The 133,140-nt window shown below is 42.5% G+C and overlaps 4 protein-coding genes, 3 long non-coding RNA genes and 1 other non-coding gene across 13 annotated transcripts in view; 2 read left to right on the forward strand and 6 right to left on the reverse strand.

Annotated features, from left to right (window-relative positions):
- The window catches only part of LOC128789631 (uncharacterized), a 22,202-nt gene extending 8,316 nt beyond the window's left edge, over nt 1-13,886 (reverse strand). Inside the window, exons 1-2 of the long non-coding RNA XR_008431488.1 lie at nt 13,711-13,886; nt 2,516-2,616 (exon numbers count right to left, since the gene is read on the reverse strand). This is a non-coding gene — a long non-coding RNA (uncharacterized LOC128789631). The remainder of the gene's footprint in view (nt 1-2,515; nt 2,617-13,710) is intronic.
- Nucleotides 13,887-39,409: 25,523 nt separating this feature from the next.
- On the forward strand, nt 39,410-41,174 carry ANKRD9 (ankyrin repeat domain 9). The gene is made up of 2 exons (XM_053945778.1): nt 39,410-39,488; nt 39,961-41,174. Exon 2 carries the CDS (start codon nt 40,011-40,013, stop codon nt 40,884-40,886), a length of 876 nt encoding a protein of 291 aa, XP_053801753.1. The 5' UTR covers nt 39,410-39,488; nt 39,961-40,010; the 3' UTR covers nt 40,887-41,174.
- A 3,312-nt stretch (nt 41,175-44,486) lies between these two features.
- LOC128789632 (uncharacterized) lies at nt 44,487-47,444 on the reverse strand. Its single transcript, XR_008431489.1, has 2 exons — nt 46,318-47,444; nt 44,487-44,616 (listed from the first exon to the last, which is right to left on the reverse strand). It is a non-coding gene; the product is annotated as an uncharacterized LOC128789632 (long non-coding RNA).
- Nucleotides 47,445-56,458: 9,014 nt separating this feature from the next.
- Nucleotides 56,459-99,424, reverse strand: TECPR2 (tectonin beta-propeller repeat containing 2). Of its 4 annotated transcripts, XM_053945772.1 has the most exons (21): nt 99,331-99,391; nt 96,867-97,015; nt 93,511-93,809; nt 93,270-93,398; nt 92,716-92,847; nt 91,631-91,788; nt 90,209-90,521; nt 89,284-89,416; nt 87,511-87,972; nt 85,917-86,917; nt 84,373-84,556; nt 82,398-82,571; nt 80,092-80,272; nt 78,505-78,646; nt 77,046-77,286; nt 76,203-76,292; nt 75,126-75,359; nt 71,421-71,569; nt 60,070-60,211; nt 58,946-59,095; nt 56,459-58,695 (listed from the first exon to the last, which is right to left on the reverse strand). In XM_053945772.1, the coding sequence occupies exons 3-21, from the start codon at nt 93,742-93,744 to the stop codon at nt 58,538-58,540; spliced, it is 4,407 nt and encodes a 1,468-aa protein (XP_053801747.1). In that variant the 5' UTR covers nt 93,745-93,809; nt 96,867-97,015; nt 99,331-99,391; the 3' UTR covers nt 56,459-58,537. The 4 variants fall into 4 exon arrangements, with proteins under 4 accessions (XP_053801747.1, XP_053801750.1, XP_053801748.1 ...); XM_053945773.1 differs by lacking the exons at nt 56,459-58,695; nt 58,946-59,095 and adding an exon at nt 66,723-66,816 and having other exon boundaries at nt 60,131-60,211; nt 99,331-99,424; XM_053945774.1 differs by lacking the exons at nt 56,459-58,695; nt 58,946-59,095; nt 60,070-60,211 and adding exons at nt 64,454-64,481; nt 66,723-66,816 and having other exon boundaries at nt 99,331-99,424.
- A 6-nt stretch (nt 99,425-99,430) lies between these two features.
- Nucleotides 99,431-117,352, forward strand: CINP (cyclin dependent kinase 2 interacting protein). Of its 2 annotated transcripts, XR_008431487.1 has the most exons (6): nt 99,675-99,735; nt 100,751-100,919; nt 102,118-102,244; nt 103,758-103,887; nt 105,320-105,595; nt 117,270-117,352. XR_008431487.1 is itself a non-coding variant. In XM_053945779.1 (5 exons), exons 1-5 carry the CDS (start codon nt 99,491-99,493, stop codon nt 105,520-105,522), a joined length of 636 nt encoding a protein of 211 aa, XP_053801754.1. In that variant the 5' UTR covers nt 99,431-99,490; the 3' UTR covers nt 105,523-105,653. The 2 variants fall into 2 exon arrangements, 1 of the variants encoding a protein (XP_053801754.1); XM_053945779.1 differs by lacking the exons at nt 99,675-99,735; nt 117,270-117,352 and adding an exon at nt 99,431-99,497 and having other exon boundaries at nt 105,320-105,653.
- Nucleotides 108,348-119,107, reverse strand: ZNF839 (zinc finger protein 839). 2 transcript variants are annotated; one of them, XM_053945776.1, is made up of 8 exons: nt 118,556-119,107; nt 116,763-117,668; nt 114,766-115,017; nt 113,929-114,021; nt 113,426-113,578; nt 112,177-112,317; nt 111,376-111,514; nt 108,348-109,726 (listed from the first exon to the last, which is right to left on the reverse strand). In XM_053945776.1, the coding sequence occupies exons 1-8, from the start codon at nt 119,105-119,107 to the stop codon at nt 108,735-108,737; spliced, it is 3,228 nt and encodes a 1,075-aa protein (XP_053801751.1). In that variant the 3' UTR covers nt 108,348-108,734. The 2 variants fall into 2 exon arrangements, with proteins under 2 accessions (XP_053801751.1, XP_053801752.1); XM_053945777.1 differs by having other exon boundaries at nt 116,763-117,665; nt 118,556-118,723.
- A 1,062-nt stretch (nt 119,108-120,169) lies between these two features.
- On the reverse strand, nt 120,170-120,243 carry TRNAI-AAU (transfer RNA isoleucine (anticodon AAU)). Its single transcript has one exon. It is a non-coding gene; the product is annotated as a tRNA-Ile (tRNA).
- A 3,101-nt stretch (nt 120,244-123,344) lies between these two features.
- On the reverse strand, nt 123,345-125,114 carry LOC128790121 (uncharacterized). Its single transcript, XR_008431638.1, has 3 exons — nt 125,057-125,114; nt 124,340-124,394; nt 123,345-123,530 (listed from the first exon to the last, which is right to left on the reverse strand). It is a non-coding gene; the product is annotated as an uncharacterized LOC128790121 (long non-coding RNA).
- Between the last annotated feature and the right edge of the window lie 8,026 nt (nt 125,115-133,140).

Consider the following 133,140-nt stretch of genomic DNA (forward strand, 5'->3'; position numbering starts at 1 on the left):
CACTTGATGTGCTTGTCCAGTCAGAACAGATGTGTGTGACTCAGAGCCGCCTGCTCGGGAAGCTGTCGCTCACCCTGCACTCAGAGGCAGAGCTGGCTCACAGAAAAGTCCTAAGTGAGAACAAGAGTGACAGTGTGTGTGTGTGAGTGTGTCAGGGGCTTCCCTCCAGCACATTATTTACTGTGAATTACTTAGGCAGCCCTAGATTTTATTTGATAATTTTTCCCTTGATGTGTTCCATATAAAGGCAGTGTTAGCATTAACCAAAGCTAATCCACGGCACAGTTGGGAAGGGGATTATTTTGCCGATTATTGGTTTCTTTAAACATGGACTTGTGATCAAAGCAATATGGTTCTAGTTTTTTCCTCTATTTTTTTAGCTTTGTAGTATGGTTCTTCTAAATAGTAAGTTACCGCTATGAGCACGCTGTGAATTTCCAATATAGCAAAGCTTTAATAATTTGCAGCCATAATTGTTCCTGCTTGAGTCTCCAATTCAATTTGGTGTGGAATTCCCATCTCCCAGCACAAAGCTTAACTCAACGGTATCTGTGTGAGACAGACTATGAAACTAGTCTGGTATAATGGACTTCATTAAGGGATAGGCAAATTATTTTCATCTGTAATCTATTTTAAATGGAAAAAAGGGCTTTGAATAAATACTTTTCCTTCAAAAGTTATTAATTTCTGTGGGGAAAAGAGGCATTGTTATTGTTGCTTATTTTTTCCTTTGTTTTCATAAAGGGTTTGAAAATTATTTTCTGGTTGAATTATTTATTTGGTTGAAATAACAAATATTTAAGCCAGGGATGGAAACAACATCTTTCTTTTTTACTGAAGAGTCAAACTGTGCAAGGAGCTTTCACTTCTTTGCCTGCCCATCTGTAACCTCTTCTGATGCTAAAATCCCACCAGTTCATAGATTGACATAACAAGCATCACCCATCTCCAGACCTCAGTAGCCATTTCTCTGCCTGTGTGTAGATTTAGTAGCATCAAATAATTTTTTTAGTCCAGCCTGAAAGCAGAAAACTGTGACATTTTAGCACAGATATCTGTTTTTAAGAGGGAGCCTGTGTTGGCACAAGACCATTAACCCTAACCTGAACATGCACAGACTAATAACAGGTAAGTGGAAAGTCTTATTCAAGCCCTGCACATGGCAGTAAATTACTCCCCTGATGAATAAAAGCCATTACTTAGTATTTAGCATCATAGCAAGAAGTCTCTTTGGCCTGTTCCTAACAGAGATGTTACAGTTAATTTAGTGTAAAATTATCACCTGCTGTACAATAAAACAACAAACTGCAGTCAAATAATCTCTTAATAAATGAAAATGTGTAATAAACGGTGTCAGCACCACAGAGACTTGGCAAGGCTGAATACCCTAAAGGTACCAATCCAAACAAATTCACCATACAATATATGGCCTATGTCATTTCTGCTTCTTATCAGAGATGATTCATCTGGGAATCCCTGGCACTAAGTTTTACCTCTAAAGGCCAGGCAGTTATTACAATGATATAATTTCTGCCACATTAATTAAATATAATGCCTGTTAGCCCCTTTATAGGGCTCTATAAATTTGTTGTAAACATACGCCGTAGATGGACATACGTAATCTACAAATGTAATAAACATTCAGTCAGCTTCCTCTCCTTGCAGAGCTGGGAGAGGTCAAATTATCACAGGGCCAGAAAAACCACGGATACCCAAAGGTAAACCTAATCTTGCTTCTGTCACACATTATGATAAATATATTTTTAATATATATATACACACACATCTTCATATACAGAGACCTGTGTCTCTGCCAGAGAGGGAGGCAGCACGAGCACAGGGAACATGAGCTGGTGGCAGCAGGCAACTGCTCTCACTGCCTGCCACATCCAGTTGGTGAACACCAACAAAGGCCCACCAAGTCACTGCAGTTCAGCACAGTCCTTCTGCTGGCTTCTTCCAACTGCAGGGGAGCCATGGTTATGTTAAATTGCCTAAAGTCTGCATTTGCTGGAGATTCAAACACTTGCTTTACCCAGTAGGAAAAAGAAATAAAGAGTTGAGAACAAAGAGAAAAGCAAAGCCAAGGGAACAAAAGCTGGACAACACTTTTTGCAGCCAGCCAGACCCAGACTTTGAGCAGCATCAACAGACTTTCTGAGGCACCACATGAGAAAGCTGAGGAAGATCATCCCCATTCCTATGGTCCCCTGGGAAGAGGGCAGGATGCTCAGTGGGCTCTGCTTGCCTTGAAGTCCAAGTCCATCTATTTGAAAACTACAGAGAGACCTTAGAGGATTTGCTTTCCTCTGCCCCCCTCCACACTGGCTGCTTTAGTGAGCGCCGGGGGCCTGGTGCCCCCAGCCACACAAGGTTTTTGCAGGTGTGTGGAGCAGGTTGTCCCTCCTGGAGCTGGCACAGGCCTCCAGAGCCTCTGACTCTTGGCTTCTGCTCTTGGAGGGAGCCCAAGGGTGGCCTGCAGCACAGGCCATTCACACTTTCATGCTGTACTTACTCTTGGTTTGTTTCACATAGCTCACAAGGCAAGAGCAAGGGACAGCTGGTGACAGTGAAAGCCATGCAGGGTCAGGGCAGGACACGACAGGATGCAGCTACCTGGAAGAAATTTTTAATAAGCTTCACCATCAGAAGCCCATTTATCTTCCCAGAAGTATTAGTCAAATTGTGAAAAACTGCAAAATTACTTTTGTTTGTGTCTCCTACACAGGCATTTCTGATCGCATCCCACTAACACAGCAAACCCCATATCTTACAGTACAGTCCAACTAGAATAATGGCTTCACTTGGGACAACTTGGGAGCTGCCTGGCACCCCATGCCAGGCCTCTGAAGGGCTGCCCCTGGTGCAGGTCAGCTGCACTGGATAATCCCTTATGTTAAGCATCCTGCTACCACTTTTATAATGCAATCTTCACTGGTACAAATAACCCTGGTCCATCCATACTTCCAACCACAGTCCGGTACCATGGGCAGCAGGAATGACCTCTCAAGTCTACTGGCTCACATCTATCTTCCAAGCTGTTGCTGGTGTCTTTACACAGGTAATTGTGCCCCAAAACTCCTTAGGTCCCCACTCCTCCAAGGTGACTTCTGCAGAAGAGCAGTGGAACAATTTCTCTCAGGCTTTCAGGATGGGGAAAGAAGCTGTGCTGATGCATAAATTTGGCTTGGCATCTGGAAGCAAAACAACATCATTCCAGAAGATGACCCGCGTGTCTTCTTCCATTCTAGTTCCTGGCTAGAAGGTTGACATGACACTACTGGAGATCCATAAGAGGTTTGGGTGCTGCTACAGGGCTGGGTGCAACCTCTGTGTGGGGGTGAGAGGGGAAGAAGGTTCAGGAGCCCTTGGGGTAACCACACCACCTGTCCCATGGCTCTGGCAGGGCACACATCACACTGGGCAGCACAGAAGGTAGGACAAGCCTCCCTCATCGCTGGCACAGCCCTCCCATTGTTAAACTACAGGGGCCCCCAGCCAGACTGCTTTGCTGCTTTGCAAAGACAAGACCCCCCAGCCCTTGGCAGATGTTGGGCTTCTGACTTCCCTGAGAGGGGCCAGAGGCATCAGTTTATTCTCTTCACACCACCACAAATGGCAAAGCTCTCACCCAACACACCTTCTTAAAAGGCAGGGACTGACCATTTAAAAACAGGAAATTAAAGTGACAGCTAGAGGAGACTTCTCCACCCAGCTCCTTCCTTGGGAAGCTCCATTCCTGTATAAACATCTTCTGCCGTTAACCTCTCTGGGCAGGTTCTCCTCAAGCTGTGAGAGCAGAAACTTTTCTTCAAACTGAGCTTAGTTGAGCAGAAGATAAATACAGCATTTTCCTTCAATTACATCAAACAGTAATGGATTATCAGGACATGCCAGCACCCTCTGGTAGCAAGAAGGGGCAGTGCAAGGGTGGAGCTGGTGGTCTCTGACACTTGCCCTGTTTAGGGGTCTCAGCTGTGCCAAAAATGGGCAGCTCAGGCACATTTCTGCTGCGGGGGCAGCTGGTATCTAAGTTGGCCTCAGGAACAAAGTGAAATGTAAATGCTCTGTGCTTCAAGCCAGTGCTAGGGTTTTCTTCACTTTTAAGAATGCTTTTGACCAAAATGGTGAAAGATTCACTGTGTTGAGCAGTGTGATATCTGCACCTCCTGGCACAGCCTTTGTCCTGTCATACTGCCACGTGTGCTTGCAAAGGTAACAATAAAAATAAAAATAAGCGGTACAGTGAAAGTATTTTTTTGCTTTATAAGGCCAGGAACAGTCTATACATCCATTTTTATTGATACAGTGCTTGAGAAAGTTCCTGTCTGACCATCAGGCAGGCAGGCTGCCAGGCACCATCTCTGAGATCCACAGCACAGAACTGGCCCAAGTCACCTCCAGCAAGTTTCACACAAAGTGATGCTGCCTGAAGGAGTGAAGAAAGGGAACTGGATAGTCAAAGGCTGAACATAATCCTTCAGCCTTTAGTTATAAAACAGTGGGGAAGCACTCTCCCTGCACCAAAATGGGATCAAGAAGAGGACTTGGAAGTAGTGTGGTTTTACCTTCACAAATTCTTTTCATTCTAAAGATGGAGGGGAAGAGTGAAGCAAGTGTGGTTTTATTACAAGGATTCATGACCTGAATACTGGAGAGATCTTTGGAGACCTGTGAGGGCCCTGACATCCACGGGGGGCTGTGCTCTTCACCTGGCTGTGCAGATTTGCATCTCTAGCTGCTTCTCCTCTGGCAGAGGAAAACCAACAAGTCTGTTGTCTGTGTCTGATGCAAAGGAGAAGTCACCAATAATGGGATGCTGTAGAAAACTTTGTCACTACCAAGAGGGGCCAAGCCTGGCTCAGTCTCCAGCCAAGGGCAGCTGATATGACACCTGGATCTGGCCACCAAGACACCATGCTAACCAAAAGGACATCACAGCAGTGAGACTATTGACCTGACTCACTTTGTGGTCCACAACTGATGCCTGGTAAGAACTGCTGCCTGTGAACCTCTCCACCACAGCACAGGAAACAAAACCACCCAGGGTGAAGGCAATGGGCAGAGCCCAGGGCAAGGCAAGCACTGGTCCTGTTCCCTGCTCACTCCCATGAGGAGAGGAGCTCAGGGCCCCACCTGCTCCCACTCTGCTCAGTCCATAAGGGCAGCAGGAATTTAAGTACATCCCCACATCCTCCCACCCCCCAGCATCTGCCTGCTAAAACAGTTAAACCACCCAAAACTGCTATGGTTTCAGTTTATCACATATCACATACAGATCTCTCAGTGCTCATGGCTCTCATGATGTTTGCTTCCCTCAAAATGTCATCCTATAAAAAATACCTAATTCAGCAGGGGGAGGGAGTTTGGTATTTTCTTCTGAGGCTTTGGGTATGTTTTTCTTTTCACCAAGCAAAACCACTTTGGCCTTCTATAACTGGTAGGAGAGAAGTGTGATCCAGGGCCTTGAAGTGCTGTTAAAGGCTGAAAAGGAGGGGCTGTAGTTTCCTTATTCCATCCCAGAAGGGCCTCACCCTCTGTAAGGCTTGTGACTGTACAATTTGACTGTTTGATCTTACTCATGTCAATGAAAGGGACAGACCACTGCCTGCACTTGTGTTCTTGCTGCTGTCACCAGGGCTGAGTCCCCCATTCCAAACAAGATCTCCAGCCTCAGCATGTCCCTTTCTTTGTATTATGAAAATGGCTGTTTATATGATTACTATTGCTACTGGCACTTCAGTTTAATGTGAAATTAAATGCTTGATTTGGTACTGAACCACGATTTTCAGGTTTTTAATTAAAATTAATAAAGATTGAGTAAAAACAGAAGAAAAGTTTGAAGTCTGAAAGTCTGAAATTTTTAGAAAAACAGGGAACTGTTCAGCTTTACTTTGCTTTACCTTTCAGCTGTTTCAATGTCATTAAATTTTGCATTTTTTGTGGAGGAAACCCAGCCACTCCAATTATGAGCTGTAAAACTAAGAAAAATAAACAAGAAGAGTTTCAGTTAGCCTTTATCTGTTGCCAAATCAGATGTGCCTTTTGCCTGAAGTGCAGCTACATTATGGCAGAGATGCCCACTGAAGGAGGATTTTCTCACAACACCCATGGCCACTGCCATCCCTTATGTCCTCAGACAAGATTCACTCCACTCACCTGGGATCACCTTGCTTTCAGTTTTGCCCAGTCCTGGATTTTCCCTTCCCCCATCAAAGGCAAAGCCATGATTGCACAATGGTTCCCTCTGCAGCAAGGGCAGCAAACCAGCCCCGCTGTCCTGTAGGACAGCTGCAGAGGTGGGGGGATCCCCCCAAACAGGGAAACATGACACCACCCAGGAGTGATTCCCCCTTGGCTGTGGAGTCCTGCCCTGGGGGCTGGTATGTGCAGGACCACACCATGCTCACATCCCTGACCTCACAGCACATACTGTGCCTTCCCCATGCAGGGCACAAGCAGAAAGGTGATGCTTTGACTTTTTGGGGTCACTCCTGACTTGCACCACCACCACAGCCGATGTAGAGATTCCTGCAGGAGTGGCACATGCATTTGGTTCCACATGATTACTTGGGTGGTGACAAGGAGCAGGATTTGGGCCTGTATTATGGTTTCATTATTTTGATAAAGATTTCTGCTTAACAGACATTTTCCCCCTCTCTGCTGTGTGCAAACCTCACACAGAACCAAATCTGTCCAGAAGTGCATTAAAATGCAAAACTATTTCTGCTTCCATTAGCACCTCTGATAGACCACAAGGGTAGTTCTCATTCTATTTTACAAAACCCCCCACTACAGTAAGGGGAAGAGAGGCAGGGGGATGTTTTAAGTGGTGTGGAAGATGTTAAACATTTTCACCAGGTCTGTCAGAAATTCACATCAAGAACGCCAAAATGTTGCAAAAAAAACCACACACACCAAAGGATTCCTACAATCGAGTTTCCAGGCCAACAAGTGCTGTTCTGCAAGTGCCCAGCCATCAGGTATGAGCAGAGCCTGTGCTGCCAAGGCAGTTTCTTGAATCAGACCCAGGTTCCTCTGCCTATAGTACTGCTGTACAAACTGGGGAAGAAGAGCTACTGGGGAAGAGGGCTACTGAGCCCTCTAGACATGATTACACCCATGTTACTGGAATTATAGAGGGTCGATATTGCAGAAAGAAACAAACAAACAAGAGAAACCTGCCTGCTCCCTGTCTTAGCTGTGCCCAGCAGCAGAGATGGTCCCACCACAGCCATGTCTCCGTGGTCTGGGCTTTCCCTGCTGTGTGTTTCTTTCCTGGCTGTGTGGTCTGGGCATGGCAGATGCACAAAGGGGCTCAGCATCCTGAGCAATGCACACCAGCACAGTTCAACAGCAGTGGCTCCAAAGGGAGAGTGAGAAAGGTTATTGCTCAGTAATTAAAACTGAGTTCTCACCTGGCACGCAGCTGGGACATGGAGCAGGAGAGGCTGCAGCTAAGGTTTAGCTTCCTTGGGGCGCCGCTGTGAAGGGAGAGCACCCCATCACAACATGGCTTCCTGAACCCTGTGCTGGGGCTGCAGCCCCAGGCACAGCCAGTGCCCATAGCCAGCCCTGCAGGAGAGGCTGGAAATGGGAAACAGCTCCATGGACAAGCTCTGCTCACATATGCACAGCATGGATGTAACCCCACAGCAGCATAATCAACAGAGAAACAGCAAAACAGCCACCTCAGGGTTACTCAGAGAGAGAAGGAGAGCTGAGCCCACTTCTACCCTGCTTCGTGGGGAAAAGAAAATCTAATTGCATTCTCTCTGCAACCAGTTACCAAAGGGCTTCCTTCTGTTCCTTTGTTCTTTTGTTGTTCATTATGGACCTTGGTCTTTTTCTTGCTCTGACTATCTGGGTTTTCCTCTCACTGTAACCAAGCACACAGCTATCCTGAAACCATTTTCTCCTCTTCCTGGAGAAGAGAAATATTAAAGCACAGGTTTTCCTCCCTCAGTTTGACTCACCTCTCTACTTTCCACAGATGCCATTTCCCCTAACCTTAAATTTCTTCTGCTGAAAAAGTCCCTCAAAATAACTAACCCTCCTGCCTTCCTTCTCTGCCTCCCACCTCCTGTTTTCCCATCCCTGCTCCTCTCCTGTTTCTGGTTTCTTCCCTTTCATCTGGTTTCTCTCCACCAGCTGGTCTCTACATACACACAGCTCTCCCCTTCCTTCCCAGTCTCTCTTCACCCTATTAGCATTTCTTCACTTGTGCTAATTAGGCCCTTGGTAAACATCTTTTCTGCCTCCCTTCGCATGACTTCCTAGCCCCCCTGTCCTGCCATTTTCCCTTCTAGGGTTGCCTTTAATGCCCTCCTGGGATCAAGAGGCCGCTCAGTGCATCCAGAGGTCTGTGTGGGCTCCAGCAACCCCTATTAAAATACTCCTGCTCAGAAAGCAATCCAATCTGCATCCCCACACCGCTGCCCTGCACGGCTCAGCACCAGCGAGGAGCCACTGCGATGATGATCACCCCAACCAGGGCTCACTCCCTTAATTAAGAGGAGGTCAAATCATTACCAGCAGGTCAGGCCAAAAGCAGCTCTGAGCACAGCCAGGCTGGGTGCCCTCCTCCCCCAGAGTCCCCAGCTCTGCATGAAAACTCCACTGCAGTCCCAAACCACAACCAGCATGGTCCAGGAAGGGCTGTGCATCTCTCCCTGGCAGGGGGAACAGCCACAGGGGAGCATTTCATCTCAGAGCTGATGTTCATGAGACCTGCCCTCGAGGATATATGTTACAGCAGCAGCATGACTTATAAACAGAGCCTTGCTCTGCATCCTGGTGGCACGTTCCCAAGTCTCCAAATAGCACAGGTCACTGACAAATTGTATGATTCAGATGCCAAACCCTTGGTATCTGGGATGGTTCTAGTTAAGAATTGGAGAAAGGAAGGCTTGTGGCTTCTGAGGAGTCCAGCCCATTGCTGGGAGAGGTCAGAGGGGTTTTGGTCTATGTGTGTGCTTTTGTCAAAGCTGGACTGGAAGAAAGTTTCTTCTCCCAAAAATGACTTTGAACTGCTTTTCCCAGGGGTATTTTTCTCAACACGGGATCCTCAGGCAAAGAGTTCTGCAGCTGTCAGAAAACAAAATGCCTGCAAAGAAAACCAGTCCAGCTCAGTGTATTTTGTTTCAACATCACTGTCATTCTTCCCCCTGATCATCACTACTTGCCAAAGCAACCAAAGCCCTACTACTGGACTAGACCCTGTGCTGAACATGGGAAGATGAACTCTCTGGTACAAGGGGAATCATCTAGACAATTAGCTCCTGTTTGGAAATCATTTAGAACAAGAAAAGTAGATTTTTTTTTAACATTTGAAACATTGAGCCATCACTTATCTGGCAGCAGCAGTGTGGCTCATACACATAAATCCACCTGAGGACATAGGAAGGGAACACAAACACTGGATTTTGGCCAGCACTGCTTTTGACACCCAGACATTGCCTCTTTCCAGGCTGCCCTAAAGGCTGTAGGGAAGAGCAGGTATCACACTTCCAGGAGGTCACTGAGGAACTGGGTGTTGAGTCATGTAAACACACAGCCAACTCTACCCAAGCATCACCCAAAGCCCACAGAGAACAGCCCTGGCAGAAAGATTTGCCCCAGCTCATCACAGCCCCTCCTCAAACCACACGGAGCCCACAGGGAGCCAGTGGGACCAAAACCCAGAGAAGGGCTCTGCTGAACACACAGGGGAGCTGGCACAGGAACACTATTGTCCCTCCCCAGCCCTGCAGGGCCTTTCCAAGGACAACGAGCCGCCGCAGCTGCATCTCTGCACTGCAGCTCTTCCCGCTTGGAGGAACACCCGTTTGGGATGTGTTTGACCCCACATGAACCTTCTCCCTCCTTCCCCTGCCAACTGCAAATGCGTCACTGAGGGATATTGCCAGAGCCAGTCCCGGTGAGAAGTCGGGTGCTTTTTATTGCAAAACGGATGAAAATGAGGCAGTCTGCCCACAAAACTCTATCAAAAAGTATTTTGACAGGGAGAAAGTTATTCCCATTTTTTGCATCTAACAGATTTTATTTTCTATTAAACCAAAACTTTCTGTTTATTTTGAATTTTCTTTCTCTCTCTCCCCCCTTGGATTTAGAAGCTGTGTTAGCAAATGCCACAATGCAGCAGCAGTGCCATAAGCTCCCAAACAGCCTCCTCACTGACCTCACAGCACAGGCAGTGAATGAAGGACTCCTTTAAATTGCTCTCTGTTTTTTCCCTTTGCCTCCCACTCTCTACTCCCCAGGACACAGCTTCCCCTGGGACTGCTGAGCAAACACAATCCATCTCCTCTTCCACAAATACTGCACTTCTGATTCTGACAGGGATAGATCTGCACCCCTTCAGCTGCCTCTGGGTTCATGAAGGCTGAGAACCACACCAGCTCCTCCCCAGGGCAGGGTCAGTGATCGATGCCTCAGCAAAGCTTTGCCTGGGCTGGGTTAGCCAGCACATTGGCAGTTCCCTGGGATCTGCATCCCTGCCCACCTAAAATATTGTTCCTTCGCAGCATTTGCCAGCTGCAGGGTGGAACAGGCCTTGCTCACTCCAGCCATGGCATCACCCTCACCAGGTGTGAGCACCAGCAGGTCCCCCCCAGTCCAAAACTGGTCCTGGTCAGGTACAAGCACAGGGGGCCTGGATTCCCCTGAGCACTGCAGCTGGCTGGGAGCTACGTGCCAGGGCCATGCCAGCTGTGGGAAGATGGGTAATTTCCAATGACCCAGGAGGCTGGAGCAGCCCTGACAAACTCTATCTGATCGTGCATCAAGCCAGCCCATACAGTTTACTTGTCAGAATGTTTTAAGCCGCTGTGGATGTGCAGCGGGAGCTTCTGCTGTACCACTGCTCTGTAGCAAGGGGGTTGTGACAGCAGTGATCCAGGCTCCAGGAGCAGCTATTCACTGCACTGAAAACCAAGCTCGTGGCTCTCCTCTCATCCAGCTCCTGGTGCTGGGGTCAGACAAATCTGCATCACGGCACAAGGCAAAAAACAGCAGCATATTTTAACTGTGCTTGTTAATAAACAGTAGCAGCAACCCTGTCCAGCCAAAAAGGGAGAATTCTAAGGCAGTAACAGGCTCCAGATAGGATTAACAGCACATATTCTGGAGATGAGGTACGGGTGCAAGAGGATGCCATAGAGACGAGACCAGCAGTGCTTTCCTGCTAACAGCAGTGATTCATCCAAGAGAGTTAACTAAGTAAAGTTTTCCCAGACAAATAGAGCAAGGTTTGTTCCTGTAAGCCATTCCAAAACAGTTGGCTTTTAGTTTTCCATTGAGCATCAGCCATTTCCTTGTCCACTCTTTCCAGGAAAACCTTTAGAAAGGCTGGGGGGGAAGAAGGAGGGACGACAAGAGAAGGCTGTTCAAGAATGCCTGCAAGTTAATAAAAAGACAGCGTGGAATGCTCTTCTGTGACAAAATGGCAACATCTGATTTTCTAAAGATCCCACACTACTTTCTTGCTTTATTGAATTTTAAAAAGGATTGGGTATATTCCCATTTGGCCATATTTCCAGGCAGCTGTAGTGTGAGTTTTACACACCCTCACCCTGAGCCAGGCCTAAACCTCCCCCCACCTCTGGCATGGCAATTGCTCTCAGGGAGATGCAGGCAAGGCACAGCTTCCCTTCCCATCCCTACTCCCAGTGCTGGGTGAGGGGCTGGTAGCACTTTTAGAACTCCAAGGGCCAGAGCTGACCTGGGGCAGGTATGACACAGAAGGGTTTAAAGGCTGGAAGCTCCAAAGCTCAGCTCAGCAATACAAGATTCAGGCATCATGAGACAACTTATCCCAGTCCTGGTGAAAAAAGGAAAAAAGGACAAACCCTGGCCACCTCACCACCTCACCCACCAGTCCTACAGTGGAAGGGAACATTTAAAAGTGCTTGTTTGCAGCACCCTAAATAGAAATATATATATATATATATATATATATATATATATATATATATATATATATATTTGCCCCCATCATAGGCTTTGCTTTGTGAAGGGAGGGAAATGGGTTCTCAGGGGCTTTTTATACCTTTGTGAGCTCCCACTACAAAAACAAAAGGAGGATACAAGAGCCCTGTTCCCACCATCAGCAATAAAATGTTACACAGCTATGAAGGTGAAGCTGAGATTATAAAGTAAAACTAAGTTGAAATTTAGTATTTTTGCCTTAGGTCAAGAAGTTGCATTTTCAGTGAAACCTTAATTACTTCTTCCAGCTGTAGGTCTTAAATAAGCCTGTCTGTCAAAAACTCACAGATTGGGTTGAAGTGGAAATTTCTGTGTAACCAAATTTGGAGCAGATGAAATTAAAGAAAAATAAACCACAGAAGAAAAACAAAATGACATAATGTACTGAGCTGAATTAATTTAGATTTCTTGACAGCCTTCTGGAAGGGGTTACCAAGTCCCACATGCCCATGCCCAAGGTGTTGGGCAGGAGGAGAGGAGAGCCACAACAGTGTTAGTGCAGTGAAAACACCTACCAGAAGTTGAAGAAAGCCTAGAATAACTAAAGTCAAACTTCATTTGGTCACTCCTCAGTACAGCTGCATTTTATCATCTCCCAAAGTTTTCATGCGAGGGAGTGTCAAAGTCAGCATATTCACATTTTTTATTGATATGCCACCTTGCAGCAGGTTCCATGTTAAATTTATCACGTGCAATTTCCAGCAGGGCAGGCGGCCGCTGTGGTGTTGCCTCCCCCACAGGGAGCCCGTAGTGCTGGCTGTGTCTATTCCAGACACCAGCTTAGGGCACAGCCAGGGCCACCCTAGGCTCAAGAGCTTTTTGGTCACCAAGAGCCGTGGTAGGGTCCCACAGCCCCTCCAGCATGGTTCACAGTGCTCCACAGCCTTCTCTGGGGACGATGACCAGCCCAGCACGGGCAGCTTAAAGCAGGGTGGACAGAGCAGCAAGAATGCCAAGAGTCACTGTTGAAGCATTAGTCTGCTGCCAAAGCACACCCCCCCTGAACCTTCTAAGGAGACTTGGCCTTAAACCCCAAATCCACATTTAGAGTAGCTCTAGACTCCCTCAGGTCATCTTCTTGTTTTTTTTCCCTAAAGAAAAGCAATGTGTTGTTCAGCCACTGTAACAGTTGGGACAGCATTTGGCCTGGAGCAGAATGACCCTCTGCAGAGGAAGGGTCAGGGGAGCAATCAGCTTGCAGCCCACAATCCATATCCAAAGGTGTGGGCACTTCATAGCTACACCACACAGCTGCTGGCCAGCTGCCACAGCTGCTTGCCAATGCTGGCCTCACTACTGGCAAAGCCTGGAGCTTTTCTTCAGTGAAGGAACCCGGTCACCCACCCCTCCCCACCCAGCTCTCTACCCCACACTTAGTCTGGTCACTGGTCTGGAGCTTTCCCCTGCCTCCATTTCAGTCTGGGCCCACTCCTGCTCGTTCTGTTGTGCCTGATCACGTGTAAGGAAGCACAGACAATCAGATAGCCACCACATTCAGTAAACAAAAACGAAAAAAGAAACTCAGGACTCCCAGGAGAAGCCACACAACAGAGTGATGTTATAACAAACCTTACCCAGACCAGGAAAGGAAACTGATCCTCTATTATCTTCAATATATTAAGTAAAATACAATCTCCCAGACCCTATGAGAACAAAGGGCTCCCTGCAGCCACCTCCCCCCCACCCCAGGGAGAGCAGACAACTTGTGACAGAGAGCCTCACCTCCCAGCACACTGGACTGTGCTCAAGGCACAGAACAATCATCCCTGACATGTCCTGAAGGAGATGTGTCCAGGGCAGGCTCCTCTGCTCGCAGCAGGAACGTGCTTGTACGTGACATCCATCCCCCACCCACGCCTTTGCTTTGCCATCTCAGCACTGCTCGGGAGTCCCTGGGGCTTTACCCCCGCCCCCCCCCCCCCCCCTTTTCGGTGGCATTCACTGACTGTCAGGCCCCGTCCCGTCTCTGCACTGGGTTGGCAGCGAGCAGGAGATGCTCAGGCCGCAGCACTGGGTCGCACTCAGGGGTGAGCCGAGCCCTCGCCCGGCACGGCCGGGCCGGTGCCGCCACCGTCCCCTCCAGGCGCAGCCGCGCCGCTCCCGCCCGGCCCGCTGCCGTCCCCACGGCACATCACATTGCCCTCTAGTGGAGCTGGAGGCACAGAGAGCCTCCAGCAGCGGCCACAATGACTGGGGAAATTAACACCAAAAAAAACCCAAATCCAGCAGATCAGCTCCCAGCCAGGCTCCTCCCTGGCATGCGGAGCCGCTCTCCGAAAACAGCCGGACCCAGCAGCAGCGCCCGCGGGGGGACGAAGCCCCCGGCGCAGGGAGCCGCTGGCCGTGCAGCAAGAAATACCAGAGCCAAGTGCTCGCTCCCTGAAAAGCGACGGAGCCATGGTGCAGCTCCCAGCCATCCCACAGGACAAGGCCAGGACATTCCACAAAGCGTTTTGTTCCCCTCCACACTCAGGACTGGAGCCTGGGTTATCAAAGGTTGCTGCACTTGGGATGAAACAGCAACAAGAGATGCCCCTCCGGCCGGGAAAGAGGGAGGATTTTAAGTTGGCATTTACCAAACTCTAAAATGCAGGTGCTTTTTGAGAGGCAAACACTCCAACTATTTAGCCGGGGTGGTGGGTTCAAAGCGATGGGAACAAAGCAATGGCTCCAAGCTGCTCCAGCCTCCCAGCCAGCCCGCTGCACCGCTGAGAAGAGAGGGATCGATGATCCCCCTTAGAACAGGATTTCAGAGCATCTTGCAGGACTTGTGAACTATCAGGACAGCAGCTCATCCCTTCCAAAGGAGGGCAGCACAGCTGGGAGGTGGTGGCCCTGGCAGTGGCAAAGAGGCCACGGCTCAGTCCTGGAACACAGGCACCCACAAAGCTTGGGGGAGGCTGGAGCAGCCCTTTTTCCCAGAGCGATTTCAGCATGAATCCTTACTAGCTCCTACAGAACAGAGCCACAAGAGAAGCTTCCCAGGAAGACACAAAAAGGCAAGAGGCATCACTAACTGCTATGAAAGCTGCCCAACTTCCCAAGGGGTTGGTTTTCCTTGGCAACCTGACTCCAAATCCAGTAAGGGAGGATCAGTGCAAGACCTGACCTGCTCATTACATTAACTCCAAGGAGCAAGCCAGACTCTTGACTGGGCTTGATAGGAAACCAACACAAATGAGAGGAGAATTGAACTTTCAAGCCACTCCTCCACCTAAAAAAAGAGTTAAAGGTAAAAGAAACACAGCTATTTTTGGTTTAGAGGCCAGCACAGACAGTCCTGTACCTCTGCTCCATAGAAGCATTCACCCACCCCAGGATGCCAACAGTCACACCAGGAGCTCGAGGCCACTCTGGGTCAGGGTATTGTCCCAGTTATCCTTGGAAAGATGGCCCAACCACACTACTTTGGGCTTCTTGCAGCCCCTCCTCAAGTGCTATCCAGCAACTTCTGTCTAAAGTTTCCGTTGCTCTGTGGTTTGCAGGGTGGGACAACTGCCATTGCATGACTGTACTGCCGAGTCATCCAGCTGGAGCATTTGCTGAGGAAGCTCATCCAGGCTGGGATGCTACAGGGACTGTGTAACTTTTGGACGCTCACAACCCCACTTCCAATAAAGGCATCCTCCACACTCCTCCTGAGGTGATTCTGGGCACTACCAGCCACAAGGCAAGGAAAGGTTTGTGGGTGGGAGCATGTGGATCCTCATGTCTCCTGGGAGTGTCAGTTGGTTGGGATACAGGTCAGAGAGAAGAATCATGGAGGCAAAGAGCACTCAGGTTTCCCCTAAAAACTGGGAGCAGATGCTGTGCAAGACACTGGACTGAAGTGCACAATGCCCTTTAGCTGGACAGTGGAATGCAGCTCATCACTCACCTTTGGTGAGGATATACTCTTGGATTCTACAGGACATTTCACATGCCTCTCACATACAGGCCCATTAGTCAGATCTTTCTCTTCCCCACTCTTCCAGTTTTATTCCTATCCTTTACTCACACATCCACCCAGATCCTCCCATCACCCAACAAACACCCACCTAAGCAATAGCTTGTTTCAGTCACAAGATGGTCCCCACTGCTGGGCCAGCATTGCTCTTGCTGAGTGAGGGGGAAAGCAAAGAACCTTCTTCCCCCTCAGGCAAGTCCACCCAGGGGAGGAATAGCACCAACCTCTCCCCAGCTGCACCCTTTCTCCTCCGATCCTTTCTTTCCAACTCCTTCACTCAGGTCAAATAAGCTGTGCTCTGCATGTTCCTCCATTACCCAGGGCTAAACACATTGAAAAATGACTGTATTTTACAACATACACAAATAATAAAGAATAAATAATCCCTGATCTCCTCAGCCATTCTGCTAGAGCCAAATGGGGACAGAACTTACCTTCAAAAGTCCTGAGACACAGCATCTCAAGCACAAAATTTTTAAGAGGCCTGAAAAGACAGAGATGGAATTCAGCAGATTTATGTTTTTTGGGACATTGAATCTAAATTTGGAATTAGGCAGTTGCCTTCCTGTTAGCCCTTAGCTATCCACTTTCCCAGAAGTAGCTGCCTGTGTTTCCAAGACATTTGGCAACTTTTCTGCCTCTCACGTCATGACAACTTCCACTGGTTTCTGTAAAAGGGCTTTAAATAAAAGGAAAACTCTATAGAAAGGTGGAGCATCTCTTTGATATGGGTTTCAGAGTATATAATCATTTACTCACCTCACAGACTGAGAAGAACAGTGGTTTTAGTTTTAGGTGCACTTTCAGTGAAAAAAATGCACATTCGATGAAAACATTTTAAACTATTTTTTTCATTATGACTGATGACAAATTCCATATGCATTCAACTGGTGCCAAGTTAGATCTTCTAAACCTCTGACAGAGCCTTATTTCATCTGATCATTAGTTACAAAATTAATTCTTTGGGAATACCATATCCTTGGAGAATCAGACAAGTTGAGAAAATTTCCCCCTGGGGAATCACTGGTTTAACATTCAGATTCAATTCTCTTCTAAATTTCTGGTGTGCGTCTCTAATATATTGAGTAGAGAGTTGAAGACATTTAGTAGACTATATCATCAATTTGAAATTCATATTTTGTCTGGGAATGTGGAGGCTGAGCTGCTAGAAGTAGAAGCATATTTGTCCCCAACTTGCTCTGAGCCAGTTCCCCCTTTCTGAAGCACTTTGCAGCACAGCACCGTTACGTGTAAAGCTAATTTGGCCATGCACAGGTGCTTTGCAGCACTGCTCCCCATGTGAACACAGCTGCTCAGGTGCCAAGGTCTGTGCCCCCAGGTCCCACTTTAGAAGTGCCCTCAGGTACATCCTGCTTCCCAGCCAGCATGAAGCAACTTCGTGATGACCATCCAGCTCAAAGGGCAGAAACCCACATCAGAGGAGTCCCTGATGCAACCTGCACCAGGAGCGAAGAGTGGTAGGAACAGGAAAAAACGTCTATTTACACCTAAAGCAGGCTGAATGTTGGGGTCTCAATGCTGGGCTGACCCCAAGATTGTAAAAGTCCTTGTTCCCTAGCCCGTGTAACTGAAGAAGAAGTCTGGAATGTGTAGGATTGAGTTCTCAAGGTTGTTTATTTTTCCTTATCTATAACATTCTTTCTCTGACCTGCTGAGGTCCATCTAGTAAAGAAGCCATGGCAGTCTGCGTGCCCTGCTGGGTATTTTATATCAGAAATTACATGTGTTATATTTACAATAATGTGCCAATAACTATCTCCTGTGTCAGACGGTGTGTCTCTACTTTAAACCAATAGAAAAGTGTCACCATCACACCAAGACATGGAGGACAAGGAGAAGAAGGCTAGGACACGCCCAAATTCCTCCATCTTGTACCCCCGAATCACATTCTAAAAATCCCAAAATTCTACTTTTTCACCCTGTGTCAATTCACCTATTACACTACTCAAACCCTTTTGGCTTGCAATTCCTCATATAGAGTTGGCAACCTATCCCACGGGCTAAAATCGAAGCCACAAGTGTTTTTGACTTCTTGCCAAGGTCTCCGAGCCCCCTGCCAGGGTCTCAAGACAGCCAGGGCAGCCAGAGGGATGTCCTGGACTCTGACAGCTGGACATGACAGTGAAGTGTAGAACACACAGCTTCTGGAGGAGGGGAAGCCTTACCCACTGGTGCCAGGGCACTCACTGGTGCCTCTGCAGAGGAAGGATTCCAGTCCCTAGGGCTCTTAATCAGGCATTTAATATAATTGATCTTATTACACTAAGCATATTACTGTTAAGCCTTCAGCTGTTAATGTTCAGTTGCTGTTGGAAGGGTCAGACCCAGCCACAAATCAGCCTAAAAGCGACACATCTGAAGCAGCAAGATGATACTTCGAGAGTAGTAATTACTTTGTCCAGGGAGTCTCTGAATCAGCACAGCAACAACTCCTAAAAGCAGTGACTAGTCATTGTGAGAGACCTCTGGGACACGTCCCCCAAGGGCATCTGTCTGCAAATGTGCCTTCCTCACACTGCCAGCTGCCCACCCTGGGCTCTCCTGCTCCTTAAGCCCCAGCTCTGAATAACTTGGACAGGTCTGTTCTCCCATATCAGAGAGCATCCCACACTGAACTTGCTAGCATCAGGTTCACAGGGCTTTCCAACCCCTATGCATTGCACAGGCTCTGCAGTTCTCCATCCTCCAAAACACACACAAGCCTCATTGGCCTCCAGCCCAGCTCTTGCATCCTCCAGGGAAGCCACAGCCCACCTTCATCTTCCAAGGCAGAGGAAGGTTCCCCGCAGGCACCACTCGGCCCCCAGCAGAAAGCTTAACAAAACAAGCTTCCCTCCAGCCCAAATCCCAGGACTGCTGCTGAACATACCAGTAAAGATTGATACCCAAAACCAGCATCTCCTCTTTGAGATTCCCAGTGCAAACCTTCCAGCTTCTAAGTGCCCTCTATCTCCAGCATGAGTAGCTAACAGCAACGACTTGAAAGGCAGTCCTTAGGAGCTGTAGGTTGTTGGGGATTTTGATGTCTAAGTGAAAGCTTTAACCACCCACCTGGTGAGGAGTTCATCAGCCAAGAGGGCTTTTGTGGGTATTTGGGCAGCCATGGTGAACAAGGGGTGAGGGGCAAGTGAGGTGCTCTGGGCCTGAGTCTCTCCACCCAGCATTATGTGGAACCTGGCAGAAACCATGCTGGGTTGCATTCACATAATCTACTTTTCTTTGTGTCACAGGATTTTTTTTTCAAGAGGTTTTAATATTGGTCAGTTCCTTACATATTATTTGCTTAAAAGGGACCTTATCTTGAATACCCTTTTTTGACATTATCAGGTGTGATTCCACAAATTAGAGAGGCTCAGATTATCTAATGTAAAAATCACCAATGATCTCAAAAACTATGTATTTGAGAGTGTCTTCCAATTTCTATATTTTCCTCAGCCTTTCTAGGGCAAAATTATAACCTTGAAATTGAGAGATGGAATAGAATTTAAGATTAAAAGGGTCAAACATTAGCTTTCAAATACCAGGAATGAGGACCCAGGGCTCTAAAAGGATTTTTGAATATTTGGAAACAGAAGAGTATTATGAGAGCCATCTGTGCTAAAATTATTCATCTCATTGTTTTTACACATGATGTGGAAATCTATATTTGCAAAGTATTGCATGTGATTTAAACACTCAAGAGAAACTGAAAGAGAAAAATTCATCCCTGAAGATTTGGTCTATTGAAAGTAAATAACTGAAAACTGGGTGTTTGCTGATTCATTCAGTTTATGACCAACTCTGTCATTGTCAATAACTTGATTTCCTTCTCTGTCATATATCTCTGTTTCACAATGGACAGAGATGACTGCATAGAAGAGTCCTTGGAAGCTGTAATCAGTCATCAGCATACTCACATCTGTGACTGAAGGTTGTGGAAAATTCAAAGACTTCAAGGAAGAGTTCAGTGTAAGACACAGCTGGCTTGAGTTGCTGGTAGGCAGGAAAAAAAGCAGGTAAATCGAGATCTGTGTCACAGGGAAAAAAAACCCAACAGATTGGATTTCACAACACTGCCCACAGGATGCCTCTGTCAGACCAGTCCTAAGGAACACGCTGGGAATTCCTCGTTGCTACCAAGCCTATCCCAAACTCTGCTGGTGGAAACCAGGGGCAAGGAATGCCAAAGCCCATAGCAAATTATTCCCAAAAAAATCCTCCCAATGCTCTCTTCTTCCCATGAAGAAGAAGGTGCTCCTGGACTGAGGCAGGCAAGGGAGGTTGTGGCCCCTGAGCCTGCTGCCCTCCCCCAGGAACTGCCTCCAGCTCCAGTGCGGCAGCAGAGGAGGCTGTGCATGGACTGCCCACCATGGGAGCTCTCCTGGCCAGCCTTTCCCAGGCCATCTGGGCCAGCAACATTAACAAAAGCAGTTTAAGGCCATGAAGTATGAGTCATGCATCCTGTGACAGCCTTTGCACACAGGGACTAAACACTAGGATACACCATCTCCCAGTGTTTCCATGTACCAGTAGCCTCCAAACCAGTGCCACTCAGTTCAGCACAGTGCACATTGTGCCCTGCAACTTGCACTGGTTCTTTAATGGCGGTTTGTGTCCCTTAGAAGCAGAGCCCAGCCATGCAGTAATTTCACTGATAGCTTGTTTCATACAGCCTCGGTAGTGCTGAGGAAACCGGTGCTGGATTGGGAAGCCTGATGTTGGATAGCTCAGGGGCTTGCAGCCTGGGTTTGAAGCACAGCCTCTGGTTTCTGAGATGCTCTCTGAAACATTATCCACAGCTCGTTAATATGACCTGCTCTGAGCAGCCTGCAGAGCACAAAGATATTCTATTGGAAAGTCCTTGGCTACTCAAAACAAAGAAGGAAATAAAATGGGATTAAATATAACAGCTCCAATAAAGGCAGCATTCTGCTGTATTATCCCATTTGGAAAGGCTAAACTAAATCTAGTGGTGAGAAAAATCCTGATTTCACTCCTGATTTAGCATTTTCAAGGCTAACATGGGATTACACTACACAAACAGGCTGCTACCAAATTAGTTGACTTCAGGCCCTCCCCAGCTCGATAAGCAGTTGGAACACTATGGCCACATTTTGCTCTGCACTTTTTGCTCTGCACTGCAGTAGATTTTTGAGTGACTCCCTGTGAGCAGCAAGAAAGCAAAATATCACCCTCCTATTTCTGCATTTTTAGGGCCAAAACTGCTGTTCTCTCCCCTTCTGTGCCCAGGCATGGAGATCTAGACAGGGACAGTTCACCACCATTGGTAAAGACCATCTCCACACAGGGAAGACATGACCTTCACTTTCCAGTTTCCTTCTCTGCTTTTTTTTTTTTTTTTTTTTTTTTCTTCTCACTATTCCTTTCTCCAGAAAGTCCCCCCAGCAACAAGACCAAATTAATACTTGTGAGGAGTGTCTCACCAGACTGCAAATGCCTCTGCTCTTTATCCTAAAATAATTCTCATGTGAGTGACTAGAATTGCAAATTGTTTTACCTTAGCCAAATGTGGGACTTAAAATTATTAGGACTTTTTAAAAGAGGCCAGAGGGTGCCCAGAAATGCCATTTCCACCTGGAGTGAAGCATGACTCTGCAGGGCATAGCCGTGTCCTCTGTCACTCCTGAGGGTGGCTGTCCTGCCTGGAGCAGGGGGCCCAGAGTCAAAGCTCTGGATGAGTCTTTATCAATGCAGGTGGCTTTCTTTGATCCCAGGAAGAGCTGCATTGGTATCAGATAATGGCTCAGGGTAATATTTGAAGCTGGCAGGTCCATTTAGGCAGCAGCTCACCCTGGGTGATTTTCATGTTGCCAGAGGATGGAGAGGCAGTGCTGGGCACAGGGACATAGTCCCACCAGCTGTGGATAGCTCAGGGTGGCTCTTGTCTCAGTAGACTGAATTTGTCATCACCTTCTTCACAGACATTTCACTGTACGTGGTCTTCAACACACCTGTGCACATGTGTTCCCATCAGTGGGGTCACTGATGTCCCTCCTGTGATCCCACTAGGTTGAACACTTCAATTTATTCACTCAACAGTGAAAAGATGCTACAAAGTGACCTTTTGGGAAGGTGGAAATGCTGATCTCTGCTCTGGGGGGAGCCCTACCAACATACCCACATATCCCAAAACCAGCAGCTCAGCTAGTCCAGAGCCCAGAGAGACTTTTGGGTTCAGAGAGGGAACCATGTGACAAAGCCCAGAACACAAATCACCCAAGAAACTGTCAGCAGCCAGATCAAACCCAACATTTGCATTGAGCATCTCAGCAGTACAGTGTGACAAAATCTCCACTCCAAAATTACTGAATCTGGAGGAAGTTTAAATCCAGAAACAAAATACTTATACTTGAATCAGCCAGTATTTAGAGTGTGTGTTCATGGGTGGGAGTTTATGTGTTTGCATCCCATGCACACACATTTATATGCACGCATTAACTACTGCAATTTCTAAAAAAAGTTAAAATCTAAGATCACAAGAAGTAAGGATCACTCATATTAGTTACATTTTTAATAGGCAAAGTCACAGCTGAGGCTGGCACCATTATTTGCTTTTGCTCAGCTCTTTTCCCACGGACAGCATTTTGGGTCAAAAGCAAGTGAAGCTGCAGAAAGCCAACCCATGCCAGGGGCAAATTCCAGGCCTGGCCTAAACGAGTGTAATTCACATTCAAATCAGCTGAAGTTATGCTACCCTGTTCCAGGACTGACCCAGCTCCTGCAGCTTTCCTCCTCAGATTGTTCCCAGCCTGTCACTGTGATGAGCACACGCTCCCAGGATTTTGGCACAGGAGTGAGGCGAGGACGGCTCTGGACATGCTGATCAATCACAGAGCCTTACATTGGACAGATCTGAAATCAGTCTCCAATTTACCAACTTCCAGGCATGTGACAATCAGGAGCATTTGGGGATACATATTTATGTTTCCAGAAGTGAAAACACAGGGAGCTATTAATAGATTAATCTAAAAGCATCCCTGGGACCGTGTGAGGTGTCATCATCTGGCAGCACTTCACTGTTCCCACTGCTGGGAATGTAATCATGTGCGTTGTCATCGTGCACCCACCCGTAGCAGCAGCACAGGCTCAACCCCACTCTGGGGCCAGCTCAATCTCCACCAAAGAGGCAGCAACGTTTAACTCCCCTGCAAAGCACTTAGAGAGGGAGCTGGTGCTGGAGACCAGGCACAGATAGGACAGGGATGCATTTTCTTCTTACCAACTCAGCTGTTTCCACCTTCCCTTAGGAGACAGGATCCCATTTCATCTCTTCCCAGGCAGATTGAGGAAAGCCTGGAGTCATCCTCTGGTTTCAAGACAAAGGTACATGGGAGCAGGAGGGCACCTGTGAAGGATGCTCCTCAGCTGGGGACAATACTGAAGGAGGATGCAGAACTTAACCTTCTCTTATTTTCTTGGAATAGGACCTGGCTAGGGTTGGGAAATGGCTGGGCAAGGCTCAACTTGATGCCCAGACCTTGTCAGCATGTGACTCGGCAGACTGGGGAGCACTTCTCATCCTCTGCATCCAGGCCCAGGGGATCAGGTAGGATTTGGCTGCACAGGCCAGGTATTTCAATGCACTGCACATCAATATCCAGCATGAGGAACAGAAACACAATGTGTGTGTCCATTTGTTTTCATGTCTATGCCTCTGTTTCTCCTGCCATGTGTTCCCCTTGGAACTGCAGGCACATTAGACTGTTTCCAGCTCTGAGATAGCTCTTATGCAAATAGGCAAGGCAGTACCAGGAGATACTGTCCTTTCCCAGTAACCTCTCTCACATCTGTGCTGTTGCCCTGTAGAGAGGGAGGTGATGGCAGAAAGCAGGCTGATTACCCACTGCTAAAAAGCGACAGCAGGAGAGGAAGGTCGCCTGACCAGCTGATTCCTGGTTAAGTCCTCAGTTCCTGGGTATGGCAGGCTCTGAGTTCCTAGTGGGAAAATATTCTTATTACTTAAAGCCAAAAACATGAAATAAATGAGCATTTTTACCTCTTTTTTTAACCTGTAATTTTTCTGAGAAAAATTTTTCAAATATATTAAAACAGAGGTATTTCACACCTAATCTGTTCTTGTCCTTTAGTGCAGTCATCTGGCACCCCCTTCAATTTCTAGAAGGCTATTTCAAATAGCTTAAAATCAGTTACAGATAAATAAACAATTACATATTTATGTAAGATGAGGGATTTTCCTTAATACGCATTTAATGATACACTCAGAATATGAACTAGCTATGGTTTGGGATTTTGTTCATTTTTATGGTGTTTCTACCCATTTATTTTATGGGCTCTGGGGAGTGGAGGCTAAAATTGAGAGCTTGTAAGAGGTTATAAAAGAAAAGAGCAGACATATTTTTCATGGCAGTTTGAATAGCCAAGTTGAAGAAAAAAAAAAACAAAAACCAACAGCAATGCCTTTTATTCATATCTTAGGCAATTGCTTTTTCCCAGTGCTGGACTCAGATGTGGGGACCTGTAATTTTTCTTATGGGGTTTTTTCCACTGTACCTCAGCAATGCAGCCCAGTGCTCACCAAGGTGAGAGCATCTCCTCTATCTGCAGCCCGAGGAGGGAGGGGCTGTCGTTGTCCCCTCCTTAGGGACTGGGCCAGGCAATGGAGAGGCTGCAAACAGCCAGGGACCCAAGCAGAAAGCCCCAAGAGCCCAGTCATGGGGGTGCATGGCACTGTGCCTCTCTCTGCGTGTTTAAAGCATCACTCCTACCAACATCTGTCAAAGCTGCAGGCACCTGGCACTTCTGTAAACCAGATTTTCAGGTCTTCATCAGGCATTCAGAGAAAAAGAAAACACATTTATGGGCCACCTGCAGTCAAACATCATGGAGGTCCAGACATAGATTTGTATAAACCAGTTCCTTGTGACGGATGGTCTGAGTACCTTGCAAGCCAAAAGCTCAAGCTCCTTCTCTGTTGTTGATTGCGTATCTCACATGCACCACATCCAGCCCCTATTTTTACAGAAAGTGTCTTGAAAGGAGAGGAAACAGCTGGTGAATAATTCATTGTGTACCCTCCCAGTTGTATTGCAGCATCTCCTCAACAGGCAGGGTTATCTGTACCACCACGAGCCATTCCCCCAACGCTTCTGGAAACAAAGGCTCCCTTTCTGCAGCTGTTTATCCAAAGGACACCGAGAGAACTGCAAGAGGAGTTGGGGAAACAGCAGGAGTATGAGATCCCACCCAGTGTAATCCCTTCTCAGGGAGCAGAAGTATCTCTGGACAAGGAGGGCTTGGAACTCACAGTCACATTCCAGGTTTATCTGCCAGCTCTGTTCCCCTCACCACTAAGTTTTTTCCCAACTTATAATGACCTATCCTTCTGGACCCAAGTCCTTCTGGACTTGGTAACAAACCAGAAGTTGTATAGATTAAAGAAATATGAAAATTAAAGAAAAAATAAATAGAACAAGAGAAAACAGCTTCAAGTTGTGCCAGGAGGTTTAGACTGGATATGAAGAAAAATTTCTTCACTGAAATGGTGATCAAGCTGCCCAGAACAGGCAGCTGTTCAGGTCCTGCACAGAACAGGCTGCCCGGGGAAGTGGTGGAGTCACTGTCCCTGGAGGTATTTAAAAGATGTGCAGATGTGGCACTTGGGACGTGGTTTAGTGCTGGGTTAACAGACTCTGGAACTAGGTGGCACAGAGCAGCCCTGAGGAATGTGGCAAAAAGTGCACTGGCTCCAAGGAATGCTTTTTGGGGAAAGTGGTCATTCCCTAGCACAGGGCTGCCAATCAGGATAACCACACTGCTCATCTTGTGCTGAGGACAAGTCATCATCTCACTTCCAGCTCATCCTGAACTGGTGGAAAGTTGCTATTTCACCTCCCAGCACATAATTCACGCATCTATTAGTCACTGACAACCAATTATATTTTTTGCCATCACATGCAGTGCTATAGATGTTGCCAGAGTCCAGCTTGGGGAATATTTCTCCAATATGTCTTTAGATGTAATTAACAAAAAAGACTCTAGTCTCTAGCTAGCTGCCCCAATTGGCCTGCAGCACGGAGGGAGACCAGGGATAGATTTGCAAGTCATTTTTTTCAGAGTTGCAATAAACCCATCTCCAGGCCCCTGCCGCCGGCCAACGCTGCCCTCTGTGAACTGCACAGATGCAGTGGGAGGGAGAATGTTGGTTGAAATCCTGACAGACTTTATGCTAATTCACCAAAGAGCATTTTAGACCATACACGGACACTTAATCGAGTGGGAAAGACAGCAGCAAACACGACATTTAATTATGGGAAAGAAAAACGAAGTCTTTTACCCTGCATTTGGCGTTCTCCCAACATACAGAGTTAATTGTTAGGAGGGTATATTAGAAGGCAATGAAGGAGAAGATTGAAAACCCTGATTATACCAAGGTCCTGAAAATGCTGAATTTATTGAATTTCACATGAGAAAACACAGTCTGTGCTACACTGAGGGCTGTGCCAGCAGCCAGCTAAGAGCTCAGGGGGTCTGTATGTGCATGTAAGAGAGGAACAAAGCACCCCAACTGCTTTATGAACCTCTGCCAACTGCTGGCCAAGCCCCACTGCATCCCTAAAATGGGGCAGGTCAATATATACTCATGTGGATACTCTTGGTGTAGGTGATGCACAAGGCCAGCACATTTTTCAGGAGTTCAGTTTTCCTTTAGAAAAGGATCTAATCAGGTAAAGTTGGAAAGTGCATTTCATCTGTGACCTCTGTATAGTATATTTAGTTGCATTTGCCTAAATTTGGCTAGAGCCTGAAGCAACAGCAAGCCCAAATGCTTTGGCAAGCACTGGCACAGATGCCCATGAGATAACAAGAGTGGTGGGGCTGGATCATGTGAAGGTCCACCAGTCCCAGTGGACTGCACCCAGAAGAGGGGGCATTACCAGAACAGAGAATCAACCAAAATTCTCCCCGCAAAAACCCCACTACCTCCAACAGTTTGGTTCTTAGCCCTGTCCTAACAGCCCTGCCCTGTTAGCAGACTGTGGTGTTGCCTTGGTTCACTATGATTTTTTTTCAGTTGTCCCTTGAACCACATGAAGATTTAGCCCATTTTTTTCTTCATTTTTCATCATGGCTGAGGAGCAAAATTTTGGCCCGTGGATGTAGTCATTATATCATGACCCATGGCCCAACATATCTCCTTGGGAAACTCCCCAGATTGGGTCCCACAAAGGAAAAGTATGGCCAATAATTGCCAATTCCGTCATGACATTAACAATTCCATCTGCTTTTGCTGAAGTAAGTAGAATTTTCTCTGGATTTTAGCAGCACAAGATGCTTTTTTTCCTTTTTTTTTTTTTTAAACAGGAAAAGTCCTCATGGCTAAATGAGCTCCAGCTGATGGGGCACCTGCAGTAGCTGTCACTGTGCTGCAGGGGGGAACCTTTGGCTGCTGATGCACTCGTGGCTGCTGCACGTTGGAACAGGCACCGCGAGTCAACTTTGGCCGAAATGCCCGTAGGAAGAGCCCTGGTGATTTGTATCGTGGTCCCTATTTTATTACAGCTTCTGGGGCTTTTTCCTAGCTTTAAACATTTTAGGAAAAAGCGTCCTAAAAAATAAAATAATTTTTAAAAAGACAGAAGGAATCTGATATTTGGGGTAAGATAGCCAAAATTGTTCCTTCAGATCACATGATTTTTGTGCCTGACCAATGTCAGTGGAAATACCCAAACGGGAAACTTGAATCCGCCTCATAGACACAGAGTCAGGCTGTCACTGCAGAGGGGAAGTCCAGCAGAAAATATAAAATTCTGGCTCCTAATGGAGTGCAGCAAACCAGAGGAAACAACCCAAAAGGCTTATGTAACAGTGGCACACCGCTCTCACGACAGCCAGGTGTGTGTCCCAGTCCAGGCAGCACTTGGCACTCGCTGAGCTGTGAATTGAATCCCAGCAGCTCCGATGGGAGTTAAGCTCAGTGTTGAGCCAGCCCCAGGCTGATGCTCTGAGTGGCCGTGGGTGGCCACACGTCCCTCGGGGCCAGCCTGAGTACACACACAGCTCCCGGGATGAGGAGCTGAGGCAGGACAGTGAGACACGGAACATCGATTTGTTGATGGAGATCTCAGGGGAAACTGCTGAGCTGAGAAAAACAAATTGACAGCAGCTCCATCCTCAGCAGCCAAACGCACTTCGGTTTGGCTTGGATTTCTCAGGTACCTGACCAAGCTTGTGCTCAGCTTGAGCACAAGCCAGCCATGTTTACCAGGCTGGTGGCAGGCAAGAAGAAGCACTGTGCCTGTGCCAGCCCAAAGCCTGTGGACAGAGCACAAACAGTGGGATCTGGAGCTCTGGCTCAGCCCTGTAGGCTGGCAGCATCCACCCCTCGTGATACAGCTTTAGGTAAATAATTATGTTTGGATTTTTTCTTTTGTTTTAATGAGACAAGAATAAGTCTCTCAACTAAACTGCCCACTATGCTGTTTAAAATTTGATTTAAACACTTCCCACGGCTTTTTGATTATTTATCCTTCTCTCTGAGATTTTTTTTGAAAAACAGTTTTCCAGTTTAGACAAACATTTTCCTATAAGGACCTCTGTGTGGAAGGGGCTGGCTGATCGTTTGCAAGAGTGTTGATCCCTGGGGCCATTTCCAGCACTGCTGAGTAATGCTCCAGGAGACTTGGCAATAATTCATCTCCAAGCTGTGCATGTCCTCAGTCACACTGGATTTTCAAGAACCATGTCAGTGTGGAACCACACGCCAGGCACACGGTGCCCTGCCCGGGTCAGCAGGAGGAAAGTGTGAGCACACACCTATGGGCAGGTCACAACTGGAAATGAAGGTTAGAAAAGTGCAGAAGCCAGGCACCAGTTAAACATGGGTGAGCAGATTCCTCTTTTTTTCAAGGATTGAGGGGAATTGTTTGACTTTGGTTTGCAGCAACAACCACACCTCAGATCTCCATTGTGCTGCCAATGCAAGCGTCCTCAGAGGAACCCAGGAAAACCTCTGCATATGAGGAAGAAGGAGATGTCTCAAGACAGATTAAAACAAATCCCAGAAGAAAGCCACCTCAAGTACAACACTTTAAATGGAAGTCAGTTTGATAAGTGAAAGACTGGCCTGCTCCAGAAGCACATTTTCCTGTTCCCTGTATGTTTCAGTTCAGTGGTGGCTGAGCTGCTGTGCAGTAAAACTCACTGGTGAATGAGCCACTTTAAAAGCAATAGAACTTTGTCCTCTTGGTGGCTCAGTTTCTCTGGTGTCTCCAAAATGTTTGTTTATAAGTGTGAAATGACTAACTGGCCTGTGCAGAAATGAAGGCAGTTGAGGTTCCAGCTTTGGGAAGCTGGCCATGGTGTCAGGCAGATGGAGCTGGGGAAGCCCCATGAGAGCAGGGGCTGAAGGCAGCAGAGGGAATGCAGCTGTATTCTCACCACTGCAGGTGACTCAAAGAGTTCAGCTTCTGACATCTGCTTCAGCCCCCTGGGGCCCTAAGAGAAAACCTGAATGTCACATCCCACTGCTCTGACCTTGCCTCACCTCTCCTCCCACCACCATTCTCACACTTCTGCTAAAAAAATCCTGCCCTCAAACACACTTAAGTCTCTCAGAGCACATACCAAGCATCAGAGAACCAGTCCCTTCTTCCTCAGACAACAAAATGCTGGAAGTGGCAGCACCAAGGAGGCTCCCCTTGCCTTTACATCTCCACGTGCTGCCAACTCTGAAACCTAAAGATTGTGCTAACACAGCAGCTACTTTTGGCTTGCTTCCAGGGGCCATTGCAGCAGGCTGCCAACTGCAGTGGGCTTGTGCCACCATCCCATACTCCTTCCACAAAGCCCCAACCCCTCAGAGGGAGCATCCAGCTTGCTGCAAATGTTTGCCATGGCACAGCCACTGCTGCATGCCACAGACTGAAAGGTCACCTCTGTCACAGGACAAACTACAACCCACAGGACACAACATTGTCTCACTCACTAAGAACAGCCCAGACACTGGGAACAGCAGATCAGCACCCTCTGGAAGACCATGGGTCCCAGCAGTAACTTAAGCAAAACTTCTTTTATTCTATACAAGCAAGCAAAGACCTTGAACTTTTATCAAACACTTATCACCAAGACAACCAAGAAAGGTGCTTGAACCCTGGCCAATATGTTTTTCTTTCTGCTTCACAGAATACATGAATTGCAAGAGCAGGCTGTCTCCAGGAGCATTTGTGCCTCAGAGACAGCAGCCAGGTTTCCAAGGTAAACTCAAATGAACTCTTATTTTCTTGTGGGTTTAACCAAAATACAAATCTAAGGGATCTCAAATGCTGACATCATTTAAAAAACCCAACCCCACAGTATTACTTACCTCTCCCAAGCACAGACCATATTCCAAGGCTTACCTCCCTTTATCACACTGGTCTATTACCCCAGACCCACTTTCTTCACTGGTTTAAGCTGAAACACCTGGCTGTAAACCAGGACACAGGCACTTCTTATTCTGCTATCTCCAGTTTGGGGGCAGGAGAGCAGGGCTAGAGGCTGATAGAAACAAAGCAGAGATGTGAAGAGGTAACCCTGAATAATTCTGTCTGTATCCTACAAAGCTCCTCAGCATGACTGCAATTCCCACCTGGCACTGTTGGTCACTTCAGCAGGTGATGCTGTACCCAGCTCTGAGTGAGCTGCTGAACAGCAGCACTCCCAAGAGCCCAGAACAGCCCCCACTGGTGACAGACTGTGTTGGCAAGCCTGGGGTACACAGATGGGATGGGTGGCCAGGATGGGCTCTGTCCACAGTGCTGCAAAAAAGTCTGAAGGACCCCAAGATATTTGTCCAAGTGTGCTTCAACACCTTTCTGCAGTGAAAAAACCTGCATGTGCTCCAAACTCTCTGTTCACCTCAACAGTGGCTGCTCCACTGTGGGCAGCCCTGCAATGGTGAGCCCAGCCTGTCCTGGTCCCATTATCCAAACAGGGCTATAGGAGAGGTCCAGGCAGCAGAGCCAAAGGGGAGGAGACCACTGGGACCCCTGTAGGTGGTGGCAGGGAGCAAGCTGACCTTAGTGTAGTGCTTAGCAGCTGAGTTCCGTTCTCAGCTTCACTATTTCCACGTTTTTGTCATGTATCTCATCTCCCAATTACTTTACATCATCTTTTTAGATTTTTTTTTTTTATTTCTGTTTTCTGCAGTGGAGGCATCATAAAACTCTTGCAACACTTTGGAAACATCATTCTTCTTATCTCCCTAAATTGCATGTGGAGGAGTAGAGGAAAATCCTGGCAAGGGAAGCTTGAACCATAATGCCCCAGCCAATTAATAAGCCATGAGCAGACATACTAATGGACAAATCTGATCAGGCAGTTACAGCAATTTCTATGCAAAAGCAGTGCTTCCAAATGGAGAGAGCATGAAATTATACTAGTGCTGAATCCATCAGTTAAAAGGCATTGCTACCCTGATTTTAAGCACCTTTATAGTCACAAAATTATCACCTCTACATAGGGGATAGCTACTGACTTAGAAAAAGCAAATGGAAAGACCCTACTATGAATTCACTATGGTTTAACCTCTTGATTGTACTTGGATTTGAAAATTTAATTAGAAAGTAATTACAGAGAAACTGGAAATATTGCAGAGGCCTCATCACCAGGCCCGGGAGGTTTTCTTGGCAACAGAGCAGCTGCATGCAGCACTAGAAGATTTCTGACCACTTTTTTACAAAGCAAAAGACAGACTCTTTCTAAACACCACTCTGCAGCAAAAAGGCTTTTGACTGATAATCCAATCTTTTTTCAGAAAAACAGGACGAGTTTCCCGTTGGGTTGTTGGCGGCAGAGCTGCGGAGGCTGCACTCGCCGTTGGAGTTAACTGCTGCACCGCAGCCGCTTCCCACTGAAGGAAGCTCACGACAGAGCTGCCCTCTTTCTTCATCCCTGTTTGTTATTTCAACAGACCCAGCAGCAGCCAAGAGCAGAGAGAATGAACAAATGGGAATAAAAATAAGTCCTCTAAGACACGCAAAGCATTGGCCAGTTCTTTTTTTAATCTTTCTGCTTGGCCATATATCTATTGTGTTCTGGAGTTGAAATAGCAGAGGGGTTTCTTACACCACAGCCAGATCAAATACAACTTTTGGGTGAGCATTAAACTGTGTGTACCAGCCTCTAAACAAAAGTGAGTGGGCTGCTTTGCTTTATCTTAGACACGAGTTTGTCAGGCAATGAGCTACAAGGTCAGAACAGTTCCATGCTGAACAGCAGGGTCTGAACAGCCACACATGCCACCAAAATTAAATATACACTAATCAGAGGTGAACTCAAATAATTTAGGCCCATTGGTTGGATAGGTAATTTCTGAGTCACAGAGCCCTACTCACATACCAGCTACAAATGCCTTGGGGAAAAAAAAAAATATGGTTAGGGTAATGCTCCCCATGGCAACCCAAGCATCTACACAGTGAAGCTGTTGCAGAAAGAGGATATCTCTGCTTTGCTCCAAGGAAGCTCCATCCCCCCAGACCTCATCCAGAGAAGGGGATCTACACAGCCCTGACAAGTACAGCCTGCTCCAGAAACAGGAGCTTGTGAACATACCGCTAACACTGTGTACCTACACATCCCTCAGCTTTATGCAAAGCCATTTTGGCATTCCCAGCAGCATTGCTTGGAATTAGGGTGCTGCTGCATCAGCAGTCCTGGGCCCTACAGCCTGAACCACAGGTTTCATTCAGGCCAATTATAGCACATTATAAACAGAGGATCCTGCTTGTTTTGGAACCGGCAACACAGCGAGCGAGAGGTTTTGCTTCCACAAATAGCCCGGGAGCTGGTGAGGACAGGCTCACATCCACCAGCCTGAAAAGTGCAGGGGTTAAAATGACACCAAGAGGGAACAAGGATGTGTCCCTAGCCTGGCCAGAAACTGGAGTGAATAAGTCTGGGTACCGATACTCTATGGGGCCAGGGCCAGGCTCTGCTTTAGCAAAACCTTTATCCTACTTGTCTACAGGAAAAATGAGCTTTCATCCTGAACCTTCCTTGAATGTTTTAAGTAGCAAAATTTAATAATCACATGTATACTTTTATAGACAAACAGATGATTTTGTAAGGATTTTAAGGCATGTTCATGATATACAACACAAAAAGCAGGCAATTCATTGGTTCTTAGGGAACCAGGGCAACAAATTCACATTGAATTCAATCAGGTGTCTGTTCAGAGCAATTCCCACTGGGGAAGCCATCCTATTCTCTAATTATAAAACACTTCATCATTTTTCTAATTTTTAATATTATTGATTTTTTTTTTTTTTTAGGTGGGGAGAGAAATGCCAAGTGTGATGTCAGCAGGCAGCAGTACCTGACACAATTGCTCTTTCCCAAAGCAGAGCACTGAATGCCAACTGAAGCATGGCTGGATATTGCACGATAAGAGACAAGCTATACTGTGCATATTTGGGGCAATGGACACAAGGGTATGACCCCTTGTGCCCTTGGGGGTTGCTCTCCCAAGGCCAGGTTGCTATATCAGTATGATAAGGGTAATCCTGTTAGGCAAACACATCAAACAAATAGTTACTCCTGATTGCAGACCTTGTCTAGGCAGATTTAAGCCTGGGTTAAATGGTGCTGAGTGTGCAATCCTCTAGCACAGCACACCAGGGGCTGAGAGAGGGATACGTGGGGGCTTCTGTGCCTCAGGACCCCAGGCAGGCACTCTCTGAGGCTCAGGCTAATTCCTGGAAGTATCTAAAAATTGCAACAGAATAAGTTCCCTCTCTTTCCCCTTCACTTCTTGTGTAGAAGAGGACAGATGACTCTTATGTCAGCCTGTTTTGCTTCTATATTTATGTCCTGCCTCAGGCTCACAATGTTCAGCTCAGATGCAATCCAGTCTGGTCGTATTAATACATCTGGGAAAATATTTTTAACAACCAACATCAAGCTGAAGGCCAAAGCCATCCACAGGCACCAGGAGCTCTCTGACCCCTCTTGACCACTTGCTTACAAAACAGAAAGGCTCCCCAAAAGGTGCTCTGTAGATTTTAAGGGCCAAGCACGCTTTTCAGCTTCCCTCTGTAATATGCTGGATGAAATTTAAGCTCTGCTGTAGCTCTGGGAATTTCCCTAAATTTCCAGAAGGATGAATGTGGCTCTTTTATTACAGGTGCAAAAATCAAGGCTTAATGAGACGTGGGCTGTGAACCCAGCCAAGGTGAAGTGGACACTGATGACAGCCTGTGAGCATCCCTGAGGGCTTGCAAAACACCTGCAGCAGAAGGAGCTCATCACCTTGCTGCCCACCTCACTCTACCAGACCACTTTGTCAAGGAACCAGAATAAAAAATAAGTTTCAAAGCCTTAAAAATTGGGTAATCCCACTCGTGGGCAACATCAACAAATCCGTGACACCAGCTGAGAGATTTATTCAGCCTCTCATCAGCTGGGGCTGATGTCTGACAGCAGTCAACCCTCACATTATAAAGAGCCACTGGAGAGATTTCCTTTCTAAAACAAAATGCATGAGAGCTTCACTTGGGCTCTCAAGAATCAAAAATGGGTAAGGTTGGAAGGGACCACTGGAGGTCATCTAGTCCAACCCCCCTGCTCAAGCAGAGTCCCTGGGAGCACATTACTCTGGATTGTGTCCAGCAGCTTTTTAACATCTTCAGGGAAGGAGACTCCTCAAGGTCTCTGGGCAACCTATTCCACCAAGAACCATTTTGGACGCAGATTTTTGGAATTTGCTAAGCAACAGCCAGGAAACAAGAATTACAAGAGAAGATTTGCTTACTTTGTTGTTTCCAAAGCAGATTTTTCTTTCATGCCATGGATCAGGATGGAGCTGACCCTATAACACAGCAGAGAAAGCAGAGCAGTCAAGGTTATGGGTAGCTCTGGCTTAATGTGAAATGGTGATTCACACAAAGTCAAGCAAGCAGAGACTGACTGTAATACAAATGAAGACTGAGGAGGAAGAAGATGTGGATGCAAGACAGTGCAATGGTGAGTCATGAGAACAGGGCCTGGTTCAAGGCCATGACTCCTCGCCTGGACAGGGCAATGTTGTCTGATAATTCCAGCAAGGGAGTCAGGAGGATTGCCCCAACCCAGATCCAGATCCCTGCTGACTCTCTAATCAGCTGTCTTGTTAATGAAATGAAAATATTTTTGCACTTTCCAGGAAAACTTCTGTATCTTTTCCAAACTGATTCTGAAATGAAAGGACAGCCACTTGCGAAAATGCTCTCCTGAAAATTGGAGATGGGCAAAGAGACACACTAAAGGCATGTACATGACCCAGGTGTTACAGACCCAGGTGTATATAGCAGGGAGGTGCTCTCATCTCTGCATCTGATGTGCAACAGCCATACAGGGTGAACAGCCCTCACTCACCACCATGCAGGAAGATGTGCACTCCTCCTTATGAGGCAGCCCCAGGCAGCTTCCTTTACTGCCTTCCCATCCCTGGTGCTGCAGGCAGCCAAGGGCCCTGAGATGACAGAAACAAAGGACAAGCTCATCAGGGGAACAAGCAGCAGCAGAAGAAATGAAACCAAAAGGTTTTTGAGAAAATGTTTGTGTGAGGCTTCCACGAGGTGTCAGCAACAGCTATTATTCATCAGAGCTGAACAGAGTGCCTGGGGCTGCCATCCGCCTCCTCACATGGCATGTCCTCACCAAAGGAGAACAAATCCTGTCTAGTGACTGCCAGCAGCTCTGCCGCCGGGTCTCTGCACAGGATGACCAATCTCTGTCCCCTGTCTAACAGAGCAGAGCAGAGGGTTCCCCATGCCAAGCCCAGACCCCCAAGGACCAGAACAATATACTTGCATATTATCCCTGACCTAAAGAACTCACCAGCTGAAACAGGATGGTCGAAGCAGCGTTACTGCACCCCATGTGCAGGTGGGATACTGGTGGCAGAGAGATTAAACTGAAGATCAGTGAGGTACCTGTGGTGAGAGGGGGACATACAGTGTGTATATTCCAGCGCAGCACCCCTACCACAAAACCCCTGACTCTCCTCATTCCTTACTTCACTCTGAAGATGTGCAGTTTTAGCTAAATAGGACATTAGGCATTTCTCTCTGACTTGTTGATGAAGATCCCAGAGGCTAAAAGTGAAGTGGCAGCTGTGCTGCTCCAGCCCACCAGGGATCTGGAGCTGTTGTCTAAACTCTGCTGACCTTTGGTCCTGAGCCTGCCTTTTTCCAGAGGAGACTGGTAAGTGTTCAGAGTTAAACCCATGCACGAATTCTTTGCAAGGGCTGGAGTAAACCCTGTATCCTTCAGCTCTAATCAAGAAAGACGGATGTACTCTTTGGCCATCTTCAATCTCATGCTCAAACCCAGCACTAGACTATGTTCAGTGTACTCCTTGATAGTGCCTATTTTTATTTTGCTTTTAATTACACACACAGTCAGGTCCATGATGTCAAAATTATCCTGCCCTCAATTTAATGAAAGCCTTAGGAAGCAAATGACGTCTGCCACAAGAAATGGCAGAGCTTTTCCCTTCGTCTGATTACGTAGCTGGGGTTTCCATAGTATTAGAAGGTTTCGTCCAATTACGTAGTTGGGGTTTCCGTAGTATTAAGAAGGTTTTAGTTGGTCACTGGCTGGAGAAACCAAAGGATCAAGATCCTGAAAGAGGGTGAAGATGAAAATAGCTCTGAGAGGATACGTCACGTTACTTGGATGTGGCTGCACCGATAGAGTAATCTCTGTCATGTGCCAAGGAACCTCTGATAAGCCCTCTCATAGTTGGATTGGTAATAAGATCAGCTGCTTAATTCAAAGTGATTAAAACCAGGCTGGACTGCAAACAAACAAATCATGTTCATGGGTCTGTGCAAAAAAATATACATATCAGAAAAGTAAAACTTTTCTGGGCTGTCCTGTTACATCACTAGAGCTGAGTACCGCACCCTATAAACAATTTTGGGGCCAAATGTAATCCAGTGCAGCCCACAGACAGGCTGCCCTTCCTACAGGCAGGCTCCCACTTCAAATGTATGTGACAAATACAATTTGCAAAGGGTTACCCACCAGCTGTGAGGCTGATAGCACTTGGCATGCTCTGGCCTATTTTTAAGCCATTGCTGGGGCCCAAAGCACACTGTGGTTGTAACCATTCCCACTACCTCCGTAGGAGAGCTTGGCCCGTGGATAACAATCTCACTTCTACACCAAAGACATTAATTTCCTATTAAAAAGTCAGTTTGGCTTTGCAACTGTGCTAATGCCTTGCTTTTGGGCTCTGGCACCACTTGACTTACCCAGGCATATGTGCAGGATGTGTAGAAAGGTCTGGGCAACCTGACATCACCACACCGGACATCCAAATCAATGGCAATGTCCTAGCAACAGCTAGAAAAGGATTTGGGATTCTCATCAGGGCATCCCCCAGAGCAGGAGGCATGCAGAGATGCGGTGGGTAGCACTGCCATCAGCAATGGGCAGCAAGGCACGGGCAGACACAAAGGAAGGGCTGTAGAAGCAGCTATTTTTAAACCATTTCTTTCGGTCCTGCACTTTGGTAAGAATTATCCCATGGCTGCAGTGATAGGATGTGACTGACAGGTCAGTGCTCTGGTGGTAGCAGGGAGTGGCGAAGCGGCTGCCTTTAATGGGTTTTCACCTGGAATCGGAAGCAAGCAGCAAAAGAGGATTTTCTGTGCCCTGGCTGACATCCAAGACGCCAGGAGCCATGGTGGATCCACAGGGATCCTCGGATGACGAATTGTGCTGACAAACGCTGGACGTAATTCTCTCCGGCAAAGCAGATCAGTGGATGTTATCCTTCTTCTATTCTCTTCCCTCAGATGTGATCAGCAAGAGTTTTTAAGTGTGACAGTGGCGTGCAGCATCCTGCCCAGCTCCCCCACCTGCCTGCACCCCCTCACACGGATCCCCAGGGTTTGCTGTGAGCATTGCTGGGCAGGGAAGAAGTTACAAAGCAAAGCAAACACAGCTTAGGCATTGTTTCCCTGGCTGAATGGTGGTTCAGAAGAGGCACAACAAAGGGGGTGGCTGTTCCTCGCCAGCTTCTTACTCATCGTGGTCATCAGGACAGTTGGTAGCATGATGTGATCTCCCTTCCTGCCTCCCTGAGCAGCTTCACAGAGAGGGCTGCAGGGAAGCAGAGCATTTCAGCCCCTGTCTGGTAATCCCCCTCCGTGTGCACAAGCGTCTCCCATTCCAGCAGCAAACAGCAGCAGAGGGACAACTCCAAGGACAGAGAAATCAGAGCTGTGGCCTGTGAACCCATCAACAACTGGCATTGCCCACCTGCAGATGCCAGAGACTCTGATCTTCCTGATTGAGAGGACAATGGCTGCAAGAGGGGGAGACACTGGGGCCAAACACACAGAGGAAGAGGGAAATAGTCTCAGGGGGTCAAGGATGGAGCAGATCCCAGTATTTGCTACCAGTAAGGAGGCCTTAGGAGAGAGCAGATCCCAGTAACACCAGCGCTTGCTTTCCTAGTGTGTGACCGTACATATGCATTTTAGAGCCAAGGGACTCCAGGTGCCCAAGGGGAGTCCCTGGTGCAGGGCTGCAGACAGTGCTGGGCTCACCCCATGTCATGACCATCTCCTTGCTCTTCTGTAGCCCAAACCTGACAGGTGCCTGTCAGAAGGAATGGCTGCGGGCAAATGTCACTCTCTGGAGACGTCCTAGAGACACAAGTTTAGCAACAAGCACGTGTGCACACACGTGTGCTGGCCGAAGGGCAGTGCCAGGCCCCAGCCTGAGCCACCCACGGGGGCCAAGAACTGGCATCGGCCAGGCTGGGCCCTGCCAGGGCGGGCACGGGGGTGTGACACCGCCTGCCCCGGCACACGTGTACCCGGGCACTGCACGTCTGCAGCCTCCCATGCCCGGGAGGCCGGGTGTTCCACAGCCCCTGGGCACAGGCCCGCTGTGGCCCAGATGCCATGTGCCCTTGACCCATGTGTCCAGGCTCTGATGTGCCCCGGATCCTCCAGACTCAGGATCCCATGCCCTCGGGATTCTGCACCCTCTGCTCTCTGCATCCCTTAGTCCCAGGGCCTCACACCCCCAGGACACCATGTACCTGGACTCCATACCTTTGGGACCCCAGGCCCCCGCACTGCTGGGACCCCATATCCCTGGGACCTCATACCCCAGGCAACCCCGATCCCTACACCCCCGGTACCCCACACCCCCATACTCCAAGAACCCCATATCCCTGTGACCTCCTGCTCCTGGAAGCCCCGATCCCTACGCCCCTGGGACCCCCATGTCCCCCGCCCCGCGGCATTCCCGCCCCGCCCCCGCGGGACTCCGAGCCCTCAGCCAAGTTTCTTGGAACTTTGCCTCCCGTGACGCACGCGCCGGCGCCGGGCCCCATCCTCCCGGCGCAGCCAATGGGCGGCCGGGGCGCCGGGGCGGCGGCCAATGGGCGCCGGCCGGACAGTTCCCCGGTCCTGACCGACCTTCACCGCCCGGGCGGGGGGGGCCGATAAAAGGGCCCCGCGGCGGCGCGCGGCGCTCCCGCCTCCGGCCCCTCCACTGCGGCGGACACGGCACGGGCGGCACCGGCGGGAAGGTGAGCGCCGGGAGCGGGGGGGAGGGAGGGAGACAGGCCGTTCCCGTGTACCGGGCCCCGTGCACCAGGGATATGGGCGTCATGTGCACTGCCAGGAGGCCGTTCCCCTGTACCAGGTCTCCGTGCACGGGAATAGGGGTGTCCGGTGCACCGCGGGGAGGCCGTTTCCCCGTACCGGGTTCCGTGCGCCAGGGACATGGGCGTCCTGTGCGCTGAGGGGAGGCCGTTTCACGGAGAGCCCCGGTAGCGGCTCTCCGTGTACTGGGGACACGGGTGTCCCGTGCAGCGGGAGCAGGGACGGACGGCGGGAGGAATAGCGATCCCGTGTTCCCGGGTACGGGTCTCTCCTGCACCGGGGTGTCGCGCCGGCTCGCTGTCCCCCGCGCCGGCGGGGAAGCGGGCGGGCCAACCCGGCGAGCCCCGGAAGCAGCCCGGGGAGCCCCGGGCACTGACCGCCCGTCCGCTCCCGCAGGTCCGGGCCGATGGTGGGAGGCAGCCCCCGGCGGAGCCCGGCCGCACGCCATGCCCTGGAGCGTCCGCTGGGTCGGCGGCTGCGGCGCCCAGTCCCAGAAGCAGTGCAAGAAATCCTCCTTCGCCTTCTACCAGGCGGTGAGGGACCTGCTGCCCGTCTGGTTCCTGGAGGACATGCGGACCATGGAGGCCTTCCACTGGGAGGACGGGGGCAAGGTGAGCGTGTACTCGCCCTCGGAGGCGCTGCTCTACGCGCTGGTGCACGACCACCAGCCCTACGCCCGGCACCTGCTCACTAAGTTCCCCCAGAGCGCCCTGGCCGTGCCCAGCCAAAGCTTCAGCTGCTGCCAGTCAGCCCCGCACCTGGCCATGGCCGTCCGCTACAACCGCGTCCGGGTGCTCTTCCGAATCCTCAAGGCCCTCCAAGCCTTGCCCCCGAGTGACAGAGCCGCCCACCTGGACCGCCAGGGCTGCAGCCGCGTGGAGGGCGGCAAGACAGCCTTGCACATGGCCTGCGAACTGGTGCGGCCCGAGTGTCTGCTCCTGCTGCTGGGGCACGGCGCGGCGCCCTGCCTGCAGGACAGTGCTGGGAACACCCCCCTCGACACCCTGCTGCAGCAGATCTCCCACATGCCGGCAGCTAACATGCGTGCCAAGCTCCTCTGCCTCGACTGCCTCTTCTTCTTCGTGCCTCAGGACCTCAAGTTTGCAATGAAACAGCAACTGTTGGACAACCGGCAGCAGTGGCAGGACCTCCTGGGAGAGAACAGGTTCCAGTGCCTGGTGGGCTTAGCTCCCCCATCACTGTTTGTCAGAGCCATGCGTGTCTTGATCAGGACCATTTCACCTGAGCACTTCCCAGAGGCTCTGGATAATCTGCCTCTGCCTCATTTTCTAAAGCCTTTGGACTTGAAACTGGAGAGCTAGAGGGGTGGTATGAGAGCCTATTGTGGTATGAGAGCCTCCTGCTCACCTGACAGAAATAGACTTGTGCTAAAAATGTATCATTATACAAAGCTGCTAATGCAGTGGCCAAGTATCTGTTTTACTGAGAACAGTATTTTTTAAAAGAACTGTATCTGGCACTTTACAATATATTTTATTTAAAGATCCTTGTGAGGTGAGGGCCATGCTGCATTTTATAAAGATGTTCTATGGCATGTACAAATGAGGGTATGGGGAAGAACATATTTGTAAATACATCTGAATAAATCAGTGGCAGATGTGATCAAAATACAAAACAAGCAATTGAAAACCCTGGAGTGGCATGTGCCTTGGAAAAGGGTGTGCAGGGTGGGGGAGTATCTTTTTGTAGGATTTCCCTGTTACATAAGCCTCACCATCCTGGAACAGGATGACTCCTTTTTTACAGCTCTCCTAATACATCTTGGCAGAGATGCGGGGTTTTTTTAAAGGCACAGATGAAAACTTCCTCATCTTCTACACAAGACCAAAGAGAAGCCAGATACTGTTACAACTTCCCTAAACAAGGCTGCCAAGGATGTGCATCTGAACAAAATGTATTTTACAATATGCATAAATAACAGTTGGCTTCCTTGTAAAGTTGTCTCTGTTCTCCTTGGAGGGCCAAGGTGTTCGTTGTCAGGCAGAGAGGGATGGAGCACATGTGTTGCTGTGGCCAAAAGTGTACCTGCCCTGGCCAGGCTGGACCCTGCAGCCTCTCTGTGTGACTGCTGCAGGGTGAGGAGGGTAGCACAGAGCAGGAGAGCCAGCCTGCTATTGCCAGGGGGATGTAAGGAGGTCTGACAATGGCCCAGGATCCTAGATCATGGCTTTTTCAATGGATTCTGGCCCCTCCAATGCCACTCACCATCAGTGTGTGATGGCTCAGGTTTATCTGAGAACACCATGAAGGTCTTGGTGTTTACTCTGGGTGCCAGAGGAGTAGCTTAGGTATCCAGACTTTCCCCAGCTATCCCTCCTGAGATGCTCCAAGGTAGAAGCAACATCCTCACAGCTGCTCCAGATCAAAAAGCCCTTTTAATGTCCTGCTTCCAACACTTCTCTTTTGACCAAGCAAAGGGTACAGCTTCAGTTCCTTGCTCTGCATTCTTAACTCCTCAGCATTTTGGGCAGTCCCTGTGTAACTGGCACTGCCCCTGTGTGCTCTGCAGGGAGCTGTGCTGGCTCCACCAGCCCTGCAAATGATAGTGATCTCCTAGGACACAGCACTGGAGCCTTGGCTCTGTTCTTGGAAGTTGTCATTGAAACTGTAGGGTTTTGTTTCAGGGCTTAAATTCGTAGCCAGGGAGCTGTTTGCCACTTGAACTATTTCAGGACTGCTGTTCACTCTAGGGTCATCAAGGAATTGATGTGCTTAGGAGAGAGGAGCCATGTTCAAGGCAGAAATTTCTATATTCATTAATTAATTTGGTTAAGAAATGAAAAAGCCACAGAATTAGGCACTAAGCTGTCTATGTTTCAGCAGAACAGAGTGGTATTTAATCTAAAATAATCTCCGTACTGCATGCACAATAAAAGATAAGCCATGCTTCTGAAAGTTGAGAAGAAACAGAAAAAAGATTGCTATTCTTAGCCTGATAGCACTGAAAATGTTCCTTTTTCCTAAGAAACGAGGCTCATACATGCTCAAACCTATTACCATGGGAAATTCAAATCCCTTGCTGGAAAACATGGAAAAATTCTGTTCTCTTCAGCTGCCTTGTTGGTTATAAAACTACAGAAATCCAGAGAACTAATCCTAATCTTCCAAACCTAGCCACTTAAAAAAAAAAAAAAATCTATGTTGCTACACTCTTTATTAGAGTACCTGTTCCCCATTGCTTCTGGAACAATGGTGTGGAAACATCTTTCCAAACAGACAAGTAGTAAAGGAGTCGGGTCTAAGTTGCACATTACAAAGTTTCCAAAGTGAGGTGGGGGAAAAGACAGAGTGGGGTTGGGTGGGACAGAATGTTTATCAGCTCTGCTGACAAAGACACAACGAGATTCAGCAGTAGGGGGCAGTTGGTTGGTTGGCTGAACTGCATGCTGGAAAACGCTCCTGCTCCCTGTAATTGCTGTGAGAGCAATTACACACTGGAACAGCCCAACAGGCTGGCCAGGATATCCTACACCTTCAAATGAGCCCTTTAATAAAACACCAAGGCAAAGGCTGCCCTGTGACTCTCTGGAGCCCTCCCCCCAGCTCTGGGGTAATTCATTTCAACAAACAGAACTGATCCCCTCAACATGTTGCGATGGGTGCGAAGCCAGCTGACTGCTGTGCCCTTCCTGTTATTCTGGGACAGGAGGCAGACTTGGTGCCAAGCCCACGCTGGGATGGCTCTGCCCAAGGTCACCAACAGCCCTCGCTGTGTGTGGCTCGTTGTCTGCCATGCTTCATCTGGAGAGGAACTGTGGGCAAAACGCACCAGTGAGCACACGGATCACTCGCCCAGCTTGTTTTTCAGACAGAGTCACAGCTTGGGAAAAGGCTGGGGCTTTTTACATTGGAAACAGAAGTCTTTTGTTTATAGACAAAGCAATAGCAGCATCATCTTTCCCCAGACTGACCTGCCAGCACATCTCTGTCTTCTGCCACCTTTAGGGCACAGTGGAGTTCAGGCTCCACAGCCCATTCAGTTTTCCATCTCTTGGAGAAGGCTACCAACAAAAGTACCAAGAAGTGCCAGCTGCATCACCACTGACAAGCTTGATAAAGCAAACAGGGACACTGGTTATATCCCTACAGAAGAGAACTGTGGTGCTAGAGCTAGGAAGCTGGCCATAAAGGTGTAAAAAAGAAGATTCACAAAGTCCTAACACCATGGGAGCAGAGGGGTAAGGAGATAAAACTTAAAAGCTTCCATCTTACCTGCACAGTTTAATGTTGTCACACATGACTAATTACTCATCCATAGGAAATACTTTCCAAAGCTTGCAAGACAGTAGATAGAACCAGCATTCCTGAAAAGCTTGGTTATAGTCAGTCCCCTAAAAACTACCTTCTGTCAGGAAACAGTGCTGAAATCTAATAAATATGTCCCATGGGTTGCTCAAGCATTTTCAAACCAAAATATTCATATACTACCCATCTTGTAGTACAAAGTGGCTTTATTTGCTGTGATGGGTAAAAAAGGCCTGAAACATTATCATTCAGAAAGCAAGGGGAGGGAAGAAGTACTGAGTTAGCTTTGACTCTGCAACTGAATCCTCACTGCAGTTCCCAAAGTTTAGCCTGCCTAGAGTCTGCTGAAGGAGATGAAGTCTGTTGTAATTTTGAGTAACTTGTTTAAAAGATGGGTTTGTGCTCTTTAACAGTCTTCCTTTACCCTGGCATGCAAAGAAGAGGCAAGGAAAGACAGAGCCTAGAAAGTGGCCAGGGTGCCAGGTTTGTGTCCTAATTGCCTATTTGTCCTATGTCTGGTGTTCAAGCCATATGGATTTTTGATTTGCAGTGTAAGAAAATCTACTGACGTCAGCAGATCCTTGTGCATTGCATCATCCCATCCAGGCAAACAAGGCACTTGTGCCATGTGCTTAATATTTAAAGAGCACTGTAAATCCTTGCAAACCAAGTTTATTAAGATCTAAGTTAATAACAGTACTTGCATCCCTGCTTGGTGTCAGCACGTGTCTGAGGCTACATAACCATTAATTCCCAGGCTGGCTTCTGTGGTGTCTCCTCCTCCACCTGTAATGTGTGAAAAGGAAGTTCTGCTTATGACTTGCTCAGGCCACATCCAGTTGTCCTCTATTACCAAGAATCTCATCTATGGTGCTGCAAGGCTGCTGCTGGCACTGATTTACTCCTGCTCTTGCCACCACACAGGTACAGGTGCATGTGTAGCACAAGAGTGGAAGGAGCTGAGCTCCCCCACAAAACCTAACTCAGCAGGAAGCACAAATACAGTGCAAAAGCATCAGAGATCTCTCCCTGCTGCTACAAGAAATGGAACCAAGTTCAGCTGGTGTACAAAGATTGCCCCCACTTGCCCTGATGACCTCTGAAATTACCAGTATCTGTTTGTCCAGTGATTTAGTCAATAAATGAAAAAAATCACATAAATCAACAAAGCTAATTTCAGAAACCTCAAACAAAGAGAATCTCATCATGTTTGGGAATTACTGCTAAAGCCAGGAGAGCCTGGTCATGTAATGACCCAGGCCAACAGTTCTTATGTTGAGCTTATCACATCTGATTGATTTACAGTATCTGTTTTAAATCCAACTTTACTTTATTGATTTTTTAAGTGTGGTGCATCCAAGGCTCTCTGAGGAACCTGTAGCTGAGCCAAAGTTCTCATCCAGCTAACCTTGATCTCATCTGTCCCTAAACCCCAAAACATCCCCTGCCATCAACCCTGCCTCCTTATTCTGTAAGAAAAATATTCTTTTCCTAATACAAATGTGAGAGTTGACCAAAATGGATCTGAATCAGCAAGGAGAGAGGCAAAGGCAATTCAGAGAAGCAAGGAAGGTAGAGAGAGACTTTGATCTGTCCCACACTTCAGCTTTCTGAGCAAGGTTTTAGCAAGTGAGTCAGTAATTCAAGATCCTGTGTGAGCTCCAGACCCTCCAGCCATTGCAAGGTTACATTCCCTGTACTGCAAATCTAATTGGGAGCAGAACAAATCAACACTTCTCCTTCAGGAAAGCAAATAAGGCCTGAAAAGCTCAATTCCCCAGTTCAGGAGCCATGGCAAGACACCTGCATGCCTGGGATATGAGGGGTGACCATGGACCTGTCTCCCCTTCCCTGTGCTCCCCAGCTAAGGCAAACACAAGGGCAATACATTCCATGGACCTCAACAGGGAGATGAACAATCAATGCTAGACAAGTCCTTCCCCAGGAAAGGGGAAAGCAGTGCAAAGAGGCCAAGGGGGAGAGAGACTTCCAGGCAGAAAGGACTTGGCTCAGCCAGGACTGGGAGCAGCTTCCAGCTCCAAGGAGGGCAGCACCCTCCCTGCACGGTGTGCTGTGAGTGCCACAGCTCCTCTCCCACAGTCTCATGGCTCTGAGGACAAATGGACTGTCCTCCCAGCAGTGACCAGGCTGTGTACACAGACCTTGACGCTGTTTGGAAGACTGGGCAGACCCATCTTCTCTCTGAGCCAGCAAAGCAGCTTTGCCCAAAATTGTCCCTCTGCTCCTTTGTTCTAGTCCCAGTGGTAATTGCTGTTTTGCTGTAAGGGGTGTTTTCTGTCATCATGCTCTTAATATTCAGACTTTATTTTATAATCATTAGGGGTTTTTCTTTTTACTTGTGCAAGTAAATTGCAATAAACAGATACTACATCACACTCGTATTTTTAATGTGATGTCATTTTCCTGACAATGTTTGAGGCAGCATTTTAAAGCAAAGCCTAAAAGGATAAGTAATTTCTAACTCACAGTAAGAGAGAGAATGAAATCCCTTGAGGAGCTTAGTTTCTGAGCATGCTTTCCTCTAAAACCATCTGCTAGGGCTCTCCTGCTCTCTCCCACTCCTGCAATAGGGAAAGCTGTTGATGGTTAGTGACTCAAAGTGACAAGAAAGAGGGATGCAGATTCTCACACTGATTTCAGTTCCTTGCTAATGCCATGCCCAGTCAGAGCTGTGGCCAAAGGCAGGCTGGATAAAATTCCCCAGCTGGTAAAGGAGGTGATCTGAACAACAGCTTGTCCACTTCTTCTGTGAGGAGAGGGGCACATCACTTCTGATAACACATCTGCAGGCTCTCCCAGCAGGAGCAGGGCTGGGACCTTAAGGGCCCCAGAGCTTAGGAAAACTGCTGAGAGCACTGTAGGGCCAGAGAACCATGGCAGAGCTCTCAGTGCTCTGGGAAAAACACTCTCATGCCAGTGGGAAGAATGTGGCACTCCCTTGGGTTTGCCTCCTCTTTCAGATGCCCAAGGTTTGACTCAGCTTTGCTGTTGCCTCATTTTCCCTGCCAGCAGCAGCATCAGGGCTGTGATGAGACCATGAACGCCCTGCCAGAAAAACACCTTCTGAGACAGCCCTGAGGTAAGAGCTGCTGGGAAAGCAGAGCAGGTGAGTCACTCACTGAGTCACTCAGCAGGTAGAATATTTTGAAGGATAAAACAAGGTAATTTCCTTCAAAGTGAAATGCCAGCTACACATCACCCAGGCTGCCTTCACTATGGAGAACATAAGGTGAGGTGTTGGAGCTCTGTACAACATCCTGGCCAGAGACAAGCAATTCACATCCAGCATCATGTTCCCAACCTTCATGACAGGTCAGCAAGCTACCATCCCATCAGCCAGGGCTGTGGTATCAAGCTCTAGGTGAAAGACTCAAGGTGTGTTTCCTCATAATCCTTTGCTCCAATCAGTCTGGTCTCTATGAGACCGTAATTCTTCCTGAGAGTGCATAGAGAGGCAGTCCACCCTCCATTCTTTCTGTCAGGAATAAAGTCCTCCCTCCAGCACAGCCTGTCCCAAGACTCTTGTCTGCCACTGGCCCCTTGCAGCACTGACAGCCCTGCTCTCAGGATGCACACTACCAGCATGGCGATGGGCAAAGAGCATCCGCTGTCCTTCAGTGTTCCAGAGAGTGGGTGAGCCCCAACTCCTCAGTGACATCAGGCTCCTGTGGAAGCACAGAGTAGGAAGCACCTGGGGCTTTGGGAAGACAGCATGGGCAGGCAGACACTGGGCCAAGCACCACAACACTTTATCATGAGAGCAGTGAGAACCTGAGTTCCTTTGGTACCACATGGCACCAGCTGTGCTTACACACAGGCTTCGACATGACCAGTAACGACATGCCTGTGCTACTGACCCACTGCCCACGTGATGAACAGCCAACCCACAGCACATCTTCTTTTGCCTGTTTAGAGAGACATAGAGTAGCTAAATTCCAGCTTCTGAGGTCAAGCTTTTCCTGAGTAACATCAGCAAACATTCTTATCAGTAATATCTGCAAACATTCTTATCAATAATATCTGCAAATATTCTTATCACCAGAGGCCTCTGGCTCAGTATTGCCCTGCCGTGGCCACCACAGCAACCTTTAACTCCTCAAGTCTCCCAGGCCCCACAACACAAGGCAGATAGCAGCAGACCTTGTCCTGCAGTCCTTGCAGCAGTACCTGCAAACAGCATTTTTGCTGGTAGCAGCCCCGGGGTTGTCTGGCAGGTGTTTCTGCTGCACAGCTGAGCCCCATGGGGCTAAAGACAGAACCACAATGCTCTGCTCTAACAGCACAACTCTCATGTGTTCCCATCCTCTTTCCACTTTAGCTGAATGATGGGGGAGGAAAAATGGGGAACAAATTACTTTGCTAGCCTTGACAGTGAGGGAGTAATTTTCCAAGCTAGAGCCAAACAGAAGAGGGAAGAACTGACACACTCTGCCCACCTCCAGCTCAGAAAGAAATGCTCTGCTGAGCAAATGCTGTGCCTTTCAGAGGGCACCAAGCAGCACTGAGTACTCACTCTGGGAGGTAATAAGTCCCAGCTGGTAGTCTGGATCTGCATCTATTCACCTTTTCAGCATTTGCAGTTCATGCATGGGAAGTGGCACTGTGCTGTACCAAACCAAGGACATAGAGCTAAGAGGGTATTCGGAAGTCTTTTGTTCCAGAATCAAAAGAAGCCTTTCCTGCCTCCTACTTGGGATTTGATGCTTTAGAAACTGGTTGCTCAGATACCAAACAAATCTTGTGTAGACTCCCTATTAAAACAAAAGCACAGAAATTTATGTAACCAAATCCCTGCTTTGGACTGTGACCTTACCAGGCCCTATTCATTAATTAGACTACACTGAAGCTTTACTCAGATCCAAGCCTGACACTGGTGCAGCTCACTCTATAGGATACACCCTTGCTGATGGGACACATACCAAACATGCTGGTTTAATCCCACATTGACCACGGGTGACCTTGACATTAAATACAGTGTGGCAGAAAGACATGTCCTACTTTTCTCTGTTAGCTGCTGTCTCTGAAGAAAAAAGCAAGTTTGGCTACCCAAGCCAATGAATTTCAGCTCAGTTGGCAGAAGGGCTGCACCCCCTGTGACAGTATGTCTTGAGCTCTGACCCTAAAGAAAACCCATGCTCTTTGTGGTATCAAAACATGAATCTAGCACAGTGCTCCTGGCATTTCTACCTGTGTTCCTAGCTCCCAAGCCTCTGCAACATAGCTCTTTATGGGTTAATGGGAAAACATAACTCTACTGGTTTGTGGCTCACTTTTCTGTTGCTGTAGGATGTATCTGCCCATCATGCCACTCTCAAGCCCACACCCTCAGTGTAAGCTCAGTGCCTGACATCCTGCTGAACTGGGTAGTGAGGGTCACCTCACTCAGAGCTGAGCACTCTGGTTTGCTCCTTTGGGAACTGCCTGACCACTCATTCTGTCAGCAGCAAACCTTCAATTCCTCTTTCCTGCTTGCCTGCTCTCCTTCTCAATCTGCCTTTAAGTAAAGATAAGTTTACTGCTGATTTACCACAATAAATACATGAGATGTCTGGGTTTGGGAAATGACCATGTAATAAATAAAAGGGACAGCTCAGGCCTGCTGAAGTTAAAGACTGATACTACACATGAGCATCCACTTGTGGAGGGATCACCTCTGTGGAGAAAGACTATTGGAACCAGCACCTAGAGCTTAACAAAAATGTATTTACTACACAAGTCTAAACATTTGTCTTTTACAAGTCCCCCATATTGTTGTAATGTCAAATCATCAGTGGTCAAAGGAATCTTTCTTTATTTACGTTTGTGACATACTAATTCTGAAAATAAAAAGACCAACTGAACCCCCAGATATGCTACATCTGTTACAGGTGATGTCACGTTATGAGCCTGCTGGTGGCATTGCTTTTTTGCCTCTTCTATAAAAAGCACTGTTTTCACACAGGCCATCAATAAGCCATGAATGTTCTCATGGATAAGAGAAGTGCTGGAGGACTGATGTGCAAAACTGCTTTGTGTTCACAGCACCAAATGACTGTACAGGCCATTCATGCGCAAGTTGGACTCGATGATCCTTGTGGGTCCCTTCCAACTCATAATGTTCTGTGATTCTGTGAAAATTACATCAAAGGAAGATGCACTCGTTCTTCACCTTCAGAATTCCTGACTTTCTGCTAACATCATTCAGATCTACCAAGCAGAACACGAAGGAACATAAAAGTACTTTAAGAAGTGAAAATAAGGTGATACCACCTACATAAAAGAATCAAGCAAAGCAACTGAACATTAAATGGCTCTGACAGATAGATGTTCTTATTCTTTTATATAATTACAGAGTTGGGTCCCTTTGTCCAATGTTAAATGCTTCATGCAATGGAACTGTGACCACTTCCTGACAATAGCTCAACCTAATAAGTCTTATGATAAGGAAATGCTTCCTGCCTTTAAGCCTGTTTCTTCTTTCCTCATTCATCTTCCACGGGTCAGAATTACTCTCTTCAACAGTCCCTGAAATCATCATTTTACTTCTAATCACCCTAGCAACCACAGATTAAGGCAGGTATTCTTTCAAGGCTCTTTCCCTCCCATCCCTGCCCCCCTTCCCAAGGGGGAGCATTATTTCTGCTCATACTGGTTTTCTCAGAATGTCCTTTCTGAAATTTGGGTGCTTCCAGCTGTTTGCAGTAACCTTGATGTGAACACATCAATATCAGAGGGAAACAAAGTTACATTAGCACTATGCAATGCAATGCAAAAGCCTTCACCCCAAACCAGGAACAAAACTGCAAATATGACACAAAACTACTACCACAGGCCTCCTGTGGCTTGACTATCTTTTGAAAAGATATGCTCCTATTTCCCAACCAGTGGCAAAAAAATGGCTTCCAAAGATACTCCTTACTTGTGTGGACTACAGGAGAGACATTGGGATAAAGAGAGGGGGGGAAAAAAATGGTTCCTTCCCCAAGTGTCATCCATATTAAATTTTTATGAGTCACTGCCAAAGAAGAAAGACTATCACATTATAGAAAGAAGATCCATTTATTTTGCAAAATCACGTGCTTGGGATGGCTTCCAAAAACATCTTACTTAGCTGAATATAAGAAGAGTTGCCTCCAGAGATGTTATATGGCAAAGCCTACTAATAATATTACTGAAGCCTATCCGGGGTCTGTTGTAGTAAAAGCTTTGCCATGAATAGGACTAAATGTGAAAGACAAGCATTCCAGTATTCCCTACTTGCCTGGCTGTGTTTTCCCAAAATATTTTTTTCAAAATAGTAAAAAAAAAAGGTTTTGTTTTACCTCTAGTCAGCATGGTTATAACTGTGGCCAGTATTTCCTGAGCTTTACATGACAACTGAATCCAGATGCTCCTAATCTGCTATTGGGAAAACAGCTGAATATAAGTCAAGAGATCAGCAATACCAGTGCTAATAAAAATATACTCAGATTTCTTTTCTTTTATTTTTTGGGGCGAAAGCAATGCTCATATTCCCACTGCAGCAGTGTTTCTGGAGCAGTGATTCTCCAAGATGCTTCAGCAGGCACTGCCAAATGGACCACATTTATTTACAGAAGCATACAACTACTGTGGTGCTTTCTATTAAAAACTAGATGGAAAAAGTGCAGGAAAATCTACAAGGAAGTTTTAATGGTGACCCAGGTCAACCCACTCAAGAATTTGGGAATAGCTATCTACTCATTCTGAACAAGCTGTACTTGTAAAACTGAGAGTAACAAAAAGTGAGAATCTTGAATGCAAAATGCAAACAGGGTAATAATTTGCAAATCATCTGGGTGAGAGGCCTAATTGTTGGGTCCATTAGACACTGGATTTTAAAAGTATCTATCTCAAGGTCAGAGATGGGTACTTGTGGAAAATCACTGTCAGTCAATGTCCTAAAATAACTGTAGATGGTAGATACAATATGGGCTGTGCTGCTCCCCTCAACATTTAACTTTTAAAATTAAAAACTGAATGAAATTTGGTGTAATTCACCCTGAGAGAGCATGAACAAACTTGTATTTGCAATAACAACTTATCAGGGATGCAACTGTGTGTCTCTTGTGCTGATGTGTTCCACCCTGTCTGACTTTGGGAACTCTGGCAGGGTACCCTAGACTTAAAGCAAGAATCCTTAGAGACAGACCTAAGAAACCACCCATTTGTCCAGATCTGCAAGAGATTCCTCTTATGCCCCACAGAGGCTGGCAGAACTCACCAGGCAGGGAATCCTATGAGCCTGTCCACGCTGCCCAGAACAAATGAGCTGAGGGAGACTCTGAAGTCTGGGCTCTTGGCAGTACAGTTCTGCAGAGACATTGTTATTCTTAAGGTCCCTGAAGCTGACAGCAGGATAGATGCCAACCTGCTTCTAGAAGTGGCCCTGAGAAATCACTGGCTGTATGATTGTGACACTCAGGGATTGAATGAAGCACGGCCTTTTAAGTGAAAGCTGAGCTCACCTTGCTTGGTATGCTTTGAAACTCATCTGGAAAAATATGGCATCTCTCACCCATTTAAGAACAAAACCCAAACATCTGTTGCTTTCCATCTCAAAAGTCTTCTATTAAAATCAGATTTAAGAAGTCACTATATTGCAAGCAGCCAGCAATGGTGAAAAACATGCTGCAGAGAACTAAGGACAAGGTTAAAGTTGACACAAACCCCTTCTGGTTTAAGCTCTGTTTTTTTATTAAAACTGAAGTTAAAATAGAAGGAGCTGTTTCACTACATCCCTGGACCTCAACTCCCATCCTACAGCAATTAGAAGTGGCAAGATGGGGAGGAAGGAAAGAAGGTGCCATACAAGACACTCAATTGCCTGTGTTTTCCTCAAAGGATTTGCTCTATATGGGCATCATGTAAACACATGAAAAGACAAAGAACAGTATGAAAAGCCATCAGCAGGCCTTAGAAGCAAGGAGATTCAGCTCCCCAATGCATCCATTCCGAGTAGAGACAATCACGTTTCAGATCTTTTTGTTGTTGTTTTAAACAGGCCCCACATTGGCAGTATTTAAGTAATCAGCTAATGAGGCCTGAAGCCCAACAGATCTCCTACACAAGTACCTATGGCATCGATGTTAATATTTAACAAGGTCAGCATTATTATTACAGCAATTACAAAGAGAACCAACAGTGCTAAACATGTTATTTCAAAGTGTTATACTGATCGTTTACCATGTTCTCCTTAGCTTAAAAGGTCTGACTTTCACCACAGCACCATGGAACAAAGTGCAGGTCCATTGCTTCACATGTTTTTATCCCCAGTTTGGAGTGCTGGGTGCGGCTCGCAGAGGGAACAGACCTTCGACCATCTGTTGAGGCACAAAACGGATTTAGCAAGACAAGCGTGGGAGCTGAGCAAGTAAAATCTCAGTCATTCTAGCAATTACCCTACTTACTTTGCACTTCCCATAATCAGCTGGCTGGTCTGTTCCCTAGAACAACCAGGGATTGTGGGGTTTCTTGCTGGCAGTTGCAGTTTTTCCCCTGCAGCTCAAGCAAATTCATTCTCTATGGTACATCCCCCTGCTCTAGCGAGGCACACGTGCCAGGAATTCTGCTTGGGGTTTCCCTGGAACTTTCCTCCCAACCTTATATGTTTTTTTTTCTGGGAGAGATCTAGATAGCTTGATCTTTCACCTGACCCAACAGAGCTTAGCTAAATTCATCCAGCCCACATTTAGGGAAAAATACAGCAGCGTGACAGCCTCAGCAAGGAGTCATCTGTTGAGTATTCTCATTTCATGCTTCAAGAGATGTTAACACCTGTGTCACTTCTCCATTCTATACACAATATACCTCTGCACACCCTTAACAGCAGAGAGTTGTTGGCAAAGGCTCTCCACACTGATTAGACAGCATGTCCACTGAATACAAATAAAGCACAGTCACTTGTGCAAACCCAAGATGGTAAGTACAGGACGTTAATAAAAATCTGTACACATCCTTAGGTACATTTTCTCTGGATATGAGATTCAAAACACAAGTGTTGTAAATGGAAGTCTCCTTCCTTTATCTGCTCTAAGTCTATCTCAGCTGAGCTTATGAGAAAAGTATATTAAAATGGAAAAAAGAGTCACTGGTTTCTTCAGTATCAGAAATAGTGAATAATGTTTGAGAGATTAATTCGTAACTGCAGCTCCACTCAGTGATATTCAGCTGTGTACTATTCAATTCCTCTATCAGAATCACAGGCTATAAAAATCCCTGTATTTAGAAGTAATTTCTGAGGGCTAAAATGGAAAGGACTTTTTTCAGTTTGGAAGATTTAGTACATTTTTGGTATTTTACTATCATTGTTATCAGCTTTTACAGAACAGAAATCAAAGCTTTTATATATGTGCATATACATATATAAAAAGTCCACCATCCGTAAGAACACAAAGATTCTCAAACAGATCTTTATTTTTTCTATGCTTTTTTTCTTTCACTAGTATCAAGCAGGATTTTAACCTCATGACTAATACAACAATTTGATGGATATATTTAAATAGATTTCAAGTTGGATAGACTCAAAGACCAAAGGAATCATCATGGTAATTTCACTCAGCTTCTAGTGTGATACCAGCCACAGAACATTCTAAAACATTTCCTGCACTGAACCCAAACCTCACTTCCCATCTCTATTTCAAGCAGTGAGAAATCCATAACTGATAAACCCAGGTATTGCTATTCAGTAGACTAGGGAGATAATTCCATTCATCCAGACATTTTAATCTTTATTGGTACAGTTCTGGTTGTAGTAATTCACAAAAGATAATGACTGCAACTCAACTTTCGCTTTCCAGTGATTAAAATCTAGTCGTATATATTACAAGTTCTCTTCTGTCCTGCTGTTGTGAGAGTGGTTAATTATGATAAATCACTACCAAAAAATCAGGGTCATCTACTTTGTTTGGCACAGGATCCATCAGTCTTTCCGAGCTACTTGCCACCATCATACTGTTTCCAACATAAACTTTGGCTTTCAGGAAGGCTGCAAGAGGAATAAAGCTTGCATCTCACATTTTACAGCTGGAAATCCTCATTCCAGTCTTACCTCTCAACTCCTGACAGTAGGGATGGGATGTAGACAGGGCCAGTTAGTGTAAAATCTGGACACCTGAGAATTTACACTGAAGTAACTAGGAGAACTCCATACCTTCATGAACAATTTATGCTTCACTAATTGCTAATTAACCAGAATAAGCCATAGGCATACAAGCACTTGAATTTCAAGCCTTTATACTCAGAACAGCATTTACTGAAAAGGTGTATCAAGGTTGTTTCTTGAAATCTATGCAGAACTGGCTGAAACAACTACCAAAAGCTCACTCATTAAAGGGAGTTCCAAGAGAAAAGCAAAAATATAAACAAGAATGTCACACAAGTCTGAAATAACCCACAAGTGCTTTTGAAATGCTGGGCATAACTCATCTATTGAGAAGTAATGTAGGGGAGTTATGGGGTTCTGATGTTCACAAGAGTGTGGGAAGGAGGGGAGATCCTGGTCTATTCCATCAAACACTCTTGGAACAGGTAATGGAGGCTGAAGACTTGTGAAACTTTGTACTGCACAAATAAAGCAATGACCCAAGTTCGTAATTAAGTGCTTCTCATTGTAATTTTCTTAGTAGTAGCACTGTTTCATATCAACAGTTCTACTATCTTACCTAAGGAATTAGTATATTTTCTTTGACACTTGTTAGTGAAAGACCTTCTCTGTACCATTTAATATTATCCTCTTTATTTTTATTGCTGTGAGACAAAGAAAGCCAGGAGTTTCTTATCTATCTAAGATAGCTGGTTTCACAACAACACATCACAGACATCTTCCTTAAGCTGTGACATCAGGATTACTCCTGCTTAATAGCAAGGAGCCAGTGCTATAAGGAGACTACTATTTCCCTGCAGGAGTCAGAGAAGCAGCTGAACCAGTTTGTCAAGATAGAAGCTATGATAATTAGCAAGGACCCTGCCATCTGAATCTGAACAGGATTCCTGCGGCTGGAAGTGTGTATAAGAGTCAGAAGCCTCATTAATCACTGTTAGGTTCTCTCGTGTGAAGTTACCCAGGTCCCCACTCAGCCAGGAAACAGCTCTTTCTTTTGGGAAGCAAAGCCAAGGTGTTCTCTTTCAAACCCCAGCTGCAGTTCCAGTAAAATGCCAGAAACACAGGAAGTCCTCAGATAATTAATAATTCAAGGAAGGGTGCAGCTACAGCACCATTTTCTGCTAGACCATTTTCTAGCTGGAACCACAAATGCGTATTTTTCACTGAGAGCTAAAATATTCAGCATGCAATTTTTGTTCAGCATGCAAGGAAAGAAATATATTTACTTTTATTACAGCAAGACTAGTTTAATATGGATGCAACAAACATAATATTGAAATGAGAGATGTGTTTAATTGTCTTTGCTTGAATGATGAATATTTTGCTGGCTTGACACCCCTGTCACAATTAAAAAAATAGATAAAATAAACTTCACTTCAGGTCCTTACTTTGTCATTACCATGTTGTCTGGGGCAACATTAGGGCACAGTCTTTCACCACAAGATGACTGTCAGACATAGAGAATTCTCTTGTAAATCACACAAAAGATGAGTCTTACCACAGTAATTTATTTCTTAAAAATCTAATTTATTGCACTTTGTCTTAAAGCACAAACAGAACCAAAAACCTAAATACAGAAATAAAAGTAAAAAAACCCATTCTAATTTTGTTGAAACTACCCTAAAAAGTAGTCTGTAAGAGCTCTTGACACCAACTGAATATTAACGACCATAGCAAGGAACAGTATTATACAGTAAATAAACAACTAGCAAGCTCAAACCATTACTAAGATGATTTTGAAAAATGTAATACAAAAGTGTCACTATTAAATAATGCCATCGTACTTGAGCATCTGGTGCTTGGAGGGCACAGAAAAGTTGTTCTTTCTCATGTCCTTTCTCCAAAGTGACTGACTCGGGAGTTGCCATAAGATACTTTTAAGCTGAATTTCAGCTTCTTTGGGGTCCTCAAGACACCAAGCTATGCTTGCAAAAAACAGACTGGGTTACTTCACAAGCTGATTCCATTACCATCCACTTCCAGACAGGCTAAAAGAATCCCTGTGGGGTAATCTCTGTATAGAGATGAGATAGCAAAGAAGCAAACAATCTGTAACAGGGAAATAAATCTATCCTTCCTTAGGACTGAGACTGAACTGAGAACTGACAGCCAATGGCACAAGTGCTACTAAAAAAAAATGACATAACTTCTCTCTCCACCAATTCACATTCTCACCTTGCACCATGCTTGTTCCAAGTTTAGTGCAGTACATGCATGAACTATTCTGAAAGAGAACAGAGGTTAAAAAGAAAACACATCCTTTTCCATTTGTGTTAAGTTCTGAAAACAGAAACATCCCCACTTTTCAACTCTTGGCCTTTCCTGAAGCTGGCTCTTTTACAGTATTGGTTAGCAGCTGCTTAAAACATTCTGATGATTTATAAGCTTAGAACAAACACAAAATAACTCCTCCGCCTACATACTGAACTCAGGTTCTCTCATCTCTAATTCTATTGCTTAAAAAAGATGAGGTATCTTTCAAACAAGATTTAGTATAAAGAAAAATAAACTGCAATGATTAACTTAGGTTACTTCCCAGTTCATCACATACTCCTGCTGCAACATCTGTTAAGTATAAGACACTTCAAAAATTTAGCTAACATAGCTAAATATCAGAATATTGTTAAGTATTTTCTCACAATATCATGATTTTTAATGGGATATATAGGTAATTCTATCAATTACCATTTTATTCTTAATAGATCTAAGTTTGGTACTCAAAACAATATGAGTCCAAATGTTAAAGCACTGGCTGGAGGCACAAATACAGCACAACAGGAATTATGAAAGCTGCCTTGTACATTCCTGCTTTGTACTACAAACTCAACAAGCGACCTCTTCTTATTCCAAACTGGGACTCCCCCCAAAACTCTGTCAGCTTCCTGATGGCTACAGAAATGGGCAAAAGTCCCCCTGATATTAGCTGTAATCCAAACCTCTACCTTGTGAATGAAGCCAAATTATGAACAAAATTTCTGGAAATGGAAGGTTAGTATAGCCTTGCAATTATTTATATGGAAATGGATCAAACTAAGTTCATTCTAACAATACTGTGGAATCATGATGTTCTCAGATCTTACTAAGAAATACTTCACCATATTTTCTTCCATGCTGCAAGGAAAAAGAATTCTAATTATATGTACAAAAGTCAGGGAGTGATCCCATCAGTATGGTATGGAGTTCCAAATACAAGAAGAAATTGAGAAATGCTTAATGTTTCCACTGTAGAGAAATATTTAATTCAACATAATTCCTTCTCAAAATCAGTACATTAGTTGCATGCTGTTGTGAAGTACTCACTTTCATTGCTAGTAAGGTTAACTTAAAAGTTATATTTCCAAAGGAGCTTTTACAGTAGTACAGTATAACAATTGCAGTATGCCACACCTAAGGAGTCTCCCAAAAGATTATGTAACAAATAATAGAAGTCACAGCTTGGGGGCTATTTAACAGGTCAGTTTTCCAATACAAAAGTGCTAATATCACAGGTCCAATATGAGTGGCTTTTAGATCCGATATTCTGTATATACATTACAGAAATTCTGTCCTCCTGTTTTTTTCACTGCTTCACAAGCTTGACAGACTTCATATCACTTCCCATTCATCTTCCAAATCATCAGGGTGAAGCAGAACAGAGGTGTCATTATTTTTCTGCAAATTATGGGAATGGCTAAAGGTCTTAGTGAGGCGCTGGAGCAGAGATCCTGAAGTACTGATCGCCCACAGCTCATCTAGAGGGGTCACTGCAAAGCATAAATTATCCATCTTTTAATTACAGTAGCAGGCTCCAATTCTAAACATTGAATAAATAATATTTGGATCTGTTTTCCCAATTATACCCAGAGAAGGTTTTTACCAGTGTGATAAAAACACCCTTGGTGAAACACAGTGTGTGTGGCTCTCCCTGCATATGGTCAGCTTGAGCACCATCAGGTAGAGCTCAAAGCAGACATCACAATGTTTTGGACAGACTGTCATGCAGAACCAACTTGCCTGTTAAACGCGAGACATTCCCAGGAATCTTCTTCCAGTAGTCTCCTGCAGGATTCTTGTCAGTGACGCCGTATCGGCGAGCGACGTCTCCGTTGGGGCAGCGTGCCCACACAGTCCTGGTACTCAGAGCCAGCTGGCAGGCCTGCAAACCTGCAGGGAGTTGGACATGAGGAGGGAATAATCAGGCTGTCCTGGACACTAAATACACCTGCAGAAAGTACTTTGACAGCAGACATCAAGACTATAATAGTTTTTATATATTCTTACATGAAGCACTGGTGAACAAAAAAAGGTTTTTAACTGCAGACTTGGTACTCCCTGCATCTATTGATCATAAGGGTTATCCCAACATGGATATAATTTGTTATGTGGCCCCAGCCACAAGCAACATCTAATTAGAGGACCTTCATAACATGCTTTTGGAGCCCCCACTGTGTGTGACTACCACATGGGGAATAAGCCAACAATTACAATCTTAATTTGTCTAAAAATGGTTAATATTACAGACATTGAGTACTCTTGCTCCCTCTTCACAAGAGTACTCCGCAACTAAGTGCCATGAGTTAATGCAGTGGCAAGTCTTTAAAAAGCAGACAGCATCAATGCACAGTTATTTAGAAGGAAACAAATACAATTTAGTTTTATTTAAAGGCAAGGCAAAAATGTAATTACCTAATCCACAACATATCCAGCACACAGGACTAGTAGAAAGATGTGAGAAATAGTGTAAGGTTTTTATTACGCACATCTAGGTAGAAACCTCATGTGATATCACAATTAAATACAAAACCCCACAGCACAACAGTCTCCCTACTGCTTAGGAATTCTGCTTTAGTTTTAATTGAAAGGGAACTGTACCACTTACTAACTGAGTGGCAGCAGCCTGAAATAACACATCAGAAATTCATTTAAGAAATTGTACTTCTCCCAGTTAACTACTCAGTGTTTTTAAGTAAAACCAAGGTCCTTTTTAAAAAATAACCCTTATCAAACACTTGATTAAAAAAATAATAATTTAAGCATTACTATCCAATTTAAAAAGCAACAAGAATAAAAAAAATAAACAAAATAAAATTACTGAGAAAATAGCAGGAACAAGAAGGAATTGATGCATTAATTTTTACCTGGTACATGTTCCCAGTCAATGCCTACAGGCATTTCATCTGTAATTCCAACTCGGACATGGACATTCCATTTGCTATCAATTGCCCACAACATCTGATCATTTGGACTTGAATGAATGCTGACCAAGTTGATTCCTACTGGCTATAAAAATTAAACATAGTATTTAAACTTTGTACTACTGTATCTTTGTACTATTGTAGCATTTGTTTTTCATGGAAGTACACAAGAGCAGTAAAATATTTACCAGATACTAAAGACAGGGAGAAATGTATCTGATATTTTATGTGCTATTGTACACAATTATCCATTTTCCAAGAACTTTAGCCCTTTGTAAGTGCAAAAGGAACATGAATGAATGTATCATAACTGATAGTGATATTCATATTTAATGTTCAGTATTCAAGTCTAATAATGTTAGTATTTGCTTAACCACTGCTATTCCAATCAGAGAATTTGACCTGCAAGTTGGAAGAAGGAGCTCTTCCAATGAAATGCACAAAATGCAGTATTTTCTTCTTGCCTGACAGAAAGTTTTCCTAACCTTATTAAACCTGCACTTTATTTCTAAGCATATTCTAAAGCAGTACATTTCTACAGTCTGAATGTCTCCTCTTTGCAATGAAATGATGATCTGCCTTCTTGCCTGTACTCCACTCTACAGGACACACCTGCAGGACAGGATCCACAACACTGGCAAACACAAGTGAAACACACTTCCCATTCTGTTCCCAGGCATGTCCTTACTCCACCTGTTCTACAGAGATTTGCCTTAACTACTGTTCAAAATCAGTAGCACTGACATAACATCATGACTTTGTAGCAAAACCTATCATCCCAATCAGGTTGGATGATTGCAAATATCCTGCAAAACACGTACTTTGAACAAAACATCGATATTAAATAAAAAAGTTTTTCTCCACAGCAGCCTAGTAAAGGCACTGCAGAAGACAGTAAGATGTCTGAAATACATAATCTCCTCACAAAGCAGCACTGCACTCCCTGCTTTAGCCTCATGGGCATAAGCTGAAATTCCAGAGTACTAAACAAAAGAGCAAGTAGCTGTCTGTATCTATAAACCAAGGGATACAGAAGCATGTATATATAAGCATACAGCCCAGTCCCAGATGGGCCTTCCGTGTACATCATAACAGTTACTTGCTTTGGTTTTGCTTTTAAAATTTTAGTGCTGACTTGGGTCTGACCAAGCTACAACCAAGTCTGACTTGCATCACCAAATCAATCCTGTCTACTCAAGTTTCAAGGCCCTTGACAGACTACCTTCTCATGTTTTTCCTCTCATTAGGTATTTGCCCTTTGTTGGAAGCTTGAGGCTGGTAGAGGCTTGATCAAGTATTTACCTGTGGTCACAGTAAATTCACAAGTTGCTGCAGTTTGAACACTTAGAAGTGAAGCCATTAATTGTCTTGAAAAGCACTGACTACATAGAATACCACCTGCTTAGCTACTTTCAGATTGGTACTAAGTTACTGTCTTGAACAAAAATCTCAAACAAACAAACAAACAAACAAACAAAACCCAACCAAACAAAAAAAAACCCCACCCCAAAACAACAAACCACACCAGAAAACCTCCAAACATATCCAAAACCAACTGAGCAACCCATCAAATGCCCAAACCACACTGAAAACAAAACACCCCAAAACCCCACATGATTTTCCCATTTTGATTTCTGCTCCTTTGCTGGAAGTGATCCTTACTCCTGGCCCAGTTTCCATTTCTCCCCTCCATTTTTTATTTGCTTCTTTCTACAGCCACCTTGGCTCTCACTCCCTCCTGACCCTGCTCACGTCCCCACAGCGCTGCCATGGGGCAGTGCCTCACTCCAGTGCAGCTTCCTGCTCCACCACATCCCTCACCACACTCCTGCTCCTGCAGTCCCATGTTTTCACACAAGGCAGCTGGGCAGTTATTAGCTTGTGCAGGCTGAAGTACTGCATGAACAGGAGACCTGTGCCTTTCATCTTTTTTTTATATTTCATTTTTTAAAATCCACTTATCTCCTTCTTACCACATTCATCTAAATAGCCACCTCTTTTCCCAGATTTAGGACTTTCTGTCACCTTTCCCCCATGTCCTTCACACCACAGACTGACAGTGTGCCTGTCTATGCTCTGCAATGCACTTCATGTTCCAGCCAGGGTCCATCCCAAACTGTGCCTGACACCTTGCTGGGACTTTTGCTGCTGAACTGTTGAGACTGGTGCACCTTGCTCCCCCCTCTCATATGTCAGGATCTCATGCCTCTCTTCTACTGTCTTTTGTCTAGAAGATAATTCTGAGAAAGAGCTGGAGGAGTATTTCCATCCAAAAAGACTTACTGAGTGCTTCAACCTGCTACCTAAGCCTGTGCATTATTACAGATTTACAGGTAGTGGAAGCTAAAAAAAGCAGAAGGAAGAGGAGGAAACACCCAAAAAGAGGAAACACCCAAAAGGAGAGCTACAAAAAGAGTTGTATGAATCTCAGCTAAATTGCTCCTGATACTACTGCAGGCTCAAGTGTAATCAAAGCAATTACTTCTACCCTATTCTGCACCACCAACATATCTAAGAAACAAATTTCAATAATCAAATTCAAAATAATGTATTTAAAAGCTTGGCCAAATATTCCTCTCATTCTTTGCTAAGTGAGCTCACTTCATCTTTAAGTTTCCCTACCTCTCTGGGTATTTCACTTCCAGTTTCTCTTCCTTCTTCAGGCTACTCAGCCCTTTCTGATAACCTCACATCACTAAAACAATCCTCTTACTACTACTGCAAAGGATCCAGGCAATTCCTCTACGCTCCAGCTTTCTGCTGTGGAACAGCCAGTAAAGACACAACTGACAGGACACACAGTGACATCTATGTATACAGCAGCTTTTGGCACAAACCAGGAAATTTGTTTGGAAACAAATACAGGCAATTCTTAGAGCCTGTTGCAAAGGTTTGACTTCTGGATTATTTTTTACCCAGAAAGTAGCCATCTACAACAAGAAGGTACTCTCATGGCTACGACAGTAAGGTGAATAAAATTAATTTTGCATTTTCTTGACATAATGAGGTATTTTCTTAGAACAATCATGCTGATATTATCTCATATATCTCCCAATTTCACAAAGTTTAATTACCATAAGCATGCTTTAAGTATTTTATAAGTTATATAACAAGAAAATCTCTACAGCTGCAGTTAAAGGTTAAATAGAGTTCTCTCATAGCACTAAAGAGAGATATCTCTGCAAATTCATAAATCTGCTGATAACATTTAGAGACTGATAACCATGAAAATTGATCAATTATTTCAGCGTAGCCTTTACTCAGCTGGTTTAACTTCCAATAGCATTCATGGGATTTATATACCTTGACTGTGAAACATGTCCTATTTGTAATTTACTCGAGAATCTGGAATTTTAAAGAAACTTGTAGCAGTCTCTCAGCCTTCCTGCTCTGACGCACCAAACTCTGGTTATACATTTATCCACAATGTAATCACCAGTGTGAGAGATCAACTCGTTAGGGATCATTCATGGATTCGGTGTTCTTTGAAAAGAAATTGCAGAGCACTGTTTTTCTCTAATTTGGGGTGCCAAACATTTCTAAACTCTCAAAATCTCACAAGTCTGACTGGCTTAGCCAGTCAGATCTGAATGCAGATTCCCCATCCTCTGGTCTTGTGCCTTGGATACAAACACCCCAGTCACTCCCTGTCTTTTGATATGAAGAATTTCCCACCAGGACCATGGACTGCAACACTATCAACTATGTCCTTTTCAACATTAAAGCAATATACTAAGAGTTGTGGATATATTTGTTGTCTGCTACAAATAAAAACAAAGAAAATCAGCTTGTCACATGGCTGTTGTGAAAACAATGTTGATAAAATGAAATAAACTTGAAGGAATCACATAACTGGCAAATTGTTAAATGATTATCAGGAAACAATGTCTATGCTAAACATATTTAAGTTACCAAGATGTCCATCAGCTTTATAATTCTGTGCATGTTACTGCCTCTCTTTCTGCAAACCACAGAAAAGTAAGTTTCAATGTAAGAATTTAACTTAAACAATAGTATCAAACAAAATCCAAAGTAAACACAAACACATTTCTCCACCCAGTCTCCCCTACATACTATTCAAAACTTTTGTCTTATTGGTCACAGCTGAACCCAAATGGTTAAAGTTCCCTGTCAAGGAAGAAAGGACAAACACACACACACACAAAAGGCACCAGAACATTTTCCACGTCACTTTTCAGGAGCACGGAGTCCATGTACCAGCAAACTTCCATTATCTCTGTTCTGCTGCAAATATCCAGGATAAGGAAGACTAAACATAACATTATCAGTCTGGCCGAGCCCAATCCTTTTTGTAACAGGTTGGTGCCTACATTCAGCACAAATGTTCTCCTTGCCTTCAAAAGACAAAGCAGAAATAACTTCAGCTGGTCCAGGCCAGGATGTAAGAAGGTCACATCAGGGATACTTCTCACACTCTTGAGTATTATGAGTGTATCAGACTAATCTGACTGTTTTCATGACTAACAACATCCAGACCCTCCTAATGAGGATAACCAAGAATGCAACTTAAGAGAGACTCTCCCCCAATAAAGGCCTATTTACATATTATGTTCTGAGGTCCATCTAAATTAAGGTTATAAAGCCTTTTCAGCATTAGCTTGCTAAATTAAGTGCTGCTTTTTTCTCTGCAGAGAAGTTCAAGGCATTATACAGGAACAGTAAAGATCAATCTGTCTGGTCTTCCTTGATGCCACGTGTTCTTCAGTAAAGCTGGCATTCAATTGTCAGAAAAACATAACTATTTATTGTCTGTAAAACTGGAGCATTATTTTCCTCAGAAGTTTTAGAACAACAATAGGACCCTTTTCCCCACTTTCTGACTTCAGTGAATAAAAGGGACAAAGGTCTTAGTTGGGTATTTCCAACCAAGGAGGTATCTACTGTGCTGTCTATGACTAGCACAGTCTGGAAGGCAAAGCAAAGCCAAGGAGGAAATCCCTTGACCTCTCCCTCCTGTTAGCTCTAAATTTTTTATTCCAATGTTTTTTTCTTGAATGGGAAAGACAACAAAAAAAGAAACGAGAAACATGCGAAAGACAACAACATATGGTATTGAATCATAGAAAAGATCAAACCAAACCCATGCAACTACTTAACATGTTCTCAACAGAACCATAAAATACTTCAAAAAATACTTAATACAACTGTTCCTTAGAAGCAATTAAAAAAATAAATAATTTTAATTACATGTAACCACTTTAGAGACCATACAAACTCTAGGCCTACTCAGGTTTGCCCAACTGTCTTCTAGTCACACTGTTTTATAACTAAGATTATGAACTATAATGTAGGAGATAAGCCCTCTGTAATTACCACTACAGGTATTTTTAATAACATATTGAAGAACTGCACTGTTAGGAAAATAAGAATTAATTATTTACAGAAATGTGCGTTAAGTAAACACTAAGTGCAAATTCCCAGGAAACAGAACATAATTTAACACTAGGTAATAAAAACCTTGTATAAGCAAACCTGAGTAACCAAGGCTTTTTTTTTTTTTTAATAAATACACCTTTAATGAGCATCAGCAAAACACCCTCTGATGCAGCCTATAAAGTGCACCTGTAAAGTGCCCCTCTTTAGTTTTTGAAACTTAAATACCTTACCAAGGAGAGAAAGCATTTTTGGGGGTTATAAGGAAGCGTCTTCAAGCTCCTAATTTAAGGTCAAAGGGTCTGATATGTCCAGCATATATCACAGGGTGTCTCCTTACTCTGTGCTACCACAGCTCATACCTGCTAAATCATGATGATCATGATGATCATCCTCTACCCCTGAATTTTTATACCATGGTGCTTTTATTTTTTAATAGAGTAACTCTGAAAAACTGTCAAAACATAATGACAATTGTGGTTACTTTATCTGCCCAACTGAATGTTAAATACTTTTCCTCATCTCTCTGAAGAATAATTAAATATCTAATTCTTTGTTAACTAACCAAAATATGGAAATATTGAAAGAGTGCAGGTATGAGGAAGTTCCAAATAATGACCAAATTGAAGTATGAAAACTGAAGGGTCTCTTTCCCATAACTGTTGTTTTAAATGCAAGCCAGTCTTGTCAAAAAGCAAATACACCACCTTGAGCTCACGTTTTAGAAGGACACAGGAGGATTGCCTACTGAATTGCCTGGCTGTACTGCTCGTTGGGCACTTTCTGTGACCTGAGGCTTCTGGTGCTGATAACAAGTGCTATCTCCCACGACAGGCCACACGCCCGCTTTTCTGAGCGCGGTGATAGCTGTGCCTTAAAACAACTAGCAGAAGGCTAAAACTCCACAGCAGCAAACTACAGTGAAATACAGTGACAGCAGTTTTCTTAACTAGCAGCAAGGAGGAAGATAATAAGCACTATGCTCAGCAATGGAATCAGCATGAGGCAACTTCAGAACAAATGCTGAAATTGCATTTTTTCAGCCTCTAAAAGCACCTTTTATGTAACTTACAATTACTTAAGATAGGCATGCCTGTGAAGAACAGCACAGACTTAAACTTAAACATTATGGCATTCTAAATCAGCTAAACAAAAGACACAGCTGCAGAAGCTTTGATCTCCTGTACTTATTTGCAACCCACCTTGAGACAGCTGCTCTTACTACTGCCAAACAGCTTTTCTCTACATCATCTTGAAAACTGCAGTCCTCCAGGAAAATCTTCTCCCTATTAAAGTCTTCAGAGGCCTCACATGAGTGAAGATATATAGAACAACAGACTAGTTAGTCTGGTCTAGAGAGAACCAGGCCTAATAGACTGTATTACTTCTCTAACCTTAGCAGACTTTGATTAATAAAATATATTTTCTCTGAATCTCATCTTAGCACTCCAAAGCAGAACTCACGGTAACTCACAAGATATCTGTGCAATGGCTGAGTAATGCAAGCTAGTGAAAACCAATGGACTTGGAAAGAACAGGCATGTGAATACTGCATTGGAAAGAACAGAGACTTCCATTATAAGGATTTTCAGAAGTAGATGATGATTCTGAAGTAAAAGTTATAAAGCATTTTCAACAGAAAAAAAATCCTTCTCCTCTAAATATTATATTCTTGAGGACCATTTCAAACAAACCTTTTCTGCATTTTAGCTTAACCTTGATCTTGAGGACTGCTCACCACTTCCTCCTCTAAGTTCCACTTAATGCAGAACTGGCCTTAATAACAACAGAAATCTCACTGAGAAATGCAAAAGCAAGGCAGATGCAGAAGAAAGTCACCAGATCCACAATAAGTAAGTTCTGTAAGGTAAGCAGAATTTTATCTAAATACAGGAAACAAAACAAAGATGATGATAACCTTTTTTAACAAGTTTACGCTCATCTGTAAGGCACAACGAACTCCTTACCTTTTCTTGAGATATGTTCAATGTGAGGTATTGAAAAGAAGTTAAATCTATCCTGTAGCGATTTTTCAGAATTACAGATAATTTGCCTAAATTTTAAATGGCATTTTTAGACTACCATTTGCTTTGTAGTTTTAATAATTTTTGAATTACTGTGAAAGCATGAACAGCCTTAATTTAGTTTTTTGGAAGTCTGCGTTCAAGAAAAAAATAGCTCCTCCTACATCAGTAAGAATTTCTACTACCTGTAAGAATTTATCTTACCTATGATATCAAGCTTAAAGTACAGAGACACAATCACCAGGCTGTTTATGGGAAGAGCAGTAAATAAAAAGTTCCTCTAACTTGAAGCACACAAAATTCAGGTGACACTTTTATGGCAAACTAAGTCAAGCAGTGCTCGTCTGCTGAGACACTGGCAAGTACAAATAATCAACTAAAGCTTTATGCAGTAGCCAAAGATTCCCTAAACAAACCCCTTGTACTTTGTAGTTCAGACAACCTATGTGAATATTTAAACAAACTTCTGGATTTAATAGCATCACTTTTCCAACTCTATTCTCTATGAAATTTGATAACAAATTAACAAAGAGCAGCAATTAAAGAAGTGACAATAAAATGTCTCAATCTATTTTTAGCGTAAGGCTGATAATTTACAATGAGTAGATTATTAGTCACTCATTACAAATATTTGTTCTGTTTCCTTTAATTTTGTCAGATAAAGTTGTTTATCTGATAGATGCCTTGATGTAAATCTGAGAAGGTGGCTTTTAAGGCCAGTTTTTAAACTGTGGGAAGAAAGAGTTTCTCAAGATCAGATTTTGTCTCAGCATCTTTTTCAGAAGGTACCAGAAATCAAAGCTGAAATGTTCAAAGAATTATTTTCAAACAGTTCAACTTGGGGGGACCTTTGAAAGCAATTTAAAGACTTTTACTTTTTGATCAAGCTCTACCCTTTAATAATCTAAATTAGTCTTACAGTCTATACTAATTTTCTATTTTACTTCTAGTTATTTTTCCTTTAGGCCAGAAATTGGAAAAGCATTCAATCATAATAAAGATACAAACATATAAAAATATACTCTATATTATCTACATAAATAATATTTGTATTTCCTGTTCTTTTTTAATTAAATTATTTATAGATATAAAAATATGTATGTATTTTGAGACATGTTAAAACAGATGATAGTTTTATCCTTCATGTTAACAATAGAATGGAAAAACATTTTCTATTTCCTGGTCTAAAATAATTTCATCAAAGCATTTTGATTAGTTTTGTCAATGTCCTTGAAGCAGCTTTCAAAAAGCTGCTTAACTATATAATTATTTTACTTCTGAAGACTGCAGAACCAAATTGATGAATCACAGAAACCAGCTATATATAAACTACTACTGCTCAAGATACTCTAATGATGTTATCAACCACTTCTGAAGTACTGGATAAAAGAAAAAAAGAAAGAGGGCAGAGAACAAATAATGTTTTCTTCCTCTCAAGAGATGCTTCAGTACGGAGGTACAGAGAGAAGAGTTACAAATGAGAATGGGTTTAGTCTTGATATAAGAAAAAAATACCGCATCACAAAGTCAAAGACTGAATTTAAATTATATTCACTCATTTTAGCATGAGCAAAATCTCATCAAAACTGCAGTCTCTGAATACCTTTGTGAAGTTATGCAAAGATGATTGCTGTGCAACTGCAGCACGCCTTTAAGGAGAAGTGACACCATAAAAGCAGAGTCTGCAGCTGCTCACAAGCTGCTCCTGAGTCATGAGATCTGGGATAGGCAAGTCATATTGGCACTGACATTTACTAGGGAATGAAATATCCATAGCTGGTTTTAAATTACATTATTTGAGAGAGCTCCTGTACTTGAAGCAAGTGAAAAACAATTTGCATTTCCTTCTTCAAACAGAAAATGGCTGAATCATTCACAAATACTTCTTACAGTATTTCTGTTGTTCTGAACATAAGAGCAAAGCAGCATGAACTGTGCCAAAGTCAATTAAGGGACAAAACAGTAAGGTGTTCCTAATAAGCAAATATCGTTCTCCTAATAGTTCACTCTTCAGACATCATGTTGTATTTGGAAATACTTTTAAAGTTCACATATTTTCTCAAAAGCCTCTGCAAAAGTATGAATGGCTGCTAATTTAATGACTTGTTTTAACATGCTGGAATTGTCTCAAAACAAGCATGCAACCCATGAGTTTTCAGCTTTTGTGCAAGCAATATTTGAATTCTTGCCCCTTCATATTGACCCATTAAATTTGCCATGTCAGGAGTTGGCAAGATAACAGGAAAGGGAATGACACTGCTCTGGGTATCAGAAGGTTATAATTTCTGGAAGGCAATATCATCCAGCTTTGTTAATAAGATTATGGGAAATAATTTGATTTTCAACTTTTTCCACTTTCTACTTAAGGAACTCACTGCCAAATCATGAGCCACAGAAAATTCCAATTCTTGTAAACATCTTTGTATTGAGTAGTTTAATCTACTTCAGTGGAGGAGCAGAGAACCATTTAGTACGGAGAAAATAGTATCAGCACAGAGAAACAGCTTTTTGGGCTATTCTCCCAAGATAGTACATAAGTTTACATAAGTTTAATTCTCTGTCTTTTGGCAAACTCAGTTTAAATGGAATGTTTCTTCCTCTTTTCAGAATACTGCCTTTACAGGAGACATCATCAGTGACACCTTCAGTCTTGTCTTGCTGCTGCCCTTACTAGCAGGGACAAGGTGTTACATCACAAAGACCCACTTGCAGCACACCAAGAACAAGCACTGTAACCAAGTCCTTTTTGCAACTGATACTGGCACCTATTTATCAGTCTGCCCTGTTAATCTGCAAAACAAGGTACCATTTCTCCAGAACCACATTACAAAATGTACAAAATTAGTCATCTAACCAGTGCTGTGCTAACTGATGGGATGCCTATCTGCAGTTTTCATTTCCCTGTTCCCCTGCCCTTCTTTGCTGTTACACCCTGAGATAGAAAAGAGCTGATGAGACAACATCTGGCTGATGAGAGATAAGCAGAACTAAATGATGTAAAAACCAAATAAATGATTGCAACTCCACTGCCACAGATTTACTTCTATTTCTTAATGTGTACTTTTGAAAGTACCACACATTTCAAAATCTTTAAGAGAAATGCTGCAACATCATAGAATGTTGCAGCATTCTATGTCAAGTATGCAAACACATCCAGTGCTACTGTGCTAGACCAGCAGACAGTTCAGTTCAGGTGATTTCTTGCCAATGAGTAAAGAATGAAATCAGTAGTCAGAGGTCAGCTCCATTACAGCAACCCACAACAGAAATTACTCCCATTTCACAGATTAACTTGCAAAGTATTAGAGCAGCAATGAAAGCAAGCACTGTGGTTAAAAGAGAGATTTAAAAAGAAAACAACCAAAAACCAAACAACTGACACTGGAGAAACAGATCTTGTCAGTTTTCTACATTTTCCAAATATGCTTCCAGGTTACTTTAGGAGGCTTCTTTCAGTTCTGACCCTCCCAGCTGGCAGGCAGAAAGGATATAAAGTTTGCCCATTCTGGTAACAAGGGAGAAGAGCTGCAGTTGTACTGCATGCTTACAAAGCACTGCATGACAAGCAAAGCCCCTGAATTTAGGCACAGCACCCTAGCAAGCATCCCGGACTCACAAGGGTGAGGATAAAGGAGGAGGGAGACAGGCACTTCAGCACCATGCCATGTGAGCAGAGCCCTCCTACACTCTCTGCTCTGCACTGTTTGCCCATCCAGCCTCTTGCTTAGCACACACAGGGTACTCAGCATAGCTCAATGCTACACTCTACTATAAAACCTGGCTCTACTGTTTTTCCATGAATTCTAAAATTACTGTTTTTTTGTTTAGCATAGAGCTAAACCACTGGGTTACAAAGAATTGCAATCAGCATTTTACCTGTATAGGTGGCTCGATCATTATCCACGCGGGAAGCATCAAACTTGGGTTAAGAGGTTGAGTTCCTACACGGAAATAAATGCCACCGTTGGTGTCACAGGCCCAAACATGCTGATTTCCACAGGTCAAGCTGATCAGCTTTACACCACCTAATAACAAAGAGATTATTAGCAACCTGGCGTTTTCCTTTCAAATTCAGCCAAAAATCACAACTTGTATTTAGACTTCATTGTATTAAATAAGCTTTAGTCATATAAAAATGATTAGAAGTTAATACAACTTGTGGGAGAATAAAAAAAAATTGCTGGATACAATGAACAAAATCAACAGGTAGTACGTATGTGAGAAATTTCTCTTCTAAACCTAAAAATAAATGTTTTAGTCATAGGAGAGTACAATTTCTAAAGCACATTATAAATACTCTATTACAATAACCAAATTCAAGCAGGGAACTATTCCATGACAAATGTTATCAGAGCCTAGACAAACTTCCACATGACCTAACGTGAACTCTTCTCTGTAGCTGGCCATGCTTGGAGACTTTTAAAGATGTCAATCTGATAATACAGTCAGCAAAGAACATTCCTAACACCACCAGCATTTCAAAAATATGAGAGCATATGGGTTATGCATTTTAGTGTTAACATACCAGTGGTTAACATCTGTAAATAAAGGAACTGATTTTCAAATGGATTAATATTCACCACTGTACACATTTATTACACCAATCTCAAATGTGCAGCAGTATTTTAACCCTGTCAGCACCATCAAAACAAAGCTGCCAAATAAGCGTGTGTTGGAATTTTGACGTGGTTTATGTTTGGGTTTAGTCCAGACTCCTGCAAAGACAGCAGAGATGCAAACCTGGTATTTTAGACTAAAAAGAACTGCTAGTTACTGTCTACTGAAACTCTTACGCTTTCAAATTCATTTTATAATAGCCACGTAACGTAATGTATCTAACATTTGATTTCCGTTTTTCACCCCATGTTGGACAAAACAAAGCTAAGTAAAGGAAAACAAGTTCCAAAGAAAGTGGAACCCAAGCAGTACAGATCCACTACAGAAGGAATGCTCTGGTCAGACTCCAAACTAAAGACTCTAAAAATAGGCCTTGCTGGTTAACTGAACATGCCAGTGCTGCTTGGGATATCCCATTCTTGGTAACAGTTCTGTCTTCAGGGATGTGAAATTTGGCAACAAATCCTTGTAAAGTGCATCAGACACAGCATTCCTTAAAGAGGGGCTTGGAATTTTATCCCACAGAATGCAAGTTCAAAGTATTTCTGCAGAATGCAACATTCCCAATTGTTAGGGCTTGCTGGGGAAAAGAACAGGAAACAATAGGACAACATAGCTTAATCTTTTAATTATCTGTAGTAAACAGATCTCATTAACCAAAATTATTTCATTTTCTGAATCACAGGAATAGAAATCAACCTATCTCATCCCAAAATTTCCTTTAACCAGACAGCTTCATATAAAAACCAAAATGACAAACAAAAACTTCTACTGCTTGGGATGACAACATCTATAGCAACTTTCTTCTGTAGACAGAGGCTTGACTTTGAGCTGCAAAGCCAAAATCTATCTTAAAACCTCGGTATTCCTTCTAATAAAGTATGTCTCAAAGCAATGGCTTTGTCACATGATACCTCAGCTGTCCAAGTGTTCTGATCCAGACAAGCATCAGGCACTCAAACATGGAATCACATATCACCTACTCGGCATAGCTGGTATTATTTACGTCTACAGTACAATTTGATATTCAAAAACACAACCCTTATGTAAATGTTTTGGGGTTTCTCCCTCCTCCCACTTACCATTTGTGTCTTATGGCAAGGTCATGTTAACTACATTCACCAACTGTTCTAGAGCAAGTAGCATGATCCAGTAGCATTGTTTATTGTTAAAACCTAAAGGTCATTCTACTGTGTTTAGAAACCTTGACAGTGATAGTGGAACGCTAATCAAAATAATCTACTGGGTGCTACTCCCAGTACATAATGTAAAAGGCAAGATACTACCAACATAGTAAGACTATTTCAACCTTAATGCTGGTAAACCCCATCACTTCCATACGGAATTCTGAACTGCACTTTACAGAAAGTTGCTCCCACCCTGCCTGCCCTCCGCAGTCGCAATCCTAATGTTTCTGGAGTAAACTTAAACATACACTTGACACAATAACTCTCCAATTTTTTCAGCCCCCTTAGAACAAATAAAGGCTTTTCTATTACAGCCATGGATGTGCACTTGTTAAGTGTGTGATGTACCACATGCAATTAAATGGAGGAAAAATGCCTAAAACATTTTCACATTTCAGTGCTAACCCACAGTGACAGGTACAGTGGAGTGTTTGAGTATTTCCTGACCCCAAATCTCTTCTCTGCCACCACCATGTGCCAGAGCTGACAGGAACAGCTGAATGTAAAGGTTTAATTTCTGAACTGCTGAAGTTCACAGGCCAGGTATTACAGTCAGCTAACACCAATTACACTGATTTCCTGTATGAATTCTTTTGAGATTTTCAGACAGTGTCCAGAAGTTACTTATTTTTTCAGTTAAATAGTTACTGTCTAAACTGTTAGAAAGCAGTGGTTTATGAGAAGAGTTTCAAACCACGCTAAGGAACATGAGAAGAACAAAGTGGCCAAATCTATCCTGTAGGTCAGTAAAAGGTATCAGTGTTTAAACTATTGGTATGATGAGTGATTTGGAACCAACTCATCAGATCTGAAAAATAACTGGTGTACAACTGAAAAACAAGTTAATTTTAAAAGACGTGTTTTAGAATTTTTCCATGAAATTTTATAAACTATACACTAAAATTGTACATGTGGCTTAAACTCTGCTAGCTGTGTCTGCCTTTCCTTAAGCCTTAAGTTAAAATTGCTTGTCTGTTATCAGACCAGTCATGAACGGAACACTGCCATCAAAAATGCAAACCAGTTGAATTATTTTTAAAATGGTGAGAGAATGGCGCATAGTCTCAATTTCCTTTATCTTCACCTGAAACAGGAGTGCAGATTAGCACAAATGTAAGAATGTTCTAACAGTCAGACTATTAAAGAAAAAAAATCGGATAAGAATATTACTCATGAAGTTGGCAAATAACCTGATTACCCCAGAGCCAAACTCCAAACTGTGACTACATTTCAATGATCAAATCATGGTCAAGCACCTAAGCAAATGAAAAGAGCAGTTAATCAGCATCACATTCTAAACATTATGCTGAATGATTACATCACTATAAATCTGAACATGAGTGTTATCAGCTGCATCACTCATGAATGATTCAACTCTTGGAGCAGAATTCTTTCTTGGCAGGAGCTAAAAATGTGTTTAACCATAAAATTCAGATGTTTGTGCCCTAGATCAGGTGCTTATGGCTGCACTGAGGTACAAGAGCCAGCCTAGTTAAAACTGCTGGAGCCCCTGCACAGCACCGTGTCAGGCTGAGCCACTTCAGACTGACCAACTGCAAGATGCAGTTGCAAGATACACACACCAAGTACCTTGCAAACAGGAAACTTCTTGCCTCCAGGAAAAGGCTAAACAGAAAATTCTTTGAAAGCCACATCTGTTCCTGGTATTTTACAATCACCTGCCAATAGGTACTACTTAATCCAGTAAATGTGATATGCTACATCAGTAAACTGAAAGATACTTCTGGAAAATAGGTACTCAATAAAAATGGCATACCTAGTTGGGAGAGATCCAGTTTTGTCCAATGCATCCCTGTTGGGCAGCTGGAGGAAAGTGTTCTGATGAATATCTGCCCGTGACTATCCAAGCCCCAAATGGCATCCTGGCAGGCAGAGTAGTGCACTATTTCAGCCTCCGGTGGCAGCTGCACCGTAGAAGGACGAAAATGAGGGTTCTGATCACTGACACAAAACAGATCCTTGTTGCTTTGGCACAGCCATAAAAAGCTTCCTGTGGAAAGGACATTTCTGTTATTAAAATAATTCCTAATCCACTCTGAGAAAGCTTACACATCTCCTTTTTCTGAAAAAAATTATCAGTACATTTGATGGCAAAACTAAAGCTTCTTGGCTATGCTCATAGGGTAAGGCTTTGAAGTACAAATACACATCCTAAGCCCTTATTTAGGCACTTAAATACTCCATTTCTCAAATACAAGCAGTAGTAAGTGATCTCATTTGAAGAAATTTTTCATTTGAAGGAAGTAATAAGAGAGAAGACACATGTAACAGTGCACTATCACCTCTCTTTATTCTTTTGCTCTTTTATATCCTTGATAATAGCCTTTGAAAAGCAGCATTCTTTTTCAGATCTAAACCACATTTTTTCCACTAAAGCCAGTTTACTTAGATAATGCAATTGCTAACTACTGTAACCAGCAGTTCTATTCCCTGACAGAGTCTCACCTTTACCAATAATGGGCAATTTTGCTGCAGTAACTGCACTCACAGGAGAAGCACCTGGTTACTGCAGGCATTTCAGCAAAGCATGCTCTGAAACTTCCAATTACAAATTCTGGCAATTCATGCTTTGGCAGTTTAGGAAGTTGCTGCTCCTGAGGACCACCCATTTCTCTGTTGGACGCCACTCCACACCAAAGAGTGAATAATACATTACATTAATCTCCAGTAGTTTTACAGATATACTTCCACCCTACTTCAACTATTTTAGATCCCTGCAAACATAAAAGACAACCAAAATCTGAAGTAATTCAGGATATTTAATTACTTACACCATCAATTCCACTCTGTTTAAAAATCACATATTATACACCTGCACTGTTGATTTACCAACCTTCATTAGATGAAGCTGGGGAAGCCAACACAAAAATCCATTTTGTGGCAGAAGCAGTACCACGAGGCACAATATTATTCCAATACGTGCCTTGAAAGAAAGAACAAGTGGCATTAATAGGAAACACTGTTTTCTGTTAAAATTTGTTATTTCAAATTTAGAAGAAATTCAATTGCAATCGATTATTAAATACATTTTAGACAAGATTCTCTATGAAAATCTTTCAAAGTACTGTTGGGGGGAGGGGGAAGCCTCCTCCAGACACCTATGTAAAAACACAGAGAGGAAACTGGGAATGCAGAAGACAAAGAAGAATATTAATGGTCTTCAACAGGGGACCAATTTGATTATGAGGTTAAACAATATCCTAGATGTACTGTTAGTGTTTACCTACAAAGAAATGTACCAAAAATGTATTCTATTTTGAGAACTGTAGCAAGAAAAATAAAGCAATCCCTCTATTTATTAGCACTATAAACCCATAACATTAGTGTCTTGCACAGTCACATTCATCAAGAGCCAGACTCCACTGTACAAGATAAAACAGGTTCAGCAGCTTAAGATTGCCTTAACCTAGAGAAGAGACAAATGTAGGTGTTAAAAGCAGTAACTTGTGCACAGTTCACTGGTCAACAATGACTTTTCCATGAAAAATATTTCCCTTTAAATGAGAAAGTATTTAAGACCAAATGCTAATGAATAATTTAATTTAATTTTTAAATAAGTTAAAGCTGCCCTGACTTGCCATGGGTAATTTCTGTGGCGACAGAGTTGTAGTTACTTATTTCCTTCTATTTAATATTCTTAACTTAAAAAAAAATAAAGATGCAAAAGCACACCAACCTATTAAGTTTCCCTTTGCTACATGGAATTCGTTTTTGCCTGAAGAGATCCAGACTCCACTGCCATTGACTCCGAGGAGGCTGGGCTGACACTGAAGCTGCTGTGACCAAAATGCCATTCGAAGCTTGTCAGCCACCTTCTCCACAGGTGCCTGAGCTGCTGTTGCCACCGTGTGAGTTGCCTGGATTATGGTCTGGAACAGGCTGCACTGGTCAAACACTACATAATCAGTGATGCTTACCTAAGGGAAAAAGGAAAAAGTGCTCTTGATAATTAGTTAAGCTGTGGGGTGAACTGCACAATCTTTCACCACAAGCTTTTTTAGAATTCAAAGTGTAGGAAAGGAAAAAATAATAATGGTAGATTTTGAATAATTGTCTTGCTAACAAGCCATAATCAGTATTAAACACCAGCATACAACTCCTTTCTATCCAACAATCCATTTAGAAATCTGAATTTTAAGACAGCCCTTTGTTTTAGGATGTCTCCCTCTAAAAACATGCCAAACTCTGCAAACTAAGAGGTGAATTTTCAATTTCCCAAAGGAAGACAGAAACCTGCACAGTGTAGCAATTCAAAACACATGACAAACTTGAATGGAATACTCCTTTGCAACTACCTCATGGACATTTTAATTCACAGTGCAGAATGAGGTCTAAATAAATAATTGCCCAAGTTCTGTCATGGACAACTAGGTTGGCAACACTCTGGGATACTCCTAGAAAGGAATGAAAATTCTAAGAGCACAAAAAGAGCAGCTCTTTGCCAATATCCTCAAAGCCAAGCTACTCATGATGCTCACATGCAAAAAGGGATTATACATGCACACAGACCAAAATTCTTGTGACTAAGGTAGCATCTAGACAAATTTTCTGTAAGACTGTTTTTGTACTCCCTTCTTTCCCACCCCTATCTCTGGAGAAAACAAGAAAAGCTGGAGAAACCAGAGTCAGGAATCCCAAATCAATACCAGACAATAATTGCAGTAACTGAGCTGGTTTCACCCATATGAACTGTGGCTGAAGCAAGCAGCTCCACATGGCTCAAAGAAACCTCAACTGAATGGAAAAATGCAAAACACATTCTTTTGCATGGTGACTTACTGTTTATTTTCTCTAGCTAAGGAAAAGGATGGGCACTAAAAGACAAGAGAAGAGGCTGCATTCAGCAGTCAGATTTGATGCTCTGCTTCAACAGCATGTCCTATGACCTGGCAGAGCATTTCTTGTGTTCTTGAAAGCTTCTGCAATGCTGCTCTGAATGACCATGGGATGGTTTTCTTTCCCTCTTTATAGCAGACACAGAAAGGGGATTTCAGCCACAGCCATACAGAAATTTAAATATACTGAATAAAGTGTACTATTAATTAAATTTTTTCTTAGAATCTTGTGGGAAAACAACACAAACAATCAACCCAAGGTAGAAGACTAAACTGAAAGCAAAATAAAAAAATGCCTACTTGCCACCAATGGTTATCATCTCCTTGTGGTTTCTTTGAAACTATACCAGTCCTGAACCAGAGATTGCCATGGATATCCAAAGCCCATAATGTCTGCTGATCGCCAAGGGTTATGCACACTGGTTCCAAAGCTTGCATTTCACTGGAAATGCAAACAAGTAAAAATATTAAAAACCTTAATTCAAATTTATGTTAATGGTATTTTAAGGAAGCTACTACATACAATACTAATGGTTTAACACAGATGAAACTCAGTGGGGACAAGCTAAAAACCACATTTGACATTAAATTTTCAGTTATTCAGTACTTTATATTTTATTTGTTTAAGTAAAAAACATTCAACAACAACTACAACAAAGACCACAAGTCCTTCAAAGATCACTCAAGATTTGAAACTTGGATACATAACAATAAAACTAAACAAGCCCTATTTTGTTCAGTAAATAAGCAATCAAGAGCTGTGTTCTTTAAGGTTTTGATAAAACAGCTTCATAAATCTTTCTCCTCAACTTCCTTGACCTGTTCTGAGAACAATACCTGCAGTTCAGGGACCACAAAGAGAAAACTTAACTATGTGACAGAGATAAATGCTGAATTCAGGACTGTATGTTTCCTGCATAAGTAAATGACTTTCAAGCTCAGAAAACAGGGTCAGGTGATCATATCAGACACTGAAAAGGTAGCAAACAATGCTAGCTCTTTCAGATAACCTTTCTTGACAATTTAAGAACAAATAGTGACTGCCTTCTGCAATTTTAACACAAAGCCCAAGAACATGAAATGTACCTAAGGTGTAGGTCAGCAGGTATTTTCATTAAACAAACTCATGAGAGTACAAGCAAATTTCACATTTGAACAAAGACACTGTAGTTTCTCAGACTGTTCAATAATACCAGGCTGGGAGGTAGCACAAGTTAAGGTTTCACAATAGGATATTCAGCAGATAAAATCTCCTGACAAGAAGAACTTGAATTTCTTCCTAAACTTGCACCAGGCTAATGTCACAAGAGACACCAAATTCTACATTCTCAAAGCCAGCAGTAGAGACTCAGTGCTTTTAACTTTATCACAAAGGAACTACCATGAGCATAGGATCAACTACAAAGCTAAATACCAACTACACAAAATATTTATAAAAACCTGTGGCTGAGGAGTGCAGAAGTGTTATCCAGCTGTGTGGATGACCAAGAAAATGCATTTAATCTCATGGGAAAAAAAAAAAAAAAGAAAAAAAAAAAAACCTCTCAAAACTGGAGAGCTCCTCAAAAACATTATGCCACAGATTAAAGAAGCAATATTTAACAAAAAATCATGTTGACAGACATTATAAAGGTATTTTAAATTTTTTCTCACTCTTTAAACCTGCTTCTGTTTATGACAATTCCTTTCATTACACAGCAGTCATGGATGGCTGGCTGGCAGGAAGGAAGGAAGTATAGACAGACAGCTAAAATACATATACAGACACACACACAGTGGTATATAGACACACGAGCTCAGGTAATACTTTTTCAAACATCAAGGAGCTCCAGCACAATTATTTGTGCCATTCTGGTCATGCCCAGCACGTCCCACCAGAGTTACTACCTGACAATGTCACTCTTCCACTGCTCTCCTTCAGGACAAAAGCTGCGCACTCCCTCCCGGTACAGCAGCGCCCGCTGCTCGCTCAGAGCCCACACCACATTATTTCTGGATGTGACCTGTGACAGTGGATAAGGGCAGTCAACCTTTACTGCTCGGGCACAAGGACGATCCACACTCAGGCCTAGAAATCAGAAAATGAGGATTGCTTTACAAACTTTGGCTTTTGCAACAAAAAGGAAAGAGATAAAGCAACTCAATAAAAGAAAATGCAGAAGGGACTCTCCTTGACATGCTAACATTTGTCATTTGATCACAATTTCCTTGAGTGACTGTTCTATTAATGCTAATAATTTCCTCTAATATAGCTGACTTTACATTTTAAAAAATAAGACACTGTACATCCTTCAACATCCTGCACAGTGCATGTCCAGTCCTGTCATTTCTGTTCCTTTTCTCCCTCTAGTGTCAGCACCAGGAATCTCCATTTATAAAATCTCTATTAAATAGAGCTGACAGAAGTGTCAAAGAAAAAGCCAGTAATGGAAGAACTTTTGCCCAAAACATGCCAGGGAGAGAAGCAACCTGATGTGAGTAGTGACAGCAGAGCAATTATAAAAGAGCATGCCACGGTGTATAGTACTGAAAGGAGCAGAGAGGTTCTGGTAGATTTACAGGCAGTTTGCACACATTTCTACATCTAATCTACAGGAACATGTCTTCTTTATGATTACAGTGAAGCTTGATTTACACATATGAAACTGCATGTGAAACATCTCGGGAGACACAGCTTTTGCTTCATCTCATCATGCTGCCAAAGCCAGTATGAACAGACTCACGTGTATGATATATTCTAGACCAACAAGAACACTCATTTCTAAACCTCTGAGCACACACTTTCGTTATGTTACAAAAGACAGTGAAGGGAATGAAAAGATCCTGGAGAAACAATTTCCACTGGCTGCCTCTCATTAGGAAGACTGATATACTGAGAATTTATTTTTTGCATCAAAAGACAAATTTGGAAGCCTAAGAACAGCAGAATGTAAGCTGATGTAATCAAACCGATCTCTCAAAGGGAAGAAAAAGATTGATTCAAAACTCCACAGAGCCCTGTATGATAAGCATCCAAAATTTACTCTCCATCACCACTATCCATGCCTATTGACAGTATGCATGTGACCATGGGCAGGCTTCTTAACTAAAAAAAAAAAACAATTTTAATAGAGTGTCTTTGAAACAGTGATGTGTACTTAAAACAGTTTTCTTAATCACAAAGAATTTTTGCATTTTGCTACAATAACTAAACCTAAAAGAGAAATTACAAGAGTGCCAAAATTAAATGAAGGGTAACTGAGAATTTTGATAGCCACTCAGACATGGTGTCCTCTTTCTGTTCTTCTTATACAGTTTGCCCTTAACCCAGTCCTCCTCTTCCTTCACCAGTAATTCCTTCATCATGTTATCGGTAATTTTTCCTTAGTAACTCAGCTCTCTTTGCAAGCCTCACATGCCCAAGAGTCCTTGATACTTTTCTCCCTTAACTCTGAAACTAGTACTACCATCCTTCATCCTAGCTGCTTGCATTTAGCCTGAATATTGTCTGCATAACACCTTCCAAATACATCCTCTTCGGAAGAACTTAAAACTAAGGCCACGACTTCAAAGTTGCCACTACACTAGCCCTTCTTCCAGTTTGGGCCTCATTCACATCCAGGAAGAAGGCAGCTGCAGATTCCTCCTCCACAGGCCATTCTATTCCCCCATGGCTTTGCTTTCCCTATCACATAAAACACATACCACTTGTCTATACTTCCAAATCACTTCACCATCTTCTCAGGTCTCAGAAGGTCTCAGAAGACCTTCCTGTCATTATCAAGTGGTAATTCTTACCTTCTAGAGATCTGTGCTTTTTCAAAACACAAAGCTTCTACTTTTCCGTATTCTGCCCACTTAAGGCTGAGTTGTTTCAGTGCACCACACCACTTTCAAAGCAAGGATATTATTTTGTTATTTTTTGTAAGACCTTTCCATTTACCTCCATCCATCTCATATCTTCCTCATGCCATAAACTCTCTGTACTGTATATACTCCACTTGACACACACAAAACAAGTGGCCATGAACTGGCTTTTCCACTCTTCTAATTACACAAAATCTCACAACTGTTTCCAAGTGTTTCTCAAGATAAAAAGGTTTCATTATGTCCTGGCTGTGAATAACATTTATAGCAAATTGCCATCATCCTATAGACTTGAAATCTAATAATCTCAGCCCACAATTCAAGGAGCCTGCAATTAATTCAGGTACCTGTTTGCAGATACAGATCTCCATTTGTTCTGATAATCCAGGCAGTGTCATCACTTAGAGCTACAAATACAGCCTGGGGTAAAGCCTCATACCAGTGCCGTTTTCCTTTTATAGTTACTTTTCCACAGGCAAAAGCTTTGTTTGTCTTCTGTTCAATCTTCCAGAGAAGAGTCCCTGTAAGAGAAGCAAAGAAAGAACATAACAGCACTCAGCAATTACTGCAACAGTCACAGGTGACATGTCCTAGCTACATCTAAACTAATAGGAGGGGAAAAGCAAATCAATAGCATTAAACAAAAATGCAAGTTTAAAAAGCCCTTACAATTTTTAAAGCAAGACCAGAACAGTAACTGACTTTTAAGATATAATAATATCTTAAAAAAAGAAAACCAAATGGAACTCCAAACTTAACTGCTGGCTTGTACCAGAACAGTACACTGTCATATTAATTTCCTTTGAATGATTCCACAAAGTTGCATTTAATTCCATTTTAACATGTTGTGGTTAATATGCTCCCACATTAACACATCCATGGCAAACTGTGGATGCTAGAAACTTCCACAGATTCAGTGAAAAGCTCGGTGAATTCCTGGAACTGAAGGATAAGAAATGCAGAGGAACAACCTTTTTGCTTAGGCAATTTGAGCCACCAACAACTGTAGCCTGAAACTACCAAGGGCAAATATGACACATGCCTATGCCTTTCACTTTTGTGCAGGAACCCTGTTGGACCACTTTTAAGGGTAAGATATTGAGCTGGATGAACCCACACTTCAAGTACTCTCAAATTGTTTTGGCTATTGCAAAGCTCAGTGACAGATCAAACAGAATTTTCTTCTTAAAACAGATAGCAAGTCTTCCCCTACAGACAGAAGGGAAGACTGACATGTGCTTTTAGAAATGACAAGGAATAAAAGCAGTGGCAAGGCAGGAGACAAAGAAATTAAAATGGCTGAGAAATTTTGTATTTTCACTCCAGTCCTGGAACAATCTGGAAGGCCAAACGTGACGCAAGTTTATAACCAAAACCTGCTTAATTTTAAGCCAACATAATCCTCATTCACAACCATCCAGAACAAATGCATATGCAAATGTACTAAGACTTCAAAGTTTTTTTCTTCAGTATTTTAAAAGAAATCAAATCAACCAACCCACACATACACAAAGCCAATTCTACACTTACAAGAAAAAGAACTTTAAAATTGTGAATCACAGAATGGTTTGGGTGGGAAGGGATCTTAAAGATCATCTAGTTCCAACCCTCCTGCCAGGGCAGGGACACCTCTCACTTGACCAGATTGCTGAAGGCCTCATCCAGCCTGGCCTTGAACACTTCCAGGGATGGGGCATCCACAGTTTCTCTGGGCAACCTCTTCCTGTGCCTCACCACCCTCACAGCCAAGAACTTCTATAGCTCTGTAACAAAAATCAAGGTTGTCTATAGACAATAAGCTCTTCTCTGCCTACCACTAAACTGTTACTTCTGAAGTTCACTTTAACCAGGCAAATAAATGCATGTTGAAAACCTCCCAAAATGCAATGGGAACCTACTAGAAACACAGCAACTTAAACTAGAACGTGGGATGCAGAGGTAGTGAAGATGCAGTCGTACAACTGTGACTATTTAAAAAAAAAAACAAACAAAAAGGAATCCAAACCAACACACTACTTTTACATGAAACAAGCCCTGAACAACCAAGTTTCTGGAAGTAATTGATTTGAAAAAAACAAACAAACTATGAACTGCCTGTGTGGAAATTACATATGCACTCAACTATATACGTAACCTGATAAAGGTGACAAGTTTCACCTAATTAAATAATAACATACTAAAAAAAAAAAAAAAAAAAAAAAAAAAAAAAAAAAAAAAACCACAAAAAACCAACCAAAAAAAACCACGAAAAAACACAGAAAATGCCCAAGTCTATCCAAGTTTTATATTTACAAGGCAATAGTGCAGCAGAAGGCAACCTACCTGAGGGGGAAACTGCCACTTGCTGGACTCCATCCTCAAACTTCTGCCAGCGCAGCCCGGCCGCAGGAAGGGGACTGCAGTACAGGCTGCCTCGGTAGTCCAGGCACCAAATGTATTTTTCTGAGACAACCAAGCTCAGGATGCCATATCCAGGGCCAGAGTATCCCATCCAGCTCTCTGCAAACTAAAAACTGTAGAGTCAGAACAGTGTCAGGTGTCTTCAAACTGCCTAAGAAAATGGGTATGTAAGAACAGCAGCTCCCACATTCTGATTTTAAAAAAGCTAAACTTAAGTACTTTAATCAATGAATAAATTTGCCTTGTGTAAAATAAAACTACATCTGTCACTGTTCTCTAAGGATGTATGTGCACAATGAAACTGCTCAAACAACAGATTTAGCAAAAAAATAAACCCCTCCACCCCATCATCCAGCTCCAAAGAAGGAATATATAAAAATGTACAGCCTGCCTGTAGTCCAGGAAATTATTCATTGTCTAGGAAGTGATGAGCAAAGGCAACAAGACAGCTGAAGGGCAGAAACAGCTGAATACCCAACTCTGGTACTCTCTGTATGGTAGAGGAGCCACATCTTGCAGAAATCTGGTTTACAGCCTGCTCTCTTAAATTTTGATTGCTTCCATGAGGTGAACTCAAGCACTGCATACATTACCAGGGAAGGTTTCTGAACATGACAGAGTGTAAGAATACCATAACCTGAAACAAAAATCTTCTGCACTTTGGGCTGCAGTTGTCAGTAGGTAGGACACCATCAACTTAAAACTCAACCTTTATGAAAGAATATTTGGTTGATCTCAATACAAGGCTGTTACAAATCTAAAAGAGACCATATCCCCCACCCCACAAGAACTGCACCTCCTTCTTAAGACTTCTGCTAAAAGTCCCAGTGATTCTGGCAATTTTGCAGATTTTACAACTTTAGTACTTCTTTTCTATAGTATATATGAAGATTACCCACAAAATAACTATGAAGGAAAGAGTGAAAACAGAAGAAGGAAACTGTCAACATTTTAAACAGTACTAACTACTGCTGGCTAGGGGGCAAAGACTAATCCTTATTCTGAGTATTTAGAGGTAAAATAATCCTTAAGCAGAAGCCAGCCATGTGAGATAATTAGCATTAATTCTTCATGAAGTCAGCTGAATTTGGGAACAGCATCACACAGAATTAGGACTACTAGAGATCCAAACAAGCAGCAGCCTTTGAGCGTGACTGGGTTTTACTCTTCACTCTTTAATGGATGGGGTTCTAACAGCATTTTTGTTGAGCTGGGAATAATACAGCCAGAACAGCTTCTTTGCATTGCAAGCACACATCACCCATTTTGAAGTCAGATACATCACATTTTTAAGAGTTACAACACATACTGTTGTTTGGCTTTATACTTTACTTGTGTACTGAATCAAGTAAAAAAAAAAATTGTTCTCCTAAAGATATAAAAGACAGTAATTGCAGGAATGTTTCTTTTCAAAAGCTGTTTCTTTTTAAGGTTAAAGAGACTTAAATTAAACTGAAAATACATACCTGATCAGATTTTAACAGCACCATTTCATCTAGGCTTATCTTAGCTACATCCTGTGCACCAGGCACAGCACCAACTTCAGGCATGTTGGTCTCCGAGGATGAATATGGTAATCCATGTCCATAAATATCCTCCTCATCACTTGAGGCAGATTTTTCAGTCTTACTTTCATGAGTGTCTGCTACCCTTTCAGCAGTGCTAGTACTACATTTAGCTTTGACTGCACTTTCAAAATTCCACCCAGAAATGGAACAGTTATCTGAATGAACATCGTCAGAGATTTCACACTGGACTGCAGAAGGGTCTGACAGAGCACTGTGGATTAGAGAGAGCTGCTGTTGGTCTTCCTTACCAGTTTCATCACTTTCCTTTGGTGTCAGGGATGTCTGGACACCAAGTATACTGTCACATTCCAAAAACATCTGGTCTGTAAGGTCTGGATCTTCAGAAGATTTTTCAGTATCCTGCAGCTTCATTTTATCCAAGTCTTCACCTATTTTAGACAATGTAGGAAAATCCTGCTCCTCCTCCTCCTCCTGGCTCAGCTTTCCAGGACAGCATTCATTGCTTGCCAAAACCACACCACCATTACATTCACCACCAACACTGCTTGTCAAGTCTTCCGTGAGCATCAGAGGAGATGCAGATGTCAAAATACCTATAACAGCTGAAGAACCCATGCCACTGTCACTGTTTGGAAGTTTCTGTAAATCAGTCACATCTCCATTTTCTTCATTAATTAGTACATTTGCTGACTCAGGAGACTGCAGGACACTGAAAGTTTCTGAACCATTATCTTCCTGCAAGATTGTATGGGACTCCATACTGAACATACTTTCGTGATCTGGAGATCCAGTACTCAAATGATCAATGCTGCCACTCATTATGCTGGAAGTCATGGAAAAGGAGTCTGCATTCAAGGAATGTGGACTGTCACCAGAAAGCTGACGCTCATAAATTGGTGTGCCTTCCAGAGAGCTGTGGTTTCTCCTTGTCCCATTTTCTGTTATCACACACACACACGAAAAAAAGGAGAAAAGCAATATTAATAAGATCTATTAAATCCCAGTGCCAAGTAAGAAATTAAAATATTTTTAGAACTGGAGGAAGAACAAAGCTAAACCAAAATTTTAACCATACTGAATTTTTTCAACTTTAACATTAAATGATACATATAAAGCCAAAAAAAGTCCTAATACAGTAAACAGTTAAAATAACTGAGTACTAACACTACTTCATCAAACTAAAGAGGATGGCTAAGAAAGACACCGCCAAATATTCTGAATAGGATGAATAGATATTACACAATTCCAACATAAAACTGGACACAGATTCCACTGTATGGTCCCACTAACGAATACATTAGAACTCAAAGCATGTTTACATAAAGCAAAACAAAAGAAATAAACTCCTAACACATCTAAAAAGACTTCACCCCATAAAGATTTTCATCTTAAACAGAAATGGCTCATCACAACCCCTCAGCCATTTCAGAAGCACAACACCACAGTATACAGGAAGCCTGCCAAACACATACTCTTTCACATAACATGCTCTAACAACCTGCAGTGTCAGGGAAAGCTCTGCTCCACCTACCCTGTTTCTTCTTTTTTTTCTTTTTCACCTTAATTGGCTTTACAATAAGTTCTTGATCAAAATCTTCAGAGCTGATGGTGCTGAACCGTTGTGAAGAAAGTTGACCATCTCTCTGAGCTTCTGGAAGTTGGTCTGCACACATCATAAAGCTTGAGCCACTGTCCACAGAGTTCACAGAGCTGCTCCTGCTCCGTGATTCACTCACTACAGAGCAGCCCCTTTTCCTGGCTTCATTGCTCAAGTCTCCCACTCTATCAAAACTTTTCTCTGATAGTGCTGCAGTTTCCAGATCATCTTTCACTGAAGAAGTGCCAATTTTATCACCACTAACTGAAGGGGAAGTCACCATTTTTTTTTCTGTTTCCACTGAAGGGCTGGATGATACAGATGAAACTATTGATGATGGGGTCAGCAATTTAGGACTTGTATCTGTTAAAGGATTTGACAATTTTGAATTCACATCTGAAATTGTCCAAAAGAAAAATAAAATTATAAATACTAGTTCAAGTATTAATACTAGCATCAAGTGAGTAGGGGCATAATTTCAGAGAGTACTGAATGAGAAGAATATTTATGAAAAAAAAATTCTAAGCTAACAACATTTAAAAATAAATACCTGTGCGCAAGCACACACACTATAAACGTCCTGAAAATTAATCTATAAGAAAGCACTTCCCCCAAACCCTGTATCAAACTTCTATTAGCAAAATTCTGAATTTATGTTTATGTAAAAAGAACAGTACAGGTCTGCAGCTTGGAAGATCCAATTCTATCACATACTGATATGTCCTATATCTTTAACTTCTTCATTCAAACATTCAGTAGCTTGAAAAAAAATTAAGGAAAATTATCAGATAAATCCCTGTAGTGATTAGAAGAAAATACACTTCTAAAGGTTCCTTTCAAACTATACTTGAAAGTTGAGATTAAAACAGTAGCCAGTCTCTAGAGGTTTGTGAGTAAAAACCTGCCTATATGACTAAAGCTATTGCCAAAATGCAATGACAAGAAAGTTAAGCTCTCCAGCACTGAATGAGACTTCATAGCATATTTATTAGCATTTTGCTAAAACAAAGCTAAGATGGAGTATTTAAAAGCATTAGTAGCCCCTTTTAAAGAGTTCTAGTAACATAAATGTTTAACTCAGATGGCAACAAGTGTGAACAGTCAAATTATTTTTGGAATTTTAGTGAGCATTCTTTGGATTTATTTGCCAGTTCTTTCTTTTTCATTGCTAGGAAGGCTGAGATTTCCCCTGGAACATGGCTAGTGACAGGTGGCACAGAATCAAAGTATTCAGCTGTTGAGACTTATTCTAAAGGGATAACCATGATCAGGAATCCAAACTGCTTCAGCAACATGGTTCAGAATGAGCTCTTAAATGCACAGATTAGAGATGCCTCGTTAGGTTAATGCTGATCCACTCTCAAAAAAGGCAAGCATATTTAATTTCTTAATGCCTCCATTCTCACTGCAGCCAAGAGAGAAGCTCAGATAAGCAGATAAACCAGATCTCTAAATATAAGATATCTAGATAGCTCTTATATCTCTATAAATATATATCAGAACAGATTAGTAACTCTACAGGACCTGGCAGGTTTTTGCAATAATGTGAACGGATTTGTCTGAGGTTTGATGTGTTTCAGTTTTGTTAGTTTTGGTTTTTTGTTATTAAAAAAGTACAATAGGCATCATGTTCTATGAGTTACACACTAATTTATACATACTAAACTTACTAATTTCTACATAGTAAGCTTACTAATCTATACAAACCTATTGAGGACAGTCCTTCAGGTCTATTTGAAATTCTTATTATGTCTCTATCTCCCTTTAAGAGAAAAATCTCATTGTTGGTACAGGACACAGACACAATATCACCATATCCTTCCAAGCCACCAATCAAAGCCTGTAAAGAGTCAGCAGAGAAAGAAATAATTGGCATTAGATTAACAGAGTCTTTGCACAACATGGTACTCTTAACAAAAGCATTCACTGGATTTTAATCAACATAAACAGTACAGGCTAAAGGCTCTTATCTTATCAAAAAACAAACCAAAAAAGAAACAGAAAAGAACTCTTTGATCATGATGCAGCTCCATTTTTATACTAATTTAAATTCCACAGATCCATTCTTTGTCCAACTAAAGGCAACTAAATATAACAACTTAAGCAATATACAAATTGGTGGCAGCAGAGTGCCACAGTATGAATATTTAATATCATTTAGACAAAAATATACTGGCTTGTATCTGCATTCATATGCATTTTTAAGTCAACAAAATAGCTAACACTTCACTGTATACCAAATAAAAGGTAATACATCTTTTTTTAAGACACCAACAGTGGTAGAAGAGAAAGAATAAATAGTTCCAGGCACATTTTATAGGCCTAAAATATCTTTCTGCACTAATTCCCAGACTGTATGTTTCTATATGTTTCACTAAGCATCAGAATTAATTATGATGTTAACACCTTAACTGAAAGCTTTAAATATATGTAATTTTCATAAACAACATACTGAGCTAGTTGGTGAGTATATCATTGCAATGACAACGTGAGACAATAAATATTCTCTTTTTTTGTTTTAAATAGGGATTTAAATCACAGACATAGAATGTATAACCAAAACAGAGTGTCATAGCATAGCATGAACAAAAACACAGAAGAAACAAAATATGCAGCCACAAGATTTATCTACCTGGTTCACAGTGTCTAGTAAATAGATGCTGTATTCATTCCAGGTCAGCACCCATCCTTCTTGGAAAAAGCATGAGACAAGCCCGAGGTGTTTCTCTGGAGAGCTGTAACTTCCTCTGTCAGGTGGTTCTAAACGAGGATACAGTTCAAAAGTTTTTATTCCTCCAGCAAATACGTCTTTCAATATGAACGTGGCCTGAACAGTCCCATGAACATCAGACTTCCACAGACGAAGCCCAGGTCTGGCAGCAAATAATGTCAAGTCACTCTGTTTACACAGGCCAGGTATAAAACATGCTCCAAATTTGCCAGTGCTAAAATGCAAAAGAATTTATTTTAAAAGCTATATACTCAACTTAGAAACAATATAAAAACTAATGGCACAAATTCACAACCACAAATTATCGAAAGTCTTTGATTAAAATATTCAGTCAAACGTCTGAAGTACAAATTTAGTTACATTAAGACATGAGCAGGAATTCCAAATAACAAGTTTCCCCTCAGCTTTGCATGTCAGACACTACATCAACTAAGCAAGTTAAATTACTACTCCTAATAAGCTTCATTGCCTTAATGCCACTCTGTCCATCTCAAAAAGATCCTACTATGCACTAATCCTTCTCCTAGAATTAATAAAAACCAAGCAAAGCACTACAAACTGATGCTAAGAAACTGGCAGCCTTTACTTGCAAGAAGCACGGAACAGACCTCAGCTGTTAAACCCTTCATTTCACAGAAACACCATTACTATCACCAAAGAAAACCCTTCACATATAAGATGGGCCTTGATATTCCTCATACTATTCATATCCCTGAAAGATACATCATAAACCCTCTTTCAAGGGTAAATTTCCTCTCCTTAGAGAAATAGTCAGTCATGCTGTTCTATGACTGGGTTCCCTTTTCTTTACCCAAGAGGAATTACATAAGAGAAGATGTCAAAGCCACACAAGAGGTTCTTAGTCTTCAACTCAAATTTAAGTGCTTACTATACATTCTCCCTGTTAACTCATTTCAGTGTATAAGAAAAACAGGGATGATGATTTGCTTTTTGCATCAAATATTACATCACCCATTAGACAGACTTGATTACAATGCTTGCTCACTGCAAGTCACAGTAAACAAAGAGGGACTGCAGAGGAAGTTTGGCAGTGTTTTCAGTTTAAAAAAATGAGAAAACATCTTAAATATTTTTGCCTAACAGTGCCTTGAAAATATGATCGTGACAGACTTGCAACCACATACTTTCTAAATAGGTATAATTGTCATTTCATGTTTGATCACACACAGCTATTGTAACTAGCTTTTTATGAGCAGACTGCTGTGTTGTATTAATTTTAGTGCCTAGATCACGCTGTCTGTAATTCACTTTGAAATGCAAGAATTAATAGATGAGCCTGCACCAGGATTTTATGAGGGTTACTTTTTTCTGGGCTGTGTTCCAACTTGGTTGACGGATTTCTCTTCTGTGTAAAAAAGCAGAGTCCGCTGCAAAGTAGAGACAAGCAGCACCTTCTGGTTGTAATCCAACTGGACAATCGAAGATGGCTCTTCCAATACAAGGCTGGAGTTGCAAATACCCTTTCAAAGACACACACAATTCACAAGAGTCAAACCCTCCTAAAAATACAAGGTGGTAACTAACACTTCAAAGAAATTTATAAGCCCAAAAGAAAAAAAAGAAAACAAAAAGCTTTTGAACTCCTGTTGCATGCAATTCACTTAATGAATATGGACTTAATTCACATAGGCAAGAGGGGAGTTAGATTGTGTGTGACACACTATGAAATGTAGTTTCTCTTGGAATATTAGCTAATGCATTTCTCTTGAAATCAACAGAAACTTTAGGAATTTTAGGACACATTTTCTTCCTTCTTCCCTACTGCCAGTTCATATATTGCTGAGACAATCATTAATTTTGGTGATTTCTGTCAAAGCAAATTGAGGGACAGTCACAGATAAATCAGGACAGATGTTGTTTAAACTTTTCTCCCATTTAAAAATTCAAGTTAGCATTACATTTCTTGACATCTCATCTATACTATCTAACAAGATGTGAGAAAAATTCCATTTACTGGTAACATGCTAGTCACCCAGCAGCACCCATATGTTACTTTCATTCTATACTCTAGACAGAGATGCTGAACAATTCTGAGAGAAGTACTTCATCAATAGAGCCACATCAGTCAAAAATAACCCTTCCAAAGAGAAGAGAAAGTGCTGGCTGAAAGTTGAAGAAAGATATGATAATTATTTCATGAAAAATGAAAAGGATCACTACTTCTTTTAAAATGCATTACTTTTTAAAAAAGATAAGGCAGTTCTGAAGGATAGCCAATGGTTGCCTTGCTGGGTGTGCACACACTGGGTCAAGTGTACACATACCAATAAAACCATCCAACTAAACACGTAACACTGAGCAATTAAGTAACTGCTAAATATTTAAACACACAAGCATCCTTTCAGGAAGTGCAAATGTGAATTAAGGTCCCTATAACAAATGCTCACCTGGTCTAGGTCTAGTGCAGAGTAGACAATTTTTCCTTTGTCATCTCCAGAGAATAATTTCATTCCATTGGGACTCCAAGCTAAAGCTGTAATGCTACTTTTGTGGATGCCAGCAACATCAAATCTGCGAAGCTGTGAAACAATAACAAAGCAACAGAAGAATGAGCTGAAGAGAAAATGGATGCACAAAGCCTATTCAGTGACTCCTAACTGGTTTAACTAGAGATCAAGTACAAAAGTGCAGGTCCTTCTAAAGTTTATTTAGCACAGAAACCCCATAATAATCCAAAACCCCACTCCACCTAAGAGATCAGCCAATTATTACACACAAGAAATCTCTCAGAAACATATTTGATTAAATACATCTTTTATAATGCAAAGCATGGTTTAATATTATTGTTTATAAGCTTAACATATAAAGCCTAAAACATATTCACAGCTGTTTCATCAGGCAAGACTGGCTGGGTTTCACTCTTACAAAGGATCATGGTAACACACTACTAGAGCTGGCCATATTAGACCTCACAGAGACTTAGGCAAATGAAAATATTTACCTGTTTATTCCTTCCAGGTAAGGAAGACACAAGCTGGAAAACTGCAACCCGGCCTGAGGCTGTACCAACAGCAACCAGATCATCGAAACAACTCAACAGCTTTACAAAAGTTATAGATTCACACCTCCCCTGTTGAAACAAACCATACAAAAAACTCAAAGTTAATGAGACACCAACAGAGAGCTCAAGTCTGAGCAACTCAGCTTCATCAGAAGGGACAACAGTAAAAGTTAGTATTTACCTCAAAATTATATTTTTTCATCTGGTTTACATGTCTGCAGTAGAGATAAAGCATTCCAATGCTGCTCCCCACAGCAATGTAGTCTCCATTGGTATCAAGTGCTGTGAGGTAAACCACAATAGAGCGAAAGCCTTTCTGGATCTTTGTAGGAATGGCATTGAGGAGATAATACAAGGGACAAAATTCCTTAAACGTAACTGGTGAAGCCACAGATGCCATAGCAAGGATTTGCATCAGCAATTTTAAGGCAGAAATAAACACATCTACATGACCACATAAGGAAATCTGAAAGACAAAAGCTAAAGAGATGTCATTAACTTATGTGGAGAGAGTAAAAGGTTAACAGCCACAATCTAGGAAAAAAGAAGAAAAAAATTCTCAGATTTTGCTTTGCATAAAGAAAAAGCAAGGTAAACTCTTGTAGTGAATATAACCTATTCTTAGAAGAAACCTTTTCTTAACAAAAAGTGTATTCCTTAAGTTGAGCTAACATAATAAAGATGTATGGTAACCACTAAATACGGGATAACCACTTTTTCTTGCATCTGTAAGTTTGTCAAAGTTGAGTTGAAATGCAGTATTTCTTTTCATCTGCCTAGCGAAAAAGCCATAAGGACTCTAACACTGAACAATCCATGTGATGTATTTCTTCATCTTTCTGCAGCCTCTACCCTCAATCCAACCAGTGCCCAAGAGCATGGGATACTCCCTGTGCCAGACAGCACTGTAAGATCAAAGCAACAGACTAGAACTTGGGCTCCACTCCTTAATGTCCCACAGCCCAAGAAAAAACACAGCTGAGAAGCAGTTCAGCTAGAGCTACATCTGCTATACATTCAAATAGCAACCAAACAATTAGAATAGTGTGGGAAGAAAGGGGTGAGTAAAAACTTATAAACTCCTATTTTGACAGACACAGGAAAATATCCATGCAGCAACTGAATTTAGAAAGATAAGGAGTAAACAGGAAAAAAGTACCATATGTCCAGGTTTCCTTTTATGGATAAGAAAATAATTTCATGCTTGTGAGCAATGCTGTAAATATACTTAGGGGAGAATATCTATGAATAACAGAAACAAAGAGTCTGTTTGCCTTCTCCAAGAAAAGCAACGTAGTCAGAGCTCATCACAGTAATAACATACTGGCACCTTCAGAAAAAGCTGATCATGAGGAACGTAAAAATATTCAAAAAATTTAATTAAACCTAGTAATTTTTCTCATCACTACAGCCTTGACAAGAACATTTTGCAGCAGTAGCTGCTGCTTCTCCTCATGGGTGACTTTGAAACATGGAAAAGAAAAGAAGCCTTCACTTCTTGAGTTTTATTTTGCTATGAGCAAGGCCAGTTAACAGAATGGCATAGTTTTGCAGTTTTCCAAGACAAGAATTTTGGATATCTGTAGACAGGAAAGTTTTTTATGGCTGTTTAAGATCTTAACACTGAAGATTTTCTTTATCTTCAGCAGAGCTAGAACTTCCTTAGAGAAATTAAAAAAAAAAAAGAAGTCTGCCAATTGAAGTTAGAAATGCTTCTGTATGCTCACAATTATTCTGCCAAGTACTCCTACTGCAATTTGTGATATATTCTATTGTGCCTAGTTTTTAAATCTCTAAGGATGGAAATATTTTTTGTTTGGCAGCTTCATACATTGCTTGCAGTGTGTATCAATTAAACTAGGAAAAAAAAAGCTGTTCTAGTTTAGTATCTCCATTACTGTGAATAGCTCTGGTGCCTCAGTTTTCCAACTATTTCAGTTGTTGTGCAAAAGCATTCAGCACATACACTTTGGGCCCTGCAACACTTGCTGTCAACATAAAACTGCACTAAGGCCAAAGGGAGTGTTTGCATGACACTGCCCATGCATGTCATAGACAAGACCACAAGAATAAAGACTGGTTATTTGGCTTATATTTTATCTGCTACAAAAACTGCCAATAACCACACTAGAACTACAATTCTTAGAAGTTCCTAATTGTGGTAAATTTTACTGTCTGCTAGAGTTTAGAAATTAATTTCACTGTCCTCCAATGTTTACAACCTGTCATGATGTATTTAATGAAATATCATAAAGACCAGCTGATACATGTGTCCAAACATTTTTGAATGAAGAGTTCCTTTCAGAGATGTTTACTAAGTTAACAGATAACCTTAGCACATCATGACACTTGCACAATATTTTCACAAACCATTGCTTTTCTATCTTATGTTTTAAGTCTCCTACCCCTTCCTTCAGCATTTACTGCTTTCCATCTACAGTCAACTAAATATAAAAAGAATCCACTGTTAAAGTCTCATCTGCTGTTCCAAATGTGCTGGTTTGTCACTTCAGTAATTTTACTAGTCAGTAGTCTTTTTTTCTTTTCTCAAATAAACTTCAGTCTTTGTCCTGAGTCTCACATTTTCTAATCTTCTGTCGAATCTCAACTTCTACCACTGCCCAACTACTGCCTCATGAATTCCACATGTTTTGGTTTTTAAATCCCCTTTGTGACTCTTGCAATTTACATCTGTCAGCATCCAAAGCTGCTCTTGTAGTTGGAACCATCTCACACTCCTCAGTTACCAGAGGACCTTCCAAGCCCTCAAAATTCATCCTCTTTTTCAGTCTCCCCCACTTATTCTTCCAGCTCAACTAAACCATTAAAACTGATAACTGATTACCAGCTATGGAAATATGCAAATTTTTATTATCCAGAAAAAGACTTTTCCTCATTCCTCTACAATAACCCTATCTGCTACCTGATGCATATTTTGGAAGTTTACATTTAATTTTTAAAAACAGAAAAAAGGAAAGTTTGACAGGGTTTTTTCTTCCCATCCACAAAAACACATGGGAGGAATTATTTCTTGTCACACACTAAGTTAAATTTTAAAACTCTGCTGATAGGTAAGGGCTCTCACTCTTTGTAAAATTTATATACAATCTCTGATGGCAAAGTAGTCAAAAAAAACAAGATTTTGTTCTCTATAACCCGTTCAATCTGTACAAACAAAAAAAGGGAAAAATTTATCCATGAACTATAATTTCTTGACATTGCACACAAATTAGTTTCATCTTGAGCTGTTTACAGACTAACAAAACACTTCTACGGATTGTGTAAAAACATATAAGTGATAACTCAAAACCATACTTTTATTAAAAATACTACTAATATTAGGTAATTTTAACTACACTAACCAAATGTATAAAGGACTAGAACATCTCCCATATGGCCTATACATTCAAAACATCTGCACAAATACCACAATTCTCTGCTTTTGAGCCTAAAGTCTTTGATATCCCTCTAACGACAGCTGTGTATCACATGTAGTCTGTAACAGCTTTAGGATTAATTGTTATCTGTTTTTCCTACCTCATTAATCAAAGGCAAACAGCAGATATAATCTATTTTCCCAGGCAGATTTTGGAACTGGATGCATGTGCTCAGTCTGTGTCAGCCACAGTTATTCTGCAGTATGTAACAGTCGTATAGGGCAAATCAGCTTGTGCTAAACAGCTGTCCTGCAGATAAAGTGGACAAAAATATCACATCAAAAACAATCACCAGAGTCCTTCCTTCTCAACTCTCAGACTTTGCAAGGTATTAAATACTGCATTCAAGGCCATGCTTTGAAAAGTAGCTTTCTTTATTTTTTTTTTCCTGGTCTTAGAAACTGTAATAAGGCTCAGTGCTGCCTAACAGAGGCAACTGAAGTGAGAGATAATCCTGTGGTTCAGCAGAGAGGCAGTGCCCAAAGGTTCAGTGCCAGGATATGCCACAGACAGACTGCAGGAAACTAAAGTTGTCACTCCATCACTCTGAGCCCAAGTGTCCTGTTTGTACTAGAGGGACAACAGCTCCATTTTTTTTTTTTTTTACATCTTTGACATTAAAACTTACATTTAAGCTCTTCAGAGCACAGACAAACTCCCATATGACTACAGGTAAATGCAACAGTCTCTGTTCTCAGGTAGATCCTGCCAACTAAAGAGGAAAGCAGTTTTCTTTTCTAATACTTCTCACACATTCAGCCCCAGAGCAGGCTACCCCACTGTCACAACTCCAGAGCTTTTCACAGCAGAATGCTGCAGAGAAAGAACACAAACACAACCCTGCCAAAGGAGCTGTGCTTCATGTGTCCTGCACACAGGTCATGGTTACCTGATTAACACACACTTGGCTTTACACAATTCACGAAACGTTGCATTTTTGGCTTGTGAGAAACAGAGCTCACTCTGTGAAATTTTAGAAGTTTAATAAGGGATAAAAGGGACAATACCCAGCACTGGGGTGTTTAGCAATATGCCAAAAACACACTGTTAGCTTAAACAATGTTCTTATATACTGTTACATTACAGGGGATACATTCATATTCATAAGAGTTTGCACATGTTCAAACATTCCTGTGAGTTTACACGTTCTAGGAACTCTTTTGCTTGGTTTTAATCTTTAACTTATCTGCATGCCATCTTGTAGATTAAATCAACATATTTTATTTCTTCTTGAGGCTTCATTCTGTTGTTTTGACACTTCCTAATAACCAGAGAGTCAGTAGTAAATTTTTTCTCTTGGTATCCTGGTTCTTGTCACTGTTATCATTCAGATAAGATGGTCCACAAATGTGAGAAACAACATAGCTATTTCACACCATTATCTGAGCTAGTTACACAAATAAAAGCATTTTAACATTATATAGTTTTTATTTTAATATTATGCTAAAGCCTAAGATACATATATATTTATCACACTATTATTTACATAAGATATACAGTACATACAAAAATTGACAGGTTATAGTATACCAAAAAAGTAGTTAAAAGGAATTAAAATTGTAATATATCAGAATCTTTGTGATCAATAATAACTTCCAAAAGCTAATACATAAATGCAAAAAACAATAACTACATTTGTCATTTATAACATGGCTCAAATGATGTTTGTTTTTTTTCCTCTGTGACCTAATAAAAAATAAATAACAAAACAAAAACAAAAAAGAAAAAATCTAGATGAAGAATGTGGAAAGGGTAGAAAAGGGGATCCTACAGTCACTGCACATCCTTATAGAGATGGGAAAATTCAGCTGATGGTCTTGTGACACCCTACAAAAATTTCAGAGAATCCTAGAATGGTTTGGGTTAGAAGAGACTCTAAAGACCATCCAGTTCCAACCCTCCTGCCATGGGCAGAGACGCCTTCCACTAGCCCAGGTTACTCTGAGCTCCATCCAAGCTCACCATGAATGCTTCCAAGGATGGAGTACCCACAGCGTACCTGGGCATTCTGTTTTAGCACCTTGCTACCGTCACAGCCAAGAATTTATTCCTATTATCTAACATAAACCTGCCCTTCTTTCACAGTGAAGCTACTCCCCCTTGTCTTAACCCCCCCCCCCCCCCGAATGCATTTCTTGAACATATTCTATTGAAACATACTCAGATGTTTCAAACCGCTCCTTCCCCACAGGTGCCTTCTCGCACCTGTGTGGCTGCAGCCCTGCCAGAGAAGGGCAGAGCCAGCGGCTCCCGGCCGGACACCCACGGGGCTGCCTCGCCTTCCCACCGGCTTTACCTCGGCTTATGCCGGATTTACCGCCCAGACACAGAGCCCCAGCAAGGGGAGGGCGACGCAGCCCCTCCAGGAAACAGCCGCCGAGCCCCGCCGGAGCCCGCCCCGAGCCCCCTCACCGAGCGCTGCCCGCGCCCTGGGAGCCGGCCGGGAGCGCCGCCCGCAACAGGCGCCCGCGGCAGGCCCCGCTGGCGGCGCCCGGGGAGGGGAGCGGGACCGGGCCAGCCCTGAGCGGTCCCCCCCGGCTCCACGGGGACGCGGCTGCACTCACCGCTCCGGGGCGCGGGCTGCGGCTCAGGGAGGGCGGCAGGGAGCGGCGTCACCGAGCCCCGAGGCGGCGGAGCGGCGGCGACCCCGGTGCCTGCGCCGCTCGGGGGCCGGGCTGGGCGGGGCCGGACGTGAGCGAACTTCCGCGGGGCGGCGGGGGCGCCATGGCGGGTGAGTGAGGGGGGAGCCGGAGGGAGCGAACGCGGGAGTAGCAGGGAGCAGCCAGAGGCGGGGTCCTGGCGTTTTCTCAGCAAACTAATGAGGTTTAAAGTGCCCGTGGTGCTCTGCCAGCCCGCCGGGCTGGTACTGTCACACCCCGGTGTGCAACGTGTGTAGCACCTCGCTCGTGCCTCGGTAGAACGGGGGGCCCCCATGTGTTTTACCGCGTCTCTGTATAAATATCTAAAGGGTGGGTGTCAAGAGAATTGAGCCAGGCTCTTCTCGGTGGTGCAAAATAACAAGACAAGAGGCAATGGGCAGAAACTGATGCACAGGAAGTTCTACCTGAACATGAGGAAGAACTTCGTCACTGTGCAGTGACCGAGCCCTGAAATAGATGAGCCAGAGGTTGTGGAGTCTCCTTCACTGGAGATATCCGGATATCACAGGAGAACCGTCCGGACGCAGTCCTGTGCCATGTGCTCTGGCACGGCCCTGCTGGAGCAGGGAGGTTGGACCAGCTGACCCACTGGGGCCCCTCCCAACCTGACCCATTCTATGATTTTGTGTGGACTTTATATCTTTGGATGTGATGAACTCTTTTCAGGCATCTCTGTGGATAACATTTGAAGCTAGCTAACATTCAGGCAGGGCATTTGGCTTGGCTTTGAGCCCTGCTTTGGCTGCCAGGGCAGGGCCTGAGGTGCAAAGGTGGGGCTGCTTTGTGTGATCAGAGGAAGTGCAGCGGGTTCTTACAGCTGTCTGCCCGCCAAGGAGACACCAGGAGATGAGGGCTTTGTGCTCAGCAATAAAGCACCCACCACCTTCAGCAGGACCCAGCCTTTCCCCAAACTCCTGCTGCTCACATGTTGCTGTGAATTAATTCTGACATTCATGGCATGAGCACTGCATGCATGCACAGTAATCGCTGCCGTGATTTCTCTCTGTTGTACGCTGCATTAGCATCTGTCTGTCATTTGATGTCAGAAGACTGCTAGATCTGCCAGCACTACAAAGCACTGCTGTCCGTGCTGCAACTGCACATCTCAGAATGTGCTTGCACTTGTTTAATAACATGGTTTTCTTGCAAATAGCAATAGATGAGGAATTAGATTTCATGATTGAAGACAGTTAATGTAAATTCCATTTTACTTTAATCAATATTTACCAGTAAAGCAAGGAAATCCTTCACACAAATAGCTGGTGGACACTGATTTGTTTCTGTATGCTTTAAATGGCTTCAATATCTTTATTTTCTCATACAGCAAAAAGTCCTCCTGATAGTACTCCAAGAAGGCCTGTTTTATCTGTCAGTGCAAGAAAAATTAAAGATAATGCAGCAGACTGGCATAATTTAATGATGAAATGGGAGAGACTGAATGATAATGGATTTACTACAGCAAACAAAATAGTCAACATGAGGATCAGTGAGCAGTAAGTATGCTAATACACACGAATAAAGATAGCATAAAGATTGCTTTTATTGAGAGATTAATCTGCTTTCTTCATTAGAAAGTTCTTTGGGGAGATGGGAAAAGAACATGTCACAGTGGATAAGCTAGCTCTTAGATCAAACTCAGCAGTTGCAATTTTTTGGTTACATAAACTATTTACATTCAAATAATGTCTCATACAGTAATGATATTTGCAAGAAATGGGAAATGTTTATTTTACATAGTCAAATGTAACATATTTTAAATACTGACATAATGTACCAAGTTAAAATCTAATTCTATAAATCTCAGCCCATGTGAGTTCCCTTATTCTTTTGCATGTTCTACAGTGAGGCGTAAAAAACTCAAGTCAAAAGTTCAGAAGATTTTAAGAAAGAATCAGTGATTGATGCAGACAAAAAGTTTTAACAGTGATCATTTAAAACAAAACCAACAAAGGATCAACAAAAATACCAAACCACAACCACGATAAAAAAAGCCCACAGAAAAACTGAAAAAAACCCCAACTTTGGTAGAGCTTTTATTTTCATGCTAGAATGAAAAACCTTAATTAACAGGGCTGTGAGCAGCTTCTCCAGATTCCTGACAGTTGAAGAGGGTTTGTCTGACAGGGTTCTGACAGGTACAAGCTGAGGAATATTTTGCTGTAATGGTGCTAGATGTTGCTTTTGCTCTTTAGCAGCTCTCTCTCGCCAGTCTAAGTTTAGAGCTGGTGTGGGAAGGTCTGCCAGGCAGGGCAGGTGTCTGCACATTGGCTGCTCTGGGGTCACAGATAAATGTCTTGGCTTAAATTTGCAAAAAGGTGAGTTTGTGGTGAGGCACCAGATTGTCCTGTGGAGCAGCTGAAGCCTGGGCATACCTTGTTCACGATGAGAGAACAACCTCCAGCACAGGGGCAAAGTAAAGAGAGGAAAAGTGTTAAGATCTTAACACCTGCAAATGATTTTTTCAAGAACGTGTTCTAAGGTAGAGGTAGTTCTGTTTTTCTCTGAAGATTGTGGTACTAGCCCCATTTGCCCACATGGCCAGCTATGCTTTTTGCTATTTTTATGTAGGAATTCTCATGAACAGCCTGTGAGTGAGAGGTTTTGTAGAATCAGACCACAAGGATTTTAAATCTACACTGCTCAAGTAAACCTGTATGTAGTTGTTTATGCTGCCTCATGTTTCTATTTTAGATTTCAAGACAACAAACTGGAGATAGCATGTGATAACAGTGCCATAGAACCTGAAAAGCCAACCCCAAAATACAATGAAGAGCTGGACAATTGCTGTGTAGAATTACTTGAGACGTTAAAGCATATGGTAATACTCATTTTTCAGACTTAGTCTATATGAATCAATTCCAAGTGTGCTCAAGTAACAAGGAAATGTCCTGAAGTATTTATTGTAGGCAGAAAATTGGGATTTTTAATTCATAATTCTTTGGCTTCAAACCTAATTAACTATAAATCCAGAGTGCAGCATTTATTTGATTGATTGGTAAATTTCAAAGTTGGTTTTACATCTTCTGTCACCTTATAGTTCTACTCCCCCCTTTATAAAGTGATGTGGAAACAAATCGTACAAAGAATGCATTCCGAAGGTGCACCTGTTTTCTGTTTCTCATCCTGGATATTCCCTCTGTTTAGAACAAAAGAAACAGCAAAGCATAAAGCAGTGCTTTACCTGCCATCATATCCTTGCAGCTGTCTTTGATCATAATGCAGTCATATTTTTAGCCTGCCCACCTTGCCTACCTGTATTTGCTGTGCAGATCTCCTTCTCTGGAGAGTGGAGTAAGATAATTATGTAACCCAATGTTTTTTCCTGGATACCTTGCTAGGAATTAATGTCACCTGTCAGTTTAACAGGAAGCAAACAAATTTTTTCTGCCAGATACTGTAATTTAAAGTTGTTATTAAAAATAACTTTTACAGCCTTTTTCCAAAGTGGATGCCCATTAAAAGGATGGTAGATCTATTTTTTTAATATAGACAGGATACAGATCTCCAGTATTTAGAAAAAGCAGGAAACTGGCTAGATTTCCCTCAGATTTTTTTCTCTGGGAAAAACGTTTGGGGATTTTTTTTTTCCTTGATGGACTCCTGTATTCAGACTACAAATGCATTGATGAAAGTTTTTACTCTTTCTGAGGAACAGGAGTCTAAGCAGTCAGTGTTAGGTTGGATACTAAATATAGCTACTATGACCTAATTTATTTTTCATTCCTTAGGAGTTCATATGAACTTACAGGTTCAGAGATGTATCTGTGGTTTAGCTGCTTGATGTAAAGATACTGCCTGCAAGCTCATTTTGGTGTAAATATTCATACCCAAATGCACAGAGCCAGATGAACATGAAGGAAGTGGATGGAGTGACCTATTTTTTGAAGCAAGCTGTTAGATCACCCTAGATATATTGTCAGTAGTAGCTTGAGCTGCTTTCCTCACCTGCTGCTGATCTTTTGAAATAAAAGTCATCTTGATATGGTAATGTACGAAAATATCTTGATAGGGCTTGTGCTATAGCAGTGTGATGTTTTTCCCCAGTGCTAAATTGCTATAGGAAAAGCTAGGGAGGTGAAAAAATGAGAAGGCTTTAGTATATTTCTACATGTGGGAAACAAAAGAATGTCCAAAACAGTCATATCTGCAGTGTTCCAAAATTTCATATTAAGTCTTTATATTGATTCCTGTCTGGAGTTAAAAAAATGTGAGTTAGAAATGTCAGTATTAAATAGCCTTCCTAAATAGTGTTTTTTTCAAAAAATGCTTAAGATTATAGTAGCCTAATGTTCCTGAGATACTCATTAACATTCCACGTTCATCATTTTCAGACAAAAATACAACTGAAAATGGAAAAGCTTACTTCAACTACTAAAGCAATCTGTGACTTGGAAACATACCACCACAGAGCTGGGAATTGCAAGGCTCCCTTCTTTCATACATGGCCCACACCATACTTCTGTAAGTAAAATATTGATTAGCTTAGCTAATTACATTGTGTCATCTAATTTATGACTGAAAAATAAGCCCTTTTATCTGGATGTCTTGCCTGAGAGGGAGAGAGTGCTGTCTCCTTTACAATTGACTAATCAATAAACACATGAATGCATCACTTGGTTTAGGGTTACTGCTGATGACTGCCAAGCATTGTCTGACATGCAACAATTACAGCATAGAACTAAATTTGTCAGCAGCTTACAGTGTCCAAGCTGCAACAGCCACATCCTCTGCAGGCAGAGATGAATTTGCAACTTGCTGATGTTAAGCTGCAGGCTTAACTACTTGACTTGTTACTTGACATCGGAATTAAATCCTTGAATACAAAGAGCAAGCTATACATCGGTTAATTCTCAAGCAGCCAAAGAAAAATACCTCTGATCTCAGTGTCAATCAAGACAAGTAAAGAAATGTTACCCTTCTATGTTAATATTAATTCTTTTAGTGTTCACTTGATGGCAAAAGGTACTGCCTCCCAACTGGTATTACCCCAGTTTTAAACTGTCTGAACTCAAGAGAAGCCTGATTGCATGCAAACCAACTTCCTTCTTTGTGAAAATCATACCTCTGCCTCTTAATTCACTACTACAGTTTAGCAGAAATCTTAATGTATTAGTTTCTGCCAGCTTAAAAGAATAAGAATGACAAAGACAACTGCTGTCAAAACACCCATTGTGACTGAATCATTTAGTGATGCTGTCTACTCCATGAAAGACTAAATCCTTCTGAAGGCAGTGATAGTTCAGGCTAAGTTAGAAGCACAAAATACTTTGTGTAGTAATTTTTTAGGAATTCAAACAGTGAAAGATTACAGATGCATTTTAACCCCCCTACCAGTTTTACTAACATAACTAGTAACAGTTTTAACAATAAATGCTTTGATTTTGGTCTGTTGGGGTTTTTTTTACTGTTGTTTTTCACTGTTGGTATTACTTATTGGTGATCATGCATTACTGAAGTGCTTCACAGCATGTGAGGGCATCCTTAAGATTAGCTAAAATCAAGAGCGACTCTAAAATGTGAAGCTTGTATTGCAGGATAGCATTACCAAATTTTAAAATCAAATTTCAGTTATTTGAGGAATAGCTGTAACTGATAATTTTACAGTGGGTCCTGAGACCAATACCATTGCTTATTCTATGATTTAATGCAGACTCATGTCAAAATCAGCAGCATGTAAAATACATCCCAAAGCTGAGGAAATTGTTTAGCATTTTATATTCTAATGTAAAAACATCATTAATGCTGTAAAAAAAAAAAAAAGATGGCTAAATTTGGGGAATAGCTTATGTAAGGTAGGGTTTTTTTATGATCCATGTATTACAAGTATAATTTAGCTTTTAGAGAATTGCTGAAATGTTCTGGTCAATGTGCTTGGTTTTTCAATCCATTTCAGATGAGGTTTCTCTGAAGCTGTCTGAAATGTACAAGAAGGAGCTACAACTCAAGCAGACAATTGTACAAGACATTGCTCATTGTGCTGACCAGGATCTGATGATGGTGTATTTATCATCGTGGCTGTACCAGCCTTACATTGAGAACAGCAGCATGCTGCTGCTCGAAGCCATGCTGCTGGAAACAGGACACAGGGAGTGCTAGAGTCCAAAGGTACATGGCTGGCTTCTAGTGATGCTTAGATGAAACTGAACTGGCATATTGCAAGGCTTACCAAGTAAGTTGATTTTTTGTAAAACTTATTAAAAGTATTTTTCTCATATTCATATTCCTTACTTTGTCTCAGTTGATGCTCATTTTTCTGTGTGGGACAATCTAGTTTTGGTTGTTTTTATCTATTTTAAGGCCAAAACAGAGGCTACACGTAGGAGGCTAAGTCCTCTATAGTCAGAAAGAGGTAAGCACTGCTTAGTAGTCTGGGGGATTCAATGCAAGTAGAATCTACAGCAAAAAATGTTACTTCCTCCCAAGTCTGGACAGCCTAAAATACCTACACAGTCCCTTTTGCCACAGAAATTCAGCACTTCTTGGTCTTCTGTGTTTTGTTTTGGTTTTTTTTTTTTTTTTCATTAATTAACAGGGCAAATGTTTTTGTACTTGATTTATAAGTAGAGGAAAGGAAAGCACAAAAAGAAGAATCCAGAAGGATCCACATAGTTTGGTATGTGATTTTGAAATGCTGTTGCAGACAATAGTGTAAATTCTGGTTTGGTTTTGATTCTGGTGTTGTTGGGTACATTACCCTCAAAGAGTGATCCAAGCCTGAACCAGCACCCAGGGAAGGTTTAGTACAACTCAGCATTCTACAGTCATTATATAATAAGGTCTTGTCCCTTTTAATTAATTTTAACTTTTTTTTTTTTTTTTTTTTGGTAAGAGATGTTCCATGAAAGCATCTGCAAATAAAACAAAACCTGCTTTAGTCAAGGCTGGACCCCATCTTGTTTGCTCCCTGTCACAGGGCTCAGTGAGTTTTTCCTTGGGTTACTGGTACTGGTGTCAATGTGGTTTTGGTTTGAAGGTGTGTCTGTCCTCTGTACTGATAGGAAAAGCAGGGTCACTTACCTAATTAGCCCCAAGCTGAAACCTTGTAAGTTTAGTAAGGGAAATACATCAGTTTCCTGCAGTAGCAAGACAGACAGACAAGAATTGAAAAGTTGTTCTGTTGAACAATGAGGTTGTTTCTGGCAGCTAATAAGAGTTCTATTCTTAGCCCACAATTCCAGCATCTAAAAAGAAATTCTGCTATAGCTCAAGGAGGATAAAGCTAGGAACAGCTTTGCTGGGTTTTGCTATTTTTTCAGTGGAAGTGTTCCACTTAGTTTAACAGCCACCTTAATTCATCTGTGTTGGGCCAGACCTGTGTCACTATGGAAACATCTCAGTACTTCAAAACTATTTTCCAAGGAGAAAAGATTGATTCACATATAGAACTGTTCTTTTAAGATGAGAGTAGGTGTATTGTATTTCCCAGCATGTGCAAATTGATAGGGAAGGCAAAATTGAAGCAAGTTTTCATTTTCTCCACAGGTGGAAATTGTGGTTTGTTCTCATTTCTTAAGAGGAAAAAAGCTCTTCAGGAAGGGGTCTTCATATTCACAGACCCTCCTGCTTATTGACTGTTGTTGGGCATTGGAAGATTACTGCAAAATCATTGCAGAGATGTTTTGTCATTCTAGCTCTAAGCAGTTGATTGTTATATTTGCAGCCCTCAAATATAATTATTAGACAGTCAGTACAAAAGACTATCATAAAGAATTGCTCACTGCAATGAAAGACTTTGAAAGACCAGCAGAACTTCACTTTGTATGCTACCTTGACTTACAAGGTAGGTCTGTATCCTCTGGCAATTACCACCTCCTAAAAAAAGAGGGGAAAAAACCCAAAACAAATAGTAATTCATAACTCATTAATGTACAGTACCTTTCACAACTACTCATGAAAGACAACATTTTGGATAATCAAATTTATCTTCTACTTATGCAACAAAGAAAAAAACCACCAAACAAAAAAGCCTAACCCAACTATGTTTGAAGGTTTTGTTTTAGTAGAGCAGTTTATTTAATCTGTAAATTGTCTTCTGTTTAGATTCAATTTTAGTGTTTTTCTTAGTGGTAACAATACCTTAAAAAAAAAATCAGTGTTCATACTCAATTTAAGAACAATTCTCCTGTCCTTGGTAGATTTGTCTGATTGTCCCAGTAGTTGCATCTATTCAGCAATGAGGTGACACTGACATTTTAAGGATACATTACCACTTTTCAGTAATGTCTGCTCATTTAATGCGGTTCTTTTTCACCTGCTAAACTTATTGAAAGAAAAGACAGTGCCTTGGACAAGATGCTGATAGGAGGTCTCCACAAAAATTTAATCTGATCCAAGGATCATATTGGAAGTATGACAAAAATTCAAGTAATTTGCCAAGTTTTCTCCCTGCCTAGAGTCCCTTTGTATTATGATTAAACAGTACAAGGCAGCATGGAGTTACTGGAAAGGTTGAAGTGTAGAACTCATAAAGGATGCATCATCTGAAAGGGAAAAAAAAAAAGTATAATACCACTCTAACAAAAATAGGCCATGACAGACTAAAGCAAAAAATGAATTTGGTACCTCATTAAGGAAAATTAGATCACTACTTGTGCACCTTCCCATTTATGTCTACGTAACAGCAATTTTTAAAGGTGTGGCTGAACATTAGACAAGCCACTTAAATACATTTCCAACTGTTCAGTACAAATCAGATCTTGTTTGAGGCTATTTTTGTCTCAACTCAGTGAATGCTTATTTCAGTAAGGATCAGCTAGGCTGTCACATTGTTCCCAGAATGCACAAGTTTGTGGATTATACTTAAACCTTCTCATTTTTCCAGGCAGATTTACGTGCATCAAGTCTAGATGCTAATGAATATTCAAGATAGCTTTTAAAAAGCGCAATAACAGTGTTTTGTCATCTCAGTGGCACAGAAAATGCACATTTTTAATATAGCTTTTATTTTACCCATATACAGCTTGCCAGTACACAGCACATCACTGCTGAACAGCAGTACAACTTACTGCATTTTTAGATGGCTAGAGAGAAAAGGAATTACGTAACAAAAGGAAACAGTGCAAGTTTTAGGGTTGACGAGATTTCCACTTTCCACCCATCCCCAACATATAAAGCAAATAGAACAATGTTAATTCTAGAATTTTTGGTTGCAATGCTGCTAAATTTATATAAACATAAGTTATAAAAAGTACAGGGCATAGAAACAGTTTACAAATAAGTTAAATTTCAATTATCTCAGTATTCACATTAGAAAAATATACATTTCATAATCAGTCTTTTCCAGAAGAAAGCTTATAGGGTTTTCTAATTTATGGCTCCAATTCACTTTGCGAGAGCAAAATATCTTCACTTTGGCCACCTGCTTCCATTGCCAGTAGTGCTTCCACTGTTTCCAAAGGTATCCCTTCGGGTGTGCGAATGTGCATTGTCGTACCATTGGAATCAGTCACAATAACGATGCCTTCCGCCTGAGACAAAACAGCAGTGTCTGGATGAGACAAGATAAGCCCATCTGAAGTCTGAATAAAAATCTGTTTGTGTCCCTGAGACAAAAAATCATGGCTCTCATCAGAAATCTCAAAAGCTACAGTTTCATCTACAGTAACTGTATTTGCCAGCTCGTGTGCTTCCTCTGTCACACTAGAATATTCACTCTTGTTTTTGAAAGCATTTTCCTGGTTCCCATGAGCGGACAGGGAGGCTCCCTGGACAGCGTTCTGGTGCGACTCAGCCTGAGCACTGTGGGGGTAGTTTATTGGCACAACGTTTGTTGAAAAAGCTTTTTCAAGTTCCTGTATCTCATCAGTCATATCAGCATTATGGAGTTGCTCAGAACGTACTTTAATTGCAAAATTCGGGTTTTCTTCTTGCAGTTGATGATATTTAGGACTGTGACCGTTTTCTTCACTCATTGGTAGGCCAGTGCTCTGCCTGGCCACTGCCTGCTCCATCAGGGAGCTGTGGAGTTCAGGAGCTGCTGGTCCCCCCGCCGCACTCCCGCTCACAAAGTGTGCCTGAAGCAGCCCAGCCGAGCCGCCTGCTCCCACAGGCAGCACCACTTCAGTGTGCAGCAGCGATGCTTCACCTGCCACGTCTGGTCCCTGTATCCCTGCAGGCTGGGGATACTCTATGCTCATTCCCACAGTTTGGGAGAAGGTACCTGAATTTTCACCATCTATTCGAACTCCTGAATCAGCAAGTGACTTATGTTCCTCTGCTGTCTGTAATGTACTTCCAGTTGTACAGCAAGTGATATGCCGATCTTCTGAAAGCAGGATTTCTCCATTTAATGGATTAAAACCTGAAAAGGGGAAAGAAGTATTACTTTGTTAGGCAATCTGATATTGCATGCCAAAAAAACCTGTATTTCAGCAATAATTTTGGAGGAAAAGCTAGACTACTTCCCTACTTTGCTTCCCCCAAATTAGCAAACCTGAAGAACCTTACGGGACTTTCATAGAACTTTTCAATGAGAAAGTCACTATAAAAATATTTAAGGAATTACTGAATAGTGATAGTTTATCAAGTATTTCTATATTAAGAGACCTTACTCTTAGAGCCAGCATTTTTCTGTTCATCCTGAAAACAACTCGGGCTGAAAGGCAAACTCAATTTTCTTCCATCTGTCATGCAGCCAGTAACATTAAAAGATAAAGACTAGCAGGCACAAACTTGTCAGCTGCTCATCCTCATCACTTTAAGTTGATGGAAGCATTTAAACTTCTGTTTAAATTTCTATTCCTAATCAAGCTCATCCTGGACTCGGATGTCATATGTCATCAGGTTACTACATATTAATTAGCTGTGCTAAGAGTCCCAGCAGCACTTTTGTCCTGTGCCAGAAAAGGTAAAAACCTCAAGAAATGCAGTGTTCTAGCAGTTACTTGACCCGGACCTGACCAGGGTCCCAAACCCTGAAAGTAGTTGGACAATAACTACTAAGCTGCAGTAGTATGAGCTGTCAGTCTTTATTATTAAAGGTCAAAAGGAACAAGTAAGTTGGTTTGGTTTTGGATTTTTTTTTTGGTTATGAAAGATACCACTGCACAAAAAAGGAGACTTAACACTGCAGAGAGCACTATTTTTAACATTTTGCACTGTTGACTAGCAAACACCCTGCTAGTACATGCAAGCAAAATGTAATTTTAAGAACTTATAGCCCAGAAGAAAATGATTTGTGCAGCAAGAAGTAAGCATGGTCATGCAGAGAGCCTTTCAGAGAAAGAAAATCTAATGGAGGGAAACAAAAATAACCATTGACTAAAAGACATACAAAGGGCAAAAGCAAAGGCACTTACAGCTACACCAAAACAAGGTATTTACAAAGTGGATGATACTGATAGATGTATCTTACTAGAGATTTACTTTTCTTTCACTGCTACCCTGCTAATCTGAAGGGCAGCAGGATGAAACATGAAGAATGAATAAAAAGAAAGGCAACCACCTGAAGACTGGTGCAAAATGGTGCCTCAATTCCAATATAAGATGTATTACAATGATTTGTACAGGACAGCCTATACCAGTTCTCCATTTCCCCAAGTTCCAACAAGCTCTGGTAACTTCTATTGTAGCTGGCTGGGGCCAAGAGGAAGGATGTGCACTCTGCTTCTTCCTCCTCTGCTCTCCCACAGCTGACACAATGGTCATGCACTCAGAGGGATAGGACAGACAGGAAGCACACAGCAGAGGGGACAGTACTATGCTCATAAGCAGTATCAATCACTGATTATCATGCATCCAGGATTGAGCTACTGCTAATCATCTGTCTGCATCATCTGTAACTTTTCCCTCCTCATGAGGCCTTTCCAGTTAAACAGCTGCTTTTGAAGGACCTGGGAAGCAAGCTAAGAGATGAAACTGTAAGACAAAAACCACAGTAGCTTGAAGAACAAAGATTTGTTCAGCTCCTCCATAAACAGGACAGAACTGGAGAAAATCTGAAGAGGTTACCATCTTTTTCAAACAGTGTACACAAATTCCCACTCCTTTCTTTCATTTCGTCTTGACTGGCATAAGCATTGTTGGCATTTTCTGTTATGTCTTCTAACTTGGTCCTTTTGGCTGGTGGCAAGAGTTCTTCCCCTGAGCTCTGTCAATACAAGAGATGATTAACTGCAGCTCTGTAACACTTGACAGTATTGGAAAAGATAACTGTGGGAACATCATGGCAGTGAACTGATGATCCTTGAAAACAGGATTTACACTAAAGGTCTTCCTAAGAGGTAAGGATTTAAACACAGCCTTCACACTTCGCCAAAACTCCCAAGGGGACAAATTACAGCTCTCTGCTACAGCTATAAACAGACCGAAGCTCATCAACTGACTCGTCAGAAAGAAAGAAACTGTCTTCATGCCCCTCTACCCAATTAGCACAGCAATCACTTCTCCAGTGTCTGAACCTGCTGTAGGTTAGGCCATTTCCTCTAACACAGGCTGGAATCTGTGGAGCCCCCAGTTAACCAGCACCTCAATTAAGTTCTTTTGTCCCTGTATCAAAGACCTGTAGTCTTTGATACTCTGTCCTGAATGCTACCAAGTGTCTTCCCAAAGCACATACTTAGTGTGCTAGTTCATATGCCCTGCTATGATACCACAGCAGAGAGTACTTTCAGTATTTCTGAACACCACAAAAGCCTTATTTTAACATGCCTCAGATAATACCAGCATGTTTCTGTAAGGAATAATTATGTATTTTTAAAAGTTTTAATTTGTCTTAGTTCCATTGTTAATTTTCACAAAGGTGTTCCATACCTCAGCTAACCGTTTTTGTCCCAGTAGGTCCACAGGCACTTGCTCACTAACCATTTTAATTACACATTGTGAATAAGACTCTGCACCTTGCATCTTCTGTTCTCCACTGAGTATTTCTGTGATTCCTAGAGATTCAGCAACCTTCAAAAACAGATAGAAGGAAAAAAGTAAAAGTTAGCCTTTCAGATCTGAATACATATATGCTGAAATACAGATTTGTTTTCTTAAAACTGTACTAGAACTACATCATGTCTAGCCTGGCAATCAGCTCAGCTCAGAGCAAGTATTTAGACTCCCATGTTTTCTACTAGCCTTCACACTGACACATGACCTTCATCTGAAGGTGACTGTTGACAGGCAAACTTGAAAGAATTACGGTTATATATAGAATCCAGGAACAGTTACTCAGAGCAGTGTTTAATAAAGATTATTGAGGTTCTCCATCATATAAAAACATTTCAGTCTTCTGTTTAGAGTATCTCTGCGTAGTGAAGGCTTCTCCCCCCTCCCCACATTCCATTCCTGTGCTTCATCCTTACATAGGTGTGCTACCATCCAGCTTCTCAATTCTAGGTTGTTTTTGGGGTTTGGTTTGGTCTTGTTCTTTTTTGAAGAGCATCATTCTATATTAAGAATGCACATGAACACAGAAGAGAAGCAAGAAAGAGGTTTCCTCTGTCTTTCCAGATACAGCTCCATAAACAATGGAGTCACTGAAATAATATTTGCAGTTTTATTAATGTAGTCACCCCCTTTCACGTTTGTTAATGTGACTGAACAGCATAGATGCATTCAGTTTGCCCTCATTTTGCAATGAAATTACTTACCTCTTTAAATCAAGGTCACTCATTTTAAATATAGACCCCCCACCCCCCCTTCCTGATCAAACATCAGGATGTACTTTAATTAGTGGTTAATGCTAAATAAACCTTGCAGTAACATGCAGCTTCATACTACCCTAGATATGCAAGGCAGGTATCAGCACTGCTAGAATTGTTTCTTATCTCTCTAGTTGTATCCACTGAGATAAATTAGAATTGTAGTTTTATTATGGATTTCTTTTTCTTCTTGGTAAGTTGTTGGAATTTTCACAATCATGTCTATTTTTGCTAATTAAAAGTCTTGTTGTTTTCAAATAAATGTACCTGTATGAGAAAGCTTATCAGAGAAAATTAAAAATGCAAGGCATCTAAAATAAAGCAAGCAAACCAACCAACTAATCACAGTTCCAAACAGAGTGCTTTATTACCTTAGCATCTTTTATTTCAACAGGCTGTTGGCAATTCACAGAATCAGAATTACTGAGGTGATCATAAGCCATTTTCTTTACCATGTTATGCAAATCTTCAAACTCCCTGTACACATCTGGAAAGTAAGCTTTGGCTGGGTGTCCTTTTTCCACCTAGGAATAAGAGGGGAATGAAAAAGGGCTTGTTTCTCCCTCCCTATACTTTAAAAAAGGATGAAATTAAGATCTGTCAGTTTTGTTCTGTTCAACATTTTAAAATAGAAACATTCAACTCAAAAGACTCTGGAATATTCAAAATGCCACTGAACCAGGCAGCAAAAAACAAGGCTTTGAGTTGAGACCTACCAGAGTTTTGCCTGTGTACGACTGAAGTGGTGTGTGGAACATCTACATGCTACATGATATTAATTTTGGAAATTCAATTATGTCTCTAAAACAATCTTTTTATGTCTACCAATGGAAGTATCCCTAAAATAATTTTATATTTTTACGTAAAAACTCACCTTCATCAACAGAAATTCATACACTGTAACAAGCTTTGTAAGACGTGGGAGAGCCAGCTCCATTAAGTCTTCATTATCACATTGTTGTATTAGCTGTCAAAAGCCAAAATGAGATTATTAGGAAAAAGCAGCCCACCTGTTTTGCACCCCTTTTTCAGAACATAAAATATCACTACTTTTTTTTTTTAAGATATGCTGTATGTTTAGGCAGCTTTAAGAATAGATGCAAACTAACTCCAAAATAGGGTAAGTTAGAAAACCTCAGAATAATTACTACTCATATACAGACAAAACTCAGTCCCACAAATGTTGCCAATTCAGAGAAAGAACAGCAACCTCAGTAGCTTTAGTAGCCATAAAGATCTATAACATACAGAAAACAAAGAACAAGTTGTGTTACTTGGATTTTAATCCCCATTCTATCCTCCCCCAAGACCTTCTTTGTGGGTTTGTTTTGGGGTTTTTTGGTTATTTTCATTATTATTTCTTTTACTGTGTTGGAGGAGATATGTAGTAGTAACTAGTAATTTTCCTTCTCCAGAAAAAGGGTAGCAGGAATATATCTACATGTTAGATGTCCCTTTCCAAACCCAGTTCCCATTTTCCTTTTTTTCCAGCATTCTGTTGGAAGTATTTTTTTCTTAAAAGACAACTTAATGTTTTCATCTTAGAAGCCATCTAAGGCATTCACCTTGTCCATATGAGGATATTAAAAAAAAAAAAAAAATCTTTTTTGAAAATGTTTCATTGAAAACAAGTGACTAAAAAAAAAAGTGGGGGGGGGAAGTTGGGACAGGGTAAAAATACTTGTGAAGTAATTGCAGAAGAGAACCATACCTCTTTTAACCTAGCTTTTCTTCTGAATACATTGTGTTCTGCTGACACACTACTAAGTGACTTTGAAGGGGACTGACCAGGTCTGCTAAGCCTTCCAGAACACCTGGATCTTCCACCCATCCTGGGTCGACCACGTCTCTTTGGTCGTTTGGGTCTTCCAGGTGCTTTTGGTGTTACAGGTCCCCGGTGTCCTGAACTGCTTTCATTTGGTTGTTCTGCCAGCAAGTGTCTGCTTTCCTCAGATGCTGATGCCTTAATTAAAAGAAAAAGTGTTTATTCACCATTTTAAACAGTTTTGAGGAAGAAAATTTTAGAATTAAGTTTGTCACCTATGCAAACAATAAATAGCAAATAACTGCAAAGCTGGATACAAGCATAACTTGCAAAGAAAGTTGTGGAATAAATCCAACACATTAGTAAGACTGCTACTTCTGCATCACATATATGCCATTATTTGCAAAGTTAGCATTTTTGAACCACAAGATGTCATACAAAACAAAAAGATTAAATAAACATAATGAAAGAGGTGGTTGAAGTGGGTTAAATACATTTAATATTTTTGAAGTAAAATATATCCTCTTTAGATAAAGAGGTTGTAGAAATAAAACTTAATTAGCAGTAAAATATACTCCATACTCAGGATAATTTGGGTTTCATTGAAACCACGTCAAAGCATGAAGACTTTAGAAGAAAAACAAAAACTCTGACACCATGAACAGTGACAAGCCCAGTAATTAAATACCAAAATGTACTGCCCAGTTACCACATTTCAAAATCCTGTCTTCCCTAGGAACACAGCTAGGAAGCCACTTGTTATAAGATCACACAGAAAGTCTAAGTACTTTTTATATGTTTAAGTTATAATGATAATTTTGGTGTGAAATTTTTAACTGTTCAAAGCAGTGATTTCTTACTTAAGCATCTTCCCTTCCAAGCTAGAATTTCTAAAAATGTTCCAGTATCTTTCAAGAAATTAGTTTATAATAGTACTGAGTTACATCAGGCTTCTTTGCATAATCTGTAATTTGCATCCCAGCATTCAGTAACTCCCTACTATTCTACTGATTAGGAAAGCTCTATAAATGGCAAATTTATGTCAGTTCTATCCAGGGATTAAATTACTAAATTAGTTCTAAATTTGACACAGGATTAGGGGTTGAGCATGGGGATCTTGATTGGCTTCCTGTCTGTATCAAACAACTACAATAATTCAGAGAGCAGACTATTCTGCAATTCTCTTTCCAGAGATGATAACTGAGTGTAGAGGATGAGGGAAGATTTGTTTGCTCTAAATTTTCACTTTCCTGAGAACAACTTCACAATTACAAAGACAAGTAACAAATGTGACACCCCTACATCTAAACGAGTACTTTTTTCTAACCAGCAGCTGCATCAGCTCTTGCTGCAAAATGTTAAAAGTAACATCAATATTAAAAGAGAAACTTTTCTTTGAAGTGACCAGTTTACAACATCACAGGAAAAAATTTGCAGCTGAGGCAGCTTCCACTCCAGAGACTCAAATTTCACCAGTGTTTGGTGTGCAGGGTTTCAAAGCCTCACTTTGAAAACCTGCTCTAGGAGAAGCTGCAGTTCACTGTTGTGTTCCAAATAAGAGATTTTTCTGTGATGACATTATTTCAGCAACAGAAAATGAGAGCACAGATGATGTGTTGCTGTCATGCTAAAGGCTGTAACTGAACAACAGTGTTCTTATCCAAATGCAGAGAAGAATGTCATTTATGCAGACAAGGTGAAAACTGTATGTCAGAAACACAGTAAGAAATGAACACTCAGTGAACATTTAGTTGCATGTGTCTGTGCAAGAGTACTCTTGCTGCAGCACTGCAAGAGACAATTTGATTTTTAAAAGACTTCAATGGGAAATTTGCCTAATGTAGTCTATCAGTGGATATTTCTGAGCAGTACAAGACTGTGCAGCTATAGAACTGCCATTCTACTTTTCACACAATTTACAGGTTTTCTAAGTAACACTTTACCTGTTCTCCAGCCTTTGAATCAACAGTTTCTTCCAGACTGGTAGCTAGTGCTTTTTCATGACTTAAAGTGACAGCAGTTGAATCCAAATGTGCTGGACTCATAATTTCCTCTTCCACAAATATACTTCCATTAGGCTTATTTAGAGGTATTTTCTGAGGTGAAGGCTCCAGCTGTCCATGGTCTGGGTTGAGTTTATAATGTCTTGCTAATCCTCCTTTTCCTATGTAAGATTTTTCACAAGTCTGACATTTAAATGTCTTGGGTTTCAGATTATAATTTGAAGAACTGAATAATGCATCCTTTCCCTTCACCTTTCCTTCTTCATCATCTTCTATACTCAGCTCAGAGTAGTCATCAGAATCAGACTGATGACCATCAGCCAAATCCTCCATTTTAATAAATTTATAATCTTTAGCTTTGTATTTGGGGGGGCGTGAAATCCGTCCAGAACGAGTTTTCACCTTCAAGGATTTCTTTAATTTGTCATCCTTTTGCTTTTTTTCAAGGCATGGTGTACTTGCTGAACTGGCTGCAGCCATGGTAGGATTTGGAGATCTTGAAGCCGATGCTGTGGCACAAGTAGCCCTCTGTCCATTCACCATCTTAGATGGGGGAATCTTGTCCACAGACACTGATCCATGAGCTGGTAAAGGCCTCTGCATAAGCAACTGAAGCGGAGACTCAGAAGAACTGTGCAGGAGTAGCTGCTGCTGCTCAGTTCCTGAAACAGGCTGTATCCTAATTATCTGGGGATTAATAATGCCAACTCCTGGTATGCTAGATTTCCTACCAACTGGCTGACTCAGCGTTATAGTTTTGGACTGGATTGGTGCCAATGATGTCATTGACCCTTCAGTTTCCTTCATCTGTCCTGGCTGAACTTGGACACAAATGGCTTCCAGCTGCTTTTGTGGAAAAAAAGGAAGAATTGCAATTACACAAATACAGTATTAATAAATAAATACAATAGTTATCGAGATAATACACACATTCCCTTAAAGCAAAGCTTGAAGAAACTGCTGCACATCATCAACTTTCCATCTTAATGCATCAAAGCAGATTCCCTTCCTTCAAGCTACGGGTTTTCCTGCACATTTTCTGCTGTGACTACGGTTCAAGTAAAGCATGTAAAGTTTGCTCTGAGGCCATGTTACAGCTTTGTTTCCTGCTAGCAGGCCTGTCTGGAATAGCAGAGTCAATGCCTTCACCAAGGCACATTCATGACCTTCAGCAAACCCCACACACAGGAAAACTACAGTCTGCTACATGACACAGCCCAAATACTCAGTCCAGGACATGTTATAATGTGTGTTCAGTTCACAAAAACTTTGTGGTGATGATTCACAGAATCAGATGTTACTGTTCATCTCCCTCACAGTTCCTCTGCCTCATCCAAATTTCTGCTTCAGTTCAAATCAATCACTTCACAACCTACACCCAAAGGTGGGCTGAAAGCCCAGGGACTATCACCTGCAAGAGGCATGCAGTAACTTCCTGTGCGTCACCACTTGACCACTACGAAACAGCTCTTCTAAGCTGTTCTTGGCTGCACGTGTTGTCAGACCGAAATACTGACCACAGCAGCTATTAGCTACATTCAAACACGGATTTTCCTAAACCACATTGAAAGCTGTGCCTTTGAGCTATGGGAGTGGAGTCTACACCCGAGAGCAGGTGTGACTGAGAAGAACAGAAAAAAAAAAATTATTAGAAAGGATTAAACTCGCCGGAGCCGTGGTTTTCATCACCAACGGAGCGCCGCAGCCTCCCTGCCCCCCAACCCCGGGGTTACCTTCTGCGGGAGGAGGCGGGCGGCCGCCGCGGCCCTGCCCTGCTGCAGGGCGACCTGCTGGGCCACGCTCTGAAGCTGCCGGGCGGCGTTCTGCATGATGCCGCCCGCGGGGCAGGGCTGCGGCGGGGGCGCGGCGGCCGCCGCCGGCTTCAGCTGCTCCTGGGCCTTGCTCACTTGCTCGATGACCCGCCGGAGCTCCGCGGGGGCCAGCGGCGCGGCGGCGGGACGGGGCGGCGGGGATGGTCCCGGACTCTCCAGCAGCCGCTCCAGTAGCCGCCGCTGCTCGCCGGCGCTCAGCCCCGCGCCCTCCGCCGCGCCCCCGTCCGCCCGCAGGTACAGCACGGTGCCGCTCGCCGCCCCCCCGCCGGCTTCCAGGGCGGCCAAGCTCTGCACCAGCTCCTCCGTCACCGCCAGCAGCTCCGCGCCGCTGCCGCCGCCCTCCTCTCGCCCCGCCGCCGCGCCGGGGGGTGCCCCGTGGGCCCCGGGGGGCTCGTCCTCAGCGGGCGGAGGGGGCGGCAGCGCCCCGGCGCCCCCCGCCCCGGGAGCCGCCATCTTGGCAGGCGCGGGCGGGCGGGCGCCGCATCGGCGGCTGCCCCCGGCGGTGTCGGCAGCGCGGGCGATGCGCGGGGCACCGGCAGCGGGGCCAATGGCGCCCCCGGCAGCGCCCGCCGCGCCCCCCGGGGCGGGGCCGCCCGGCGCCGACGGCGGCTCGCGCGGGCTAAAACCGGCGGAGGTGCGCCCGGAGCTCCTGGCCCCGGGTGCGGCTGGACGCGGGACCCGCGGGCGGAGTTACCCTGAGTTGGGTTTCCCCGCTGTTTGAGCTGAGTCTGTACCGAGTCTCAGTACAAGAGGGACATGGAGCTCCTAGAGCGGGTACAGTGGTGGGCAATGGGGGATAGTTGAGGAACCGGAGCGTCTTACGAGGAAAGGATGAGGGACTCGCGCCTTTCCAGCCTCGAGAAGAGACGACTCAGGGGGGACCTCATGCCTGTGTACAAATATCTAAAGGGGCTTGTGCCAAGAGAATGGATCCACCCTCTTCTCGGAAATGCCAACCTCTGGGATACGAGACAACTGATGCACAGAAAGTTCCACCTGAACATGCGGAAGAACTTAACAGTGCAGGTTACCGAGCACTGGAACAGGTTGCTCAGAGAGATTGTGGAGTCTCCCTCAACTGGAGATATCCCAGAACGGGCTGGACGCAATCCTGTGCTTTAGCAGGGAGGTTGAACGAATTGTGGTCTCCTCCAAAGTCCCCTATTCTGTGAATGTATGCTCTCACACGGGGGAGCGGGTGTCACTGGGGAAGGCCAACCCCCACTGAAGGAGTCACCCGAGCACGCTGTAGCCGACCCCGCGCTCGGCCACGCTCCATTAGCCGCAGGAGCGCGATGAATCTCGGTCCGTCCTGCAGCCGCACGGGACGCTCGGGCTCCGCACAGACAGACAGACACACGCACACACACACCCACCCCCGCCCCCCGGCCGTGCCCGTGTGCAGAGGTCACGCCGCGTCTCTGCAGAACTGCGCGAGGTGGGTGGGACTCGCTGGGACAAATCGGAGAGACATTAAAAAAAAAAGAGGAAAAAGAAACAAAATGTGAACTAACCTGGCCCGTACGGGGATCGAACCCGCGACCTTGGCGTTATTAGCACCACGCTCTAACCAACTGAGCTAACCGGCCAGCTGTCGTGGTACTGGCCTCTGGGACAAATAAAGATAATTCCTTGCCAGCGTTCTGCCTTTCGACCGGAGTAGTGAAGGCAACGGACTGGGCGAGGAACCTCGTCCCCGGGAGCGCCGGAGCCGGGCCCGCGCATACGGAAACACACGCTTAACTCCTCAGCAAAATCAAAAGCAAATCGGAAAACTCTTCCCCGCCTATAGAGAGATGCAGCGCCTGGTAGGGAACAACCGTAACGCGGGATCGGGGATAATTTCGCCTCTAAGTCAATAGGCTAATACTTCAAGTTTACTATGATATGATTCCAGCTTCTTTTAATTAAAATATCTGAACATTCTTAAAAAGCATCTACTATTCTGTTTAACCCACTACTAGGATCTTGGTTTGCACGGACAAAAAATTCACCTTTTCCTGGTGTTTTGATTTTTACTACATATGCTGCATAGCAAAGAACTTTTCTGCTCTCCTTTGAAGCCTACGTTAAAGCACAGGATGTCTGTTTAGCAAGAGGCAAACTCCGGGGGCGGGGACAGGGAGGGAATGAGACAGGTCTCCAAAATGCAGGTTTTTGGAGACAGCTCGGTGAGAACACAGCCCCAGGTCTCTTCCCGGGCTCTTCTCTCCGCCGGGCTGGCGGTACGGCTGCTCTCCCCATCCCGCAGTGGCGCGCAGGATCCGCCAGGGATCAGGCCATCACCGGGGATGAATCTGAGCCCGCCGGGGCGCTGCTCCGGTCACGGGAGGCTTGACAGCACACAGGGCCCGCCGCTGGATTTATGGAGCACATCTCCTGTCCCAAGGGCTCCTCTCCTTAACCCCTCACCCGCGGGCGGCTCAGTCCCGCCACCCCCGGGGAGTCGGGACACCAATTGACACCTCGAGGCGAGCTATTTCGGGTTTTATTCTATCTTGCGCAAAGCAGGGAGCTGGGTGGTATCCCACAAAAGTCCAGCCCAGTGATCATCAAAACTTTACACTTGCTAAAAGGTATGCCTTTTAACAAACAAAGGCATCAGCACTCCTCGGTTACGAAGTACGTAAGTTTTCTATTAATTAGTAATCAAACCACTATTTGGTAGTAGCATCTGGCTTCTTTTGCTGATTAGTCCGCAGGCGCAGTTCTTTTTTTCCCCGTTGAGTCTGGGGTCCCATCTGAGTAAGTGGCCAGTGGGTTGAGATCTCGCACTGCCGAAATTACGTTTCCCCCAGTTACTGCTCCATCCTCCTGACTTCAGTCCTGGTGGCTCTCGTCCAGACAGCCCATTCACCTTGGGATTGTCTTTCCTTTCCCTTTAAAAAAAAAAAAAAAAAAAAAAAAATATTATCCACAATTCTCCCGCACCTGGGCGCGCACCTGGCGGGCAGGGGCGAGGCGCTGGCACGCCGTGCGCACTGCGCATGCGCCTCCCGGCCGTGCCGTGTGCAGCGGGGCCGGCGCGTGCGCGGTTGCCGGGGCGACTGGAACACAACATGGCGGCCTGAGCGGAGCGCCGGGAGCGGGGCCGGGTCGGGCCCGGCCGCTCATCCGCTAACCCCGGCACCTGCGGGACGGCGCGGGAGGCACAGTGAGAGGGTACGGGGAAAGGCCTCGCGCCCATTCTGAGGGGTGGTGCGGGCCCGGAGCCTCCAGGGAGGCTGACGGTCACCGGGGGGGCCGGGGTCTTAGGGAGTACCCGCGCCGAGGGGGCTGTAGGTGCTTCTGTAGGCCCTGGAAACGCCGTCCCTGCAGCCCGTGGGCAGCTCCTGGGTCTCGCTTGCCAACGCTGGTCTCTGCGTCCCATTCCTCCGCAACAGGGAGCGAATAGGTCTTTCTCTCGGCTGCTGCGGGGCATCACCGCGGCTGCTGGTCTCTCCGAGTGCTTTCTCAGGAACTGCTAAGTTTTCCTGCCTCGGCGCGCCTTGCTTTCCATTGCTTAGCATCCTTCGCATCATGTCGTGCCACACCCTGCACATCTGGCGCGTCTCTGAGTGCAATAATTACGCACTATGGCCTTGAAGCTCAACTTCTTGCTGCTTCCTTCATTTCTTGGGTTATTTCTCTCTTCCCACCTGTATCAATGTCATGCTTAAACATCATAGGTTTTTCGTCCTCGGTATCTTGGCATCTTTGTAACAAAGTATCTGCTTTTGATTTTTATAATACCCTCTTTTGACTACTGTAGTGCTGTCTTTTGTGTCATTTTATATTGGACTCTTTAATTCTAAATGATTATTAATTTTCCACGCTCTCTAGTTACAATGATTGGGTATTGTCTTTGAGTTCCATCACTTGCCCATAATTTATATTTAGATTGTTCCTTATTTCCTGGGTTCTCAAGCCTCTTGCACATTAAACTCTTATTCTGTTGAATAATTCATGGCCACTTTTTGGGGTGTTGGATGAGTTCATATTGCTACAACTTGTTCTTCCCAACCTTTATTTCCCTTTCCAGTGACGAGTCTAAACTTGAATGTCTGTGTGTGTTGAAACAGAGGGGAGAAGTTAGTTCACATCTATCGTTACAGATGCATGAAAGAACTCTACCCAGTGATCAGGTCTCTTTTTTTCAGTGTTCTATGCAAATGTAATTGGAACACTTCCTTTAATTTCTCCTTGAAGCTTTCAGTCTTACAGTGCTCAGAAAATTTTTAACCTTTTCTTTCAGTCTTCCTCTTTGACTACAACAAATCCAGGTAATCTAACTCATCCAAGGTTTGTTTTGTAGCTGTACAAATTTTCATAGCTTAAAGTTGCTCTGACCTGGCTTTTTTTTTGTTCAGCATGTGTTTGAAGTCTTTTGTTTCGGAGGGTTCTTTTTGTTGCCTTATCATTCTCAGGATGTGATCACATCATGATCAGGATGGTGCTGAAGTGGATTTTTAAGAATCCCCAGAAATCTTGGCTTGTGAATGCAAAATCAAAATTTGTTGGTACACCTGAAGTTTAAATTTTATTTCTTCTTATTCTATATAAACTTCTATGCTGTTGTTCTTACAGTATCTCATTTTCTTTCAGCTGCTGATTAAACAATAACTAACTTGTCATATGATCATTATCATTCTGTCCCTAGAAGAAAACCCCTCTTATTTTAGTCACCTGTTTTGTTCAGAGTTTACACATTGACTTTATTCATCAAAGAGACATGTCAAATAATGCAGTTTTCATTCCTGATTCCACCTTTTATTCAGTCAGTTGAAATTATTCAGGCCTTTGCTTCATTCTTTTCACTGAGTGGATCTCATAAGTGCCAGGTTAAAGCCTCAGTTGTTGGTTATGTGTGGGGTATTTATTATGTCTACAGAGCTCTCTGTTGGGAAAGAATTACAATAACAAGTTTTATAGACTTACCTGGAAAAGATCTTCAGTGCTCTAAGAATGTTCTAAAATGTGTAAAGGATTAAGTCTTTGTACAGTATTAGAATTCTGCAATTTAAAATCTAAACAACTCAAGTGTTTTGACTTCTCCACTGTCATCTGGACTTCTCTTGTATGTGTAAAATATATTTATAGAAGAAAATATATAAACATATACTATCTGAATTCTTTAAATACCTGAAGGTATTTTCAATAAATTTGTACAAGAATGCTTTCCCTGCATTTCTTTGCCCAAGTACTTTGGCTCATTAACACTGTGGCTGGTATGTCATAGATATTAAGATCTCATTTTCAAATCATAGATTTTGAAATATTTTTTTTAATGCCAGAGAATCAGTTACTTCCATTTAAGAAAAAAAAATACAGGATGGCCATTTATTAGAATAAAAGAGTAAATCAACAAATAGCTAACTCTTTTTTTTTTGTGTGTGTCTGTCTTGCATATATTTTGGCCCCAGGGCTGGCTCTGACATTATAAGAACATAATATGGTCAGTGTGTGACTGGTTGGAGGGTATCAGTTACTACCAAAAAATTCCATTTACACTGAATTCTGTAAGAGTAGTATTTAAGTAGTCTGAATTTACAATCTCTATCTTCTATTTAGCAATTTAGATAGGAAATTAAAACTTAAGTTGGGGATAGAGAATGTGGTGATTTTTCCTGACAAGATGTTATTTCCTCAGTCTCAATTAGTGAAGGCTGAGGGTCAGCTCACCTGAAGCACGAACTGCCCACTTACCAAATTACAGCCAAAACAATGAAACTGTCCTGTGGTCTCCTCCCCATGCTGGAGTCTGTTAGAGATTGCCTCCTTTACCCACAATGGTTTTCAAATTCATCTTGTGCTTTCAAAATAGCTCTATATGCAACTTGTCTATGTTGAGTGGATGTGATGGTGTGGTTTATTTTAAATTACTCTGCTATTTCCAATTTTTCAAATTTAGATGGCCTAATTAGTTAGTTTATGATGCAGCATGATTGATAATGATCAGGAAACAGAAGCAGCAGCTGATAAAAATGAGAAGAGCACCTGACAATTCTCATATAAGTGCTGCTACTGTATTGAAGAAAGGGGGGTTGCAAGGGGAAGGTTTCTACTAATTAAAATACAAGTGTTTGGCTCACAAGGAAAGAAAACACTTTTTTGTTGTTTTTGTTTTTTTTTTTAACAGAAGCAAGTATGAAAGCTGGGGAGATGAAAAGAGAATAAAACACAAATTGATTGTTAGTTGGAAGACAGCATTAGAATGTCCCTGCCTAAGTAACTTTTCCTTCTGCAAAATTTCTTGGCAGGTTTTCTCCACTGTAAGGCTGTGTTTATACTTGCAAATTAAACATATCTGGAAATCTTCTTGGACACAAAGAGCAACTGGCATGAAATAACCCTCATCTCTGCTAGTAAATTCTCTTATCTTCCAAAACAAGGCAGTAGGACAGAAACTGCTTGAGAACTGACCTTAGAAGGAGTCCTCACACCAGGCAGGGAAGGTGCCTCACAACATGCTGATTGTCACAGCCAAGTCCCTGCCAGGTACTGTTGTCACAGTAACTAATAACAGGCAGCTACACTGAATTTACTGCCATCACAAAGCTTGAGACTCCCAGTTATTCTGACACCCATAAAGGGCTGAATATGATAAAAGAGGTTTTCTGCCCTGCCTCCCTCAAAATGACTGGGTTTGCATCTTTCTTGAATAATAAGACCCATGTCAAAAGCAACAGCAGCATAAAGCTCACCAGAATTGGATTTTGCTCAGGTAAAATTACTGAAAAAAATTATCAAGGATAGAATCTGTAGGTGCTAAAAATAAAAGGAAATAGGGAGATGAGGTGGGTGAAGGGAACTAGGCACTGGGATTGGTAAGGAACAGTTAATCACAAAGCTGAAGGAGAATAAAGGAGGAAAGAAAAAAGTCAATTCAGATGGAAATTAGAAGACCTGAAAATTAATATAAATAAAACTTTTTTGATAGCCAATATCTGCTTCATCCCTTAAAGTTCTGCAGAATTAGAATTGACTGATTTTTCACATCCTTGTATTTGAAGCATTTAATTATCAAAGCCAAACATTAATTTTGGCCCAGTGCAAATCTCACATCTGAATTTAATATGGGAATAAAGCTTTAAAATCAGAAACTGCTTTGCTTAAAATAAAATATGTTAAAAAAAAAAACCTAACCAAACAATACCTCCACAAAAAACCCCAACAAATAGCCCCATGTTGGAACAATGATTTCATAATACACTTGCTTTCCAAGATAATTTTGTTTTCAGTACACTGTAAATAAAGGGAGGTGTTTTTTTTGTTTTGTTTTGTTTTTGTGAAAGAAGCAAAGAATAAATTCAAATATGAGTTGCTAACATGCTGCAGCATTAAAAAAGGTAGGAAGAGCTGTGTGGAGAGGCATCATGTCTCTGAGGAAGGAAGTGGTAGTTTATTGTCTAAGAATTACAGTCTTCTACTTTCTGGAATATATATTTCTGTAATTGGGGCAGCAAAACTTCATTTGCTGTTTTTCATTTTATTTTCTCTCAGCTAACATGTTAACAAAATATCTCTTTTATTTGAAAGTTTTCCATTAGTCAGCATTTAACAAGTAAAGTAAGGATTGATACACAGTCTTCATAATAATTTCAAACATACTGAAACAGTGTATTTCTGTTTTTAAAATACCAGTTGCTAAGATAAGGAGAGGGAATATTTTCTGATGTTCTGGAGAATGTGAGTTAGGGAAGGAAAGTACTGTGCAAGTAAACACATGAAGTAACATTTTGAAAGGTGTGCATAATTAATCATGGAAATTCTACAGAAAACCCAGTTTAAATTCAGTGAGGGAACACAAAATTAAGAGTAAGTGAAGCTTTTTAAGTACACATGAGTTAAAAAGGTTTACATGTGGAACAGAAAGGGAACTCTGCCTTCCTGTTTGGCACTGGGGGATTATTGAGTACTTTAATTGATGTCACCCACTGTATTAAATGGGGCCTGGCCACTGGGTGGCCAGGGTGGAATGATGAATGAGGAATAAATAGTTGATTTCTGCCTTGTCAAATGCACTGAATATACTTGTGCTGCTTTTCTTTTATCTGTAAATAATAATTGGAAGAAATGTGTCAGTCCTCTTCTTGGGTAATACTTTTTTCAGCCTCTTTAAGTACTGTTGTAGTGCAGGTTAAAACCAGTGCATTTATCCTTAGTCAATGTATAGCATTAGTTCTCCTTCATATTTGCATTTATATTTACATCCATCATCCAGATGTTATATGGTCACAAAATAGGTGCTTTTTATCAGTTAGGAAAATAGAGGAGAGGGCTGTGTGTAAGTAGACATAGACTTGACATTGTCCCCCAAGTATGTAAGTGCCAACCAGTGCCTCTTGGGTTACTGATTTTATATTCCCAGTTAAATATATCGAGTTCCTAATGAAATCACTGGGAATGACTCATTTGTACATACAAAGTGAAATGGGACATTTTGCTCTTAGGTGAGGTTTCAAAATGTAACTCAGAGCTTCAAGAATATCAGTTAAAAAAAGAAAAATACCTTCAAGTAATGTGGCTTCTGATTCTCTTATATTGTTAGAAATCTCTTGGTCCATTTATACACTACCTACAACTGACAGAATTGTCCACTTTATGATTAAAACAGTATTTAAACTATCTGCTTAACTGCATCAAGGGCAGATGTATACAACTCAGTGGTAAGGCACTGCAGACTCTCTGTCATCTAAAACATCTTTTAGGCCTTTAACCCTTTGATAAATTGACTGACAAATTCTTTTGATGGAGTGAACTCTTTTAACAACAGATAATAACATTATTTTAGACAGAACCTGCCCATACAAGGTATTTCTCCTCATTTCAAAGTGGAAAATATTGTTTTGGTGTTTAGCTGTACATCTGACTGGGGAAAGACGTATGTCCTGCCCTGATCCCTTCAATAGTGTGCAAAGCTCTTTGTTTCCTGCTTCCTCCCCAGAGTTTCTGTAGCATGGTTTTTTTGTTTATTAAAGCCTAGGAGGGCAATTAAATAATATACACAATAATAGAATAGTGCTGTTTTTCATGTAAGAGGTTTCCATCAAAACTTAATTTTAAACATTAAATTTGGCAATGCATCCCACTGAGCAATGTTTGGAATGTGTGCTACAGCAGCACAGAGTAAACAGTATCACCCATACTCTTATGCAACACAAAATTCCTGCTGGGAGCTCCTTGGCATGGTAGCTGGTGTCTGGGGCACAACACATTACTACTTTTCTTCTTGGGGTAAGCCCAGTGACTCCAAGCTGTAAGGAAGAATAAAGCCATTTACTAATCACTGATCTGCTCAATAAAGAAACAGGAAGCAAACAATTTATCAGGCCCTGCATTTGAAAGTTCAGCGACAGTCTAAAGTTCTGATAGCCTCATGGCAGGGGGAAAAGTCAACTATAATCTAGTTCCTGACTGCAAGTCAGTCTTCCTCTTTTCTGTTTAATTAAACTTTAGTATAGAACAAGTGAATAATCTGAGATAAATACAAGCACTAAGGAGGCTGACTCCACATCCTACTAGCTTTATGTTTACATAAAGTTGTTTTGTATGCATGGTGCATTGATTCCTTTCTTCTTCTTTATTCCTGTATTTGAACAATGTCCAGTAACTTTTGGGTCTAGAGACAACCTGTAGATTCTTAACCAGCTTTTTGATTTTGAAACATGTTTCTCAAAATCTGAAGTCTACATGTCTGCTTTTGTTAAGAAAGTCTGATGTAGCTCTTACTTTTTGTTGCTCTTTTCCAACGGACCAAAATATTTCAACATCAGTATTAAAATTAAAAACTAAATATATGTTAAGCATAGTTAAATTTAATTTCATCATATGTAAGATTTGCTGGTGATTTCAACCCATGTCCCATATCCAGTTAGTGCTTTAACTGTACACCATGGCTCAGTACTCTGATTAGGCACACTCAGAGCTGATCTGCTGAAATAGCCTCTGGTACTTAAGGATCTTGGCTTGACTTACCAGTTTGAACGAGGGATCAAAGCAAACTATTTGGCAGTATCATTTCACAGGCAACTTTACAGACACCCCTGTGCAAGTAGTTGAAGTTTAGATCTCAGAATGAGGCAGCAGCTGAGCGATGCTTTTGGAAAGAGGTGTCAGTGATAAAGTTGGGTTCCTTGCCTCATTAAGCACTTGAGTGTCTTCTGGGGACGTGTTCTGTCTTCCAGAGTGATCACGTTTTATGACAGCATTTACTCCATTACTGCATGGTACATTTCATCACTGTGCAACAGCAGACATATCCTTCATTATTCAAATACTTGACACAAAACTTGTTGATTGCTCTGAACTATTTTTTCTTGCCCTCCAGGCTGTCTTATTTCTCTGTTCAAGGCTGTACAAGTACTACACTGTTATTGCCAGCCCCGTTTTCTACAAATACACAGGAAGGCACTAATCGTGTCAGCAGCTTGGCTTTCTGGAACTCTCAGCCTCAGCTGCTGTGCTGTTAACTAAGTGTAATCCAGCTGGCCAGCCAGCTTGCTGAGCTCCTGCAAGCTGAACTGCTGATTGTACCCTCAACCTTTTTCTGGCTGGCTTAATACAGCATTGCAGGGGAGATGGACTGTAATGCAATTATCTTACAAGAAAAACTGAAGACCTAAAGGTGTCTGCCTCTTCAGGGCAGTGAAATGGAAAATAAAGTGTCAGATGTATTACATCATGATTATACTTTAAATTATTGTTGTCAGCAAAATAGTGATTCCAGCCAGAAACTCATTGCCATGCAACAGAACACTACTGGATTTCTAAGTAGAATTTTCACATATAGTGTAATGGCTTCCCTCTCTTTTATTCTAAGCTTGTATCAGTTAATTTACTGGAAATTTCTTGATACTTAACAGTGTGATATGCCCAGAAAGCATGCCTTCAAAAAAGCTTCATGGAATAAATGAGTTGACTTCTGCAGTGGGTGCTTTGGATAGCGTAAACTAAAACTATGATACCTCAGATGTAGGTTTAAAAACTTCCATGAGACAGTATCAATTAAAAATGAACATGTCAATTTTAATACTGATTAAACGACATACTTTTTTCTACGCTGTGTACAAATCAATGTGCAAGTTTTATTTCTAGCTTAAACTCTCCTTATTTGTTTCTGCAGTGATGAAAACCCTTGGTTCCCTTTCACTGGTATGTGAATTTATGGCCATGACTATTTATGAGCTGATAAAAGGTATGTAGCATATACTTAAGAAACATAAACTCTCCTTGTGTAGATCACAAAGTGGAATTAATTATTTTTCACTTGGTTGTTCACTGTGATAGATTATAGAACTCATAGGGAATCTTGTGCTGTACTGCTTTGCCCTTTATTTTTTGCCAGTGGAACATATCCAATTGTTTAAGGCATGGGTACATGCAGTCCATAGCCATCTATTCTACAGTCAAACAACCTTGACTGCAAAACACAAAATAATTGCTTTATGTTACAAAAAATAAAATTTAAACAGATTATTTGTTACATCAAGGCTACTGTGAGGTATTAAGAACATTATTCCCATTTGTTTCAAAACAATTGAATCAATTAATAAGGATTTTCTGTTTTTATACCTAGTAAGAAAGCCTTTCAGTAAGTTTTCTCTATAAAATAACATTGTTCCCTCCTACCTCCTATATTTAAAAATTTTGGAGCTGTTTGTCAAAGCAGGTCAGAGACCATAAAGGTTAATGAAGAGTTCCTCCAAAAAAAAAAAAAAATTTAGAACAAAAGCTGATTTAAAACCAGTTCTTATATAAACAATAAAGGAATTGGATACTGCAAATGAAGGTGCTTACAATTCATTAGCAAAAAAGGATTTTTTAAATGAATAATTAAGAATTTGTAATGTCTTAACAATTGGGAGTTTAATTTAAATAACTGAACATGCAAGTGTCATTCAGTGTAATGCAATAAAGACTTGCTCCTGAACATGACATTGGTGACACTGACTATTCAGATCTCTAACAAAAGAAGTAACTCTGTTTCTGACCTAGATAAGAATGTGAGATTAAAACTGAGTTATTTGCTGATTGCTGAAGTAGATATTAGTGTGTATTAGTTTTAGTAAGACATTTGGGTTTGCTATATGTAGCATGGAAATGAGAATCATCATTTCAGTATGTTTTGATTTTTTTTTTTTTATTATTTAAAAATACAAGTTCTTTCAAAGTTTTCCAGAAGATGATGATTGTTTTCACACCACTTAGTTGTAGTAACCTCCTTTTCTATAGCATGGTGAATCAGTTCAAAATGAAATCTGTGTTCAATAGTAATCTGAAATGCTGCAGTTAGGGATTATCTGAACATTCATCTGGGTTTACCTGAAATTCTATAAATTGCTGATTCTTCTTTATGGTCTGAATTTTGAGTCTGGACTGTGTTTACATGATACAGTGCCTTATTTTTAATGTTGTATAAGGTGGTGGCACATGGGGTGGAGCTTGTCAAATCATAGAATATAATAGAAACCTGAACTGAAGTGGACTGAAAATGAATTTTTAATTTGACAAGGAGTATGGAGACACTTCTCTAATTAGGAGGACAGTTCACTGTAATGCTACTAGTGTGGAAAGCTGATACTTTTGTGTTTTTTCCTTAAAAGAACAAGAGATCATGCTTATTTGTCTTTACACAAAGTCATAATTGTCTTACTGTTAATTTATAGCAGAAGCATTTAATAACTGAAAAACAGTCTTGCCCTTTATTTAATCAACAGCAGTTTGGTAATTTAAAGCAATGAAAAAAGTGGCTGAGAGAGAGGTGTGGAGGATCTCTCAAGAGAAATGATAGAAGCCTCAAGTGCCACTGCCTTAGGATTCATTGCACCATTACTGCCTAATATGGTTTCTCCTGTGATAAATCTGGAAGTAGAAGAGCATCTGCTCCAGATTTTTCTAGTGACATGTAATGAAAAAGCAATTGAGCATGAATTCTTTTTACGAAGGCCCAATTCCTTAAATACAAATAATAATCTAAATTGATTTGAATAGCTGCATTTTATAATATCTTTTCCACTATAAATGACAAAAGGCCTGATGTTGAAAGCACCATTTATCTCTATGGGGGCACTACTACTACAACTCCCGATGTAAATGGTACTCTGTTCCAAGTGCTTTGTGATCTAATCCTGCTCAGGGGATTATGTGGCTGCCTGGAGGAGCACTGTAATCAGTTGGGAACACAAGTCCTGCTGGCTCTGGGGCTCTGGCCTCAATGAGTTACTGTCCTGACAGTCTCCCTTCTCCTCCCCAGCCAATTACTCATACTGCTGTCATCACACAGATCAGTACCTGCTTTGTTTTTCAAAAATGTGATCATTTCTGCCTCCGTTGATGGCATTGCAGCATTACATAAAGGCATTACAGCAAGATTAAAAGGCCTTTGGAGCCTATAAAAGAAAAAAGCTGAGCAGTTACTGAATGGCTCTGCAAAATAGATAAATTTTATAACTGTAATTATTGCCTAACAGCAACAGCAAGCTAAACAACATAGGTTAGCCTTGAATTTGCAATTCAGATGTGAATCACAGTCTTTTAACCATTGTGGTAACTTGAGGTGATTGATACAAATCTTCAACCTGAAGGACAATTACTTTGAGTAGAGAGGAAATGAGATATTTAGAAGTGAAATACTGCAGTTCTGCTAGAACTTGGGGAAATAGATACTGCAAGTAATATGTGCAGTAAAAACTAAGGCATCTTACAGAGTATTAAATTGACAATTGTTAGTTGAGCTATTCTGGTGCATACTGAAATATAAATTATGCCAGAATTTGAGAGGAAAACGAATTACAAAGCTAGCTGTAAATGACAGAAGTAGTAGAATTGAAAAAGGTGATATCAATGCACCTCTGGAAGCTGAAGACTATGATATTTGTATTGTATTTGTTCTTCACTAAAAAGGACTCACACAACTTGACATTTTATTCTAGGAAGGAGAAAGCCATTGCCTGAAAAAAAAATCAGGAACAACATGTACCAGATATGCAAATCTCTAGATTGTGTACATAGGTAAGAGACCTGGTTCAGCAACAGCCTTACAGCAAATGTAGCATACGTTTATTTCAGGGTCTTTTCTAGGCAGAAACAGAATTGTCTGGGGCAGCCACCGACTGCTGCAGGGAAAGAAAAGGCCATGGCCCAGATAAATCTTTGCCTGCAGCAGAGGCCTGGGAGGCAGCAGGCAGCCAGAGCTGCTGCCAGCACCCCAAAGGAGCTCTAGTACCTGCTGCAGGAAGCCCTCCTGGGAGGGGATGGCCCTTGCAATCCTCTGGTAGCCCTGGTGAGAGCAGAAGCAGAAAGCCTGGCCTCTCCTTCCTGGACTTGCCCGTTCCCCATTCCCATATGTGTAGTTGTTGTCTTACCATGATGGCAAAATTTTATTTTTTACTATTATGTTGATAAGTTTGAAAAAAGTGCTGGTTTCTTTGGTTTTTTTTTAAAACAAATAACTGGAAGCACTGATAATGTTTATCTTTTTACTGAATTCTTCTCTCTGCTGTGTT

The sequence above is a fragment of the Vidua chalybeata genome, chromosome 6, assembly GCF_026979565.1.
Source record: "Vidua chalybeata isolate OUT-0048 chromosome 6, bVidCha1 merged haplotype, whole genome shotgun sequence".
Taxonomy (NCBI): Eukaryota; Metazoa; Chordata; class Aves; order Passeriformes; family Viduidae; genus Vidua; species Vidua chalybeata.

Coding starts and splice junctions, on each gene's coding strand:
- CINP (XM_053945779.1), top strand. Junction 102,245..103,757: donor TTGAGACGTTAAAGCATATG/GTAATACTCATT, acceptor CATCATTTTCAG/ACAAAAATACAACTGAAAAT. Junction 103,888..105,319: donor ATGGCCCACACCATACTTCT/GTAAGTAAAATA, acceptor AATCCATTTCAG/ATGAGGTTTCTCTGAAGCTG.
- ZNF839 (XM_053945776.1), bottom strand. CDS start 119,107: ATGGCGGCTCCCGGGGCGGGGGGCGCCGGGGCGCTGCCGCCCCCTCCG. Junction 113,579..113,928: donor ATGAATTTCTGTTGATGAAG/GTGAGTTTTTAC, acceptor TCTTATTCCTAG/GTGGAAAAAGGACACCCAGC. Junction 112,318..113,425: donor TTGAAATAAAAGATGCTAAG/GTAATAAAGCAC, acceptor CTGTTTTTGAAG/GTTGCTGAATCTCTAGGAAT.
- TECPR2 (XM_053945772.1), bottom strand. CDS start 93,744: ATGCAAATCCTTGCTATGGCATCTGTGGCTTCACCAGTTACGTTTAAG. Junction 82,572..84,372: donor AGTGGCAGTTTCCCCCTCAG/GTAGGTTGCCTT, acceptor CTTCTCTTACAG/GGACTCTTCTCTGGAAGATT. Junction 75,360..76,202: donor CCCAGCTTCATCTAATGAAG/GTTGGTAAATCA, acceptor TCCTTTCCACAG/GAAGCTTTTTATGGCTGTGC.
- ANKRD9 (XM_053945778.1), top strand. CDS start 40,011: ATGCCCTGGAGCGTCCGCTGGGTCGGCGGCTGCGGCGCCCAGTCCCAG.